The 117,437-nt window shown below is 38.3% G+C and overlaps 1 protein-coding gene across 1 annotated transcript; it reads left to right on the top strand.

Moving 5' to 3' along the window:
- The first annotated feature begins 3,625 nt into the window (after nt 1-3,625).
- On the top strand, nt 3,626-86,688 carry Rgs7bp (regulator of G protein signaling 7 binding protein). Its single transcript, XM_090331872.1, has 6 exons — nt 3,626-4,414; nt 5,275-5,441; nt 55,993-56,123; nt 72,018-72,165; nt 74,101-74,171; nt 83,762-86,688. The coding sequence occupies exons 1-6, from the start codon at nt 4,250-4,252 to the stop codon at nt 83,851-83,853; spliced, it is 774 nt and encodes a 257-aa protein (XP_090187998.1). The 5' UTR covers nt 3,626-4,249; the 3' UTR covers nt 83,854-86,688.
- Nucleotides 86,689-117,437: the final 30,749 nt, after the last annotated feature.

Raw genomic sequence — 117,437 nt, 5'->3', positions numbered from 1 at the left:
ATCTCAGACAATCTGTTGACTCTGAAGTGCAAAGAGTCAGTTGCCACTGACTCTAGGCCTTCATCTTACTAGCCTACCAACCCAGTGAAAAGAAATGTCTTACAATTATATAAGCCAAAATTGGCAATTTTATAGGTTTCCATCTAATAGTTCCAGACAGATTCCCAAGCTTAAAGTTCATTTTTTCTACTTATATTTCATGCTCATTATTAGACCAATTACTGTAGCTATTGAAATTCACTGCTCTCATTGGTCAAACCTAAGCTATATGCCTACCCACTGGATTGTAAAGGTAAAATTGATAGAAGGAAAGATTTCCTAGTGGAAATTTAAGTTGCTATAATAAGAAAAAAGAGCTAAGAGTAAAACACCAGATGCCCAATATCTTTCTGGAGATATCAAAGGTGGAGATTTACTATAAAGGCGATCAAGCAGGAACTTCTGGGAATTTACTTGCATAGGTTTCATCTAAAACTATGGATTTAATGTTATATTTAAAATGTTCAGTTCTTTTTCTTAAAAAGATCACCCAAAGCATATAATCTTCAGGATTAACAAAACCTACACCTACCCCATGAAAAAAATACAAATCCTTATGAAACCACCCAAGAAATGGTCTCAATATATCCTACTCTCTTACGTTGGATGGAAATAAACCATGTACTGCATAGTTTGTTTATGAAATTCTTCACAGTAACTTAATCTCATCTTTTGACACTAACAGAAAATAATATGGTTAACCCCTTCAGATCCTCCTAGCTTCTAACTACATTTTTCTCTGTATCTGTACAAGGCCCTTTCCTCCTCCCACTTCTTTAAACTTGTAAATGAAACCTTTCTCCCAGTATCTCATATCATGATGGACCAGACCAGGTTGAGTTCATCTCTAAGTTCTAATGTAATTCTTTATAGCATCAAATGTGAAGAAATATACTACTCATATATTTCTCATTCTTACTCTCAACCTGTTCTTGATATTCTTCTTTTTTAATTACAAATCAAAATAAATTCTCTGAATAAACAGGAAAATATGTACAGAGAAGATGAAATATAAGGTGTATCTTACATTAGGATATATCTAAGCCATGACCTTTGTCAAAGCTGTATACCTGTTATCAGAGATGTGACAAAACTGGGTTTGGGTAAATCTGAACAGGTGCCCTTGTTATTGAATTTCCAACTTTGCTTTACCCTTCTGCTTGGCAGTCAGACAGCCCTAGGAATGTAAATTCATGCCTTTTTGAGTGTGGGGGAAGGTGAGGGAACTAAGCCTGCCTGCTGCTATTCTGATTACAGCATTTGTCGCTGTAAGAGACAGCTCTGGAATTGATGCTATTTTTCTTCCCTCTCAGGAAAATGGCTTGGACTGTGTATCAGGGTAGGCCAAGGGGCACCTGCAAATGACAATTTCTGCTTAATTTCTCACAGCAGGTGTCCAAGTCTGGTCTTGCCCATATGGCATTACATTTGACCTATTTATTCCTCATTGCTCCCCCCTTTCCTCCTTGTGCATGAAATACAGCATGATAACAGGGTAGTTGCAATTGTGTTGCTGGGTTTTTTTTCTTTTTCTTTTAATGTATTGAACTTGTCTCTATGCAGAAGTCGGGGAGGGGATAGAAGGCAGATGGTTAGCTGGAGTAGAAACCTACTACCCATTAGCTTTGAATCTAGTAGAAGTCCCTGTTTTCTTGTAGAGAGAGGGATAAGAGAATAGTAATGAAAGCTTTCCAGCAGAATAAGCTCCTGTTGTGTTCCCTGTGTCCACACATTTATGGACCTCATCAACCATTGGCTAGCACAGACTGACAAGGGAGAAATGATAATGAGTGATGTTTATAATCTCCAATGCATATCACCCATTTCACTTGCTATCCTCTAGGTCCTCCGATGTCTTCCTCCTGTCCTATCCTCACCACCTAACAAATACCAGGTAGTGAGCCAATTTGTCCTTCGGTTCCTCTTCCCTACACATTCAAGACAGAAAACAAGAGCAATCATTAGGAAGCTGGTTAAGGGTTAACCTCTTTTTCTCCATTTGAGGAGTGGCAGCCAACAAACTGTTCTCTGGGCCATCTAAGCACAAAGAGGGTAGCAGCACACAGCGGTAAGAGCACCAGCTGCTTCTTCCACTGATTTCTGCTAGAGAAAATGGATTGTCAGCCTTCTATGAGGCAACAAGCAAATAAAACCAAAAGCCAGATATCTGTTTTGATTTTCCTCTCCAAACAAATGCATCATTCCCCCCTGCAACTCTGTTCGACTTCTCCAGCAACAAGCTGTCTATGGTCCAATTAATTCTTGTCGCTAACTACCTAAAATTGGCATCAAATTCAACAGGGCTCAGTCTCCCAACTGAAAGCTAACCCTTACCCTAGATGCTCCTCAAACTCCATCCTTGTTTAGGTATTTTTATGAAGATTTCTTTATATAGGCACAACTGCTTAAGTAATTCATCACTGACAATAGTCTTTCTTCTCTGGAGGTTGCAGTTTGGGAATGAAAGTTCCAAGTTCTAACTAAGGACTGGTGTTTCTGACAATAAGATAATCCCATCATCCTTAGCATTCAGGTAATTTCCTAGGAGGGGTCAGGAATCAGAAAAATGTGTCAAATATATCTCTTACTATATGATTCACTCAGTATGTTTACCTGGTTTAAGAAAATATAGTTCAAGAGCTCTTGTTGTGCTTTTAGCCTTCCTCAATACTCCTGGCTCACTCTTTTTTGTGTACTTTACACATCCCTTTAAGAGACTGCCCACAAAACCTCTGATTTGTTCTTCACAGACTTTTATAAGCAGTGCTTCTGGGGCAGATGCCTTTATTTCTCTCCTCCAAACAAATCATTCACCAGAACAAGCATTCCCATGGCATCAGAATTGAATGTCCACTCCCAGAAGGACCTTGGAAAGCTAGTGGATCTTAGGAGGACAGTCGTAAAGGTAAAGCCAGGTGACTAAGGACTTCACAAGCTTTCATGCCGGCCTCTGAGCTAAGCAGGTCCTGGAAAAGAGAAAAGGGTCCTGTGAGCATCAGGGTGGTCTTCATGGTTTTAGAGCTGGATCCTGAAACTGAAACAGTAGACCAAGAGTGTTAGTAGTTTAATGGGACGGGGAAAGGGGTCCATTTGAGTGATTGCATTTGACTCCCGTGAACAAAAACAAAACAAGAAGGAAAGAAAGAAAACAACTCAGAGAATGGAGAGTTCTTCTGAAGCAAAAGCCTCCCTCCCTGCTGTGCCTCCCTCCCCCGTCCCCCCTTCCACCTCCCCTCTTAAGACTGCCTTCAGATGAGTCTCAAACGGTGAGGGCCCAGAAATCCACCATGGTTTATTTCAATAAATAATAATAATAAAAATTTTTCCATGTTTAGGTCCCAGCATGTGGCAATGTGCTCCACTCCGATGACACTTTTCGTTGCTAATAATAGAGCAGATGAAGTAATATCGCAATTGATGTTCCAGGGGATTTGATTGGATAAGTGCATAAACTGTGGAGGGGAAGGAGGTTGTGTGGCTGGATCACATTAGTATTCCTGTCCTATCAATGTGCGGGGCCGCGACCAACGTCAGCCAGACCCATTCCCTGCGTCTGCCAGTCCCGCCACAGATTCATTTGGGATCCACAAACCGACGAGCCCGTAGAGACTAGGGATCAAGACAGCCAATTAGGGCCAATTGCCTGCTGCCGGAGGGGCGGGAGGTAGGGGAGGGAGAAGGGGGGGGGACCGCCAGCCCCGCCAGGCCCGGCGAGCGCCCGTGGAGGGCGGGGAGACACAACTGAGCGCCGCCGAGGGGAGACGCGGAAGCGAGAGCGACCCCGGGTCCCGGCTCTCTCCCCCCCCCCCGCCCCCAACCCACCTCGGCGGGCTGAATGGAAACTCGGAACCGCCCGGCGGCGCGTTCCTCCGCACTTAGCCCGGCCCTCCATGCCCAGAGGAAGGCGGTGCGAGCCCGCGCCAGCACCCGGCTCCCGGGACACGGCCCGCGAGGCTGCTGAGCAGAACTTGATCGCGCCCCTTCCTCGCTGCTAGTGGAAGCGATGCTGCACGGCGCCGCCAGCGCCTGCCCGGCTCTCCTTCAAGCTGAAGGTTACCCGGCCGCGCAGCCAGCCCCAGCCTGGTGAGCCGCCGGCGCGCCTCGGGTCCCGGCTCCGGCTGCTCGGCGGCGGCGGCGCGCAGGGCCAGCTCCGGGCCGCCCGCGCCGGGGCGCACTGCACCAGCGGCTTCGGCTTGGTGGATGTGTATGCATGAGTTCTGCACCGAATGGGCGCAAAAAGCGCCCCGGCCGGTCCACCCGCTCCTCGATCTTCCAGATCAGCAAACCCCCGCTGCAGAGTGGGGACCGGGAGCGCAGGGGCAGCGGCTCCGAGAGCACCCACAAGACCCAACGAGCCCTGGACGACTGCAAGATGGTGGGTGAAAACTGAGCCTCTTTTGGGGCTGGGGGCGGGGGTTGACGGGGGGTGGGGGGGAATGTTGGATGTGAATCGTTTGCTTGAGTGCCGGCCACTCCCCACCCGCGGCTCCTCCGCGTCGATCATGTGCTCCTGTCCTATTTTTGAATCTGCACACCCCCGGATTCGGGGTGACACCCAGGTCGTCTTGACCCCACGGCCTCCCACGGGCTCTCGGGAGTCAGAGGTTGTAGGTTGTGCCCCCTCTCCCCGGGAGATCGGTGGACTGGAATCCCAGGGTGGTTCTGGCTCGCTCAGCGGGGAGGGGAGGCTGAGGCAGGTGCGAAAGCAGCTGGGGGGGGGGGGGAACTGTACCATCCAGACCCAGCCCGAGCGCACGAGGGGGCTGGGGGGCGTTGCGGAGAGGGCTAAGGTTTCCGCGCAGCGGTGGTGTCTTTCCACCAGGTTTCTGCGATGGAGAGGAGGGGGAGGATGGTTTGCCAACCTGGGGCTACTTCCAGTCCACGTGGTGGTGAGGGGGGGGGGTCTACTCAGAGAGAAGTGCCAAGCATCTCTTTCTAGTGACCTGGGAGTGGCCTGCTAGCTCTCCAAATATGTCCTTGCTTTGCAGAAGCCGAGGTTACAAGTAGTTCTGCAAATGGAGCTTCTTCCATGGCCAGGCTGGCCGATGGAAAACAAACATTTGCTTCGGACAAAAACCCTTGCCAGCTTTGTGTCAAGCTTTAGACAAGTCCTAGGCTCCTTAGCTGGAGATGTAGGGAGCTGGCTGAGCAGTCAGTGAAACCCCGTTGATACAATGCCACCATAGGAAACTTCTGTGACAAGTGTTTGGTGAAAGAAACTGGCTTCTTTTGCAGCTGGTCCAAGAGTTCAACACGCAAGTGGCCCTGTACCGAGAGTTGGTCATTTCCATTGGGGATGTCTCGGTCAGCTGTCCGTCACTCAGAGCGGAAATGCACAAGACAAGAACCAAAGGTTGTGAAATGGCCCGTCAGGCACATCAAAAGCTGGCTGCCATCTCAGGGTAGGACGCCCTTGGCATTATTTGGTAATTTGTATACATGCTGCATGTTAGGATGGCCTAGGCCTCAGAGCTGATCTTAGCAAATCTGGGGGTTCTCACCAGTCACTCTGAAATCTATTTTTGAGGGGAAGGGAAATGTTTGGTCATCAAAACGAAGTTAAATCATCCTGCCTCCAGATTGGTTTTTCTTCTGCTATGTAACAAAAGACTGTGCCATAGCAAAATCTTTGCTAAAATCCGGATTTCTGGATTATTTATACTATGAGATAAATTCCTAGGATGCCTCTTAAAGTAAAATGGCCAAAATAAACTCTTAGTTGTAACTCACTCTCTTTAATGTGGTGAAAGGAAAGTTTTCATATAAGCAAAGTTTGCTTTGTTTTGCTTTGTTTTGTTTACAATTTGGAGAAATTCGCAAACCTACTGAAATCCTAAGCTGGTTTTATTCCTCCATTTTTATTCCATTTTATCACACTTTTGGATTCCCTAGCCCATGTGAGGTGATAATAGAGTGAAAATTTCTGTCCTGAGACCCTTATCTAGTCTTTGATCTCAATTTTGGAAGAAATGTTAAATGAAAATTTATTATAGTAAGTTATCATAAGGTTTTAGGGTACTTGTACAACTTAGTTTAAGTGCTTGATTCAGACATGATATAGCCCTGTATTTGCTTATCTGTGTGAGGCTTTCTAAAAATGAGGCTTATTTGAATAGTGACTATCTGGTAATGTTGTTCACTGATCACTCGTTGGAAACATCTAATTTATCTTTGCCATCTTTCATGCCAAGACTATCAGTAATATACAGTTTACCTGTGTTGCTTTTCTTAAGAAATATTTTATACTTGATAGCAGGAAATTTATACTATGAGAAAATAAGAAGCCATCCACCTAACTGACCTTGAAGCAAGGGATTAACAATATGTTACAAAACTCTGGGTTAGCAGTAATATAGAGAAACTTTATCCTTTCCTAACTGTTATGCTGTACTTAACAGGAAGTAAATCTGGAAAGTAAAGAGGAAACATTTCCAGAAATACAGCTGTGATAAACTCCAGAAAGCTGAAGAAGAAAATAAGGAGAAGCATAAAGGGCAGTTTTGATAAATAAAAATGTACAGAAAAATAATAACCCAGAAGGAAAGCATTGGGGAAATTGATGCTTGGGACTGAAACCTGGCATCTCTGAAAGCTTTATGCCCAAGAATGTAGGATTCATTCACAGCTAGGATGGCTTTAAGGAAAACTCAAAATGAAGGCAATTCACATCAGAGAAGGGGAACAGAAAAACTAAGTTCATTTCGATGTTTACATGAAATACAGTTCTTACAAAGGAATAAGAAAAAGTCTAAAATTATTGACTAAAAGTTAAGTTTTGAAGCTATGAGGTGGATTACATTTATTGTGAGTTTTGCAGCCCTCTATGCTAGCTTTCCTCTTATTTGATGGTAAGGGGTGAGTCTTAGAAGAATTAGTGAGGGAAGTATAATATTCTTAGATATTTGCACAGGCAACATGAAGTCCACAAAATGGTCTAGGATAGAATTTGACACATTTTCTTCTTTAAAAAATCATCAAATGAAGCTTTACATTCTTTACAAGAAATGACAGCAATATAATGCAAGGAAATCCCTTTAGTTCCTCACCATCTGGACTCCATTAATGAAGGATGTGATTCCCTTTGGCGGAATTCTGTTTCTCATATGGTTTGTTACAAGGGTTCTCATTTCAAGCTTAGTGTGAAGGCTGGAAGGGAGACTGTAAGATTCCCTTCAAGTATCAGGGGTGAGAAAAACAAAGGTTCTTGGGGAAAGTAGAGAGAAAGCCTATAATTCTTGAATACCTACCATTTGCTCTCACAACCCAGCTAATTAGCAGTAGAGTCATTACACGGAGGGGTTTTTAATCCTTATTCTACAAGTAAGTCCCAGAGAAATAGAAGACATTTCCCTAAGACTCAGCACAATCTTGATCCAACCCCACATTTCCTCCATTCCAAAATCCAGGCCCTTTTTTCTATAAAATGTTGTCATGCTCAAAGGCATTATATAAAGTTGAACAAAGTGCTATTAATGGATGAACTTTAAAGAGACTAGGTTAACTGAAAGAAGTCACAGATTGCCACATATTATATCATTCTGTTTATGAAATGCCCCAAAATGTCATATCTATGGGGACTAAGAGTAGATTGTTTTCTCTGGGACTGGTGAGAAGAGTTAGTGAATGAAAATGAACACAAGGAATCTTTTTTTTGCTGTCATTTGCATTGTCTTTTCTTTTTATTATTAGAATTTTATTATCTTTAGGTAGGTGTGCAAAGGAGTGTTACAATGTCATTTTTGAGTACAATGTATCTTGATCACTATACAATGTATACTGATCACTATTCTCCCTCATCTCTCCCAGCCCCACCTGTTCCCTCAATTTTCCTTGTTTTATTTTCACATACATACATTGAATATTATAACTGCATTCTCTCACAATGCCTCTCTTCATTTGTCTACCTTCTCCCCTTGTCATTATCTTAACCCTTAAAAACACAAGTTCCACATCCCTGGTATTCATTTTGTTAGACTGCTTGCTCTACTGGAATTCTCATGTGCATATACCATATACCATGTTCTAAAGAATTTTCTTTTAATTTAATTTTATTGTCAGGGTGATGTATAGAGAGGTTACAGTTACATACGTAAGGTGGTAGGTACATTTCTAGTCAAATATAGTTAACCTTCTCCCATGTTTTTCTCTTATTTTTCCTTCCCCCATTCCCCTCCACAAGTTATAAAGTTGAATTCCAACATATTGTCTTGTGAGTACCACTATTGGATTGGATCACTCTTTATCCTTTGTCTCACCTTCTCTTCCCTAATTCAAATGAACATATATGTATATATATATACATATATATATGTATATATATATATAGAGAGAGAGAGTACACTACACACAAAAATCAGATACAGTGACCACAGGGGATAAACCATGGGGGGAATGAAAGGTAAAAATAACTTTACATATTAAATTAAAAACAAAACCACAAAGAAAACCTGGCTTCCATATCTTGGAGTTCATTTTGCTTAGTATCATCTTTCTAGATAGAAATTTCCCAGAGGAATATGATAGGCCCTGTGCCTGTACACCTCACAAAACATAAACATGTAAATGTTCAAAAGTAGTTAGGTTTAAACTATTTTCTTTGTGCAGGTCAGCCTAGACTCTTCATAAAAATTGCTTAAGACTTATAAAATCTTTAGCCTCATTCTGGTAAAGGCCGTAGGACACTGGACAAGTTAGTTGAATTCCCTGTACACTGAAATGAGAAGCTTAGATTGAGTAACTTCTCAGTCTCCAGCCTTTATCACCCCAATATTCTGCATTAATTGATGTGCAATCACATGGATTTTGTTTACAGAACTGAGCTATGAAAAGTAAAAACCACACAGGGAGCTTGATAATTAAATTCTAAAAATAATATGATGGTATCTGAACATATACTTCATTCACAAAGGGAATCTTCCTTTTCAATGGCTTTGGAAAGCAATGACACAAATATCCTAGAGATATATAAGTACAGATATTAGATTTGTTTCCTGCTAACAATGACTTCTTGACCAGCCAGGCTTATATTTCTCTCCTTTTCTACCACCCCCCAATTAATATGTTTTGATTTTTTTTTCTATTCAATTTTTTTTTTGCCAGTCCTGGGCTTAAGCTCAGGGCCTGAGCACTGTCCTTGGATTTTTCTCAAGGCTAGAGCTCTACCACTTGAGCCTCAGCACCACTTCCGGCTTTTTTCTATGTATGTGGTACCGAGGAATCGAACCCCGGGTCTTCGTGCATGTTAGGCAAGCACTTTAACCACTAGGCCAAACTCCCGGCCTTTCTATTCAATTTTTATGCTCTATTATCTCTAGTCTTACTCATTGGTTGGAAGTTGGGAAGCTGGAGAAGGAAGTGAGAAAGCATCGAGAATTTTCCATTTTCACCCCATATGCAAGACCACAGCAGCTACATGGGATGGGATATTGTGAAGAAGAGCTTGGCAGCCAGAGAGGCAACTCTTCTAGCTATCTTTTAACCATAACATAAGACAGGCCTTAAGTAGGCAGAGACCTGTGAGTCATGGAGACCTATGGTTGACAGACACACCAGCTCTGTCTTTTACTTTCATTTCTTATGAATGATAGGTGAATTAAGGTATTGCTGGCATTTCCCTGTATGTCTGTGTCTAACTTTCCCCTTAACTCAAGGACACCAGTCATATCAGATTAGGAGCCCACTCTTTCTGGTGTAACCTCATTAAAATTTATTATACCTGCAATGAGTCTATTTTCAAAACAGAAAAGGGTCACCTTCTGAGTTCCTTGGAATTAGGACTTCATCATGTGCATTTGGAGAAAACATAAATTTCCTCACAACGGAATCTCTTGAGCTATTTGCAGCTTTCTTGCCTACAGGAGAGGTAAGAACTTAAGGTGTACTTTTGCCTAGGACATTCTACATCCTCTTTCCGCCCGTGCACAAAATGATGTCTTTTGGCCTGTTGCAAGATTATAGTTTATCCTAGGGGTGGAGTTTTGGTCTCTGGGAATAGAATATTTACTGCATAGAATTGATACGTTCACAAAGGTACTGAATCAATATTAATGGCTAGCACTTTGCTCTGAACAATCTAACTAGGGGTTTCAGAAGGTGGAACAAAACTCAGAGGGAGGAGGACACTGGAGAGAGTAGGTAAGCCACCAATTGGTCCAGATGTAGAGCATCGCACCACCCACTTTCTCTGTGGGACTGGAAGGACGGAGAAGATGGTATTCTTTCCACGGTGCTAATACTATTGCTTAGAGACCTCAAGCATGCACTATAGCAAGTGACCAAGGACTGACTCACATCAAATCTAAGCTCAGTGTGATATGCAGCCTAGACAACTGCTTTCCTATTGCCCTGAACTTTTGCCTCTTTGTTTTGAATAGACCTAGTGACTTGTATTTAGTTAGAGGTGTCTTAATGGATGTTTCAATTAGAAAGAGAGATGACTAAAACCTAAAACAAACTGTAGGAAACTACTCTGTCACTTTTATTATTCAATGAAGAAGCTCAAGAGAGCAAATCTGTGTTTCATTCATCTTTGCATCATGAGTGGCAAGCTCAGTGATGACATGTATGTTTTGTTTGCTCACTAAATTTAAAATTTAGTTTTAAAATTATGTTCTTAAGGTGAACACTTTAGTGAGATATATATGTGTATATATCACACATTCTCTCTCTCTCTCTCTCTCTCTCTCTCTCTCTCTCTCTCTCTCTCTCCACACACACACACACACACACACACACACACACACACACACACACACACCCCTTGTAAAATTAACTTTCATTATGATAAAGCACCCAAGCTTTTTTTTTTTGCCACTCCTGGGGCTTGAACTCAGGACCTGAGAACTGTCCTTGTGCTTTCCTCAAGGCCAGCTCTCTACCACTTGAGCCACAGCACCACTTTTGACTGTTTTTTCTATGTATGTGGTACTGAGGAATCAAACCTGGGTCTTTGTGCATGCTAGACAACCCCTCTACCACTAGGCCAAATTCCTGGCCTGAGCACCCAAACTTTTAAATAGAACTGATTAGTAAATAAATGTCTCTGGCCTATTGACAGACCAGATCCAATCAGGTTTTCAAAAAAAATCAACCTATCATTCGTAGCTGTGGACACATAGTAAGCTAATAATCAGCCCCAGTTTCACTGAGTTAAAGCAAAGGAAAATCGATATGTACTAACCCAGAAGCAACCATATCTCTAGTGTATTATTCAGTCACCAAGGACATCTTAATGTTGCCCCACTCAGAATCCCTCAGTTACCAAGTCCACCCAAGTTTCATTTCTTTTTTTTTGCAGTATCTTTTTGCCCTCTACCCTCTCCAGTTTCTGTTCCATCTTCTTAACACAGAAATGTACCTTCCCACCCATCCACTCTGATGCCTCCCGGCTGATCTCTTTGCCTGCAGTCTTCCACCTCTTGTCCTCAATTTATTCACTAGATCCAGGCTAATCCTCCCAAAATTCTTCTCTGATCTATGATTTCTTTGCTCTAAAACTCCCAAAGATGGTCCTTAGCCTAAAGCAGTGTTTCTTCAGATGTGATCCCTCCATTGTCTGTGTTGGAATCACCTGGCTTTAGACCTAAGGAACTGAAAACCCCTGAAAGGGAAGCCTAGAAATCCAAATTGTTAACAAGCCTTACCGCACCCCCAGGAGATTCTGGAACCAGCTACATAACAAGCCTGCTGGGCTAAGGCATTGATTCTAATCCTGGACAGCACAGGGGCTTTTTACTAAGGCAGCATTAAACATTTCCTAGTGCCAGAGCTACACCCCTGGAATGTGCTTCAATTTACTTGCAGCCTGGTCACTGGGGCCTTATGGAAAGCTTCTGTCAGCATCTGTATCAGAAGGGACTACATTTAGCTATATCTAACAACCATTTCAACGCAGCAAGTACCTAAAGATGTAAGGGTTTTATTTTTTTCAAAGAAAAATTCTCAAATAAATAATCCAGAATCCATTGTGGTAGGTCATGAAACTATAGCTGTGACTCTCAGTCTTAGTTGATATTTACCCTCAACTTCGCTTTCTGTCCATCAGTCCCCAGGCTAGGAGAAGGACGCGGAGAGAAAAAGACAAGAATTCATATTCCCCACTGGATACATTGTCTTTAACTAGTTCTGAGGAGAACTTCTTCCAAAACACTTAACTGCACATGGGCAATATGATCTTTTCTTCATTGCTACCTGAAATAAAATGAGGACACTATTACTAAGAAAACGGGAGAAAATAAACATCGGGAAAGAACTAATAATGTTTGGCATAGTACTCAATCTTATTTTCCTGGGTTTAGCTTTTACCACTTAACTTTTAAATTCTCTACTTCTCCAAATTGATCTATTTTTATTTTAGGTTTGTATAAGAGGATAACCTGATCATATTAGGCTAGATACATGTTTTCTACATGTATAGTCTCTTAGCTAAAAACATAATTCATTCTTCCGAATGTCAAGGTCTTTATAGTCTTATTATATCTGCCTGCTTCTCAGACTGAAAGCCAGAAGAGAGGGAAAGATCACCAACAGGATGAAGGAAATTGTGTACAGAAATGAAACAGATACACAGAGAGAAGGTAGATTCAGAAAACACAGAATCCAGGAAGTTAGGCAAGGTGCCTTTGAAAGGGCTTGAGTGTACTTTTCACGAGACAGGATATGAAAATGGATAAGGCCTGGAAGAAGTACAAGCAATAGCACTCAAGACAGCAGTTTTTAAGAACTCCATGACATGGAATGCAACTCTTACAAAAATTAAACATCCTATAGTAAATCAAAGAAAAATAATTCATGAAGTTAAACTCTGATGCGCTATTTTAAATAAAAAGGTGGGGTGATAGCTACATATTACAAGTAAGCAGGACAACTTGCAAGATACCCTACGGTCAAGATTATGAGTTCATTCAAGGAAACGGAACTTGAATCTCAGTATCTCTTGCAAACTATATTGTGAAGTTAGGTCATTAACTTTAGCAAAACTGAAGAAAGGTAAAGAGCCTGGCTATGAGAAGTAAGAAACAGGATGCCGGAATGGGAGTGAGATGTGGGAAGAAATTTCTCAGCATCTACTTCTCCTTCCTTTTTCCTCCTGAGTTTGTGTTCCTTCGTTGGTTCATTAAACATTGAATACTGATTATGGATGATACTAGGCCACAGATGTATAAAGTTGAATAAAATGAGGTTCCTGGCCGTGAGAATTAGATTGCCTAACATCTACCTAGAGACAGATTGTGAAAAAAACTCCTGACATTGATGCTGCAATAGGAATGTCAGGAGAATACAATGAGGGCCTAAAAGAGGTAGCAATCAGCTTCAGTGCATGTGGTGGGGAGAAAGGCATGAGGGGCTGTGATGCTACCAGAGCTGAGCCTCCTCATCGTTCTTAATCTTTATTCATGTAGCCTTGGGAATCATGGTTTGAGTAAACCTCAGGAGAAACCATTCGATCTTGAACCAAGTGAACACAGAACTGAGAGTTTGTATTTATTTGTTATTTGTTTTATTTTGAGATGGGGGCTTGCTCCATTACTCTAGCATAGAAATCTTGGACTCAAACAATTCCTCAGCCTTCCAAGTAACACAAACTAGAGTCCCAAACTACAATAGGTGGCCAGAAATAGGATTTAAATGTGCTAAGGATCTACAGCATATCCTTGGTACATATTGTTCATTTGTTGAAAAAAATACTCAAAAACAAAGAAGATAATATTTTCCAAGTTTGGTCTTCTGTTTGGAAAGGATATTTACCTGCACATAACTGATCATTCAGTCTCTCAATAGAATGTCCTATGCATAGAGCCCACTATGTAGTTTGTTTGGAGATGAGATTATTTCAAGAATGTCAGAGCTACAATTTTTGTGCTCTTTGGATTTTGCCCTACAAGTCCAGAATGGTAGATCTCTTCAGAGCAAAACTCAGGTTTCTTGCAATCTCTGTGTTCTATGTGAAACATAGACAAAAGCTTTCCAGAATACCAAACTTCTTTTCTTAAAATGTCCATTACAAGCTGGGTGCCAGTTATTCACCCCTGTAATCCTAGCTACTCAGGCTGAGATCTGAGAATCACAGTGAGACTCTTATCTCCAATTAATCACAGAAAAAGCTGGCCGTGACACTGTGGCTGTAAGTGGTAGAGTGCTAGCCTTGAGCAAAAGGGACAGTTCCCAAGTCCAGTGTTTAAGCCCCAGGACTGACACAAACAAAGAAACAAACAAATAACATTTTACTATATAGTAAATTGAGGTTTTGTAATGTTAAGCTATTTGGTCATAATATTTGGTGGGGTTTGAACCCTGGTGTCTCTGGAACCTGCAACTTTACTCTTGCCACCATCTGGCTGTTTTTCCCTTTCTTTCTTGGAAATCCCCAGGATCAACTCCCTTTTCTTCTCCTGCCACTCAGGATCTCTGATTTCTCTCCGCCCCCTGAACACACTTCACAACAAGGATCTCTTCAGCTGGTACACAGCTGATTTGAGAGTCTTCTAGGTTTGCTGAAAAGAGGAAAACAGTCAGGAAGGAAAAAAATTACAAAATTATGGACTTCCTGGAGCTGCCAGGAAATGGAAATAAATGTTAGTTCTTCACTCCTGAGGCCTCAGCATTTTGCTCTGGACCCTGAAATTTTGTTTTTTAGATTCACCCCCACCATAACCATATCCACCCACTGTTTAACCCTGTAGAACATTGGCACAGGTTTGGGTGGGCTGAATTTTGGATATTTCAAGAACCAACCGGCGTTCTCTCAGCAGAGGATATTTTAGGACATTCATCACCGCAATGACACTGTCCACCTCGCTCCCCTCCAGCAATGGGCATAGCAGGTAAAAAGAGAAATGTAGGGGCAGCAAAAAATGTAAAAAAAGAAGTAAAATCAATGTTAATAAATTCTTTAATAAAAAATTATCAGCATAAAAAATGGTACTAAATACTGAAAGAACTTACAGGACAGGCAGTTTCCATGAGGGAAACCAGAACTCTAGAAAGAAAGGAGTATTTCCATGCTTGACATTCCCTCACTGGGCTGAAGAAATATTCAAAGCTGATACAGTTTTTGTCTTTCATATATTCTTCATCGGTAAACAGATATTTTTGTATTTTTTACTTCAATATCATTGCTATTTTTTTCAATTCCCACAAATACTTCTACATTATATTGCTATTTTTCAATGATCACAAACATTACTATTTCTGCTATAATAAAAAACATCATCCCCCTTCTCTCATCACAGAAATATTTCTTATATAGGAAAAATTTAAGTAAAAAAACAAAAACAAAACATTTTCCCCCAAATGGCTCTGATGTTTAGGGTAAATCACTTTTTTAGTTTTGCACCTTGAACACTCTCTTAGCACTTGATTAATTTTTATGAGACTATATTTGTTTAAATGTTGTGAGGATCTTAGTTCGAGTTCTGATTTCAAATTGTGGTCTGACCTTCACAAAGTCTTCATCCCCAAGTGAGCTGGATGAGATAAAGAAATGGTCAGGAGCATTCTGGGTCTGTAGCTAGGGAATTATAGTTGGGATGAGGACAGCTGTCCCTTCTGTAGAAGAGGGAAAGAGAAGGTCTCTCTCTAGCTGGGTCAGTTCCCTTGACCAGAGCAGATGGCCAAAATTCCAGAATTCATCACTCTTAGGGCACAGCTATGGGAAAGATCAGTCGCCTAAGGACATTCAAGAAACCACAGCCAGAGAAGAGAGTTAAGTAGCCATTGCTGTCAGCATGTCATTGAGAACCAAAACAATGCACTGATTTCCCATGAATAACTTCATACATAAGAGCAACATTTGACAGAGATTTTGGTCTTTCAAATGGGGTGGCACCCAGGAATGCTTCCCACTTTTAAGTCACATTTTCTTACTAGCTGAATTCTGATCACAAACAGCTACATCTGTTAGAGTACTGTACCATGCTTGAGTAATGAGGAAACTGCTCAGATTACTTTAGGCCACAGCATCCGCCGTTGTGCAAAATCACTCGGCAAATGTTCTTTCCATAAAACAAGCCATCTCAACTGTTTTTATATTCATAGATTCAATCTTTTGTTTTCTGAAGATGAAATATGTCTTAAGCTACCAAATCTGTTCAGATTCAGAGGTATTTTATTCTCTAAGTTTTTCTTTTGTTTTGCTTTGATTTTTCTTCTTTAGTGTATATTAGCTTGTTGGATAGGTACCACTGCAAATCTTAGTTCTTAAGTGAAAATGTGAAGCCAGTTCAGGTATCTACTTAGGGTATTCTTTCTGAGGCAGAGCCATTGCAGTTCATCCCAGGGAAAGCAGGGCTTCCTGCTTCAACATGATTGAAGTATTCTTCGGCTTCTGTGAAGGAAATTCTGTGGGATGTGAGGGGGAACAAGACAAGCCAGGGGAATGATTCAGCTGGAAAAGAAGAAAGAAAATGGGGAAGGAGGGCTGAATTCTTTCTTGCGGAACTATGCTGACTAAGGAGTTGGTACTGCCAAAAGATGAAAGAATGGAGTGGAAGAAAATCTCCAGATTCAGAGTGAGGAAGTGGAAAGAATGTACAAATCAGGATCTCTAACCCAAAGACCTACATGGAGCAGGCAGGTGCTGGGGGATATCACAGGCCTGTGCAGCTGTGACAGGTGGTTTCATTGATTGCAGATTTTGATATGAAATGTGGGTCAAGGGTGCTATTTTTGTGGCTTCTTTTTCTTAAGAGACTTCACGAACTTGTGCTGGTGTGTGAAATCTCACAGTTTTTCTATGTTGACTAGCAAGAATTGTCTTTTGACTAATGGACCCTCAGCCTGAGTGTCTAGCTCTGATAATTATCACCTGCTTATTTGCTCAGAGTATTTATTTGCAGGTTGTTGGTTATAAATAATTAAGTGACTGAATGTTTTATTGTTTTGTGTTTGCATTAGTCACTGTGATCTTTCTCACCTTCTTACTTTCTTTATTGCCTTCACAGTGGTACATTGTGGAATATTAAAACATGTCAATATGTCTCACCTTATTTAATTAAATAAAACAACCTAAAATTATAGAAAAAGGAGAATAAATTTTGGCTTTGAGTCATTGGTTTATGTAAGCCAATCTTAGCTAATTAGTCCTAGGAAATTAAACATTTCTGGAGCCAAGCCTAAGAAAGTAAATGATATTTGTATTTTTGTCCTAAAGTCAAATTGTTTGAAAGGTCACTCTATTTTTCCAAGAAGATAATTATTTAAATTATTATATAGCTTACATATTATTCTCTTACATCAGACAGGAGCCATTAATCTTACTATGATCAAGATCAAGATAAATGGCCTGCCAGGTGTTATAAAATGTTGAAATCCACAACCATGCCAAATATTGGGCAAGCATATTTTATTTCAATCAAATGAAGCCCTAAGGGAAGAGAATCTCAACCTGATTTTTTGTTACTTGTATGATTTAGTGGCTGGTAGAGTTTGGCTGAAGGACAACACTGTATATTAAATGCTGACCAATTTCAATGTGTACAAAATAGTTATCGCCTTCTCTACGTAACTATTTCTGAATTCTCAGCAGAATGCTCAGTTGGTGGCCATTTTTTTCTGTTAACAGGTATAGAATCTATGTCAAATTTTTCTAACGTTCAACTTGTTCCTATTCTAAGACTCAGTATTGAAGACTACCCATAATATTATGCAGTCTTCTTTTGCCTTTCCTTGTACTTTCTCCTCTTTCCTCCACTCAAGAGAAATAACACTCCCAAGAAGGAGTCCAGGTCTAGAAAGGTACAGATGTGTCCTGCAAGGGGAAAATGTTTAGAGAAGAAATCTGGAGGGAAGATGGATCAAATACTGACTTATAAGTTCATAAAAATTCCATGCAGCAACACTAGGTACTGTCTTCCTGTCGTGCTTCAGCTTCTAATGTCTGTCCCATTGCCCATGAGACTCAGCTTCCACCATCATCCTGGCAAATCTAAAGAAGTCTTTCAGTCTTTGGATAAAATCCTTGAGGTAGTAGAGTACTGCTGGTGGCATCCTGAAGTGAGAAGGAGAATGACTTTTGTTCCATGTCCATACAGCAGAGCTGGGACTTGAAAAGATTCTACTTGCAAATTGTAGGTTTATTTGTTAATGTGTCCACCTCTACTCCATCTCACTACCAAAGCTGAATCTGTTCTAGGGTTCAAGCATTAGATATCATTCAATTCACCACTGTCTTCTTTTTCGGGGCTAGTTCTGAATGCAAATTTACTTCTCCACTCTTCATGGGACAAATTAGATGCCTCAAGCATATTCACAAGGTGCAGATTCCAGCAAGGGAGGCAGAAAACGTTGCCCAAAGAGCCAGAGATAAGAAAGGGAGGGTGTCATTGATGAGGGGACATCATCACCCTAGCTTAGCCCACTGAGTCAAATAGACAGTTGAGAGAACAGCTCCTGGGCTCATATTCCTTGCTGGGTTTCCCATGAAGCACCTTAGTCTTTCCTTTCACTGCAGTTGACCTCCAACTACGGAGCTAAGTTGGGTGCTGGGTAATGTCTTTTTTTCCTGAAGCCCTGAGAGTCCTGTATCACCATGGATATTCTATTGGTCTACAGAAGGAAGGAAAGTGCTTCCATGGTCATTTAATCATTTCTAGGATTCTATGAGCTTGAAATCAACAGCCCTAATTTACATATGAAAGCTCTCAGGGGAAAGACAAGTTTCTACAGCATGCAGCTTGAGAGTTTATAAGAAGAGCTGGAATGAGAAGCCTTGATGTCTGGCCCATGACCTGGCCCATTACTCTACAGCAACTTTCTCCTGTCATGTCATTCTTTGTCTTTAAGTGATTTCTGAGCCAGATCAAGCAAATTATTCTCTTTTGTTATTATTCTATCGCCTTCATTTTTCCTTTCTTCCTTTGCCCTTGCTTGTAGTTCTAATGTATTATGCAAATCTCAAGAGTACTGATCACAGGAGAGATGGCAGGGTGTCCTCAGAAGCAAGCCCACCAGAGAGAGAAGCAATCTAGCATTTTGCTGTCATTTCTAATGTAATGGTGCTTGGTGCTTGGGTAACACTTGAAGCCCTGGAGGAGGCATGCATGTGGTTCAATTTAACAGTCTCACTAGGTCCTAGAATTGTGCAGTCCAGTGAAATTTCTTTCTTCTCCAAGTAAATGGGATTCATGGCAAACAGTCTTTTTTCCAGCTAACAATCTCTAGCTTGGAGAAATAATGGGTGAGCTTGATTTTTACTAGCCTTGGGGCATGCTTAATTTCCAACTCCACGGAAGCCAGTAGTTCTGGCCAAGTGATATCTCTGTTGGACAGTTGGGTCTGAGGCTACAGATGCTCAACCCAGCTTACTGTGGCAGTGAGAAATGAATAATACCTGTTAAACACCTCCTAGTGTTTTATAGAAATATACCAGAAGAGTCTGGCTATATCCAATCAGGTAGGGACTCATGTTAGTTGAGATCTGAGAGCTAATGCTGATGGCTTTATAATTCTGAGTACAGGTAGGAAAAGTCTAACTCAAGCCAATTTCCATTAAATTGTTATTCTTCATTTGCCATCCAGACCTCGCCCTGTACCAGCTCTAAAGCAAGCATTCAAAGTTCTCTACAACCTGAGTGGTTAGAAGAATATATACTTCTCCAGCTCTCAAGACAAAATACCCTGTGCAAATTGACTATGAATTCACCAGACAGAGTGATGGAGTCTACTGTTAGCTCAATAAAGTGCTGTTTGAGTGGTTGTATTATCCATTTCCCTTTTTATTATTTTTTAAAATTTTTATAGAGGTTCACAAAACTGCTTTATAAATTTACACTATCATACACAATTAGTTAGGATTCTGACATGGATATGTGACATTCACATACTGTGGGAGAGAAACACAGAAGGGGTCTTAATGTTCAAGAAGTAATGTACCCACTACCTGATGTATGTAACTATAACCCCTCAATACACCCCAACAATAAAATACAATTAAAAAAATGCAATCCAGTTGTCTTTTTAACTTTCAAAAGCTAATGCTGAGATGTTGGACAGGTCTGTGAGAGGTCTTGAATTGAGCAGCTGTCTGAGATTGAGAGTGCTGTGGCTTTTCCCCCTACGCTACTCTACAGACTCCAAGAAAGTTTTTTTTTCTTTTAGTGATTTCTGAGCTCCAGCCTAAATTAATTTAATCAACAGTTGTTTCAGTGAGAGAACAATCAGATACTTAAATGCCCTCCTCCCCCCCCCAAAAAAAACACCCACCAACTCTGTTCTGAAGGTATTTTGAGAAACTACATCAAGGACTGAGAATAACTGGTGTAAAGAGGCCAGGAACAGTCACCAGAGGATCTTATCTGGAGTCCCTGCCAAGCTTGGCATCTGTGTAATTTTAATCAATTGCTAACCATTTTCAACTCCAATTTTCATGTCATTTCCTTTTTTCTTTTACTTTTTAGAAATTTTATTTTATTGTTGGGGTGATGTACAGAGGGTCTGCAGTTATATTCATCAATTAGTGGGTACGTTACTTCTTGAACATTGTTACCCCTTCCCATGTTTTTCTCCCACTTTCCCTCCCCCAAACCCCCCACTCATCTTGTTTTTCCTTACCTTCCCATTTTCAAATACACAAATAAACATATATACCATATACCAAATACCAAAGTCAGATACAATAACAACATTTCATGTCATTTCTAAGTTTCCTTTAGGCAGCAAAAATTTGTATATTCATTACAGTTTTGCTTGTAACAGTGAAAAATGAAGAATGATCTAGCTCTCCAACAGAAGATTATATAAACAAATAATGATATACTCAGGGTTTCAATACTATGTAGACATGGGAAATGGAATTAAATGAAATAGCAGATTATAAAGCTGATTTACTCTAGGACCTCACTCTGAAATAAAATGAGATACATATAGTTATAGATAGCTATCTATAGGTATAAATACTTATATATAAACTTTATATATAGTTAAGTTAGTAAATGGCAAAAAATCATTTCTCCAGATAAACTACAATCTTTCAAATTATTTTTTTCATTCATTGTTTTAGGTTCAATTCTCTTTCTCTAGACTATAATGCAAATGTTATCAATGCATCAGGTACTTTTGGTCAAGGAAAACTAGAATATAATTAGTGGCACTTATTGAGCATATATCTAGTGTTTTGCCCAGCATTTCACTTCTATTACATCATTTGTCATGGGAACCCAGTGAAATTGATGTATAAAATATACATCAACATATATATCCTATCTTCAAGAATGTACACCCAAAACTCCCTTTCTGGATAAGCAACTTATTGTCTTCTTTTTATATATTTGTGTTTCTAAAGAATGGAGGGAAATCTATTCACACTATTTAGTTATGAATATCAGTGTAGAATAAAGTTGTAGAAAAATCACCCTCAATTAGTTATGTTTATATATGTAAAGCTTTTGCGCTTTTTATTTGTTTGGGGGCTTTGTAGATGTTGAGTAGCCGCACACAGGTCTCACCCCTGCAAGTGCAAGCACTCCATCACTAACTCATATCACCAGTCCTTGCATTTTAGCTTTTATATGTATTAAGTACTTTAAAAATAAGCATCTGCTGATTTTCTTGTCATCTAGGTTACCTACAAAACTGTACCCACCTTAAACTTGTTCATCTTTCTAGAAAATGATGATCAAGGGAGATGGTGGAAGGATGGAGAAGGCATTTCTCACATGGGATGTGTTCTGAATCCTCGTAGAGATGATGCCCTGTTTTCCTCCAACAGAAAGAGGAGTGAGACAGCCAGGAAATCCAAGAGCCAGAAGAGAAGGCTGTTCCTGTCATACTTTTTGTCTGGTGTATTGGTAGTTATGAAGTTAAAAAACAAAGACATCAATCAAAGTGACTCAAGCCACAATGGTTCAATACATTTATATTTACTCACATGTGCTTATATGAAGTAAATGACATAACAGTTATTTAGCCAGTGTGTTACTTGGGCAAGACAAGATTTTAATTACATACCACATGACATCACCAAACTGGGATATGTCTCAAGCATATTAATGTTGGATCAAAGCTCAAGTATTTGTTTGAAGGTTTCCCTAAGCATAGGAACTAGAGTTTTTTATATGTTGGGATATTGAACCTCCTCAGAACAGTTCCACACTCTACCACTGGGCTGCAGCTCTACCCCCCGAAGCTGAGTTCTGCAACAACTCCTTTGGTCTATGCATGTGTCTATGAGTAGGAAAGTAAGTTTAGTCAAATACAAACTTTCAAACAGAGAGATGGTACCTCTTGTGTCGTCACCTCATTTTTTCAGCATAGGTTAATCTTTATTGTTTACATTGGAAGTAATGACCTAATCCTGATTTTTCAATCTAGAATTAGAAGCCAAAAGAATTTCTCCTCAGATTCTAGTTGAAAGAGGATCTAAGAACTAGCTCATGAAAGCCAATGGAGTACAAAGTAAGATTTTCTAGAGGAGAGTTTGGCCTGGAAAGATAAAAATAGCTTCAAGATTTGAAAGTTCTCTCATGATAAAAATAATCTCACATTATCCTTGGGACGTACCTGTGTGATATTTTTATTCTAGTGTTATGGGTGCAGAAAAGGAAGCTCACAGAGAAAAGTGTCCTGTTCAAGGTCACATGGTCAATAATGGGGTCAGCTTTTCAACACACATCCTCCAGATTCAAAAGCCACCAGACTTTCCACTGAGCTGCCATAGAAAGAACACACAAATAGTGTCTAAATGTGCTTCCAACTTATTAAACAATTTATATCTTCTTTTTCATTCCATTTTCTTTGAAACTATCAGAAGTAGGTGCTATCTCTGATGCTGAATAGTAATTGGGGAAATATGTCAATTGGGATGTTATTTTTGCCCCATGCAAGAGTGGAAGGTGCAATATTTCTTAAGCAAACCAGAGAATGCATTGGGAGTTATGAGAGGAGCTTAGAATTAAATGGAGACAGAGGCTTGGAAAAAAAAAAGACACAAACAAAAGAGCCTGCAAGAGCTCACAGAATACATGGATGATGGTGATGTTGCCACAGCCAATATAGTGCTGCTTCCAGTATGTCCTGGCCTCCTCTTCCTCTTGAGCCATGGATTCCAGCTTCAGAGCCCTTGTAGGCATGTCCAGTTAGTGATGGGCAGCAGCCTGACCCAGGACACAGGCTGCATAGTGTAGCTTCCGTTGTGGCCATCAGGAACCCTCAAAATCACAGTAATAGAAAAGAGGGCTGAATGTTGACCAGCTGAAGGAATGCCTTCTGCAGAATGACACTGATTGAAGAAGATGCACTATTCTCTCTGCTTTTCACAGTAATAGAAAAATCTCATAGAAGAGTCTTCCAAGGAAACTTAGAAATTCTTTTAAGAAAGAAGAATAATCCCTCTCCCCCCCCCTCACCCCTTCACAACTGATACTGGTGTTTGGATTCAAGGTCTAGGAGCTATTCCTTCATTTTTTCACTGAAGGCTAGAGCTCTACCACCTGAGCCACAGCTCCACTTCCAGTGTGTTGCTGGTTGGAGAAAAGAGTCTTATGACTTTCTTGCCTGGACTGGTGACAAATTGAGATTCACTTATCTCAGCCTACTATGTAGCTAGGATTATAGGCATGGGTCATAGGCACTGGGCTTATTCCTGTACTGGTTTAAAAATTAAAATTTTGCAGTCATTGGAAACATTAGTTACTTTGCACACTGAGCAGAAATCAAAACTCTACCCACTGGGAGTTTGTCATGTCCCAAGTGAGGGAGTTGAGCCTACTCTGTGGCTTCTATTCCAGCTCTGGAGCTCATAGGAGGCCACCCTAGGCAAAAGCTTCATGGCCATCTTATCTTAGGCGGAGGGTGGAGATACACTCTTTATTTATATTTGCTATATTTATATTTGCTAATTCATTCAGTGTTCAGCATCAATTATGATGCACTTTTCCTGTCTGTTAAATACTCACAGCCTTCAGGATGTGGTTTGGGAAATCTGAAGATAAAAATGTGTATATGGGGCCGGGAGTTTAGCCTAGTGATGGAGTGCTTGTCTACCATTCATGAAGACCCGGGTTCAATTCCTCAGTACCACATATATAGAAAAAAGCCAGAAGTGGTGCTGTGGCTCCAGTGGTAGAGCTCTAACCTTGAGAAAGCCCAAGAACAGTGATCAGGCCCTGAGTTCAAGCCCAGGACTGGCAAAAAAGAAGTATATTTGGTGAAAACAAGCATCTTGTTTGTTCCATGTCTCTGGTGGGCTCATCTTCATATGCTTTCCAGTATTTGTATGGTGCTATATAAGAATTAGAAGTAATTCAATATTTCAAACTTCATATGAATGTCGATAATCTAGAGAATTTCTTGTAAATCCCACTGAAGTAGCAGAGATACTAACATAGACAGTATTAAAATTTCCAGCTTATTGGAAGTTTACTTCTCATTCTAGCTTCTAGATTCCTATCTGATGGGTCCCCTCCCCTCGCATCTTTGCTATGTACATACATGGATCACAGGATGATAAAAAAAATTGCTCATTGCTTATAAGCAAGTGCTATTTTAAGGAAGAAACTCAGGTCTTCAATGATTTTCTTTCTTGAAAGATTTTTTCTTAAGTGTTTTGCCTGCTTACTATAGAAAATTAAAAGGGAATCGCTAACAAAGACACACTTAAAGTTATGTTCCTTTAGGTTTTCAGAACAAAGGTGGAGCAAAGGCAGAGCTGAAAAATGACTTTATGGTATCATGACTTAAGATGTTTTCTAAATAGTAACAGTTTAAGCACAACCACAATTTGTTGCAATATCCTTTACTTATCTTCCCCCCTCCCATCCTCTTATCCCCAGCTGTGAGCTATACCTGTATCAGCTCCTGTTTGTTTTCATAAACCAAAACAGAAAGAACTCCTGGAACAATGAGGCTTAATAGACAAAGCACAGAGAGGTAGAATTGTCTTTATAAAGTCTATTTATTCTTGGAAGGAATTGTGTAAATACCTTTTCAAGTGTCAAAATAATAACCTTTCTTTCTGGAAACTGAGTATAGGAGTATCTGTGTTTGCTTTCTTAATGGTTGGTAAAGCCATTTCCACTTAAAAACAAGTGGAAAGAATGATGATCTAGTCTCCCTTTTCATAGAGAAAGTAAAAGCATCCATTTCTCAAATAGCCCTATAAATAATGAACAGATTTCTCTAAATGCTTCAGTTTCTGGAGACTGCTTTTATTGAGGAGAGGGTGCTGGAAAAATAAACCCAGGGCCTAGAGCATTAGTTTAGCTCATACCTTACCAATGATCTACATTCTTGTCTCCTTGGAGCTTCCCCCCTGCCAATGGCTTGAGCTCATATCCTTATTCTTTGGGGAGTCTATTGTCTGCACACATCTCACACCTCTTTGCCAGGCCATTCTGCCCAGATGTATTTAGATACTAGGAACCATTTCCCATATTCATTGATGCCAGCCTATGCTTGAGCCTGAATCCCTGATGTGTCAGACTGCCCTCTCCAATCTTTTTCTTGCCACTTTGTCTGGCTCTCTCTGCTCACAGCTCCACTCATTTACACACAGATTGAAATCTACACTCCTTGTCTTGTGCCTCCATTTCCCAGGGCACTGCTTACATGAGGCTGCTGTTAAAGTTGAATCATTTCTCCTGCCCAGCATCCTCTTTCTGCCCTCTCTGAGAACACTTGCATAGACTGCTACAGCCAGGGTTTAACCCTATGTGTTTATTAACTGAAGCACTTAGGTAACACCCTCATTTCTTTCCTTTTGAATGGACTTTCATCCTCTGCTTGAATAGGGATCTCTTTTCATTGCTTTTGAAATGTCCTCAGTTCTCTTTGTTGCCTGGCTACACAAAGCCTTCTCCTTTTTTGGACAGATTGTTGAAGTTGGTAATACTGAAACATAATAAGATGTGTTAGGTCTTGCATGTGTTTGTGTGCATGTGCGTGTGCGCACACGTGTGTGTGTGTGTGTGTGTGTATGCATGCACACAAGTGTTGAATATGTGCATGCACCCCCCCCACACACGCACATACACACACATACACACACTTCTCTTGGAGTTTGAACTCAGGGCCTGGGCGCTGTCCCTGAGCATTGCTCAAGGATAGTGCTCTACCAATTGAGCCACTTCCAACTTTTTTATTTTTTAGTATTTCCTTGGAGATAAGAGTCTCACAGACGCTCCTGCCCAGTTTGGCCATAATCATCAGATCTCAGCCTTGTGAGTAGCTAGGACTACGGGTATGAGCTACTGGCATCTGGCTAGGATTCAGTCTATTGAACCTGACTGTGGTGATGAGGAAGAAGCTGGAAACCTATATAACCTGTGCCTCTTATCAGTTAAACATATTGAAGTAATTCTGTATTAGAAGTCTGGAGGCTATTCCAATCTCTTCCCCTATCCCATATTTAGTTCTGAGCTACAATTGTTCTTTCCACAAAAGATTTATTGAGTACTTCCTAAGTACTAGACCCTGGGTGGGGGAGCATGCAAAGAAACTGTAGTTTGCCTTGCTATAATTTATTTATGTTAGAGTATACATCTGGTAAATAAACAAAAAGATAATACAAACATGCATATGATGACAATAATGTAAAAGTGAGGACCAGGGTATGACATCTAGGGGTAGAGAAAGGTCAGCTACTTGGGGTACACAGGGATGGCATTTGAGGTGAGGCCTGAATGGCATGAAGGAGCTAGCTATGTAAAGATCTGGGGCAGAGTGTGACAACCAGAAGGAGGGTCAAACACAAAGACCCTGAAGCAGGAACAAACTTGGCGAGTTCCAACACCTGACAGACTGGAGTGCAATGAGGTAGGCAGGCCAGGCAAGACAAGGTCAGGAGAGTTACAAGCCAGCCTGGCAGAGCCCTGTTAGGTCACAGAGGGGAAAAAATGGGTTTGATTTAAAATGCAGCAAAAAAGCCATTAGAGGAAGAGATTTATGTTTTTAAAATGCATAGAAAAAGATTGTACAGGTTGGAAAAGGAATCAATTGCTTGTCTAATAGGACGGGTTTTAGAGATACTGTTCTAAAGGCAAGGGCAGCAGGATATCAGGAGGGGTTGAAAGTTGGATGAGGAGTGAGGAAGATGGGAGACATGGCAGAGTAAAAATAAGCCTTTTGATTTGGCCTGAGCAATGGACTCCATGAAGGTGCCATGCCACAAAACACGAAGGTGTAGCTGGAGAGCACTTGGGGAGGCAGGGGTGGCAAGAGCAAAAGTCCAAAGCTCTGTTTCAGCATAATAACTTAGTGATTTCTTTAGGCATCCATTAATATCCATTACGAATGAATGTCCATTAAGACAACTATGGAGCTCTAAGGAAAGGTCAGGGTTATAAATTTAAATTTGGAAGACATTGGTATGGACGTGGTATTTAAAAGTTTGTGACTGTCTGAGTTAGTTTAGGAAGATACCGTATATAGAAAATGGAAGAGAGCTGACTGTATCAGTGCTCTAAAAGTTTAGGAAAAAGGCAGAGATTCAGAAAAAGAGGCTAAAGAGAGGATTCATGGAGTTACAGAGCCCTGGAAGTTAAGAGACAAAATGTATTCGGTGTGACAGTTGTGCAAATGCTCTCAAAATGTCACATAAGATGAGGACAGATTGAACTGTGGGTTTTAACCTTGACATAAGAGACAGTGCTGGGAACAGAAACCCATGACATGTGAGAGGTTGAAGACCATGGCTCTTAGCACACTTGCTGCATTTTGCTGTTCCTTGGAAGCACAGTTACTTATTTCTCATCCTGCCTTAGACCTCTGCATCAACAGATTTATTAGAATGTGCACATTTTTGCTTATCAGAACACAAGTGGATACATTTACATGTTAGATCTCAACCTGAGTGACATATATTCAGTGCAACCACTTTGGGATTCAGTCAGAGGCTTGATTGAATCATTGGAACAAAATTGGCTCTGGGTTTACCCCCTACATGAGTAACTGTTGGAAAAATATCCCCTACTATTTCTACCTCCCCATTTAATCATTACAATAAAAAATATATATGGTCCCTTAAAGATGACTATAAAGAAAAAAATAGTAAGTTTCTCTCTCAATATATATGTATATATACATATATTTGTTTCTCTCTTCTGATTTTCTACAATTATCAGCTGCTTATTTCTTTAATTTCTGGCTACATTGACAATTTAGTTGAAAGTTAAAAATAGGCTCATAAGCATTATGCTTCTTAGCCAACCTCAAACATTACTAATGACACATAGAGACTGACAAACAACCTAATACAAAAGGCATATTTCTTTATAGAAGAGCCCAACTCTATCAGATAAAGCTTTCTAAAACTTGTTTTTTCAAATTACATTCAAATATATTTTCCCTTCAGTTAACAGCTCAGTTCTGAACAATTCATGTGAACATGTTGTTCTTCAAAAAAAATCCATTTTGTATTTGAGGTTCTCCATTTTATGCTTTTCCAGTTAGACAGAAAATGCTTACATAGCCTTCTCAATCTCCAGACAGACATGCCCCATAAAGACATAAACCACAAGCTTATTTACAATATACAGTCTAGACAGACCAGGTCTGTGCTGCCAAAAAAGCATTATTTTAGACAGGACTCTTTGGTATCTTTCCACTAGTAAATTCCATTAGCATATTTGCAAGGAACGCCATTGAAGTCAATCACATTTTCCTAGTAGCCTGGAGTCTAAAGACACTGCTGGCTTTTTACTTCCCATGTGGACATCACTTATTTTCTAGTACAAGAAAACAAGGATTTCTTTGGTATTTTTTTTTGTTATGCCACCAGCACAAAATTGACTAAATAAATTCTACATTTTGAGTTCACCACTTTTTAATGACAATATATCTTTATAACAGGAATGAAAAAATATATACTAATATACATGTTATATGTATATATGACATATATTGTATATATGGATATGGATATATATACATATGCATAAGTTACTGTTAGAGTTGCCTAGCATGTACAAAACTCAGGGTGGGATCCTCAGCACAGCAAAAACTCAAAAGATAAGTTCAAAGTTATTAAAGTCATGATAACTTATTTCTTCCGTATGTACCATCTCCTTTGGTCCCTATATAACTCCTTTTTTTTTTGTCAGTTGTGAGGCTTGAACTGTAGGCCTGGGCACTGTCCCTGAGTTCTTCAGCTCAAGGCTACTGCCCTCTCCCTGGGCTTGGGTGCTGTCCCTGAGCTCTTTAGCTCAAGGCTACCAACCTACCTCTTGAGCCACAGCTCCACTTTCTGTTTTCTATAAATTAATTGGAGATAAGAGTCTCATGGTCTTTAGTGCCTGGGGTGAATTTGAACCTCGATCTTCAGATCTCTGCCTCCTGAGTAGCTAGGATTACAGGCATGAACCCCCATAAAACTGGCACCCCTATAAGTCTTTGAATAGTCAGTATTAGGGGAAAATTCCTTTCTTCTAGTTCGGATATTCTCTTCTGTGTGGAATAAGACACATTAATATCATATTTAAGGTCTTTAAACCATCAGGGAAGATAAATTGATATTTTGTAAGTGCTGAAGCACTGATAGTTCATATTTAAATGCAAATGTTTAGAACATACCTGCAAAATGCTCAGGGCTTCTGCTGTACCACTTGAGCCACAGCTCCATCTGGCTTTTTTTGGTAGTTCTAGTTGAGATTAGAGCCTCACAGACCTTCTACTCCAGGCTTGCTTTGAAATGTGATCCTTGGGTCTCAGCCTCTTGAGTAGCTAGAATGCCATGAGCCACTGGTGCCCAGCTCCCTGGAAGAGTTTTTAGCCAAATGAATAATATAATCCAAATATAATGCACTCTCAGGTTATGTTATGTTTCCTCAGGGCAGTGAAAAATGAGTAGGGAGAGGATGTTGGCGTGATTTGTGGAGGCAATGATGAGAGCCTGAGTCATATTGTTGTGATAAGAAAGAAAAGAGAAATTCAAAAGAAACCAAGTATAATTCTGAAGATAGAATCCACCCAGTTAAAGTACCTATGGAAAGAAAGGAGAGACTACTCTAAGAGTGCCTCATAAAGTTCTGTCTTGGTAATATGAGTGAATGGGGATGCCATTTGTTGTGAAAAGACACACAAAAAGAGACGATAGGGGGACAGGACAGTAATGCCAAGTTTGGAGTATGCTTGGGAAGTCAAAGGGAAGAAGCTTGATAGACTGGTGAAAAGATAGGTCTGGAGTTGAGGTAAGTAATCTGGGTGGAAGTAAATATTACAAGAATTAATGAAAGCAACAGGAATGGACGAGATGGGTGATGTGAGGTCACAAGCACTAGGACAGAAACTGGAGGAGCAAGAACAGATAAAAGACAGCACAGGGGAATAAGATGTTCTACTCTCAGAGACAGGAGTAAAACCAAGACTGGCAGAGTCACAGCAGAATGGAGAGAGAATTTCCAGGAGGAAGAAGATGTCAGGAGTATGAAGTACTCCAAACTGGTTGATACAATAACAAAATTTTCATTAAATTTGATAGGATACCAAGGATCTAGGAACAGAATGCTTGAGGAGGAAAGAGCATAGTGTTTGAAGCAAGATTGGAGGTTAGAAAGATGTCTTTGAAAGACCTCTGTAAATGGAAGGACAGAAATAGGAAAACACCAGGAAGTGACAAAGGAGACACTGGAATTCAACTTTCATGAGGCTAAAGCCATCAGCAGTGGAATTTTTAATTTCCTGAAACAGGATACGGATACAGTAAAGTGAGTTCATGCACTAATTTAAGTATACACATCATTTAATTCCTATGTGGATACACATCTGTGTATCAAGCTGAAGGCACTTCACACATCCAGAAGGCTCTCCCATATCTCTTCCCAGTTGACTTGACTCCCAAGGAGAAAATAAGTACTGTTGATTTCCATTACCTCAGGTTTTACTGTCTCATAAACTCTAGTAAATGAAATGTTTTGGCATATCTGTGAGATTCATTCATATGTTCAGTAGGGCTTTTTTTTCTTTCCTTTAATCACTCTTAAATTTTTGTCATGAGAATGTAAAGGAGTTTCTTTTTTTTTTTTTTTTTTTTTGCCAGTCCTGGGCTTGAGCTCAGGGCCTGAGCACTGTCCTTGGACTTTCTCAAGGCTAGAGCTCTACCACTTGAGCCTCAGTACCACTTCTGGCTTTTTTCTATGTATGTGGTACCAAGGAATCGAACCCGGGTCTTCATGCATGCTAGGCAAGCACTTTAACCACGAGGCCAAACTCCCGGCCCCGAGAATGTAAAGGAGTTTCTTATTCAATGATATTTCAGTTGCTTCCAGTTTGGGGCTATTATGAATAGAGCTGCTAGAAATATTAAAGTATTGTTGATGGACATAGTTTTTTTTCCTCTTCTGGATCATTAGGTAGGTATATAATTAACTTGAGAAAATATAGCCAGGTTTTCAAAAAGAATTGTGTCATTTGTACTCCCAATATTAATGTATGGAGAATCTTCCCATATAGCTAAGGCATTATCTCTTTCAGCTTTCTAGTGAGCAGATTCTTTCAAAGGTTAGATTATCTGAGTTTATAATCCATACCTTCTTTGTCAGTGCATATAAAAATTTCAAAGGGCTATTGCCCTTCCCTAAATCAAATCTAATAGTTAAAATGAGCAAACATAATTCAAGATGTTTTAAGAGAAAGATGCTATTTAATTCTCTTTTAGAGATACCTAAATTATAATGAAATGAGCAGGAGAGTCCTGACAGAAAAGTCGCATTCCAAATTATGATTATATAGTCAACTTTACCATCAAGTATATTGCCAAGAGACAAGTTAGCTTCTCGGCTGATGAAAATTCCTCATTGACACATCGGTTCTAATTTACATTTTGTGTTCATGGTAAGTTTAGAGATAATGACTCGGTTTCTGTTTCTCATTTTCAACTTAATGAGCAATTTTTCAAATCATGACTTGCTATGATCAGGTTTAAAGACTGTGTTTTGGAGAACACTAGTGGGTCTTTGGGAAGAAAATAATGAAATATAGCCAAGTGCCAGTGATCCATGCTTGTAATTCTAAGTGCTCAGAAGCCTGAGACCTGAGGATGGAGTTTCAAAGTCAGCCCAGGCTGGCAAGGCTGTTGGACTATTATCTCTAATTAAAATTTTTCAAAAGCTGAAAGTAGAGCTGTGACTCAATTGGTAAAGACTAGCCTTAAGCACAAAATCAATGGGTAAGGGCCGGGAGTTCAAGCCCCAGGACACTTTAAAACTTTTACAAATTACTAGAAAAGAGAAATACTTCTGGAATAAAATAAGTAAATGTCATAAAGTGTCAATTTCTGAAATAAAACTTAAAATAACCACAGAGAAACTTTCCCATTCACTGGTAACAATAAAATTCAACTCAGATTTCCAAAGAAGGAATGAAATGATGAAACATGTATTCTCAGAAATGGCCAATAAAAGACAAACCTGATAAATGACTATTTAGCAACACTTAATGACACCTTAAATGTATTCCCATTTATACTAGGGCCAGGAGTTTGGCCTAGTGGTAGGGTGTTTGCCTAGCATGCACGAATACCTGGATTCAATTCCTCAGTACCACATCCATAGAAAAAGCTGGAAGTAGTGAAGTGGCTCAAGTGGCAGAGTGCTATCCTTGAGTAAAGCCCAAGGACAGTGCTCAGGCCCTGAGTTCAAGCCCCATGACTAGCAAAAAAATAGTATTCCCATTTATAAATGAGAAATTACCATTGTAATATTCTATTCTAATAGTCATGTAAAGGCTCATAGCTGAGCTTTCCTTATAATGGAATGCTTTATGCTTGCAATATAGCACTGTCTAATATATATGTACATTAATACAAAGAATTGCTTACTATGTAGCACTGTCTAAATGCAGATTATAAAATATTATTTAATCAATGCTACTAGCTAATAAAGAAAATATCTTTCTAAAATTATAGATTTTTACATATTACATATCCACCTAGAAAATCACCTAAAATACAATAAAATGAAATTGTTATATGGAAATATTGGAGGCTTTTTATATTCCTTACGGTGAGGTTATTTTCCAAAGATTCTAGGATGAGCCTGTAGTGATCATTTCCTACTAAGGATGATTTATTATCCTGAAAAAAGAGTAACCAGGCAGATTCGCTTTTCTTTTCTTTTCCTTTCTTTTCTTCTTTTTCATTCATAAGGATTGAACTCAGGGCTTGGCTGCTGTCCCTGAACTCTTTAGTTCAAGACTAGCATAATACACCTTTGAGCCACAGTGCCACTTCTGGTTTTTGAGTGGTTAATTGGAGGTAAGGATCTCACAGGGACTTTTCTGCCCCTCCTGACTTCAAACTGTGATCCTCAAAATGCAGCCTCCTGATTAGTTAGGATCATAATGTGAGCCACCAACCAGCATCCAGATTTTTTAATTAAAGATTTTATTAACATTGATTTTTACATCATATTTTAAATGTCATGTTTAACAAACAAATTAAGACTAGCATGCTTTACACTTACTATTCAAAACCAAACTTGATTGTAGCTTCTGCTGTATCTCTATCTAGTTAAATCTTCAGTAAATATGAAGTCTTGTCCCATGTGGCTCCACAAACTGCTACAAATCTGATCTCTTTTTTTAATTAAACAAAGTGTAGACCACACTAATGAGCTGATTCATTTCTGTCAAAGGAGAGTGGTTATGAGGGGGAGCGCATGACTTTCCCATGGACACTCAAGTCTTCTTAGTCTAAGCAGGTGTCTATGAAGTGCTTCATGTGAACCAGGACAATTATGACTCCTTTAAGTTTAAGTACCCTTACTAGACTCTTGCCTGAAGGAAATTTAAACCCTGATTTAATAAAAACAAATTTTAATTATTTACAATTAAAAATGATTTTGAACTTCAAAATGAAATAATTTTTAATATTTTTCTATTTGTTGGTATTTTTCTTTAAAAACCATTTTAGTCCAGCACCTGTGACTCACGCCTATAATCCTGGTTACCTGGGAGGCTGAGAGCTGAGGATTGTGGTTGGAAGTAAGCCTTGGTAGTTAAGTCTGTGAAACTCTTATCTCCAATAAACTACTAAAAATGCTGGAAATGGAGCTGTGACTTCTGCTATCCTTAAGTGAAAGAAGCTCAGAGATAGCACCTAGGCCTTAAATTCAAACCCCAAGACTGGCTATTTTATTTCAGGCTTATAAAATCATTGCTAAAATACAAAGGTTTACACGAAGAAATACAAGTATTACAACATACTCATGATTAACATAATTTGCCTGTTGTAAATATTTTACCCTGTCGGCTTTGTAACAGAATCTTTGTATCTAGGATCATTTTCTGAATCACTTGAAGGAAATTTGCATACGCTATGGTCCTTTACTATCTAATATTTGTACTTCCTAAGGATAAGAACAATCTCTTACATAAGCAGTTCAATTACTACATAAATGTACTTGAGCAAACAATCATCATTCAGTCTTCTATCATCTGTTTTTCTGTGAGCTGAATAATACTACCCTGTATGCACTTCCTTTCTAGAAGTCTCTTCTAAGTCAAACATTACGTTTAGCTGTCATTTTCTCTTTAGCTTCTTTTAAACAGTGTCATTTTACAGGCTTTATCTTCCCTTATGACACTGACATGAATAGAGTTCTCCCTTCTTAATAAAATGTGATAGACGACTTTGGCTGCCAAAATAAAGTATCCTAGCCCAAGGGCCTAAGCAACATAAATTTACTTTTTTCACAACTCGAAACCTTCAAGTCCAACATGAGGATTCTAGTAGCAGGGCTGAGCTAGGAGGAGGGCTCACATCCACTGTACACAGGGCCAGCTTCTTGCTATCATCTCAGAGTTGAGAGAAATACAACTAGTTCTCCAGAGTCCCTTCTAAGAGCACTGATTTCATGAAGCCAAGGCTCCACCTTCATAATCCTACAGGGCCCATAGACTTGGTTGGGGCTTGGAATTGGATTTGGGCAAAACTTTAAGGGGTTTCTAATTACTTACATTAAAACACATCAATAACATTTTGTGATCATCAAAAGACATAGTTAATTGAGTGTGGAAAGGAATTCACTGTGAACAATTAAAGGAAATTTTGTAGAGAAGAAATAAATCTATATTTTAAGTTTTCAAAATGTTTGAATAAAGATCCAGTTCCAGAATTGAACCCGAAATACGAATCAAGTTGGTAAGGTATCAGACATACAGTTGGAAATCTAAACTGGTGCTGAGTTTGGAATGCAGGTAAACTTCCTGTGAAGTTGTCCAGCCAACAAATGTACTTTGAAAAGGAACTGTATAATAATTCAATGTATAGCCTACAAAATTATGAAGAATAAAGGGATGTGTAGGGGAGCAGAATGACATTGAAATGCACTGTTTCTAAACTGCTTTGTTAAATGGCATCTCCTTTGTAAAACTGCTTGAAGATATTTTAAGAAATTTAAAAAAAGAAATATTGGAATACTGACAAAAAGTATTTTAAAATAAAAAGTTATAGATTTTGCATTTTTATGAGGAATAGAAAAGTAATATAATGAAATAGGTGCTTTCTGTGAAATTATTTAGGGCTTTAATATACAAATGGTGAGAACTGGGTAGAAATGTTCCATCTATAGCATAGATGGCTTTGTAGAACAAATGCATTTTTGAAACGTTAAAAATGAGATAGTTGAAATTATTTTTAATTTTTTTAATTTTATTTTATTGTCAGGGTGATATATAGAGGGGTTACAGTTACATTCCTATGATAGTAAGTACATTACTTCTTTTTTTCCATAGATTTTTTTATTGTAATTAATAGAAGGGTTACATGATATTTGCCATATAGAAGGTGCATTAATTCACATACATTGATACCCTTTCACATGTCTTGATCCCCATTTCCCTCCCCCCAGCAAACTTCTTGAACGTTCATACCCCTTCCTGTGTTTTCCTCCCACGCTCCTTCCCCCACACACTTCCAAGTTGTAAAGTTCATTTCCAACATATTGTCTTGTGAATATTTCTATTACGTTGGTTCACCTTTTGTCCTTTGTCTTAAAACTTTACAGCCAGAATAACATCATATCATCAGTTTTCCAAATTAAGTGTTGACATGGGAGATCCCCACTCCCAGAAACCAGTCTATATAATTCCTGTAGTTGGCTTTGACACTCTTATTAAAAAGTGTGCCCCCTCTGGCAACACACTAACAGTACTCAATAGGAGCATTCTTATAGCAAAACAATGAAATGTACTTCAATTCACTTTTAGATACCAAATGTTTGGGAAAACATGTACTTCAGACCAGCATTTGACTAGTTAAAGCAAAAGGATTTTTCCATGAAGCTCCTGATCTTTTGTAGGTCAACCAAAAACAATTAAGTTTTTATGCACCTCATTGAAGTATTACATCTTTCTGTACTTTCATTATGTGGTAAGCAGTTGTTAATATTTAATTTAGTGTCTGATATATATTCTTTATGGTAAGAATTATTTTAAAATCCTATTTTTAAATGTTTACACAACCTTTTCAGGTATTTCCACTAGGTATTATCCTATTTATGCACGGTTTCTTTTCAAAGTATATTTGTTCAACAGCCATCCTCACTTTCAGTGAGTGAGCTTGATTAGTATTTGGGTTCAAATCTGGAGCTGTCTTCATTCAAGCATATTGAAAACTTAAAAGGCATATTGATTTATTATCTACAGAATTCTTTTTTTCTGTTTTTTTTTTTCAGGCACATTCTAGGCTGAATTCCTTCAAACACTAAATTAAATGCGATCATGACCAAAACGTTAATATTATGTTCTAAAATAAACAGTCTAGAAAACTTTACCTTTTAATGTTGCCCAAAGGAAATTTTAAAATGTACCTATCAGTAATTTTTTTTCTTTTTTGTGCATAAAATATAGTGACACTCTTTCAAAAGTGTGAGTTCACAGGAAAGTAAGAGAGATCTCCAAGGCCAAAATAAGGACTAAAAAGTGGGACAAAATGGAATGTGGATTAATTCTGTGGCTTCTGGGAGATAGTTTACTGGTTCCTCAGAGGAGTTCCTATTGTAATGTCATCTGAGAACAGGAAATAAAACAGACCATCTAAAGTCATCTGCAGAGTCCCTACTTGTTGTCCTTGTAGCGCTAATCTCAACTTTTCTCCACTCTATCACTGGATTCCCTGGTCCTCTGGATTACATCTGGGATAGTTTCTCATGAGGTACATGAACTCCTACATTTTAGACAAACATACTTATCTCTTTCACTCATGCAGTTCAGCATTCCCATCTTTTGTTGCTGTTGTTTGTTTCATTGGTAGTCTTTTTTTATATAGTTGAACATGTTGATCTCAAGTAAGGTTACTCTAACCTTCAAAGGAGAAAGTATAAGTAAAAAGATAGAAATACTTTAATGCTTACTAAGTACAGTGGGAAAAATTGTCCTGAATTCCTAGAGAATATAAACTAGCAAGGAATTTAGTAGTACATATATCAATAGGAACAATGCCAGAGTAATTTTTAAAAAGAAAAAGACTATGGGATTCATAGCAAAAAAAGGGGGAGGGGGATAGAAATAGAAATAAAAAGGAACAAAAAATACAGACAGAGGACTCAAATAATCAAATGGAAAAATACTCAGCTCTGTTAGCAATAAAAAAGTATGTGAGTGGCTGGTGGTAGAGTGCTAGCCTAACATGCATGAAGCCCTGGGTTCAATTCTTCAGTACCATATACAAAGAAAAAGCCGAAGGTGGTGTTGCTGTGGTTCAAGTGGTAGAGTGCTAGCCTTGGAAAAGCACAAGCCCAGTGCCCAGGTCCTGAGTTCAAGCCCCAGGACTAGCAATAAATAAATAAAATGTATATGGTTTATAAGCCATACACTTCATACATTATAAAATAGCAAAATAAAAACATCCAGTTCCAGCAGTTATGTGGGGAAAATACATACACATATCTTAGAGTTTAACTTCACATCATTAAAACTGGAAATTAAGTTCCTTGGTTGCATTAGCTCTTTTTCTTTTTTCTTTTCTTTTCCCTTTATCTGATCAGTTGTGGGACTTGAACTCGGAACTTGGGTGCTGTCTTTGAACCTCTTTGTGCTCAAGGCTAGTGCTCTACCACTTCAGCCATAGCTCCACTTGCAGTTTTTTTTCTCTGCCCATGCTAGATCAGATCTCAGCCTCTTGAGTAGTTAGGATTACAGGCATGAACCACTGGCACCTGGCACATTAGCTCATTTTTAAGTATTCAAATAGTTGTGTGAAGCTTGTGGCAACCAAATTGCTTAGCACAGAAATTATCATTCTGTGAGCAAAGGAGCTCTGCTGCATGGGCCTGCTCCTTGGGGAGCATGTACGGGAAGCGTACTGAACTGCCACATGTTCACAATTTCCCTTCCACTGGCACTTCCAGCTGCTTTCCTCTGGTTGTATCCATTTACTCTCCCACTGAACACCACATCACTCCACTGCCTCCTAATGATTGGCTATTTTCATAATTTTTTAGCTTTCAAAGCTAATAGGGATGGGATATTATATCTTGCTGAATTAACTGTGCATTTTCCTGTTCCCCATTGAGGTTGAAAAATTTTAATGTATCTATTATATCTATTAAACTTGAGTGTGTTGGCTTCTGTGAATTTCCTGTGTACGTTTCTTTTCCATGCTCCATTTTAAAATTATTTAGACTAGAAAAAATGGTTCTGATATGGTAAATTATGGTTCTGATAAGTAAAATAAAAACAATTTCGTGGCTGAGCGAGGTGGCTCACGCCTGTAATCTTAGCTACTCAGGAGGCTGAGATCTGAGGATCAAGATTCAAAGCCAGCCTGGGCACTGCAAAGCGATGAGACTCTTATCTTCAGTTAATCTCTAGAAAATGAGAAGTGGGGCTGTGGTTCAGGGGTAGGGTGGTAACCTTGAGCTGAAGAGCTCAGGGACAGCGCCCAGGCCCAGAGTTCAAGCCCCATGACTTCCCCTACAAAAAAAAAAAATCCCTCCACTCAAACTACCCTCCAAATGACTTTAATTGAGTAAAAGAAAATATCCAGGTACTTAAAATTTGGAAAATTTGTTTCAGTAGTTAAATATATTAAGCCAGTTGACTTTAAGGGTAATTTACTTTTCATCTCCAAATGTTTTCAGTGTTGATATTATAGATTTATTCATTTCAAGGGTCAAAACACAACTGTTTTGCTTGAGGTTTCAGAAAATTATTCTAAAACTTTTTACTCTGTTTTTAAGTGTTCTTCTTGGCTCCATGTAGACTGGGTGATTATTTTTCTTTATCACTGCTATTATGTTTATTTGACATTACTCCCTTCTGGTGGAACACTGTGTACTTGGCCAAAGCAATTTTTAAAAAATAAGAAAACCTATGTTTGTGTGTGTATGTATATCATGTGTATCTAAAATGTCGAAGTAAAATAGAATGGGAAGTGAAGAATCATTTCAAAATTTTCATTAGACAGCATGTTTTCATTGCAAAAGAGACTACTTCATAATTCATAGCAGATAATGACTTGAGCATGTCACTGGAGACTCTCCTAACTCATGTTTTGGAAATGGAACTAAGCAAACACTGGGGCTTGGACTTCAAGTTGTCAGCTCAGAAAAGAAATGACATTTTTTTTTAAAAAAATGGAACTATACTGACTATAATATTAGAATTAAATGGAAATGTGTTCCTGCTGACCTCTATCTTTGGTCTGGGGGAGGGGGGAGGAAGGATAGCTGTGTTCTTGTATTGTATTATAGTGCTGTAACCATCATGTACTAACTTCCTCTGGCAAAATATGGTTAAGCACCGTGGCCTTCCCAGACAGATTTGTCCTCTAAATGATCCTTTTCTTGCCAGCCACATTTCTGGCACTTGTGCTTTCATTTCCTACCTGGATCAGCTTTTCCAAATTCCCTGCTTCATTATGTTTTCATCATCTCTGGTACAAGTGTTTTCTGCAGCAAGTCCAGACCACATAGCCATAATTTTTTATGTTGAACAAAACAGACAGAAGCTGTCTTTATACCTTCTCATGGAGACTGCAGGCCCCTGCTACACAGTGACCTGACATCCTTCAAACATATTTCATCAGCTGTGGGCCTGTTGGCTGTATACATCACTGGAATTTCAGTAGTGTATGCCATCACATTCCTATGCATCCTCTGTCTTTCCTAGTTGATTTCAAATGAAAGCCTGGGAGTTTATTGTTTGTATCCTCACCCTTGCCCATACCTGGACCACTGCCACATGCTAGTCACCTCAGGCTCTGAGTTACACAATCATTTCTAAAGTCCGCATGGCTACATTGACTTTGAATTGAAAGACAAGAAGGGCAAAATGAAACAAAATGTAAAAACAGGACATTTCTAAAATTAGGATAGAACTTGGCTGTGCAAAAACCTGTAGTGCCAACCAAATAGGATTTGCAACCTGAATGCACACTCTACAGGAGACATTGCAGAATAATCTGCCAAGCAATGCTTGGCTTCTCAGGGGTGCTTGTCATGAGAGATGCTGTCACTGTGGTCCTAGAGCTTCCCATGGTTTTCCATCTGCTCAAGTTTGTACTGAGGTATGCAACTGGATAGAGTTCCTAAGACAGCTCTACTGTGTGTCCTAAATAGCATCTGAAAACGTTTTTTCTCTACCTGTGTTCCCTTGGAATGTGCTTGGAGGTTTATTGAAGCTACTGTTTACTTAATGGAAGCTATTCTTACATAATGGAGTTGGTTCTATGTTATGTTACATGTATGAAGTTTTCTGATTAAGTATTATCAAGAATAGTAACTTAATTGCTTCTTTCTTGGGATACTGAAATATGGACTGCATTTCCATTTTTTTTAATGTACTGTGTTCTAAATCCAGAGTTTCACATGTGCTAGACAAGTGCTTTTATATGATCCTTTTGTTTTTATTCTGTTTATGGGAAAAATTTCACTATCTTTTTGCCCTGTCTAGCTTCCAATTCTTGATTCTCCTGACTCCATCTCCTCAGAAAATAGGCATCCACACGTATTTCTCTTTTAAATGTAAATATCTTTGTGCCACACCCTGCTTCAGCGTAATAATCTCATCAGATGTTAATGAATAGAAAATAAAAGCAAAGACAGAACACAAGAATAATCAATGGGGTGAGAGAAAAGAAAATAATGGAAGACCTGCAATGGAAGAAGTGAAAGAAAGCCAAACAAACTCTATCCACACAATAGTTTCCTGCTTTGAAATGCACCTGCATTTATCTGATGTTTACACAAATCAAATGTGGGGGTTGGTTTCTTTAATGAACAAATTTCTCATTAAGAAATGTAAGAATAATAAAAGATCTTCCTTAAACTGATTGGGCAGCAAGCCTGGAAAGATACTTATTTTAAACATCTGAATGGGTGAAAATAAATATTGAAAACAATTGTTATGTTTCAGATATTGCTACTTAAAAATACTTGAATTCTAATATGTGCAAATTTAGCAAATCATATTAATCATTTGATTAAAATCCCATGTAATTCACAATAACTATTTCATACAATAACTAAAAACCACAAAATTCCTATTTATAACATCATAATTTAATGGAATATTATAGAGCACACCTATTGAGCATTAAAAAAATCAGAGGAGGGCATAGATTTAGCAGAAAGTGGACTAAACTACTCAAAGGCAATGAGGGGAGGGAGGGAATGAGAGAGAAAGAAGGCACAGCTGATAATAAGCAACAGGGAAGAACTGTACATATCACCCCATCAGGAAGAAATAATTTTATCAATAATGTTTGAAGAGTTAAAGTTTTTCCTATGTGAAACTTGAAATCTTTGTATTTTATATTATTCATAAGCTTTGTAAATCAGAATGATGATCCTTATCCGTTTGAACATAAAGATGATTATGTAATTATTCAATCTCAATAAGGGGAAAAAAATGAGCTAGGCATTGGTGGCTCGCTCCTTTAATCCTTACTACTCATAAGACAAAGGTCGAGGATCACAGTTTAAAAGGCAGCCTGTTCAGATAAATCCGTAAGACTCTTACCTCTAGTTAACTAACAGAAATGGAGAAAAAAAAAGGCAAACAAGGGGCCCTGAGTTCAAGCCCCAGTACCATTATTTAGAAAAATTATTTTGATGTATTCACTTGGAATATTACAACATCCTAGCCCAATGGTTCTCACAATATGGGTCCTGAATCAGTTGGGAACCTTATAGAAATCTAATTATCAAGGGCCATCTCAGACCCTCTGAACTGGAAACTCTACCAACTGAGCCCAGTACTCCTTGACTCTACCAACCCCCTAGATTGTTCTGAAGCTCACTAAAAGGCTCAGAGATATTTTAGGATCTTCACAATCTATCTGCAGGCTCCAAAGTGACATGTCGCATAATGATCTGAAAGAAAATATTACAGCTTTGCATTTCTTAGTTTCTCTAAAATTTCTATTTCTGTGAAGTTAAAATGTAACCAACAGGTAATATGCATAATTTATATGTATAATGTGTACATTTACAAACCATAAGTATGGATTTGATTCTTATTCCTGAGTTTCTTATTGGTGCAGTCTTGAACAAGTTCCTAAACTATCCCAGCTCTCATTTTCTTCCAACTGTAAAATAAGAATCAGGATAGCAACTACCTCATTAGATTCATCATGAGAATGAAATAGGATGTAAAATCTTAGCAGTGTCAAACACATGTTAAATCCTCAGTAAACATTATTCTGTATATTGCTAATGTGGAATCAAATGCCAACAAATAACAAAAGCATGGTACTACTCTCAAAAGTCTTCAACAAGGAAACCCACCAACCTCTTTGTTTTGTTTAGCTTTTCTAGCCAAGGCTCATGAGTTTACATAATTTATACTGTTTTGAAAATCAAAACTGACACAGGCCCAATGGAGAGACTGACCTAAACATTTGTTAATTGCTATCTCCTCCCTCCCATATGTCTGTCTGCCCGAAGGAAGAGCTATTTCTGCTTTTGAGCCAACCATTGGCAGGGGCTTTCCATTCTGTTTAACCTAATGGCATCTTAAACTTCATCATTAAGAAAAGGAAAATCAAGTTGATCTCTACAATGGAGCCATTTAGTTGAAAACTTTCTGGCAGTAAAATGATATTGTGTCAAGGAAAAAATAGAGGACTGCAAGCTTTGTATCACTGTTCAAAAACATAATTTACTTACAGGAGATTTTTTTCTTTTTTTCATATATTTTTATTGTAATTAATAGAAAGGTTACATTATATTTGCCAGATAGGAGGTGCATTAATTCACATACATTGATACCCTTTCTCATGTCTTGGTCCCCATTTCCCTCCCCCCACCCCCACCCCTCATCTTGTTTTCCCCCCTTCATATAATACATTATCATCAAATAAAAATACCATATGATAATAATGAGAATTTTCATGAGCTCTTATGTAAGCATTTTAGGAAAGGTCATTCTTTTTGTTTTTATTCCCAAATTCACTCTTCGTGTATGTTGGGGGGAGAGGGGGATTGTGGGGCTTGAACTCAACTTGGGCGCTGTCCCTGAGCTCATCAGTTCAAGACTACAACTCTATGCCTGGGCTTGGGTGTTGTCCCTGAGCTCTTCAGCTCAAAGCTACCACCCTACCCTTGAGTCTAGCCCCACTATCCGTTTTCTAGAGGTTAATTTGAGATAAAAGCCTCAAGTCCTTTTGTGCTCTGGCTGGCTTTGTACCTTGATCCTCAGATCTCAGCCTCCTGAGTAGCTAGGATTACAGGTATGAGCCACTGCGCCTGGCACATTCACTCTGTTTTGAATAGGAGAAACTCCATAAATATTTTTGGTTTGAGTCAATAATAAAGAGAAATCTATAACCAAAATGAGAGAATTTTTCAGCAAAATCCATTTATAGTTATCATGTAGGCATTACTATCTTGATTCAGTATTGAGTTACTAAAAGATTAAGAAACTTGCCCAAAGTCACATACTCATATTAATGAAATCAAAGTATAAACATATGTATTGGACTAAAGACCACTTAGCTTTTCCATTCCTCCTCCTTCCTCCTGTGGGAAGTCATAGATTACCTGTTTGAGAATAGTGCATAGACTATATTACAGTCAAGTCCATTTCTAGCAGTGGAACTGGCCAGCCTGACAGATGAAGCCGACTATCTTCTGCACCAGCCTTAATGTTTCTTTGGATCCATTTCAACAAACATGGATGAAGAACTTTCAGAGACCCCTACTGCCTGGGAAACAGCTGAGTTCTTACCATGCAATCTATGGTTTTATGTTACCTCAGCAACAATTTGAAGACCCAAGTCAGACTCTCCCACCTTCCAGCTTCTACTAATTTAACAAATCTAAGACCTAAGAAGATAAAAATGCTTAAAGAGGATTTTGCAGGTACCATATGATTTCCAGTCAGACAACATGGATGGGAAAATGTCAGGAGGAGATAAGGAGAGCTTGGGGAGGCTGAGACTCTCAACGAGGAATGATGGGAGACAGGAAGAGGCCAAGACAGAATGAGAAAGACATGAGAGACATGAAAGACATGAGAGATGATAAAGACATGAGAGAATGCTTCCTTACAAAAGTTACTTTTTTCTTAACCTGTAAACAGGAGCCCCAGCCTCTCGTTACAAGAACAAGAAGCTGTGATACCTAGCCCCTTAACTCCTTCTGCCTCTCCTAACTTGAGAAATCCCCATGGCTGCACTGGAATTGCCATGAGTTTCAAGCCCTAATATTGCCTTAAACACTGATGTTTATGGTAAATAAAAGACTTAGAATCCAGCAGTGATTTTTTTTTAAATTTTGAAAGTATCAAAATGGGGAGAAACTGATGGCTATTGATTTTTTAAGTATTTAAATACAGTTTTCAACTTTTTAAATGGAGAAAAATGAATGAGGCATTTGGTAATACTAATGAACTTACTTATGAACTTTCCCACTGGGTGATGGAGACACAGCAAAGGTCCTGGGCAAAAGGCAAGCAGAAAGCAATGGGAAGATGGAGAATAGAACATAGCCTGAAGTTGTAAAAGATGCTTGGCTCTCTGAGCCCCATCAGTTCATACAAAGGCACCCAAGTAGTCCCCAGATGATAAGTCAGTTACACTTCAGATTTCCTTTTGCCTTTAAAAGTTAAGTTTCATTTCTGACAGAAGCACAAATAGCTCCAGGACAGAGTTTGATCCCAGCTCATGTTGGGTTGGGAGGAAGTCACAGAGACAGCCATATGTTCCCATGAAACAGCATGCTGTGCAGAGAGGGAAAATGCTGCAATCACTTTTTCAAAGCCTTCTGGGAACACAAAACTTGCTTAGACCCTATTAGGAAAATACAAGAGGCTTGCACCTACAGCACATGGTTCATAGCAACTCACAAGAGGAAGATTTGTGGTAAACGTAGATTCTGGGGAGAAACTCAACTATCATATGTATGGGTACCTTAGAAATTGCTCTGCTTTTGTTCTCCCAATTGACTGAGCTTCTCTTTTTATGTGCTTATTGTCTATAAAACAATATAGTTATTTAATCAATGTCTGGCATCTGTTCTGTTTGTGAGCTCAAAGAGGCTCTATGATTACCGTAAGATTTGAAACCTCAAAAAAACAACTTGATCACACAAAAATATGTGCCCTTTCAGCTCCTGGCTATCTATTAATAATCTAGATTTAGGAGGCCACCTTGAGAAATCTTCTGAAACCATGAAGGCTAAGCTCTGAATGTGACATAGAATTAGGGTAAATTCTGGTGAGTAGAATCTATCCAAGAAGAAGCAGTGAGAATATTTGAAGAGGTAACCTGGACGTGGTTCTACATGAGTGAGGCCTTTAGTACCTTCCTTGCCTAGCTATTTGCTCCGTAAATAAATGCCAAGGACAAGGACTTTTCTGCCTGGTTTGGCATTGAACTTTAATCCTTTGATGTTAGCCTGCTGAGTAGCTAGGATTACAGGTCTGAGATACCAGTGCACAGACTTTTCCTTATCCTATTAGACTGAGTCTTTTCTTGTCATTTGATTTCATACTCAACCACAGAATTGACTCCAAAATGAAAATTTAGACATTGTCTGTTATAACAGGTCTAGTTTCCATCTCTGCAAGCTGATAAATACCTAGTGTTTCTTTGTCATTGCCAAAATCGGTGACATGAAGTCCCTTTCTTTTCTGTGTGTACTTGCATATTAACTTTACCAAGTCTATATTTTGAACTGTGAGTAAACAAAAAGCAGCTAATACTTTTAGTTAAGGATTCTATATAAGTGCTGGAAAAGTAAACATAAATTCTGATGCAAGATGGATTTTAGCAACTTCTTAGAATTCTTTAGAATTCTTCTCATTTTTATTTATTTTCTCATGCACAGTATTATTTGATGCATGCACAGAAAATCTGGAGATACAATATACTACTGTTATTCTCTCTTATTTCACAGGAGAAGAAACTGAATCTCCTTATGATCTATTTGAAGTAACACTTGGAATGCTTCCTATAACTAGTTACTGTTCTAAGGTCTTCTCTTACTCTTCACACAATCCTGACAGTGGAAATACATGCAGATGTTACTTGCTTAGCACATGTCATAAATAGTGGAGGAATTAATATAAGCCACCTGGCTCTTTCTAAAGTCTAGTTCTTAGCCATTTTCTATGATTAAATTATACTTGTTACAGTCAATATTCTAGGCAATTCAGACATTGTATTTTGGAATAATAGAAAAGTTACAGTAATAGAAAATTTCCTTATAAAAAAGATGTTTTCCTCAGATCACAATTCTAAGTATCAACGGTATTTATAAACCTGTTGTCTGGCTCCAGAACTCAAAATCCCGTCTTTGTTGTGTTGCCTTCAACTTCCATACAAATCACTGCGCTAGAAGAGTGTCAAAAGGCCAGGAGTTTGGCCTAGTGGTTAAAGTGCTTGCCTAGCATGCATGAAGACCCAGGTTCGATTCCTTGGTACCACATATAGAAAAAAGCCAGAAGTGGTGCTGAGGCTCAAGTGGTAGAGCTCTAGCCTTGAGAAAGTCCAAGGACAGTACTCAGGCCCTGAACTCAAGCACAGGACTGGCCAAAAAAAAAAAAAGAAGAGTGTCAAAAACCAAATATTTTGCTCTTTTTAAAAAAAAAAAACAGATAAATGGACCACTGAAGTTTGGCAAGTCCAGTTTAAGAGCAGGACAGTGTAGGACCATAAAGGAGATACACTGAAAGCTTTATAAGAAGGAATAGGATATACACTAGTCTCCTTGGCACAGGTCTAAAGTTTCTTTTTTTTCATAGCTTTTTATTGTAATTAATAGAAGGGTTACATTATATTCACCAGATAGAAGGTGCATTACTTCACAAACATTGATACCCTTTCTCATGTCTTGGTCCCCATTTCCCTTCCCTCACCCCCACCCCTCATCTTGTTTTCCCCCCTTCCCTATCCTATCTCAAATAACCAGATAAACCTGTATACAATATATTAGATAGCAAGGTAAAATGCTGTCAATATGAGATAACCAAGGGACAGCAAAATAGATGAGAGATAACATAATACATTAAGGACAACAATCACTAATATGAGTTTTGTTTCTATATCCTGGAGATCCTTTCGTTTAGTGTCATACTATATGGCCTTATGTATCTAGGTTTTGTTCTATTGTAAATCTCTGCTAGGAGAGCCCAAGGTTTCTACTGATTATGACGAATGAGGGAAACCATTGAGCCTATGTTCTTTTAGGTCTGGCTTACTTCACTTAATATGATTTCTTCTAAGTCTTTCCATTTCCTTACAAATGGGGTGATGCCATTCTTTCTGACAGCAGCATAGAATTCCATTGTGTACAAATACCACATCTTTTTGATCCATTCATCAACTGAGGGGCATCAGGGTTGATTCCATATCTTTGCTATGGTAAATACTCCTGCAGTGAATATCGTTGTGCTGGTGGATTTAGTATGTGCTTGTTTCTGGATGATTGGGTAAATGCCAAGTAGTGGAATTGCTGGGTCATAGGGGAGCTCTATGTTTATTCTTTTGAGGAACTGCCATACTGCTTTCCATAGTGGTTGAACGAGTTTGCACTCCCACCAACAGTGTAGTAGTGATCCCTCCTGGCCACATCCCCACCAGCATCTATTGTTATTAGATTTATTTTTTTTTTTGCCAGTCCTGGGCAAAGATGTTGAGCATTTCTTCATTTGTCTATAAGCTATTCTTATTTCATCTTCAGAGAAGACTCCCTTTAAGTATTTGGCCCATCTTTTAATGGAATGGTTGCTTCTTTGTAGGAAAGTTTCTTAATAAAGAACCAGAAATATAACAAATTAAAGAAATTTGGACAAATGGGACTACATTAAACTGCAGAGCTTCTATATGGCAAAAGACATAGCTACTAAGCTAAATAGAAAGCCCACAGAGTGGGAGAAAATCTTCACTAACCATACAACAGACAAAGGCCTCATATCTAAAATATATCTGCAGCTAAAAAACTGAATCTCTCCAGAACAAATCTTCGAAGAAACTGTGCTATTTTTCATCCCTTTTGTTGTCCTTTGGTTATTCTCATATTGTTACAATATCTTACCTTTAATCTGTTATATTGTATATATGTTTGTTTATTTGAAACAGGAAAGAGAAGGGGGAAAACAAGATGAGGGGAGGGGGTGGGGACAAAAACATGAGAAGGGGTATCAATGTGTGTGAAGTAATGCTCCTTCTAGCTGACAAATATAACTGTAACCCCTCTATTAATTACAATTTTAAAAAAGTTTAAAGAAAAATACCCATTAAAACTCTTTTTTTTGCTTTATTTTTTTATTGTAATTAGTAAAAGGGTTACATGATATTTGCCAGATAGAAGGTGAATTGATACCCTTTCACATGTCTTGTTACCCGTTTCCCTCCCCCCCCACACCCCCCACCCGTCTTGGTTTTCCCCCCTTCCCTATCAAATTTCAAATATCCAAATACAAATAAATTCAATATATCAGATAACAAAGTGAGATACTATACCAATATGAGATAACCAAGGGACAGCAAAGGAGATGAGAGACAACATAGTACATTAAGGACAACAATCATTCATTATATGGCTTTTGTTTCACTATCCTGGAGGTCCTTTCAATTAGCTTCACATTATATGTCCTTATGTATCAAGATTTTGCTCTATTGCAAATCTCTGCTAGTAGAGCCCAAGGTTTCTACTGATTATGACGAATGAGGGAAACCATTGAGCCTAAGTTCCTTTGAGTCTGGCTTACTTCACTTAATATGATTTTTTCTAAGTCTTTCCATTTCCTAACAAATGGGGCGATGTCACGCTGACAGCAGCATAGAATTCCATTGTGTATAAATACCACATCTTGTTGATCCACTCATCAACTGAGGGACATCTAGGTTGGTTCCATATCTTTGCTATGGTGAATAGTGCTGCAATGAACATTGTTGTGCTAGTGGGTTTAGTATGTCCTTGTTTCTGGGTGGTTGGGTAAATGCCAAGTAGTGGAATTGCTGGGTCATAGGGGAGTTCTATGTTTAGCCTTTTGAGGCACTGCCATACTGCTTTCCATAGTGGTTGAACGAGTTTGCACTCCCACCAACAGTGTAGTAGTGATCCCTCCTGGCCACATCCCCTCCAGCATCTGTTCTCATTCGTTTTCCTGATCCTGGCCATTCTAGCTGGAGTGAGGTGGAATCTTAGAGTTGTTTTGATTTGCATTTCTTTTATGACCAGAGATGTTGAGCATTTCTTCATGTGTCTATAGGCCATTTTTGTTTCTTCTTCAGAGAAGACTCTCTTTAAGTCTTTGGCCCATTTTTTCCCATTAAAACTCTTAAATTGATCTTTGGAGCCACAAATCCTCCCAGTTGTTTTATTCATGTGATTATTGGGGTGAAAAGTAAACCTTCACACATTAAGTACATACCCACTCCTAGATTAATATTGCATTCTATAAACTTATTTTAGTACCTGCCTCTCCCTCTATCTAACTAAAAATCCATACAACTTTTCTTAAGTTTTCTTTTATGCAGATCCCAGGCATTGAACTCAGGTCTCTCACTTTTGCTCAGCTTGCTTGTATATGGCTTGCACTTATTACTTGAGCCATATTTTCAGTCTAACATTTTGCTGATTAATTGGAGATAAAACCTCACAAACTTTTCAGCCTTAGCTAGCTTTGAACCATAATCCCCAATTATCATCTTCCTGAGTAGCCAGGATTGTAGGTATGAGCCACCAGTATATAACTCAGTCATATAACTTTTCTGAACTTATAGACGTCCAAAAACTTTACCCCTAACAATTCAGTGTGTAAATCACAAATTATGTTTCATATTGAAGTACAATTTGCATATAAACAAATGACCAAATATAAGGTGTACAACTCGATAATTTTTGTCATATTTATGTGGTAGCTCATTGTTCTAATAATTTTTCATCATCAATTGGTTTTACCTTTACTCTAACTTTGTGTATGGAATCTTATTTCATTCACTTTTTTGTGTAAAGTTTTCCTTGCTCAAAATATTTTTGTAGGGGCTGGAGGCATGGCTCAAAGGGGATGGTAGCTGCTTAGCAAACTTGAAACCCTATGTTCAATTTCAAGTACCAGCATAAAAACAAACAAATAAATAAATAAAATCTTTGTAATACAATCATGTTTTTTAACAGGAGTTCATCTTTTCAATTGTTCACTATTTTGCCCTTTAGTAGAAATACCAAAATCTTTTATCTTCTTAATTGACACTTAGCTATTTCCAATTTCTGGTTATTCTAGTACTATGAACACTGTTGTATGGATCCATCTGTGAATGTCTTCATTCTCTTAGGCAGAGCCTTTTCTTCTTTTTTTCTAAGTCTCTTGTATGAATATCTTGCTTGGGTTTTACTAATCATGTCTAAGTGCAATTATTTGTCTTTTACTACCCATTGGGTTTATTTGTAGATTTGTAGACACAGTCTAATTATTACAAATGAGGGGAACCATGCAGCCTATTTGGGTCTGCATTACTCTACTTAATAGGATTTTTTCCAAGTCTTTCCATCTCTGTACTAATGAAGCAATATCCTTTCTGATGGAATCATAGAATTCCATTGTGTATATATGCTACATTTTCTTGATCCATTCTTCCACTTAGGGGAATGTGGGTTAACTCCATATTATAGCTATGATAAACAATGCTTCAATGGGCATGGTTGTGCTGGGAAAATGCCGAAGAGTGGGGTTGTTGAGACATAGAGACATCCTATATTTAGCCTTTTGAGGAACCTCCTAACTGATTTCCAGAGTGCCTCAACAAGTTTACATTCTCACCAACAGTGAGAATGGCTACATACCCAGCAGCATCTATTATTACTAGTTCTTGATCATGACCATTCTAACTGAGGTGAGGTGGAATCTCAAATGTTGTTTTGATTTGCATTTCTTTTATGGCCAGAGATATTGAACATCTCTCCATGTGTCTATTGGGCATTCTTATTTCTTCTTCTTTAAGTCTTTAGCCCATTTATTAATTGAGTTGTTGTTCTTGGAAGATTTATTTTTGGAGGTAGGTTCATTTTTTGAGCTCTAAATATATTTTAGATACAAGGGCCTTGTCTGATGCATAACTAGTAAAGATCTCCTAATTTATGGGTTTTCTATATATCTTGCTAGCTATGTCCTTTGTCGTGCAGCATGCAGAAACTTCAGTTTGGTACAACCCCATTTTAATGAAAAATATTAAGTTACAATTGAGTTTCCATTTTCAAAAAATAACTAAGACAGTCTACGTTTTCTTATTTTCCTATTACTATAGCAGTTTAGGGGCTTTTTAAGGCTGTATGACTAAATTACTTAATCTGAATTCTTATTATTAATGAGTTGATTAAAAGACAGATTTAAAAATTGAGGATTTGGGGCCAGAAGTTTGGCCTAGTGGTACAGTGCTTGCCTAGCAGGCACAAAGACCCAGATTCGATTCCTTGGTACCACATACATAGAAAAAAAGCCAGAAATGGTGCTGTGGCTCAAGTGGTAGGGCTCTAACCTTGTGAAAGCTCAGGGACAGTGCTCAGGCCCTGATTTCAAGCCCCACAACTGGCAAAAAAAATTGAGGATTGTTCTAAATGTTTCTGGATTCATGATGAGCTCTATAACTTGAGCTCAAAAGTTTTAAGATTTGAGAGGAGGGGGTGGGAGGAGGGAAATGAGGATAAAAACATGAAAAAGGGTATCAATGTATGTGAAGTAATGCACCTTCTATGTGGTAAATATAACTGCAACCCCTCTATTAATTACAATAAAAATATAAGAAAAAAGAAGTTTTAAGATTTGTATAGACATGAAATTTTGAAATTAATCAAAATGATCAGTTTATCTCTTGACATACATTCTGTAAAAAAAAAGTCATGAAAACCTAGTTATTAACTTATCAAACTTCTTTTACTGAATCAAATGTCCAGCACCTAAGGCGCAACCCACCTAGACCTAAAATTTGCTTAGTGAGAGGGCCTCATGTTAGAGCAAGCTTAAGGAGTAGGGAGCAAAAACTGTTTTCAGCTAGTGGGAAGAAGTCTACAGGTTGACTTGTATGTTAATGTAAATATTTCCTTAGATCTTGTCATTTACCCTTAGGATTTAAATTGCAATTAAATTTTAATTGCTCAAACATTTAAATTGCTTGCTTCCTCCCACTCCCCCTACCCCCTTATTCTCCATACTCTGGCTCTTGCTCATTTGCTATGAAATTAACCTAAATGCACTTAATGCTTCTGAAATGTCTATTTCAGCTCACTACTTATAACATTAGACATATTATAACCCACTGGACAATTTGTCTCTTAATGCACTTTTAGTAATCAATTAGAGCAATATAGCTTTTAGAGCTCTAAAATTGAAGAAATAAATTATAAAAATCCAAAGGTTAATAAAAACTGGTCTGGCATCTCAAAACACTAATATGAAAGGCATTTTAGCTTTCCTACTGCTTTTTAAATACTTTATTTATAACTTCCCAAGATATTAAAGGATAATATATGAGAATGTGAATAAAATTTTAACCAGAATATTTATACTGCATCTTAAACATCAGTTCATTTTGATGAGGCAGATTTCATTTCTGGTGAAATCTGTTCAGTTCCTTAACACTTAGAAGAGGCACAAGGATTTCCTAGTTTTTAGAATCTCCAAGGAAGACAGAGGCATTGGAGAAATGATGCCTGTGGAAACAGTTTGAATTAGACACTTCAATCTTTGTTTTTTCAAAAGATCATCTTTTAGTTGTAAATAATAAAATATGTTGGCTTTTACAATACATTAATACCTTGTTATGTTTATTAAAACTATATCAAATATCTTCTTTTCTTTAATCAATCATATTATCTTTAAATAGTTGTGCAAAGAGATTTCATTTAGCATGTCAACTGATGTACACTGTTGTTTATATACATGGTTTGCTTACTTCAGATCACTAGCATGTATGTCTTGTGTCTGAAAATGACTTGAAATAATACTATACTGGCTAATTGTCCAACCCATAAAATGCATAATACATATAATTATTACAGGGACTTGTTTCTTTAATCTGCAAAAGCACCACCAAGGCCAGACTATGCATAGGTGAGAACAGGCAGCTGTGATCGGAATGATGAAACATCATGTCTTAAAATACTTTCCTTCTACTTTGCCTTTGGAATAAGACAGTCTCTTCAGTTTTTCTATGAAAAGCAAGGTATTCTCAGAAAATGTATCCAAATCACTTTTTATTATAAAGCTATTCAGTCCCATCAATTGTTTAGGACCTCACAGGGCCACCAAGCAAGTGGAGAAATAGATGTATTTCCAAGGGTTTGAATACAACCTGAAATTGTGTGTGTGTGTGTGTGTGTGTGTGTGCGTGCGTGCATGCGTGTGTGTGTGTGTGTGTGTGTGTGTGTGTGTGTGTGTGTAGTTCTGTCTCTGTAGGTTGAGATGGGCTGGTGGAAATGCTTCCAGCTTGAAGGTAGAAGGTGTCTGTGGGAAAAAGTTGTAGAATACCTGAGGCTTTCACCTGAGATTCCTGGCTGCCAGTGTTGGGCCAGGTCTGGTCCCTAAGGGCAAATGACAAAATGAAAAAGTATTATAGTCTTCTCACGTCTACATAAAATGAAATTTTGCATGTCAGTTCTTGAAAGCACTTTATTCTACCTGACCCAGAAAGACCCTGGGTGACTGTGCAGGTGGAGTCATAAATGCTAGAGCAGAGAGTTTTGCCTTTTCCTGAGTTATATAAGCCATGTAGTTAGATATACACTTGTTCGATGGCTAAAGAAGCATTGAGAATAAAAATCAATGACCATTGACAAATGTAGGATATATACAAAATCTTTTCACTGTGATTTCAGAATGCAAAAAGAAAGCTATCATCCTTTTTTTCTGATAATTATCCCTGACATTTTGCCACTGGCCTGCTTTCTTTTTACAAATCAAGTCCGAATGCTACGTTGTTTAATCAGACTTCATTGCATTTCAAATGGATGGGGGTTATAAAGACCAATAATAGACACTTCATAGACTTCACTTTCAGATTTTATTTCATCTCAAATCTATAAACATCACCTCTGTTATTTAGTTTTACATTGATCAACATATGCTATTTTTGTGGTGTATCAAATAGAGTTATTTTATCAACAATGGACTTCATTTCTCCTAGCCAAATGATACAAGTGGTTATTGCATATCTTATCACGTATATGGGTAAACACTCAGGACTGTGTGTGTGTGTGTGTGTGTGTGTGTGTGTGTGTGTGTGTGTGTGTGTGCACTAGTACTAGGACTTAAATTCAGGACCTATGTGCTTGCCTAGCTTTTTCAATCATAGATATCATTCTACCATTTGAGTCACAGACCCATTTCTGCCTTTTGGCTGGTAATTGTAGATAAAAATCTGAAGGGCAGAGCGGGGAGTTTGGCCTAGTGGTAGAGTGCTTGTCTAGCATGCATGAAGACCTGGGTTCAATTCCTCGGAACCACATACATGGAATAAAGCTGGAAGTGGTGCTGTAGCTCAAGTGATAAGCTCAGTCTAAAGACAGTGCTCAGGCCCTGAGTTCAAGCCCCAGGACTGGCAAAAAAACTTAAGGACTTCACTTGCCTGGGCTGTGTTTGAACCATGATCACCAGATCTTAGCCTTCTGTGTTGCTAGAATTACAGGCATAAGCTATCGACACCCACCTAGAATAACTTTTTGAGCCCAGGTTTGGTGTTTACTTAGATTTGGGTTTCTCAGTACAGTTATTAGAATTGTATTGGATTTCTCTTTTTACATAAAAAAAATATTTGGGAGTGGTCATGGGGCTTGAACTCAGCCTGGGCGCTGTCCCTGAGCTCTTCAGCTCAAGTCTACCACCTTAGTCCTGGGCCTGGGTGCTGTCCCTGAGCTCTTCAGCTGAAGGCAATCACCTTCCACTTGAGCCAAACCCCACTTTCCATTTTCTAGAGGTTAATTGAAGATAAGAGTCTCAGGTCCTTTTGTGCCCAGGCTGGCTTTGAATCTTGATCCTCAAATCTCAGCCTCCTGAGTAGCTAGGATTACAGGCGTGAGCCACCATGCCCAGTATAAAACATTTATTTTTAGTAAAAACATTTGGACTTTTCATAAATTAGTAATAGCAAACAATAAAGGAATATGTTTTAGACTAAGACAAAAATCCTCAATAAAAAATAATTTGAAAATTGGCTCTTTAATCGTATTATACTGGGTATCTCATGTTAAAGAGTTGCCTTACAAATGTTAATTGAACAGATCTTCTTAGTTTCCCTAAAAACAAGGATTTTAATCTCTTTTTCTCAGACTCAGATTATGATTTATGCATATTTTAGAAATTTCTTCCAATGGATAAATTGAAAACGTCTGATATTTTGCAGTTGCTTACAGCATTTATGATTTTAAGTTCTCAGCATAAACCTGATGGTGGAGAGGGTTAGTCAGAAAGACAGTCATGCAACAACTGGCATATTGGTTGTTGGCTCGAGAGCAGGAAGCCCTATATTTTAGACTCAAGGCTTTAAGAGAATCTTTATGAAATGTTTTTCTCCTCTCTGAATGAAACAAATGGCTGATGAGTAAAATCTGTGGCTACTCACAACTTTTCTCTTTCATTCTTTTATAGCCCAGAAGATGGTGAAATCCACCCAGAAATCTGTCGACTTTACATCCAGCTTCAGTGCTGCTTAGAAATGTATACAACAGAGATGCTAAAATCTATTTGTCTGCTGGGATCTCTTCAGTTTCATCGAAAAGGTATCTACAATTGATAAATTGCCAGACACTTTTGCCAAGTGTCTATAATACATGCCCATCTACACAATTAGAATGCTCAGGAAATATTTGGTCTATGAGTTAATTTTTTTTGCCAGGCCTGGGGCTTGAACTCAGGGCCTGAGCACTTCAAGGTTAGCAGTCTGCCATGAGAACCACAGCATCACTTCCGGCTTTTTCTATGTATGTGGTACCAAGAAATCGAATCTGGGATTTCGTGCATGTTAGGCAAGCACTCTACCACTAGGCCTCACTCCTGGTCCTTTGAATTAATTTTTGAAAGTCCATAATACTGCTAAGTACATAAGGGTACTAATTGTTATGATCCAGAGTGTAGGAAGAGTCTTAAATCTATTATTTTACCCTTGGTAATATGACCTTTAGTAGAATCAATAACAGCAGCAGAAATATATAATGATAACACTAGTATCATACCTGTCCTCAGGAGTGCTGCAATTTTTCTAGATGAATTGAATTGTAAAAAGACAAATATTTGTGTCTCAAAGGTTTTTAAGTAGGAGGAACTCAACAGATAATAGAGTTAGGAATAGAGTATCTCATTTCCTAGCTTGGCTTAAACTATACTGAAAAAGCCAGGATTTGGGCATAAACCTGTAATCCAAGCATTTGTGAGACTCAGAGAGGAAAAAATCAAAAGTTCAAGGCCAGTTTGAGCAAAATAGCAATATTTTATCTCAAAAAAAGGCAAAATGAAACAAAAACTATAAAGGAAACCCATGGACTCGATGTGTCTAGCATTCAGCATTGGCTGTGTCTTTGCATGCTATGGTCAGATTTCAGACTCCTAGTCTGAGTGATGCTCTTTTTCATATTGATTTTTCTGTCTAGCTGGCCTCCTCCACATTAGCAAACTAATTATTACAGTGCTACTCATCACACATATAAAGAGAGAGAGCTTCTTCCACCTATAGAACAAAAGTCTAGGGCTTCATTCTGTCTGGACTAGCTCCATGTCATGGTATAGACCATGATCGTGTTAGGCAGCTAAGGACCATTCAAAGAGCTGGATATGGAGGGAACTCCACCCAGCCAGTGCTATTGCAAGATAGGTGGAAGGGGAAAAGGAGGGAAATCAAAAGTTTCCATTGCTGGAGGATTTTGTTTTTATTTTCTTTATTAACTCACCAAATGGCAATTTATTGAAATCTTCTGAATATGAACTTTTATTCTTAAGCTCAGGAAAATGGAGATGAGGGTAAAGAAAGTAACACTTACCTGTGATTTCAATTTAGCAATAGAAGAAAGAGTTAAATGATATCTCCATAAAGACACAGTTAAAGATTTGAAATCAAATGAGCACTCCAGCTTGGAAAGAATGAAATCATAAACTACTTGTAAAAATCAAATATTGTATACACATAAATATATGTGTGTCCAGTAGGACTAAAAACAGGATACACTTCAAAGACATGAGAACATTTTCTCAATGCTTATTGCTGCCTTTTCTTTGAAAGGCTAATCTTGCAAGAGTTTTAATCTTTACTTGTTATTAAGTGTGTTTGGAGGGATTAGCTCCTTGACACTCCAAATTCATGATCCAAAAGTTAAACACTCAATCACATTCAAAATATCCTGAGTAAAAGCCTAATGCTTTTACTCTTTTCTTTGATTGCTCTGTCTCTGTCTTTTTGTCTCTGTCTCTCTGTCTCTGTCTCTCTGTCTCTGTCTCTGTCTCTCTGTCTGTCTCTCTGTCTCTGTCTCTCTCTGTCTCTCTCTGTCTCTCTCTCTCTCTCTCTCTCTCTCTCTCTCTCTCTCTCTCTCTCTCTCTCTCTCTCTCTCTCTCTCTCTCTCTCTCTCTCATTTTCACTCAGAGACCCATAGAGAATAGGATTATCATCCTAAATGGTTTACTGAGAAAACTGGGCATAGGCAGTTTTATTCTCCAGTTCTGCATGGTCTACACCTGCAACATTCCTGCCTTTGTTGCCACTGGAATCTTCCTTGCTGATGAAACATATTTACCAAACAGGAGACTCCATTCCTACACTCTTTCTAATTCCTTGTTTACCACTTGAGCCACAGCACCTTCGAGCATGCTAGGCAAGCACTGTACCACAAGCCAAACTCCCAGCTACCTAATCTTCTTTTATCATCCACCACAAGATTTGTCATTTCACAATTGACTTTGGAAAGGAAAATTCTTCTCACCTCATTTTCTGTTTAAAAGTAAAATGTGATACTTCCCAAGATTGCATGCTTGGGTTTGGTTTGGAACACAAATATAAAAGTATGTCATATCTGGGGGCCTGGAGTTTGTCCTAGTGGTAGAGTGCTTACCTAGCATGCATGAAAACTCAGGTTCAATTCCTGGTAACACATACATAGAAAAAGCCAGAAGCAGTGCTGTGGCTCAAGTAGTAGAGCCTTGAGAAGGCCCAAGGACAGTGCTCAGGCCCTGAGTTCAAGCCCCAGGACTGGCAAAAAAAAAGTATGTCACATCATCATCATCAAAAAAATTTTAAACTAAAAAAAGTATGTCACCTCTTAAACTGCTCAGTTTCTTTGTCTCTTGTCATCATTATCAGTCTGACTGGCAAATCTCAGTTGCAGTCACTAGATTTTTGTTCTTTTTTACCACATTGAAACCATAGAGAAGCCTGTTTCCAGAAGCCTCTAGCCAATACATGTTCAACATATGAAATATACTCCCTGAGACACCCCAACTGAAAACTTTCAGTGATCATGAGCTGACAAAATAATGAGTTGAAGAAGAAAGTAGTCCACAAACTATATATAGTGCAAGTATATTAAGCTCCAAGCAAAAAGTTGTGTTGTTCTTGAAATTTGAAACCTCTGCATAAAACTTGAATAGAGGAGAATCAACCAGCAAGGAAAAAAAAAACACAAGCAAATCTTTCTGTAGAAAGGGAAAACAGGCAAGCAGTTCTTTCTGTTTATGAAAACAAGAAGTGGGGGAGGGATGATATATGCTCTGAAAATAAGATTTACCAAGCTTTGATTCACGGTATGCAGATAAGAAAAAAACAATAAACACACACACACACATATATTCATACATATACACATATGTTTATACATATACATACATATAGTATATGTATACAATAAATAAAGTAATAGAACATAGGTTCAGGTGACTACAATTTCAGGTAAGGTGGTAGAGGTGGACAGAGAAAACAAAGTGTGGATCAAGATATCAGTCTCAGGCACCAGTGGCTCCACTGGTAATCCTAGATACTCAGGAGACTGAGATCAAATTCACCCAGGTAGAAAAGTCTGTGAGACCATATCTCTAAATTAACTACTCAAAAGCCATACTGGAAGTGTGATTCAAGTGGTAGAACACCAGCAAAACAAGCAAGCCAAGCAAGCTAAGCAAACACAAGGCCCCAGGTTCAAATGTTGGTATTATGAAAAATAACATACCACTTTCCTCTAGAATAGAAATGTATGCATTAGGGCCGGGAATTTAGCCTAGTGGTAGAGTGCTTGCCTACTATGCACGAACACCCGGGTTTGATTCCTCGGTACCACATACATGGAAAAAAGTGGAAGTGGTGCTGAGGCTCAAGTGGTAGAGCTCTAGCCTTGAGAAAGCCCAAGGGTAGTGCTCAGCCACTGAGCCTCAAGCCCAAGACTGACAAAAAAAAACAAAAACAATAAAAAAAAAGAAATGTATGCATTATTTTTTTTGCCAGTACTGGGCTTGGGCTCAGGGCATGAGCACTGTCCTTGGATTTTCTCAAGGCTAGAGCTCTACCACTTGAGCCTCAGCCCATTTCTGGCTTTTTTCTATGTATGTGGTACCGAGGAATCGAACCCAGGTCTTCGTGCATGCTAAGCACTCTACCACTAGGCCAAACTCCCGGCCCCTATTTTTTGTATCATATATTAGCAAAAATATCACCTACCCACTAGATAGTAGTATATATACTGAAATTCAAGCTGCCAGAATAGTTTTCCAATGCAGTATATTGTTTTCTCACTTTTCACTATTATTTTATTGACATACCAAGCAAAAAATCTTAATACAGAGAAGAGATAGTGCCAGATTAAACAGAAATATCATAGCTGATAGTTAAATGAATTCATTTAGCAATAGTGGATGCTTTGGGGGAAGAATTCTGACACAATGAAAAGGTCCATTCCAATATATCATTAAAATATATGCTTTTTCCAAGCAATGGCCTCTATGTGATTTCATACTAAGAAATAGCCCATCCCAGAGGACCTTTATTAAAATCCCTTCTCTTGAGAAATAAGTCCCTAAGGAAAATTATGTCTCTTGTTTGACTTTATAACACCCAAAATCTCTTTCTAGTTAAAATCTATCTGGTGTTTTTCTTTTAGTGTGACAATAGAAGCTGATATATTAAGTAAGCCTCTTTGAGGGGCTGAAGGTTGACCATCTCCTCTTCTTTAGCTTTTCCTTTCATTAAGGAAAGGAAAAATAGTAATGAAGTCACTAAATTTGCCTCTCTCTAAGAGTCTTTTGTCAATTTTGTTGGGGTTAAATCCTAACGTGCAAATCCAAATTGCTTCACAGTAATCTTCACCACTGATTTTTTTTATGCACACTTTCCGGTCATCAGAAGCACAGATACTACTATATGTCTTACTTAATTTTTTTTATTGACCAATCATGACATGAGTTTACTCTTTGCAAACAAAGGGCTTATAAGGTCACTTCAGGGTCTGTGATTTCTTTCTGCAACAGTAGGCCTGAACTAATTTCAAAGCTTCTATAGTGCTCTTCAGTTTAGTAATGCAAATTTGTCTTTCTCATCCATTAGAACAATGAAAGTGTCCTTAATCCTTAACAATATTTTTGCTTGGCCTTCTTGTTTGTTTCAGGCACTGTTTCTGATTATTTTGTCTAATAAATATGGTATGATCTACTTGACAATCTTTTATACTATACAAGATCATGCTATCACTAAAGAAATGAAGAAGCACATTACCAAAATGCTTTCCTTCTTCATGGCTGACAAAAATTAAAGCTAAATTACAGTGATGTGTGCTAAAAACCTACATTCAATAAAAATGATGGGTTATATCAGGTAGAGTGGTTGTGAGAAACTATAAGAAAATGAAAGTTGGAAATGATGTTAGTCTTCTTGTTGTCTCATATTCTAACACTGTAAGTTGTTGATTGAAGCACTCTTTGACACAGTCTGATTTCTGTGTTATTAGTGAAAACAGATTGTTTGTGCTTCTTTACAGTTAGCTAGGTAAGCAACCATTTCACATTACCAATTCCATGTATCACCCTGGCTATCAATGCCTGTGTCCTGCACTGAAGGAAATGAGATTACAAGTTTCACTCACTTTGCTGGCAGAAAACTGAACTGGATTTCTGAGGGAATAAGACCCTGACATTTTAACCATAGCTGTCCTGTCACTTTCTCCATCATTGATGGAATGTTACAAGTTTGATTTAGCTTGTTTATTCCATATTTGTTCTCATCTCACCCAGTGTCTCTGTCACTAGTCCTTTCTGGCTCCACTAGCCTGTCTGCCATAGCTTATTAAAAAAAAATTGTCCCTGGGTTTTTTGAGGGTGATATCATCCTCCCTTCTTTTCCCTGTGACAAGATGGAGTCTTTTCCCAAAATGTGCCACTATGATAAATGCACAGGTAAAAATATGCAAAGGAGATGCAATCACTTGAAGAAAAGTGATACTTGTTGAAAGTTGAAAAATAATTTAAACCTGTTGTCAGGTAAACTCAAGATGTTCTAATGAGTGATTAGTAAACCACTGTCCAGCAAAATAGGATGAACTCAAGACAATAATGGCATCCAGACAGTAAGAAGCCAGTGCATTTACCCAGCATCATATCAAGAAATGGTCTACACCAAGAGAAGGAGCAAGCAACAGAAAGACAGAAATAGAATTTAGCCAAAAGTAAATGCTTTATTTCCCAATATAAGTGGCAGCTAACACCAAAATAGAACAGTGAGTTAGAAGAAATGAAGCAGAATAAATCCAAAATAGACTGTGATTCAAATCCCAAGTGGAGACATGCATTTGTTCTTTAAACAAATATTTGTTGTGTATCTAGCATATGTAAGGCACTGTTATAGGTGTTGGGGACTGAGTGATCAAGGTCAAAGAGTTCTCTGTTCAGGTGGAGTATACATTCTAGTGGAGGGAAAGGAAGGAGAGGAGAGGACAGGAGAGGAGAGGACAGGAGAAGAATACAGGAAAGAAGGAGGGAGGCAAGGAGGGAGGGAGGGAGAGAGGGAGGAAGGAAGGGAGAGAGGAATAACAATGAATCTGATTTGAATGACATAAACCAACAACTTCATGAGCATTGTTTCTGACATAGAAGACCTATAGCAGGACTGTAGAATGGCTTCTTCTGTAAAATGGCTATAGTTCTATAAAATCACCTACTGTGCAGTCTCCATGTCTTCATATACAAGTGAGTGGGTCAAAGCTGTAGAATAGGAGCCTAGCAATGGTGATTTTTTCATTGGGGACCTTTTATTGGCCAGATGTTGCACATTTTATACTAAGTATTATTTCCCTGGTTTTACAGAGGAAGAACCTGAAACCCTGAGATAAGTTTCCCAAGATGACATTTCATGGTGGTCCTGCTGCAAAGCAAGTGGTCAGTTCAGCATTCTATCCCAGTCCCACTAAGCTACACCGGAGAAGGGCAGAAGGCCTCAGACACAGATGATGTTAAGGATGTGGCCCAGGGAGTATGGAGGAGGATGTGGGGTGTTGTGGAGGAGGGGATAGTGCCTCGGCTCTTATGAACTATATTAATCTCCTAATGCATGGGCAAGAATAGAGCTCTCTATATGGCATAGTTATTACTTCCTGCCATGTATTTAATGGCACAAAGAATATATTACACATAGAAAACCCTATAAAATTGTTTTTCACCTAGATAAACCACCGACTGAGTCAATATAACTGGTTTCCAGTTATTGTATGCTTTCTAGAAACTGGAGAGAGTAATGCTAGATTGCTTGATTGATGGCCTACAGTTCTCCCATTCTTTCATGTTGCCTATAATTTCACTTAGCACTTATGAAAGTTCACGAGAATGAGAAACGTTCTGTAGACACAGACCGCTGCATAGGTTCATTTTGTTGTTCACATTGAGTCAGCATAGAAACTACTCTGAAGGCTTGCTGTGTCCAAAGTGACACAGCATACTTTCAGGATCACAAGTAAAGTAGGAAATGAAGTCATGGGTAGAAGTGGGGAGAGAATGCAGTCAAGAATTCATTGTATATACTGTATACACCACAAAATTAAGAAATGTAAGGGAAGGGGTGGATTAAAGGCGATGAGACTGCTGAAGGGGAAAGACCTACATCAAAATGCATTGTATTCAAATACTGCTTTGTTAAATGACACCACCCCTCTACAACTACTTAAAGATAATCATTTTTAAAAGTAAGGGGGCAAACAGGCTCCTGGCATTAATGAAATGGCAAGATACTGATACGGAATTAACACACAAGACTTGTTAGTTTTGTTTTGATTCCTGGATTAAAGTGCTTGAATTGGTAAGACCGACTTTGTTGAACATCAGAGGCTTAACTAATGCCTGCTGTGGAGACTCTGTGTATGGTATTGCTTCCATTGCCACTGACAGGGTGATGGCAAGGAAGAAGCAAGACTGGAAGAAAAGGGAAAAGAAAGAAAGGGAAGCAAGGAAACACAAATAAATGGAAAGAAGATGTGAGAAATAATTCAAGGAAGAGACCTCCAGAATAAGTGTGATGAAACATCCTTCACCCAGTCCTCTCATAGCAGTGTTTGGAAATTCCAGGGCTGCATGTTCTATCTTGAAATGATTCCACAGGCAGAAGTATTCTTGTTTTTCCTGAATTCCCATTTCTCATGAATATAAGAATAGCCAGTGTGTGCTTCGTGGGTAGTTTCCCTTAATATTTCTTCAACCATGTCTCTTACAGTATATGTAAACAGGCTAAAAATACATGGAAATCTCCAAGGATCTAAAGGCTAAAAGTTTTTCAGGACCCTAAGGCAAGTGGCCAAGTCTTTGATGGTCTAGTTCTAAACAATGACACTGCTAACTTAGTATGAATTCAAGGTGTTCTAAAGATTCTCTTCTCTCTTTCCCTATCTCCTGCCCAAGTCAAAACACCTGTTCACTGAGGCCTGAAATTGATTTTTCAGAGGACAGAGTTTTTCATTTCATAATAAGAAATCATTTTAAATGCACATTTGCTCTCTTGAGTAAAGCAAAACATAGACTTGAAGTCACCACCTGGAAGTGTGTTGTCTGCTTCCCTAAGAGCAGGGCAGAGAGCCCAACCTGATGCCAGAGAACAAATACTCCATTTGGAAGACAGCCAGGCAAAGGAAGGGAGCTAGGACTCAGGATCTCAACTTGAACTAGCTGGATTTGTGGAAAGACAGTTCGTCTGCTATCTCCTTCCCATGACTCAAGAGAACAGCTATGAACTGACCTTGCTAAGTTCTTCAACCTCACATCTTACCCAGCAAACTTCCCACACCTGCCACTGGACCTGCCACTGCCATACTCAGGGCATCTTGATCCACTTCAAGGAACTCACCTCATAAGTTTCTTTTAAGACATATGGCCCATCCCACCCCACCTCTCAGTTGTTCCTTTCCCCTGGCTTATCTCTGCACGTTATATGGGTTATAATTTAGATGTGACTTCCTCCAGAAATCTCTGAACCTTCCAAGGCTGAGCTGATGTCTGCTCCATGTGGCCTCCAATCATCTCTGTGACATAATAATGCATGTGTTCCCTTGTAAAGGCATTTCCTGATTTTTTCCTCTGTTCTCGGTAGACCTTGATAATTGTGAGCACATTTATGATTATATCCCAAGTATCTAGAGCAGTGCCCGGAGCAGAGTAAAAATTCAATTAATGATTATTAAATAAGGAGATGAATTGTTTTGACTTTCCACCTATTGTCAAAGACAGAGAATGTAATTAAAGGAAAAATTTATCCTGAGATATTCTACTGAACTCATGCACATATATCCTTTCCTCCTGAAAAATCTACTGAAATAAAGAAAAGCATATAATGAAAAGAATAAATTCCTTTTAGTTCTAGATTGAAGTAGTGCTTGAGATAAGACCAAATCTTAGCTGATTCTAACAAAATGAGTTCATTTTCCATTCACATCTCAGTCCATTTGCCTGAGTTGAGGTAGAACAGGACAGGATTCTCATTTCATTCCTCTGGTGGGGAGAGAGTAATGTCTGTATCCATTAGAAAGCATAGAAAATCCCATAAAAGGATTTGGGGGGGCCAGTAAAAAAAGAGATGTACATTTCTCTGAAGGGTCCATTGGCCATAACTCAGAAATGTGGGCCTTTCTAACTGTAATAGGAAAAGAAAATAGAAGTTAGTGAAAACAGAACATTCTCCCATGACCCTGAAAAACAAAGGATGACGACAACAGACCAGATTTTGAGAACATTTCTTAAAACTAGGAAGCAATTGAGTTAGAACTCGTAGAAATAAATAACCAGAGGAAAACAGCAGATAAGAAGTTGAGGAAAAAAATAGAAGTCAAGCAGGAGAATATTTCTGCAAAAATTGAGTCCATTCCAGAGATACTTCAAACCCTGACAACAAACACAACTCACAGGAAAGATTTCTAGAAATGTTGTCAGAGAAATGAATGTTTGAAACTGTGAGAAACACCAGGCTGCCCCACTGAGCAGCAGACTATCAATGCCTGCCCCAGGAGGAGGCCTGGGGAGAATGTCAGTCCTGAGGAGCAAAGCTGAATGGAGTGTGAAATAATTCTGGGCCTCCCCTCACAGGGCAGCAATAGGAGAGAAAGAAAGTGAATTCAGGACTACAGAGCTTTATACTAGGACAAATTGTTCATTTTTTTTTCTCTCTAAAGTAAGTTTTCTAACCAATAAACTTAGAACAGACATGAAGCCTAAAGAATAGGCAGAAACTAAATATGGAACCAAACCCAGATGCCCCTCAATGGATGAATAGATGGAGAAAATGAGGGCATATATACATGATGCAATTCTATGCTTTCATCGTAAAGAATGATATTGTACCATTTGTAAAGAAATAGAAAGACTTGGAAAACATATAAGTGAAGTCATGCTTTCCCTTATTTGTTGTAAGTAGAATGTGCCTATACTAACCTACAAGTAAACACACTGGATGGTAAAACACACACACACACACACACACACACACACACACACAAAATACACTTGGGCATGATAATTTATATCGGACTCTAGAGATTTCACACAGTAAAACCAAAGGAGAGAATTCCAAGGCTTAGGAGTGATGTTCATATGATCATATTAAGTATTTATTGAAATGAATACCAAGAAATGGAAACAAGAGGGGCTTTTGTTATATTTTTCTCTTACATCACTTTTTTTTCTCTGTACCTCATGTCTTGTATGTAAATGTATGTGTTTGTGGGAGGATACACGGAACATAGAAATGGTGGGGCAAAGATCCAACAAAAACAGCAGTGATACTCCCTTCATACTATGCTGAAAACCAACTGTATGCCAGGCACTGGTGGCTCATACTTGTAATACTAACTACTCAGGAGGCTGAAGTTTGAAATTGTGGTTAAAAGCCAGATCAGGCAGAAAAGTCCATGAGACTCTTATCTCCAGTTAAGGACCAAACAACTGGAAGTAGCGCTGTGGTTCAAAATGGTAGAGCACTAGGCTTGGGCTGAGGAGCTCAGGGACAGCACCCACTCCCTGAGTTCAAGCCCTACAACTGTCAAAAATAAAAGAAAATGAACTATACAACTTGTGGGGGTTAGGTGTCAGAGAGAAAAAAGCTGGGAGAAAGTGAGGAAAGGAGTGACACTGTTCAAAATAAATGTATTCATTACCTGAATTATATAACTGTAACCCTTCTATACATCATCTTTACAATAACAATAAAAGAAAGAATAAGCAGAGAACCTTTAGAAGGGAACTCCTAGACAACTGCCCCCAAAAAGCTTTAGACACATATTGTCTATACCAAGACCCTTCTTACAAGAAGGACACTGTTAGGATGATATACAAACAGAGATGGTCAAGACATATCTGATTAGACATCCAGGAGTGACAAAATTCTTATAAAAGGAAATACATATATATATATATATAATCAATTTAGGCAAAAGAATTTATGAATTTGTTGCATGAGACAATAGCAACACCACATCAGAAATAGCTAGATTGTTGGAAATACAAAATACTATTAATCAAACAAAAATTCAATACTGAGAGTTAATTCTCCATTTTGTGCATCTTGCAAAATGAAGTTATGATTATTCTTGGGGTTTTTTTTTGTCAGTTGTGGGACTTGAACTCAGAGCCTAGGAGCTGTCCCTGAGCTTTGTTGCTAGCACTGTACTACTTGAGCCATAGCTACATTTCGGGGGTGGGGGCGGGTTGGTGGCTAATTGGAGATAAGTCTCACAGATTTTCTTGCCTGGACTGGCTTTGAACCATGATCCTCAAATCTCAATCTCTTGAGGAGCTAGGATTACAGTCATAAACCACCAGCATACAGCTGGTTGTTCTTGTTTTGCCCTATTATTTCAAGGATGTTTATTTAGTAATCACTTTGAAAAAACAGAGTAGCTCCTGCAGGAAAAGGAATGCTTAATATTCTTTTTTTTAATTTTTTTGCCAGTCTGGGGTTTGAGCTCTGGACCTGAGCACTGTCCTCAGGCTTTCTTAAGGCTAGTGCTCTAGCACTTGAGCCACAGCACCGTTCCTGGCATTTTTCTATGTATGTGATACCAAGGAAACAAACCCGGATCTTCGTGCATGCTAGGCAAGCACTTTACCAGTAGGCCAAACTCCTGGCCCAGTATTCAATTTTTTTAAGTCTCCCTCTGAGACACTGGAACCCTAAAAGTTTCGTGATTCTCTCTTGTCACAGCCTACTATGTGTTTAGATTCCTTCTGTTCCTATGTGATTTTCTTGCAGTAAATAGGACACAAGAGACTAGCAAAAATGCTGGCATGTGTACTACTGTCATTCTGTGAGTAATAAACTGTCGCAGACCCAGGAACTTACGGCATCTTTCATTATCCACAAAATTGTAGCAGGCTAGCGTGCAAGTTGGTACAATCTCTGACCACCATTATTAACTAGAATCATAATGGAAATCTTGAGAGCCTAACAGAATGAACTGAAGATCAAGTGAAGATATTTTCCCAGAATTCAGTCCAAAAGATAAATATGAAATAGAGAGGCAAGTTAACAAACACAGACGATAAATCCAAGAGATGCAAATATGAGATTGGAATTCTGGAAGACTAGAGAGTATTGAGAAATGTAGCAATGAAGAATAATTTTTAAAATATCCCTACATATAACTGAAGAGTCAGAAACACTTAAAAAGATCATGTTATTTGAGTGACACACCCTAATAGATATTTAATAATGACAAAGGAAAAATGGGTATATCTATAATAGTTGAAACTGGTAGAAACTACCTTAACCACATTATTACTAATACCATTAATAATAGGATATGCTGATTCATACACTTTCTGACATGATGTAGTAGTAGAAGGACCCGCTGTCACTTCTGAAATATTCTTGGCCAAAATGAATTCCTCTGAACCTATCCATGGGCAGAGAGGTACAAATGGAAAGCTATCCTATTAATCAATTGACTTTTAGGCTTCAGTAAAAAAAAAAAAAATTCATGATTTGAAAAAAAAAGATGAGAGTACTCTTCTAGATTTCTAGATAAAGGAATAAAGAAACATGACAACCAAATGCTGTGCATAGTTATTGTTTGGTTTTCTCAAAAGGTAAGAGTTTTAGTGTCATTGGAACAACTGGACAAGTTTAAATACAGACTACACATTAAATAATAGTGATATATCAAATTGTTTTGAGTCATATTTAGCCAAAGTTTAAAATTGCTACAGTATAATAGTAACTTTGAGGTTATATAATTAAAGGGATATATGCTTAAGTATTTAATATAAAGTGTTATCTGTAACATACTTGTGTTTCATCACAATGCAATAAGTATAATTTGTGTATAATTTACATATAAACTTATACTTTCTTTCAAAATAACAAATTAGGGAAAATAAATCACAAATTCTAATCAAAATATTAATTGAGAAAAATTCAAATAATAAAAATTCATGCCTGGAACATATTTATGAGTCAATTTAGAACTCAAAAATTTAAAGATTACACCCTAAAATCTTGCAGAGAACCATAAATAGGTTACATACAAAGCATCCTGAGATATAAATAGAAGTTAAGAGAACAATGTCATCCCAGTTCTAAGAGAAACTTAGTTTGAACCTAGATCTTTCTACTCAGCCAATAAAATTTAAATGTGAGACTAAAATATATTTTAAGTCATGTAAAAAGCAAGATATTTTGCATGCCACAGATCTAGCCTAGTCCATGATCACCAAATGCCTTCAGGCTGCCTTCTCCTTCAAAGGTTTGGAAATCAGAGGGACGTTTCAGGGAGCCCCTTTGGGTACTCTTAAGAGATCTCAGCTGTTCTACTCAGCTCATATCCCCAAGCTTCTTCTGCCCAAAGGTGGAGAGCAACTGAACTGACTGACTATATTTACTCTATTCTATCAGAAGCATAAGGCAAATGCTTTAAAGAGGTCACTTCCCTCCTACTGTGAAATGATAATGTGTTCAATTATGTACTTAATTAATTTCTACCCGACAGCATACCATAAAATTGAAAAACAGTTCCTTAGAAAAATTTCATCCCCCAATATCAGTGTGCAGAAAGCACATAACAAAAGATTCAAATTTTCTGCACTTTGTTGAAAGGTGTATGGTTACCTCTTAATTTGCCTTTCTCTTTGTTCTGCTACTTTTATGGCTTAGAAATTACAAGGATGAGATTTTTGCTAGTTTCTTTTGATAGAGACTCCAATGGCAAAAACCATGGAGTTTTACCATGGACAGTCCATTTTCTTTGTTAGTTTGCTTGAGTTTTCTAGTGCTACTTTTTTGTGTGTGGGTCATGGGGCTTGATCTCTGCCTGGGCACTGTCCCTGAGCTCTTCAGCTCAAGGCTACCACCCTACCCTTGAGCCAAGCCCCACTTCCCGTTTTCTAGAGGTTAATTGGAGATAAGAGTCTCAAATCCTTTTGTGTTCAAAGGTTGGCTTTGAATTTTGATCCTCAGAGCTCAGCTTCCTGAGTAGCCAGGATTACAGGAGTGAGTTACCATGCCCGGCTTATTTGTTTATTTGAAATAGGAAAGGGAAGGAGGAAAACAGGATGAGGGGAGAGGAGGGGGAAGGGAAATGGGGACAAAAGCATGAGAAGGGGTATCAATGTGTAAGAAGTAATGCACCTTCTATCTGACAAATGTAACTGTAACACCTCTATCAATTACAATAAAATGGGACTATTCTAAAATCAAAAAATGCATAAACTTAAAAAACCTCCTAAATTGAAGATTTTCATGTGCTTTCATCTAGGGGATAAAAATAGGAAAACAAGGAAAAAATACCAAAAAAAAAGTCACAGCAGGATTTGTGAGTCTTAGCTAAGAAATTTCAAGTGTAGTTTATGTAATGTAAATATTCAATTATGTGAGATATAACAATTCCATAACTAATCCAGAGTTTTGTCCACATACTGAAATAAAACCAGGTGTAAGAATAAAGATACAAACCAGCTACTCTGTCTGATAACAACTTCACAATTACTTAGTCTTTGTTATTGACCATCTCTAACACTTTATACTCCATGAAAAAGATACTATTTTATTCTACTTCCATTATTTGTAACAACAAGCCTACTGTTCCATAACTACCTGACACTTGTAAATTTATTTGTAAGTAATGAAGCAATGAGCAGGTGAATGAACAAATGACAAAACTAGGCTTAAAACACAGGAGTCTAACCTTGTAGATCATTCTCAGAGTACCGGATAATTCCTGTGGATACAAGTCCCGTGGCTTGAACTCAGGATCTGAGCACTGTCCTTGGACTTTCTCAAGGCTAGTGCTCTACCACTAGAGCCACAGCATCACTTCCAGCTTTTTTTCTATGTATGTGATACAGAGAAATCGAACCCGGGTCTTTGGGCATGCCAGGTAAGCACTCTACTACTAGGCCAAACCCCTGGCCCTGCGAGGCCTTTTAAAGTAAAATAATACACAGTTATTGTTGGGTTGTTAGGCCATAAGACTATAGCCTCCCGTTTAAATTCATACAAATGTATGTTTAAACCATTTTAGAGATTTATGTCCAGAAAGTCCTGATTTACTGTGTAATTGATCTCACATGAAATCAGTCATACACAAGTCTTAATGCATTGGCAATGCATTGCTGTGGATAGACACCCAATATAGACACCCTCACCTAGCACTTGAGTGACAGAAATTTTGGGTCATGTAGTTTGGGTCTCTCCTCAATGAAGGACGCACAAAAGAGGTTAGAGAAAGAAGGAATTAGAAGATAATTCCACAATTCCTACTGTAGACTGACGTAACAAGTACCTGAAATCAGAGAGAAGAGCAGAAGCCCCATTCTTCCTGCTGAGCGTCACCAGCTTCTCACCCTGCATTGAGACCAAAAAGCATGGTTTCTCAGGCCAAATCTCTACTTCCAAGCTCATTTGTCCTAACTCATTCCCAACATATCATGAGACACTAACAGAGGTATGGTCCTTAATTATAACTTGATTTCAGTTGTATTCACCTCAACTATCTTTCTTGGAAGGTGTGCATACATGATATGCATGCACACATATATACACACACAATTATTTTATTACTCAGAAAGCTGTTACAGTTGACATATCATTGGAGTCAAAGCATTGCCAACCTTTGCAGTAACTTCCTAGGTCTAGAATTTGCACTTATGATTTCTTCTCCCCTTCTTTTTCCCAACCATACCTGCCTTAGGAAAGGAAGTTGGTGGGGCAGTAAAGAGTTTGGATGGAAAAATTGAGGAGAGTTCTGAAACCCCTGCCCTGGAGGACTCCTCTCCATCCCCGGTGGAGATTCAGCAGCACTCCTGGCAGGTTTCCACAGACATTGAGAACACCGAAAGGTAAGTGGGAACTTTCCCTAGGTTGACTGCCCCTGGGTGGACTGCTAATCCTCCCTCAGTTCATGATCTTAGTGGCCATGGAGTATTGAGGGATTTCTACTTCAGATTCAGAAGACATAAATGCTTTGGTCTAAAGAGAAGCATAGCCCTGGCGGGGACCTCAGAGGCTGTGTAATCTGTTTTGTACAAACTTCATATAGTGGTCAATTTTGCATTGCTTTAATAAAAAAAACCTGGGAGAAACAATATGGTTTCAGGAGTTTCAGTCCAAGTTCAGCTGGTTCTATTGCTTTAAGGCTTGAGCCAAGTCAAAACCCCTGGGCAGGAAGCATTTGGTGAGCACACCAAATGGCAACCAAAAAAGCTGAGAAAGCAGAAGGGACCAGAGATAAAAATTCTTTTCAAGCACACATCTCTGGTGACCTATTTTCTCCCACCAGACTCCACCTCCTAGTTTTCTTCACCACCTCTCAATAATGTCATCAAATGATGAGCCTATCAATGGATTGATTCATTGATTAGGCAAAAGCCCTCATGATCATCACCTCTTAATAATGCTATGAGCCTTAGGATCTATATTATATCCAACCCATAATACAGAGAAGGTAATCCAACTCTTCTAGGGAGACTGTAGCAAGACCTCCAGTAGGTACAGGGCAGCATATCACATCTCCATGAAAAATGCAAACAATCCAGGAATGCCGATATGGTGGCACACAACTTTAACCCCAGGAGGCTGTGGCAGAAGGGTCACAAATTGTCAGTTACAGTGAGCTATATTGTGAGACCCTATCTTAAAATAAATAGAATGGTAACATACCTCCTAGGAAGGAATCAAAATGAACCTACCTACTCCTACAGCTCACCTACTAGACTGGTTCCTAAAATTTCCATTTGTTTAAGAGAAAAGAATCTAAAATCATGTGGAGATGCTTCTGGTAGATCCTCAGAATTCAGACATGTGGAATGCCTTGCTTAAATGCCTTGCTGAGGTTTTAAAACTGCATGTCCTCTAAGATGATGGTGGGTGCCATAGGTCCCCAATGGCATGGTGTGCTCTGAGCAAAGCAGTGAGAGGAAACTTGGAAGGACAGGCAAGTGGCTTAGGGAGAGTCTAGCAGTTCCCATATGCTCTCCTACACACTCCCTACTATTGTGAAGAACTTTTCTTCAGAGATTTTAGAATTTATCATCCTCCAGGCATGTCAACATATGCCTCTCCAATACCAGACCTCAGGAGGCTGAGGCAGGAGGATGGATGTTTGAGGTTGGCCTGAGCTTCATAGTAAGTCCCTGTAATAAAAACAAGTGACAAGGATCTAGTTTGGTGAGTACTGGTATATATTTATATGTATATATGTATATGTGTATATTTAAGTGTATATAAAGTATAGATAATATGCACTATATGATAAATAGATAGATAGATAGATAGATAGATAGATAGATAGATAGATAGATAGATAGCTATTCCAACATTTTCTTTAGTGAAACCCTCAGAAAGACTTAGTGTTCTGCTGAATTCTGACCCTAGTAAGGAAGGGATTTTTAGACCCACTCAGTAGTGAGAAACATATATAGACCATAATCTTTCTAGCACTCCACTCTCCCCAGGTAGGCAGATTCAGTTCTTGGTCTCTTCCTGTAAGTGGAAGTACTGCCCTTGATACCAAAGTCATTTCTCTGCTCAGCTAGGTCAGAGCTTCTGCAGAAGACACACTAAACATTTGACAGAGGAGTTTCCCTTCCTTCTAAAGCCAATCTGTCTCAGATATTTACTTGTGAAAGCAAAATAAATTCAATCTCTGCCTATAGAAACCAGAGCTAGTACAGTTAGGCATGGACACTTGTCCTTTAGGTGTCTTGCGGAACAGACTGAGATTTTGTTTTAAGATCTCACAGCTGATTATTCTCTCTTTTTCATCAATTTTACAGAGACATGCGAGAAATGAAAAACCTTTTAAGCAAACTCAGGGAAACTATGCCTTTACCACTGAAAAATCAAGGTGAGTCTTGTCATTTGGCTTTGAGATATTTGATGCTTTTAGCAGAATAAACTTGGGACTTATTTCTTAGAAAATAAGGTAATTATTTTCCACAAATCAAAGACAGCATTGAATGTCATTTGCCTTTAAAAAAATGTTATGAGAGTCTCTTGAGTGAACAGGGTTTTGCTTTGAAGGAGGCTGGTATACTCTGACCTGGAAGCAGATTCTTTCCCATCTTCTCCTGTCACATGCTAGTCACATGCGATAGAAATCATTGTGCCAGGGGTTGCCACAAAAAGACATTTGACCATTGCCAGGGTGAGGTTTACAGCAAAGTACAAGAAATTAGGAAAAATTTCAAAAGAAGACCGTTTGAAAACTTTCAATGTGCCACTATCCTAAATACTTTACTTGTATTTACTGTACTATATTATTACTTTAAAATTATTAGGAATCTACAGATAGGCAACTGAGTAGCACCCTCTAAACCTTACTTCTAACAACTTTGAGGAAAATACAACTACTGTTTCCCAATTTTCAGGACACAAGGACACAAGCGATTAGTTAACTTAGCCAGAAACACTGGAGTTGGAACCTGAACTCGGGACTCCATCTCCAAAGGTATCCTAGGAGTATATATCCTGACACAAACTGGTAAGGAGAGATTCACTAGAATGCAAGAAGAGACTCTCTATACTTTTGTTAACTATTGTATCCCTGCTCTCGAGAATAGAGCCTGGGACTAGGAGAATATCATTGTAACAACAATGATATTTGTGAAGTCTGGACCTAGCTTTGCTGGTCTGAGTCTGAGGGATGTATAGAAAGCTACTTTACTATGCATCCATAGCTACAGCATCCCTGGCTAGAGCATCCACAGATGAAGCATCAGCTTCAGCAAGTAGCACCTAGAGAGTGGGAAAGGATCTTTAGAGACAAGAAAGAAACTCCTCCTGATTCCACTGAGCCAAGTCTGGGTAGGAGTGAGTACAGGGCACTGCTTGCCTGGGAGCAGAGGGAGGAGGAGGAGGAGGAGGAGGAATTGGCAGCAGAGCTGAAGTGCCTCTTGGCTTCAGAAGTTGGGCAGAAGGTAGAGAGGTGGAAGTGAGAACGTCAGTAAAAGAGGCTGGGGAGTGGAGGGTCCTGAGCACAGGGGTGGGGGTCAGAAAGTAAGAGGCAGGAGAGGTAGCATATCAGGTAGCCCCAAGCAGAAGGACCTGGTCACCAAGGCCAACTGGCTTAAGCCAGAGTACACATGAAGTAGACATGCTATACTGAAGACAGAGTGCCCTCACCCCAACATGGTCAATATTCCTGGCCTCTTGCCGAACCTCACATTCAGTTCCAAATGAGGGTGGCTAACTCAGTGTCCCCCAGTCAGGATGCCAGGAAGCCTATATTTCAAATCAAATTATCTTAAACATTCCCTTCACTTCTACTAATAATTCATCTAACAGTTTCTGAACCATGCATTAAGGAATAAGCAGAAAAGTTTACAGAAAAAAATTATGTCATGACAGACATAATTGTAAGAAGTAGACTATAAATTTTATTACACTAATAAATAGAAAATAATTGAAATTTTACGTTCTAAATAAATAATAATAATATCAATAATAATATTGACGATTGACAATATGCAAAAGCACAAAGTATACAGGACTGGTCATCCAAATAAATGATAGCAGGGCTTGAAACCCAAATCCATTTGGACAATGAAAAGTCAGAAATGCCTGGAATTAGTGAAAAGGAAGTGGAGTGGTTCAGTAAGTTTTAATAGTAAAAATGGAATTTGAGGTGAAGGTTTATTGGAAATACAGATTTCTTCAACTGAGGGAGAAGTGGAACCTTTCCTTACGTAAAGGTCCACCTGTTGACCAGTGGGGAAGGGTTTGTGTGAATTGACTGAAGAGTCCAGACAAGCTGAGGGCAGGAGAATATGTTTCAAAGGCCAGGTTTCTTGGGGGTATTTTTTAATAGGTTCGTGGGACATGGCTTTAATAAGTCAATCATCACCAGCTTATTCAAATTCTATAGACTGAGATCTATCACAAACTTCTCTAGTCTGCTGATCATACAGGTCTAGGTTGCTAGGTGCAGAAAATGGTATGGGGTAAAATGTGGGAAATTATTTCAGTTCTTTTCAGTAGAATTTTATTGTCAAAACATGAGGCTTACTGGTTGGCAACCATTTTTGGAAGCCATCTGTTTTCTTTTTGGCTTCTTACTTCCTTTCTCTTTATTCAATTTTCATGTGTGTTTGAAACAGAAAAAGAGGAGAGAGAGGATAATACCAGGCTAGGTCCTTATTTTTCCTGTCGGGATCCCTGACTACTCTGATGTTAGGAATATCTTCCAGCTCATATTCTGTTCTACTCCAGTTTCTATCTTGCTCCTTGAGTCAGAAATTATCCTGGGTTTGTTTCAGTCATAAAGATTTAATCATACACTCCCTAATCAAAAGTTAACTCATCTAAGTTAACTTGATTTTCAGTAGGAAAAAAAAAGAAGTTTGCCAAGGGCAGGATTTTAATGATTAATGGTGATGCCTTCATTTTAAACAAGGTCTTTTCTTTCCTGTCTTTGTAATTTGAGACTGGAGACAAAGAGCTGCAGCCAAGAAGAGCAAGGTACCCTTGTTCTGTGGCAGCTGGTTGTAGTGACCTGCAGGTCTCCTGGCCTTCAGACCCTTCTGTTTTCCCCTGCTTCACTGCCCTCCTGTCCTCTATTCTGGGTCATTGACAGTGCTATAGGGAGCTTCATTAATGATGATCATCTTGCTGTGTCAAAGAGATTACAAATGGAACCACCTGTAGAGAGCCCATAAGGTCACCAATAAAGGCTAAGAAGAGTTTGGAAAGTGAAGGACAAGCATCTTCTAAGTGCACACTGTTATGAAACAAATCTTGGCAGGTTTGTTAAGCCTGAGCTAAATCAAGGCTATGGGATGTGTTGGTATAGTCACTCATGCATAGAATTTAGTATTGAGAGAATGCAAGAATTGATGTGGAGCTAGGTAAATCAGGAATTGAATCTGTTCTATGGTATGGAACCTCCTATAGGCAATAGCACTTCTGAAGACATTTGAGCTACTAATAATACACACACACACACACACACACACACACACACACACACCCCACATTCACTTCAATCTGGACCCAGTAAACAGAATCAAGCTAACTTTGTCAGAGATAAGAGGCTTAGAACTTAAGGGCAACTGTGTCACCTTTTACCCTGGAAATAACATTTTAGATTTTTTGCCCAAGGCCTCATATGAAATTTTTTTGTATTTCCATCTCATTTTAAAAGATGATTCAGGGCGTTTTTGTAGTAGCACCTGTTCTTTGTAATCTCTACAACATTTTATCCAAGATTCAGTGTGATATATGCAATCCCTCTCTCTTTCCTTCCTCCCGTAGTACAGAATCTCTAGTCACAAGTGTTAAATGTCGGCTCACTACTGAATAGAGCTCTCACATCCTGTTTCTGTTGTCCCTATCACCATATCCAACATATCATGGTTGCTACAATGCACCAAGTTCTGTCTAGATGCTGGCAAGGTCCCTCTGTCTCTCAAGAGGGCAGAACTAGATAAGGATCACCTAAAAAGGTGATTCTTTTCCAAATGATTTGTGCCTCACCTCACAGAGGTCGTACAGGAGGCTTCAGGGTTGGCATGTGAATTTTGAAGACAGCTACCATGTGCATGCACACACTCACAGTATTGAAAGACACAGAAATGAATACTTAGCACATCAAAATGTCATCAGAATTAGGCAGAGGTTGCAACAAGACCATGTGGTATTCTCACCTAACCTAGATTTGAGTTAAAAATGAGAGATTATTAGAGCTTGCTTTTTTGGAAAGCATTTGAGCTAAGATTTTTTAGGATGAGTAGGAGTTATCTGAAGAAAAAAAAAGATGGAGAAAAGACAGTCTAGGCAGAAGATATTGAGTATGAGCAGGTATTTGAAAAGAGGAAGAAAGAGCAGGATGCTTGGGGGTTTGTTTCATATTTTTTTGTTATCAATATGTAAACCAGCACTGCAGCAGGTGGCAAAGTGAGAAACATAGAAGCTTAGGAAAGAGATCTTTAATAGCCACTTTCCTGAGAAAAGTGATTTTATTCTCGAGCTGTTGAAAGATACAGATAAGGGCAAGTGTTGTATTCCAGGTGCAAAATACCTAAGGTGTGATTAAACCCAGGAGATTATGGAGGAGGATATGATCACTCAGATGTGATACATAAGAGAGAAGGCAAAATGGAGGAATAAACTCAGGGTTTGCTTAGAATGTAACGTGGATGGTGGTTTCAGTCATTAAGTGAGAGAGAGAAAAGGAGAAATGGAAAAGTGGAAAATGACTGACATTTAGCACATCCAGTAGAGCCCAGTGGTTAAGAATGTGAAGTGAGACATGGGCTCTGGGAGAACTTGCTTCAGATCTGAACATTTTTAGCAAATAGGTGAGACCGCTCATAGAGAGTGTGCAGGAAAAAGAGCCTTAGAATGACAGAATTTAAAGCTCAAGGCAAAAAGAAAGCAGTTTACAAAGGTACCTAATGAGAAAACACTAAAAGTATTCAATAAAATTAATCAAAGAAGGCTGTACCAGGAAGATGAAGCTGGATAAAAGCTGTGTCTCCAGATGTAACGGAAAGTGCTCACTAGTGTCAAAAGCAGGTGGTGTGGAATTTGGGGTTGGAAGTTTGATGGAGGAGGGTTGGGAAGTGACTGGCAGATGATGAGCTGGGGAAGTTCAGGTAAATTTATGAAGATATTCCAGAAGAGTTGTTCACAGTGTGATGAGAAGACAAGGTTGGATTTAGACAGGGTGCCATGGGCTATAGCAATGGTTTGTCAAAGAGACGGATATGTGAAGAATCTACAGCTAATCTTGAAGGAGAGGTTGATAGTTTGCCCAAGGAGGGAGTACAAGAGTCATAGGAGTTAAGTGGAAGGGTAAGATAGTGTAGACATATTTCGGGGATCCTAAATGGTTCTTTTTGGTGCCATCTTCTTTTTCATAAACACTTTATTCTAGCAACAGTAGACAGTTTATTTTAATCTAAATTAGGCTGCTACTAGTCACCTTTATATCTTTCTTCATATCGTCCCTTTCATTAAGAATGCCCACTCCCTTCAGCAAATACATTCTCCTTATTCTTTGTGGCCCAGAGTGATCACCAAGGCCTCTGGGAACATCTTTCACAGATGTTTTGGCAGTAATCTCCCTTTGGTCCCTCTCCTTGGGAAATTCTCATAGCACTTGTATCTCTCTTGGGACATTTTAAATGAAGGCTCATAGTTACTTGAGGCCAGAGACTGTCTTTCTATTAAAACCCATTTGAATAGCATTATCAGAACCCAGCATAGGGCCTTGCAACTTAGCTGATCTTCAGTGATTTTCAAAGTGTAATCTGAAATCCTGCAGCATCAGCATGTCTGGGTACATGAAAGAAATATTGACCTATTGCTCCAGAAACTACAGCGGTGGAGTCAACAGTCTGTGCATGAGCACACCTCAGATAATGCTGCTGAGGCAAATATTTGATAACCACTGAGTTCAATGAAAGTCTCTCATCTTTTACATTTTATCTCCCTTGCAATAATGCATCTGCTTTATAAGCATTTCTTTTGAGTTTATCAGAGAACAAAGCTTTAAACACAGCTTATTATTAGTTGAAATCTTCTTTTCATAGCCTTTTCCTCCGTAGATCGTATATACACTAACCTTTTATTATCAAAATGATTTTGAGCAATAGAGAAATGATATCAGTGTGCGGTGTGATTGTTAAGTCCCTGGCTTTATTCTCACACAAGAACAAAAGGTCAAACGTATGGTTGGGTTTCCTTTTCTTGTTTTTCTGTCACTTTCATGCTTCCCTTCTTATCTTTCCCTTTCCTACTTTTCATTTTCATATTGGTTATAGATTTCTAAGGCTTTACACTTTGGGGGAAAATGTGATAAAAATCTTAATATGCCACATCCAAACAAACATTTGCAATAAAAACCAATTCTTTCCCAACAAGTTGAAGTGAGTCAACTCACCCAGAAAATTTAGAATGGTGGGGAAATCTTCCATTTTGCTCACACGTTTTCAGTAGATGTTTAGTTCAAAGACATAAATCAGTATGGAGAGACACCTTTCCTTGGGATTGAATTCATTTCAGATCATTCTAAGCATTCATGTTGCTTGATACATTTTAACACTTATGGCAGGTGTCAACTTCCTAGAGTGTAGAAAGCTGCTCTGAATTTCTACCAAGATGTTTTGAGCTTTTGTGTCTCCTTCGCCCTCAGTGATCATCACAGGAGCTCTGGGCTCGATAAAGGTGTCTCAAATGTACAACAAAGCTGCCTCACAGTAGCAGTTATCCTTAGTAGATAGCCTGCCCTTTGTTTAACAGTTGAGCACTTTGCCACCAATCCTAACATTTCTGTTCAATTGAGAATTGTATGTATCCTGTGTACATGTATGTGAACACATATGTATGTGTTCCTAATGAATGTGTGTCTGTATGTATATATGTATATATACACATATATATACATATATCTGCAAGGAAGATTGGTCGATAGGCTATTCTACTGAACTGCTTTTATTTTTTAACTCAATTTTATTATCAGGGTGATATACAGAGGGTTTACTATTACATACATGAGATAGTAAGTACATTTCTTCTCAAACATTGTTACCCCCTCCCATGTTTTCTTCCCACTTCCTCTCCTCTCCCAAATCCTCCCCCAAGTTGGGAAGTTCATTTTCAGCATATTGTCCTGTGGGTATCACTGTTACACTAGTTCACCCTTTGTCCTTTGTCTCACCATTTTGTTGTTTCCCTTCCTTTCCCTAATTCAAATAAATGTATATACAAATCACATAGAGTGACAAGGCGAAACAATGTAAGAAAAAAGAAATAACTTCACATAGTACATTAAAAACAACAACCACAAAGAGAAACCTCTTGTTTCCATGTCCTAGAGTTCATTTTGTTTAGCATCATCTTATATGGTCATACGTATATAGCCATTGAGTGATTATGATCTTCTGCTAGGAAAATCCTAGGTATATACTAGATAATAAAAATGAGGGAAACTATGGGGGTCTATTTTTCTTTGACTCTGGCTTACTTCACTTAATAAATATGATTTTTTCCCAAGTCTTTCCATTTCCTTACAAATGAGGTGATATCATTCTTTCTGATGGCAGCAGAGAATTCCATTGTGTATAAGTACCACATTTTCTTGATCCATTCATTTACTGAGGGACATCTGGGTTGGTTCCATATCTTAGCTATGGTAAATAATGCTGCAGTGAGCATGGTTGTACTGGTAGCTTTCGTATATCCTTGCAGAAGAGGGAGCTAAATGTATGTCCACAGTATGCACACATTATTCCCTTTGTAAATACAATAGGATGGTAGACATTTCCTCATGCAATAAAAATAATGTGCATAAGGATTCCATTTTATGAAGTATGAAGAATAGTTAAGTCCTTCAAATATTTGGGGAAAGTCAAAGAGATATAGGAATTTAGAAAATGTATCTTCCAAGTTTTGGAAAAAATAGAAATACCAAAATCTTTCTTCTCCATATGTTTTCCTCATTTTGATTACTATTTCAGAAAAGCATTGAATTACAGGTGAACTTGAGTTTCAAGTATAGTCAATATCTAAAGAGTTACTAAGAGGTCAGTTTCTTTTTGTACACTTCAGAGTTCACTGCTCATCTAATTAGGTTAACCTTATTGACCATTTAGTAATTATGAAAGTAAAAGTTGTAGAAACAATGAGAAAGTGACTTACCATTCCATTCCATTCTAACTATGTCATTATTAATCTCTGAGAACTCCCTGAAAAAAATGAAGCTAATGCATTTTATCTGACATTGCTTTTATTGTTTTGAGTCTTTGGAGACAAGTTAGTTATAAAAGAAAGCTGTCCACTTGGGTGCAGGTGGCTCACACCTGTAACCTCAGCTACGTAGGGGGTTGAGAACAGGAAGATCACGGTATGACACTCCTGCAAGTAGAAAAGTTCACAAGCTGGACATAATGGTGAGGAAAGGTACATATCTACCATTTTAAATTGTGTGAGAGGCTGAAATCTGGAGGGTCATTGTTCTGAGCAATTCCAGGCAGAGAATCCTACAGGATTCCATCACAATGGAGAGAACCTGGTGTGGTGGCACACCAAATACAAAAGGGAAAATAATTTAAAAGAACTAAAAAAATTAATTAGAAAGAATGGGTTGTTGTCCATAAATATGCCCAGGCAAAAAGAAAAAATACAACCCCATCTCAAATATAATCAGTGGAGGAGGGTGGAGGGGAAAGGCTGGAGGCATAGCTCAGCAGTACAGTGCTTGCCTGACAAGAAGGCCATCAGTTCAAGATCCAATAAGAGTGGGAGGAAGTGAAGGAGAGAGGAAAGGAAGGAAACAAAAGGAGGACGCCATACATTAATCTTTCAAAATGTTAACATCCATATTGCCATAAATTATTTTTCATCATGAAAAGGAAAAACATTCTTGTTTCTCTCCATATTAAAAGAAAAATCTGAACTGTCAAAGAAAATGTTTACCTGTGAATTAAATTAATTTGATGTGCCCAGATGGGCATAATATTCAATTTCCTGGTTTATTTCTTCTTCCTGCTAAAAGTTTCAACCCCAAACCTATGTATTCAGCAGTTATCAGTCTCTTCTGAATGTCCATCTGAAAGTGCTGTGGGAAGGCTTGACAGAAAATAACTAGAACTTCTTTCTTAGATATGAAGGAAATAGAGGAAACCAACGAAATGGTACCACATAATGGCCACTAGATTAGGTTAGCAATTTTTACTGAATGGTTTTACTGAATACTCACCTAAGGTAAGTAGCATTCATGATTAAACCCAGTTGATAGAACAACTGAACTTCAGCAAACTTCAATTCCCTGTTCCATGCCACAGTTGAAACTAATGAGTAATGGAGGCAAGTTTAGATAAACCAGAGCATGAGCTGTTTTTTGTTTTTTGTTTGTTGTTTGTTTTTGCCAATCCTGGGCTTGAGCTCAGGACCTGAGCACTGTCCTTGGACTTTCTCAAGACCAGAGTTCTACCACTTGAGCCTCAGCACCACTTCTGGCTTTTTTCTATGTATATGGTACCAAGGAATCGAACCTGGGTCTTTGTGCATGCTAGGCAAGCACTCTACCACTAGGCTAAACTCCTGGCCCATGAGCTATTTTTAATAAGCTATATTTTGCTCCCAGCTGAGAGATTGCTTCTAAACAGTTTTAATTCTGAGCAGCCTTGTGTGATTTTGTTCCTTCTCTAGGGGACATTCAGCCATATCTGGAAACATTTTTGGTTGTCTAAAAGAATGAGGAAGTGTCCTGGGCATCTTACTAAATGTGTACCAAAGATATTGCTGCCTATCTTGCAATACACTCAGAACAGCCTAGTGCAACCAAGAATTTTCTAGACCTGAATGTTGACAGTGCTGGAGATGGAAAATCCTTGATTCAAAGGAAGCTGGGTTTTTATAACCATCTGATTTAAAAAGCAACTAGATTTTTTTTTCCCTGTATTTCACTCTTGCGCACCTTCTGTCTCATCACAGATGACAGCAGCCTTCTGAATCTAACTCCCTACCCACTGGTTAGAAGACGGAAGAGAAGGTTCTTTGGGCTGTGTTGTCTCGTCTCAAGCTAGGCAGATTCTTGGAAACCCATCACCAGGAATACCTGACAAACATCACCAAACCCAAGGACCTCTAGACAGCTGAACTACACAGTGATTGGTTTTTGACTATGTTTTCTATGCTTCCTTATTCCTTTTATCTGCCTCTCCCTCTCCTTCTCCATGATTTTACACTTGAAAGCAGCTGCCATCAAGGGGTGGGGGGGAGAAGAAAAAAAAAAGAACCAATTCCAAAAGCAGGCTGTTTTTAAAAGGATTTTAGAAGCTGACAATTGTTCATGTCTGCTCCAAACCATGCCATGGCTGATTCAAGAATTATGATTTTTTAATTATTTGAAGGTTTTTAAAATGTGTTACACAGAGAAAAATTATTATAAGAGTATATCTATAGCTCTTCCTGATCTCATGGTGGCAATGTCATGTATGAAAGATGTCTTTAAACTTAGAAATCTATTTAAAAACTGCAAAGCTTCAAAAATTCAATCAACGAATATTGTTAGAAATATTATAATCGAACATATAGCACCTCACCCATTGCTTTCTCTGCACTTATTTACTTTTAGTCTTCTAGTCTGTCCAAATCTAAAAGCTTCAAGATGAAAACACCTTAATTTATAATGCAACATGAACCATATATGAAACAATGCTTACATTTTGTAAATACACAATAATCCTAATACATTCATACAATGCATATGGGCAGCTTATTCCCTTTTGATCCAATGATGTCTTTTTTCAGCTTCTTGGAGAATGACATTATCCAGTTAGGAAATGACGTAGTGACATATACAATTACCCTCAGATGTAAAATTGAATAATTATCACCTTCTGTTCAAATTGAAATCTGAAGCATGGTGTTTGCACATCAGCATAGTGTTAAATCTTATAGGGCATGCTGGAATTATCTCAGATCATACAAATATTTAACATTTTACACTATAATAACAAAATTTTAGTTATGCTAAGCTTGTCTCATATTAGATGACTATGCAGATGTGACTTTACCAATGTGCACTTGGTGTCTTGTCTTATGCTTAAAATTTTGGAAGCAGGACACATTAAGCAATACTATTTTTTAGAAAGGAGGAAGCCACGTGTTTTGCTTTTTCTGCACCCAGCTTTGTTGTGGTCCTCTATTAAACTAGTAACATGGTACAACTTTTATCATATTTGTCCCCTTGTTTTTCCTGGACCCATCTTCTATACAGAGTTTCCTATAGGTCAAAAGATCTAGTCTTTGCACTTCTTTTCTTGTTTTCCCTGATATGAAAAATTTCAAGTCAGACAGAAGGCACCAGAGTCTACTGCAATAGAAAGATGAGCTAGATACAAACAAGTTGTTTATTCAAGACCTGTCTTTAATGCCAACCCTGCATAGGAATATATATGTACATAAATATCTTCACCTAAAGACCACTATATTAAACCTTTAGTTTTAGTGAAGATGAAGAGAGTGAATAATTATTGCAATAGGTTGAATTAGATTAAATTGCTGATATTTGACTGTTTTGATCTATAAAATGGTGGTTTTATATGGTTCAACCTAATAAATAGTGTAGAAATTATACAGTAATTAAACTTATCTTCTAGCAGTCTTGTGTTGAAAGTGAAAAAATTAAAGCGATAGATCTCCAAAGATAATGGTAGGCTTCTATTTTAACCACACCAGCTGCTTATTGGCCTTATTTTTGTCATCAGAGTTGTGTTATAATGAACCAAGAATTAGTGCATGATTACAGGTATGCCTGGCTTTACAAAGAGAAGTATATTTGAAAAGTTATATAATCATATCATTTTCTATATCAAATACCTGCAAAAAAAAAAGGACGGGAATATATTCCTTCAAGACTCTACAGTGGATAGTACTTGAACACACAAATAACCAATCCCATGTTAACCTGGGTTGCCAGCCTTGATATTTTAAATCACGCTTGATTAAAACTAAATATTGTTTCCTGACTCTGGTTCATTTTGAACTGAAGGTTATTTCATTTAAGGGTCAAAATGACAAAGGAATCCAAGTTAACATACCTTTTGCTCCTGTTTCTCTCCCAGCCTTGGACTCTATGGAACCCTTTGCGTCAACTTCATGGCTACTAATCGAGCAATGGTTACTCTCTGAGAAGCCAGACTTTGCTGTTCAGCACGATGTTTAAAATGCCTGACTTAAATCACTACCGCTCCAATTTGTGCTCACTCTCGCTTAGTCTCTGTGTGAAAGTAACATTTACCTTTTATCCTCTATACAGCTGAAGACTGTTAATAAATTCAAGTCTCACCTCCATGTCTGGAAAAGGCTGTAGTAGCTATTCATGAACATGGAAACTTGTTTAATTACATAGCCAGACTTTCCAGATCGAAGGTAATATATTCAGCCACTTTATCTTTTATTCAGTGCCTGTTTCCAGACTTTGCTCAGTTTTATAGTTCCAGGAGACACACTCCAAGATTTATAGATGTTCTTTCAGTAATAGGTCCTAAAATTACATTTAGTACTCAAAATTCCGATACCAATTCTACATTGGTTCTTGGCTGCAATAGGCAATTCACCACTTCCCATCAGATGTGTCAGCACATCCCTCCGAGCTGCCCCTCTCTCCTCTCATCTTCCAAAGGACCTTCTCAGGTGCCATTCCTTGAGATAAAATTTTGCTGTGGTTGGCTTGGGTTTGAAATTTGGGTAAGTAGAGAATGTTGGACCCATTTTCTCATGTGTGCTCTGGCACTTGTAACAGAAAAGGATGAAACCTTCTGTGGTATACATTTACTCATTTTTCCAACCACATTTCTAATATCCCATGTTGACTTTTTTCCACATCACAGAAGACATACGTTGTTCATGGAACAACCATCAAATATAAAAAAAATAAAACTCATCAGAATTTCACCACAAGCACCATATTTCTGGGCTTTCCATCTGTAAGGGGAAAGATTTCCAGACACATTGAGGTAAGAGACATGCAGACAAGGCCAAATGACACTTTAAAAATTGGTCCTCTGATGTTGCACATATCAAAGTCATGGCAAACTTCTGGTTTTGCCATTAGTTGCACAAAGAAGTAGCACAGTCCTGATGTCTCCTCTAGTGAATTAAAACTTTTGGGAGACATTTTTTGTTTCGTTTGTTTTTTTTAAAAGATTTACTTTTTATTGTTATTATAAGGTTGAGGTTCAGAGTGGTTGCAGCTACATAAGTCAGGTAAAGAGTACATCTCTTTTTGGGCAATGTCACCCCTTCCTTCACTGTTGGGAGACATTTTTTAACTTTAAAATAATTTTTGTGACACGAAGTTTGTCACATAATTTGATTTCTCTCTACTTTATACACAATTGTTCATACTCTGCACAAAACCCCTGACTGACCATTTGTTTCCTCCATGCTCCTGGTTGTAAAAGAGAATGTTTGGCAATAGTGCCACCTAGTGTAAGCTAAGCTTCAGAGTGACAATATGAATGCATATCATGTAAAGTAAATCAGCCAGACTGACAATGATTTTCTCAGTAACTTCTAACTCTGATGGTCTCAATGTTGAAAGGATTCAGGATATCATCAATCCTGACTCATACCACTGCAACTATCAACATACACACATGCACACACACACACGCGCGCACACACACACACACACACACACACACACACACACACACACAGGCTTACGCAAGATGTATCCTTAGAATGTTACAAAATGAAGATGTTCAACTTTTAGGGACTTGTAGGTAGGCTGAGGGAAAACAATGCTACTGTCGGCCTCAAAATACATCCTCTATTGACCCAAGACTAGAAGAATCGAGTACATTATAAAAATAAAATTGAAAATATGAGAAATCGTTAGATTGCTATACTTGTTATATTACAATAACTGATTAGCCATTCACTGAGAAACATATTGATCTATTTACCTCAAAATTTTCATTAAAATGTATTTTAGGTGAAATTAAAATTCATATGTAAGGGTACATAAATAATCATATAAAATGACTAGAAGGCAACATGAACATGTCATTTTATTTTGGAAAAATTGAGACGTTTGAGCTGGGCACAGTGGCTCACGCTTGTAATCCTAGCTACTCAGGAGGCTGAGATCTGAGGATAGCAGCTCAAAGCCAGCCCAGGCACTAAAGTCCATGAGATTCTTATCTCCAGTTAAATGGGAAATGGGTCTGTGGCTCAAGGGGTAGGGCGGTAGCCTTGAGCTGAAGAGCTCAGCGACAGTGCCCAGGCCCAGAGTTCAAGCCTCATGACCCACAAAAAAAAAAAAAAAATGAGAAAAATGAAGACTTTCCAAGCATTACACCAAAGGGTAAAAATAACAAGAAATGTTGATTAGGCCAATTAAAAATGCAAAACTTTTACCAAAAATGAACTCAAATTAAGAAAAAATATTTATCATATATGTTATAAAAAGTCTAGCTCTATATATAATTAATATATATTAATTCTTAATCCCATGAAACTAGAAGTCCAGTAGACAGTAACTACATCTATTTTGTTAAATGATGGTTTTTCAACTCTTAACAGTTCTAAATACAAAGTAACTATTGAAAATCTGTTTATTGATTCAATAACTACTGAATGGCATAAATGATAGTTTGTAATTCAAAAAGAAATCCAACTTTCTAATAGAATAATTATCTAAGGACAAACAGTAGCTATGCTTAATCTGAAATGATTCAAAAATAATGAGAAAGTATTTGAACATACTAGTAATCAAGATGCAAATTCACACATTTCTTTTTTATATCTCAGGAGAGAATAATAACAAATCAAAGTTACCTGGGCAAAAATTGCATATGGAAAAAAGTCAATAGATGTATAAATTAATTCAAATTTCATGAAAACTATTTTGGCACTATGTCTTCCTTCATGTTCAATAATTCCAATTAGGCAAATTTTCCTTTAAATAGTGCAGGAAAAGTGAGCTAAGAAGCAGTAATCCATTATTTTTAAAAATTATACAAGAAGAAATGTTTTGTAAATAAATCTATATTATATGATTAAATGTAATATGATCTTTTAATGGAATACTGTGCATCAATCCATGTGTATTTACTTATTTACATGTGCAAGCTATAGTATTAAGTGGAGAAAAGCTAGTTTTAGAGGGATATCTAGAATCTGATCCCTTTTATTAAACCATACATACACATACAATACATGCATTTAACAAGTCTGAAAAGATACTTGCCAAAAGAAAAACAGCATTTATCTCTGGGAGGTGAGATTTGCGAGCCATTATATTTTTTGTGCATATCTGTAATTTCTGATTTTCCCACAATAAGCATGTTGTATCTGTATAATTTTTTCAGGGATTAAACACTGATGTTCACAATATATATTAAATAAAAATGTGTTATAAAACAGTATATATAGTATGACACAATATTTGTAAAAAAAGAAAACTATATATAAATATATCTATGTATGTATATATGCATAAGAAAGCTAGAAGGATGGAGACTACAATGTTAATAGCACTTATCTATGAGTAATGGGATTATGGTTGATTATTTTCCTTTTGCTTTTCTGTGTTTTCTAATTTTTCTACCACAAACATGTATTACTTGTGTAATAAAACCTAATAATAAAAGTTTTAAAAATATGTAGAAGTGAAAGACATTTTTATGTTTTTAAATTACCTTTATGTAGTTTACAAAGGAGTTAAAATTCAATTTATTTATTTCTCCCCCATTCTCCCATCATTCTCCCCCATTTCCCCAACCCCATTCATCTCCTCAAGTTACCTGGTTTATTTACACATGTCTCTGGTGACTATTATGACTGCATTTGTCCTTGTTTAAGTGAAAGACATTTGGAGTCATAACTTGTTCTCCTCCCCCACCCCCACTCTTGCTTGACTTATTCTTTGTTATTAAAATGTGAGCAATGGGCTAGGGGAAAGAAATGCCTGGGCACCATCAAGGCAGGTGGGCAGGCCGGCAGGACAGAAGGAGAAGGTAAGGGAGGAAGGGAGAGAAGGAGGAGGGGAGGGAGGGAAGGAAGAAAAGAAGGAAGGAAGGAGAAAAATTTAAGTGAAATCAATAGAGGAAGAATTAAATCAGGCATTGGCTATGGTAAAAACAAGCAAACAAATAAAACACTATTATGCTTTCATCAAAATACATTATCCAATCAAATATCATAGAGGAGCCAGAACTAAACCCAGGCAGCTACAACCACTGGATTTTTGACAGACACAATATATATACTGGAGAAAAGATAGTTTCTTCAGTTGATATTGGGAATATTGGACAGCTACAGGAAGAGGACAGAAATAATACTCCTATTTCTCACCCTATACAGAATGGACTAAAACCTTAACAGGACTTAAAACTTTGAAACCACTAGAGGAAAACTTTGAAAAGACACATCACTGTATAGACATAGGAAATAAATTTCTGACTCAGTTCTGGAATAATCCAAAATTAAAAAAATAGGATTGTAGCAAATGAAGAAGATTCTGCACAGCAAAGGAACCAAAGACCAAATTAAAGAGGCAACCTACAGGATGAGAGAACATATTTGTCAGCTATATATCCAAGAGATTAATTATCTGAAAAAATGAAATATTTTTTAAAATTGAAAGTAAATAATTCAGTCAATAAATTAAAACACATTTCTCAAAGAAGTTCCAAGTGACCTATACACACATGAAAAATTTGCAACATTCTTAGCCATAAAGGAAATATAAATTAAAGCTACACTGAGATACTGTTTTATGGTTATCATCAAGGAAGGAAACAGCAACATGTTGGGGGAAACCCTTGTACACTATTGATAAGAAGATAAATTAGTGTAGACATTATGGTAATAAGTGTAGAGCATGGAAATCAGTATGATATCACCTAATGTATCCTCTAGATGTCCAAAACCAATTTTACCTGCCTAAAAACAAAGTGACAACAGGCATAGAGTCTCTACATGTCTCTTTTCTAAGGACCTTTATTGTTAAATTGGACCCCTCTGGATCCTTAATGTCATCATATTGCAGAGTGCCATTGCCATATAAAATTATATATTTACAGATTCTAGAGATAAGAACATAAACCACTTTGAGGTGATTATTATTTCATTAGCTACAAATCAATACAGCTACAGCCATCCCTAACCTCCATTCCTACAAGGAAATGACCTCTGTCTGTCAAATCATGGTATGGTCTTGCTTTAAAATCCTAAGGATTTGTTCCACGACAAAATTATCCCAGCATCTCCAGGCCACTGGAACCCTAATTCTTAACTAACATAGCAAGCAGATAGCTTAGTCTTTTCAAGGTTTCTCCAGTGTCCAGTTGTTTTCATGTGTCTTCTTAAGGCTCTTGAGCATTTCCTGTTCACAAAGTGCAGTTAGCATGAAGTTACCAACTAGTAGATAAATGCAAAGTTCTCGAGAAAGAGCATTCAGATTGACAGTCTCTATGCTATTGTGAGGGATGGGAGATTTTACTACAGGTAGAGAAGTTTAGTGCCAAAAGATTATTCAAGGACTTGGGATTGTATGCTGCATCTGAGGTAGTAAACCATTCAAGAATTTTTTTAAACAATTGTGAAATCAGGACACAAGGTGCATATTGTATCCACCTGAGATAGATAAACCTCACTCCCAAGGTCATCTGAGTGCACAGCATTCGGCTGCAGCCCCTGGCACATAGCTACCAAGGAAGCTATACAACTGGAACTGAAGATCCTATGCTTCTGGTTAAATAAGACCCACAGCAGGGCATGACTTATATTAGTGTATATACACTTACTCGTTGATAAAATCTGCCTGAGTTTTGTCAGTAAATGGGGGATATTGAAGGGTTTGCTCCTAGAAACACCTTTACAGAAAATGCATCAGATGTGTTGGTGAAAGACAAAGTTGGAAGTCTTACTAGGATCTCACACATCCTTGGATGTTAATCCTCTCCAAATTTCTTTTTCCATCATAGTTTTTGTTATAGTTACAATTAGAAATCTTTGAATTGTGTTTAATTCTCATCACATATGCATTTGAAGTATTAACCTATTTTCCTAAAGATACCACATTGGCACTCAACTACCTTTAGAATTTCTTAGATAAGCATGTGGCAGCCTAATTGTTGCATCTCTCATGGTCTTGCTAGGTTTTGAAGGAGCCAAACTAGTAATGAATTTAGAGGAATAAAATCACCACCCCTGACTCTCTGCCATGTAATCATTGTGGTCATTGTTTTTAGTTTTTCTGTCTTGGCGAGGATGGAGGAGGCTCAAGGAGGCTTCCACTAGGTTTTTCCTATTATAGGATCTCTACCTCTGTAGACGAGTAGTCAATCTACTCAGACTTCCAAGTGTTATGTGACCATTCCAGTAATAGACTTTGGGAACTGAGGAATTAATTACAAGAGGTCTGTGGATTCAGCGGACCACTGAGTTTGTTCTTTCTACAATGGTGGGATGTAGTATCAACTCAGATCCTGTATCTAAAGTCCTCAAAAGATCTAGGAAGCCACCTAAGTAATTGGCCACAGGTCTCTTCAGAAAAGAACTTCATGGTATGGGGGTGGGAGGGTGAGGCCAGGTCACTAAGGTATAAACTTCAGGTTCTGAATCTAAAGAGTGGATCAGGTGCAGAAATTGGTTAATAGATTCTGATGTCAGTCTTGTGATTTTCCATTTTTAATCTCTTTAATTTATATATTGATAATATCCAACCCATTTATCTTATCCTTGCAAATACCACAGTTATCATTTTTAACCATTTCCAAAGGCCTTAGGTGGTTGCCACACCTACCAAATTCTCCTATCACAGTCATTAGACTTATCTCATGCATGATGCTAAGCACTTCCTCCTGGCATTTGCTAATAACCAAGATCCTATCATCCCTGTTGCCATTAGGAGCCCATTTGCCCTGATTTGTAGAGGATAGACAATTGGAAGTTCCTTACTGTAGCTGCTACCTCTCTAGGATATTCGTATCATCTTGGGAAATAATATACTGTCTGGGTTCTCCCAAGGAACAGAATCCCATGTGGTAAGAGATCCTTTTCACTGTGTTCACCCTGCCTTCTAAAACTATTGATCCCTTCCTCTATAATCTACGATGGAAATTCTGGTGTTTCGTGTACAGAGTAGCCCAGCACGTTTTCAAACATTTAAGTGCCTTGGTAATAGTGTATTAAAAACATCCTATGGGACCCTTACATCAGCATTTGATGGTGTGTCATGGAAGAGTGATTATCCGTAGAATTCAGGTTTCCTTTTTGTCACTGCTTGAGCTATCACTCCTAGACATGCTCTTCTGGTTTCTGCTGCAACATACAAGTCAGCTCCTTGGGATGTAATACATCCCTTCAAAAAGCCTAACAGATGTCAGAAAGAACATCACCCCATTTGTAAGGAAATGGAAAGACTTAGAAAAAATCATATTAAGTGAAGTAAGCCAGACTCAAAGGAACACAGGCCCAAGAGTCTCCCTCATTTGTTATAATCAGTAGAAACCTTGGGCTCTCCTAGCAGAGATTTACAATACAACAAAACCTAGATACATAAGGCCATATAATATAACACTACATGAAAGGACCTCCAGGATATAGGAACAAAAGCCATATAATGAGTGATTGTTATCCTTAATGTACTATGTTATCTCTCATCTCCTTTGCTGTCCCTTGGTTATCTCATATTGTTACAGTATTTCACCTTATTATTTGATATATTGTATATATATATTTTTTTGCTTATTTGAAATAGGATAGGGAAGGGGGGAAACAAGATGAGGGGCGGGGTGGGGAGAGAAATGGGGACCAAGACATGAGAAAGGGTATCAATGTTTGTGAAGTCATGCACCTCCTCTCTGGTGAGTATAATGTAACCCTTCTATTAATTACAATGAAAAAAACATATGGAAAAAAAAGCCTAGCAAAATCCTGACACTGGTGCTCATATCTGTAATCCTAATCTCTGAAAGGTGAGATCCGAGGATTTTGATTCAAGGCCAGTCAAGGCAAGTCTCCCACTAGCCACTCTCAAACTGGAAGTGGAGCATTGGCTCCAAGTGGTAGAGCACTGGCCTTGAGCAAAGAAAGCTCAAAATGCCCAGGCCCGGAGTTCAAGGCCAAAGACTCTGTCACTGTATCTCTTTGTCTCTATCTCTCTCTGTCTCTCTATCTCTCTGTCTGTCTGTCTGTCTCTCTCTCTTTCTCTCTCTCTCTTCTCTCTCTCTCTCTCTCTCTCTCTCTCTCTCTCTCTCTCTCTCTCACACACACACACACACACACACACACACACACACACACACACACACACACACACACCTCTGGAGATCTGACTCTATATTCATTTGGCCCAAAAAAACCAAAACAAACAAAAGTTGAAAGTATATCCTCAGAAGTACAGGCTTGCCCTTCAAGACCAGCATTACTCTCATTTGAAGTGTCTTCATTACTTTAAAGGAAGGGTGGAAATTTTGTATTCCACAAGGGATGGTAAATCTGAGAGCAGGGAATTAAGACTACCTGGAGGATTAGGATGTTTAGGCAAAAGTAACCAAGACAATTTTCTAGTACCGATCACCATCTCTATGGAGCTCTAATTCTACTATCAAGATTTCAGCTTTCCTGAAATCTCTTACAAATAAACCTAATATCACTTTGAGGCATGCCTGTCCTACAACTATAGAAGATAAGTTTGTTCAAAGAGGCCAAGGAGCTCTCATACTTTCAGTTATTATTATTTATCATTATGAATTTATTTTCCCTCATCAATTACCATCCAGTTCTACATAGTCTAAATACCAGTGCTCCCAAGCCAAAGCCAGTGCCTCCCTCTCTTGTGTCCTACTCAGATGCATCATGGATTTGTGTGTTAGCATCTACACTGCTATAGCATGCCAGGTTCAGTGTTCTGAGGCCAGGGACTTTGCTGCCACATGTCTAGTGACTTAGCCTCTCTTTAGAATAGATATCCTCAAACACTCCTAGTACCTTCAGGTCTTCAGTTGAGTCTTATGACAGCATAGCATAAAATAAAGAGTTATATGACTATGAATTTCCCTGAAGTGACAGGGTTTAGAAAAGTGGTGAATACCCTTGTACAATCACATAAATTTCCAAAAAATAAAGAGCATGAGAAATACAGAAAAGTGAGCTCAAGATGCCAATCAAGAAGAAAAAACAAGAAGCTCTTCATAATACAGTAGATAAAAATGCATGCGGACAAAAAATTATATTTGTATTTTTGGCCTAAATAAGGCCATATTTCTTTTCTTCTTTAATTTTTCTGTTGTAAAGGTGATGTACAGAGAGGTTGCAGTTTCCTAAGGAAGATATTGCATACATTTCTTTTTGAACAATGTTAACTCTTATTTCATTTTTAATTTTGTGAGTTGTGGGGCTTGAACTCTGGGCCCTGGGCACTGTCCCTGAGCCTTCAGTTCAAGGCTAGTGCTCTACCAGTTTGAGCCACAGCACCACTTCTGGTTTTCTGGTTAATTGGAAATAAGTCTCACAGGCTTTTGTTCATGGGCTGGCTTTGAAATTCAATCCTCAGATCTCAGCCTCCTCAGTAAGTAGGATTATAGGCATGAGTCACTGGTGCTTGGCTTCTCTTATTTCTTTTTTTTTCTCTTAGTTCTTTTGCTAATTTAATTCAGTAATTAAACAACTGCTGTACTGAAAGAAATGGTATTGACTGGAAGTACATAAGATAATCTTGTAGTGTTCTCAACATGTTCTATATCTTGATAATACTTATACAGTTTATACTTAAGTAAAAATTCATTAAGCTATAAGAAGAAAAGGAAAAGAAATAGATGAGCATTCATGATACTTCTGAGCCACCCACTCTCGGAACTAGATGATGGTATCCTGAGAAACTGTGTTGTTGGAGAAGATGATGGACCAGAATTGAGCCAGGGAGATCATCTGGAGTTTATTTAAAGCTTGGGAAGAAAAGTAGTTTGCAAAGAAACCTGAGAAGAAGCAGTTGTGAGGAAGAAAAAAGGAAGTGGCGATGTAGCAGTTCAGTGAAACAGCATTCAAGAAAAGCCGAGCTGTGTCATGGCTTCCTAAAGAATGGAATAGGTCAAAGCTTAAGGCAGAATTGTTGGGTCTCCTTCCCAGGCTATAGTCAGAGGAAGCCAGACCAGTGCCACAACAGTTTGTGTGCATACAATGAAGAAATGCTTTAAGAAGAGATCAAAGATAATCTGTCTCCTTCTACAGTGCACCACCAATAGGATGGAGCTTGGAACTGCAGGAACATCTCATGGTTATTGTTATAGTAACAGTTATCTAAGTCTGGGATTGAGTACATTTCTTTTTGAATAGTGTCTCCTCTCCCCACATTTCCTCCGAGTTTTTCCCCACTTGACCTCCTCCCATCAGGTATATAGTCAGTTCTAACATGGTGTTAATATCATTAATGCATTTGTTTACTCTTTGCCCCACCCTTTCAGTGCTCCCCCTTACCCTCCTCAAAACAGATATACTGCAGGGAGTTTGGCCTAGTGGTAGAATGCTTGCCTAGCATGTACGAAGACCTGGGTTCAATTCCTCGGCAGAGCTTTAGCCATGAGAAAGCCCAAGGACAGTGCTCAGGCCTTGAGTTCAAGTCCCAGGACTGGCCCTCCCCCACCTCCAAAAAAAAGCAGGATAAACTTACCGGAGAACAGGTATAGAAAAGCAGTGACAAAGGAGAGAAAAATAATTTAAAACCTCATTTTCAATTTTTGGTATTCATTTAAATTAACATTTTATATGAACATATACATATAGCTAGGAACCTTTATGAGACTCTCCTAAGAAAATTCTCCTTTGGTCTCACTGTGTGAATGTCTAAAGTCCCATATAATTCATCATGTCCAAGTGTATTCTTTTGTATTCTACCACCCAGTGTAGAATACCCAGTGTATAAATCTACATGTAGATTTATAGGCACAAACTAATTAGAACAAATGAAGGAAATCATGCAACCTATGTTTCATTGCATCTGGCTTACTTGGCTTAATATAATTTTTTCAAGTCTTTCCATTTCCTTATGAAAGGTACAATACCACTCTTTCTGATGGAGGCATAAAATTCAACATTTCTTGATCCATCTGTCCATTGAGGGAAAACTGGGTTGATTCCATATCTTGGCTATGGTAAATAATGCTGCAATGGACATGACTGTGCAGGTAGCTTTAGTGTGGTCTCGATTGTGTTCAATTAGATAAATGCCATCGGGTAGAATGGCTGGGTCATAGAGAAGGTCAATGTTCAGTCTTTTGTGGAAACCCCAATACTGCTTTCCAGAATGGCTAGCTCCTCAGGAGCTGAGTATGGGAAGCCCCATAATAAAGGAGGAGTGGGAAAGGAAATCTCTAATGGAGCATTCATGGGCAAACTGAAAGGTTTTTTTTTCTCAGCTATGTCTTTGAAAAGTGAATATGTTCATGCACTTTAAAGTTTCCCTATTTAAAAATTCCAGAACCTGAAGTGTTTGCTCATTAATAAAGAAAATATTAAATAATAGACATTATTTAGTTTAAGGTTGTTTACATTTCAAACTGTGAAAAAAATAAGTAAATAAAAGCTGAAAATAAATAAATAAATAAATAAATAAATAAATAAATAAATAAATAAAAAGAATTGTGGGGCTTGCCCATATTTTGGATTATTTAAAAACTGAATAACAGAGAAAAAAGTAGGTTAATGAGAAAAATCAGAGATTATAGAATGGAGACAGCCAGGTTAGAAAACCATTTGGAGGAGGTTTTGGTACAAGGGGAGAAACTAAAAGAAAGATAGAATCAAGAAAGAAGTATTATTGAGATAAAAATTACTGAAAATGTTTGTATTCCTAGGACTTACCTAGGAATGAGGGAAAATTCAATAATGTAGGAGAGAGAAGAGATCCTTGAAAGAGTAAGGTTTTGGAAAGAAAACTTCTTAGGTTAAAAAGAAAATATTAAAGAAAACACACACACACACACACACACACACACACACACACACACACACACACACACACCAGACAAATTAATATAAAATCTCTAGGATTGGAACTGGGTTGCAGCATTTTCTTTGAATTCTACATATAACCAGCATGGAAGCTCACTGATATCTGGGGATAGGAGGGAAGGTAAGTTGAGTACAGATCAGATCACCTGCCAGACTTTTTAATTAAGCATTTCAGAGACAAGATCTGAGCTGAGAGGATGCTATGGATGTGAAGAGAAAGAAGGTTATTTTTAGAAAATAAGTAGTCAGAGTGACTCATGAAATATAATAGAATTTCAGGGCTTTGCAGAGGGCCCGCTTGAGATTTGTGATGATAAATGTAATGGGATAAATCAAATTAGCGAGCCTGTGGGTTTGTTTGTTTGTTTTTTTTACCTCCAGCCACACCCATCTAAGCCAAGGAGTAGGTGGAATGTTCTTTTGTGACATTTGAAGTGGTTGCCACCACTTGATTCCTTAGAAAAGTTACAAAGAGGAGCAGGTGCTTTTGGAAATTTGCAAGCTCTTCTTTCCTCTTTATAACTGTCATATTCCAGACTGACCTTACACCATGGTATGTGAATGGAAGGAAGAAAGAAGAAAGAAGGAAGGAAGGGAGGAACAAAGAAAGAAAGAAAGGAAGGAAGGAAGGAAGGAAGGAAGGAAGGAAGGAAGGAAGAAAGAAAGAAAGAAAGAAAGAAAGAAAGAAAGAGCCAGTAAATTCATTTGAAAGGTTCAAGGGGGAAAGGAGATTCTCAGTAGCTACTTGCTAAGCTATGATTTACATGGAGTAAAAAAAAAAATCCAGAGAATATGTGTGATCTCTACTAGACCAAGATAATCAAAAACATTAATCTCATTCTGCAAAGTTCCCTTCTTGGCTCTCTAAAGTCAACAAAATCATTGATAATAAGATTTCTGCATTCATGTAGTATTTTACTTATTCTTTAGCTTTATGTAAGTGGGATTATAAAGCCTAAATGCTTTTGTGTCTGACCATTTACTCTGCATATTTTTTTATATTTTTGAGCATTTCACACATTGTTTCATATATAAGTAATCTACTCTTATTAGGAAGAAGTGTGTATGTGTCTGTGTGTGTCTGTGGGTATGTCTCTGTGTGTATGTCTCAATCTGTATGCCACAATTTCTTTATCTATGGTTTCTGTGATGGGTATTTAATTGTTTCTAGTTGTTTACTTACTTCAGTTAAATAATATTTCTTTGCAGGGACACAATATTAAAATTTAAGAAATAAAGGACAATGTTCTCTAGAAGTAAAGATTTCTGTGCATATTTATGTATATATATTCACTTTTTGCACATATATCTACATGGAGAATTGTTGCATCAAAAAACAAGTATGTATTTCACTGTATGTGAATTCTGTTTTACAAGATGTTTGTACTATTTCTCAACAGCAATTTAACAGCATCCCAGGACTTCCACATCATTGTTAATAATTGATAATGTCATATTTCTGGGCTGACAAAAATTTAGTAGCTGTGAGAAACAATATTTCTGAAGAAGCCTTTCTGAAGCCACTTGTCTACTGTGGAACTACCACATTAAACAACTGCTCAACAATAATAATGTAACTGAAAAGTTACTGAGTAATCTGCTCTATTTCTGGATAGATCCCATTCAACAACTACCATATCTCTAGGGTTTCATTATTGGGAGTGAGATTAGGTCTGCCTGCATGATGCCCTAGAACCCTATCTCTCTCCCTTCATAGTCTCCAAGAAATTTGATAGGCTATCAGTGGCAGTCCTCAGATCAGAAGCTTCTTTGTAATATGGAAATGAAGTTGGTTGTCTCTAGACTAAATAGTAAGATCTAAGTTATGTTATTAGGAAAAATATATTCATTTACTAGTCAAATCTTGGGAATAAAGTGTAGTTCTTCTAACAGATTTCCAAATCAAACTGGTCATGAATAATTGCTTTATTGGGCCCTCTTCTGCAGAATGTCAATTTACCTGTTCCCCAGCAGAACATTGTATACTCTGAACAGAGTGGGTGTTTACTGACCCACAGACAATGCCTCGGAGAGCAGTTTGGACACAAGAAGAACAGAGAACTTTTCTTCTGAGGGACAAACTGGTGTCTGAGGAAGATAGAAGTAAAGAGAGGGCTGTGTGAAGATTGGGAAGAAGGTAAGAATGAGGAGGAAAGGCGACCATATATTCTGAAGTTTGTTAAAGAAAAAAGTCTACAGTGATACTTGCTAAAGCACAGAGAGGCAGGTATTGCTCTGAACCACTGAAATGTACACAAGAGCCTCTATACTGTTGTGCAATAGCATTAGCACTTTGTAGTAGGGGAGAGGGCTTGGGCTCAATTCCTCATTAAAAGGGGAACTAGTGCGAATTCATAGACCAGGAGCACTGTGGGGGATCTGTGGATGGAAAATTACTAAGAGGAAAAATAAGAGTTAAGGAGTTTTCAAGCAAAGGTCACCAAACAGAATGCTTCCTGAAGATACACCAGGGAGTAAAGATGAAAAATGAACTCAATCAAATGCTAAGAGATATCAGATATCAAGGACAGAATTCTCTGAAATTGGCTTAGCAGGAATTGTTGCTTTAAAAAAAACTGGATTTTTATAAAGAAGTTCAGAGATGGATCTAGGAGAAAGTTCAGAACCTGACTGAAATTTGGCCAGGCAAAGAAGCTATTATTATGCTCTAAATGTTATTGAAACAGTATACTAGGGTAGTGACACAAAAGCACAGCTCTTATCTTTCTCTTCCCCCAAAACACATGTTCACAACTCAATGATGCTATCATTCTCTTACTTGAAGCCTTGGTTAAATTAGCTGCTCAGATTCCAGTGGAGACTCAATTTATGCAACCCAAGGAAATCATGGAATATTTGAAAGGAATTTGCCCTTATTCCAGCCATCTGAACACTTCTATCCTGTCCCATTGTATGTTAGTAGGTAGATGGGTTGTGGCTAGCATGCATGTTCCAAGCATAGAAGACTTTCAGGTTGATTTTCTGATTTTTTACCTTCAACTGGGTCAGACTCAAGAATCAGAAAGGCCATCTCTCCTTTCAGGGAAGCTCCAAAAACTAAGATCTACTATTCCTATGGCTGAAAATCCCCAGGTTGATGTCCCATCAAGAGAAACAGAAATGAAGCCATTTGCCAGGAGCCAAGTCTAATGTCAATTTAGCTTTAAGCATAATGATTTCAGGAACCAGCCTCATCCGTAAACAGATCTCAGTGACAGGCATTAGTCACTGTTGACCCAATTACTTGTGATCGATTGATTCAGTGGCCTCGTAGAGACTTCAGACTCTGTATCAGGATCCACGATTAAACCATTGCTAATGCACTAAATGCACAACTTTCTTTGCTTTTGAGAACTCTACAGATGTAGTTCACAATAGGCCCTACAGATGGCAGTATAACAATACTTTGTGACTTCCAGTATTTTTATTTCTACTAAACTATAAAACATATTGAGGCAAACTTCTGTCATGAGAGAATGGAAAAATGGAAATTTTGTTTTCTATTATTCTATTATTGTTACAGAAACATGCCTCCAAATAAATAAAACCTCACATCGTCACAGTACTTAAAACATACCAAATACCTTCACTCAAATTACTTAATACTCATGGTAAATCTGTGTGATGGTTATTTCATTTTATGTAATAAGGTTCAGAGATTCCATTAGGGCTAATTCAAAGACATTGAAAGTCAGTAAAACCTGCTTTCTAAAGACCAAGATTTTTTTTCCTGCCCACTTTTGCTTAGATCTAGTGTCTATATGTCCAATAATTGGCTTTAAATGTCACAGGTTCTTATGATCCAGCATACAAATCATAAAATTTGGAGCTGAAGCTCTTATAGAAGTACAGTGTCCAACCCATCCCAATTTACCAAGGACTTAATTGCTCTTAGTTCCTCCACGCTGGGGACCCGCTTAGTCCCAAGAGGACCAGTTCATGGGGAATGAGCTTCCTGAGTGGCCTATGTTCCACTGAAGCCCTGGTGACCCAAGAGGTCTTCAGAAGCTCTGCCATGTGTTCCCTTGCACACTGTCTTTCATTTACTATTGGTCAGCAGTGACTTTGAAATCGTAGCTCAGTGCTGTGCTGAGTTTAGGCGGAGGAAGCCTTTTCTGAATGTTTCCCAGATAAGACATAATCTTTGTACTCCCTCTTCTTGACTCTAGGTTCAACAACCCAGCCCCACTGACATCATTTTCAAATGAATCTCAGCTTGGGTCAAATGTCCTTGCCTGTAATATTTTCTTCAAAAGCAGTTTTTTGTTGTTGGTTGGTTGGTTGGTTGGTTGGTTGGTTGGTTGGTTGGTTTGAGCAGGGACAATGAAGTACAGGTGCTGAAAGACATTGAGAGTTGGAGAGCTTTCTTCTGCTTGCCTCTACTCTCACATGTGAAACAAACCAAAAGGTTTTCACATTTCACAGATGTAAGTTCTTCATCAGTGTCGAGGGTATGGCCAGCCTTTCCTTTCATTGCTCAGACACATAAAGAGAAGCACACACCTGGAACATAGAAACCAGTGGTGTTTCTGAGGATTTGAGATAGATTGGAGAGCTGGGTCTGCACACAGAATACCTCCAGATGTGGGAAAGAAAGAAAGAAAGAAAGAAAGAAAGAAAGAAAGAAAGAAAGAAAGAAAGAAAGAAAGAAAGAAAGAAAGAAAGAAGAGGAGAGAGAGAGGGAGGGAGGGAAGAAAAAGAAAGAAATAGAAAGAGAGAAAGAAAGGGGAAAGCGAGAATGTTTCCAAATAACAAAATGAATCCCCTCAAATCCTTGATATCTATAACCTATAAAAATCCTAAAATTAAAATTATAACAATTATCTTTCAAAGTCCATTGAAAATCAAATAGCACCTATGAGAAATGAATTGCTACAAAGTATTCAAGTGACAATTGCTTTTCAAATTTTTACCCACTCTAACATATCTAAATTTGTTCAGTTTCAACTATTACTTTTCAGTGCCAGCTTTCTGGGCAATGCTGCCTCTCAGATGACCCTGCCACATCTCATAACCAAGTTGGCATCTTCATATATCTCCCAGGAAGACAGGTCAATCAACCCGTGGCTCTCTCATCTCATGTTTGTTCCCTTGTGTCAGTGTTGCATTTGTGGATGAAATATGTGGCTAATGTGTTCCCAGGGGATCCTCTCTGGCTTGATTAAGGCTTCATGTCCCTATCTCCTGACTTGGCCCCACTTTGCCTCTTTCTCCCCATGTAACCTATTAAAGTCTAGATGGCATTCCTTTTGGCTCCCTGAAACACTCAGGGCCCAATCTTTTGAATCCAACTGAGGGGAGAGATTAGAGAGGGAATGCGATGAAACTGATGGTTTTTGAAAAACCAAGCTCTCTTCTCTCTAATAAATTAAACTCTCAGGCAGGGAGTCATTCTACACAGAAAGGTAGAGTGAAATGAGGAAGCCCCCTCAGGGAGGACAAAATGGAAGGGAAGTTCTAACAAGCAAGAGAGAAGTGACAATTGTCCCCTTTTAAGGCACTGGAAGACTATAGAGAAAGGAAGAGAACAGTATTTGTGAAAGCTTGACATAGTAAAAGATATGACTAACTTCCAATTTTGGAGCTGATATTGCAGAAAAGAAGAGCAAGCTAGACAGCCTAAAGATTTCACAGGGATCTGTAATCCCTGAGGACATGGGTCCCTGTGCAATCCCTGGATGGCTTTCACCAATTGAGGGCAAATTCATACTGTCCTGGATATTGGTTTGTTCATGCTATTGGCCAATCAGTCTTTCTCAGCTCTGAATGGTATAGAAAGTGACCAGCGGCTTTGCTGTACTTTACTGTCTGTAGTGGGGCATAAAGAAGTTGATGACACAACAATACGTTTTTCTGGATTCTCCTACAGTGGGAGTGTGTTTATAGGACAACAAACCAGCGTACGCACCATATGGGAGTACACAGTCAGATCACAGAGGGTGTTTGCAGCATCCCCAGTTACTGAGGTGGATCTAAGTCCTCAAGCAAGTCACTCCAAAAGAAGTCAAACAACAAAGTCTCCAGTGACTTCAGCAATGGAGTCAGTAAGGAAGCACAGTGGCACAGTGGCAGAAGCTATGGTTTCTTAGAAAGCAGAAGACATATTCATTGTCATCCTCAAGAACACAGCAAGTCCAGGGCCCCAGAAGGCCATCTTTGCCAGAGACAAGGCAAATTAGATAAAGCATTTGGGAAATGGAGCATTTACTGAAAAGGATGATGTCTGTAAGGAGATAGTTGAAATCACAGCAGAATGGTAAAATTCCTAATTGATGTTCCCTGGCCAATATTACTCAATAGAAGAAGGCTCACAAGAAAGATGTGGCTAATTGCTTGAAAATAAAACAGCTACATTTTATTTACACCTTTCTTGACAGAATGAATAGATATGCCATTCTGATGTAGTAGTTCATAGAAAAACATATTTAGTGTATTTTTTTGTGGGTCATGGGGCTTGAACTCTAGGCCTGGGCACTGTCCCCAAATTCTTCAGCTCAAGGCTAACACCCTACCCCTGGAGCCATAGTGCCACTTCCCATATTCTTGTGGTTAATTGGAGATAAGAGTCTCAGTTTCTCTAGTGCCCAGGTTGGCTTTGAATCTTGATCCTCAGATCTCAGCCTCCTGAGCAGCTAGGATTACAGGGGTGAGCCACCATGCTATGTTTAGTGTATTGATAACTCAGCAAATAGATCTTTTGATAAATTACTCAACAGCTAATTGCCAGTTCATAAATCACTATTTGGCAAACCAATGCTCAGCAAACGGGTTTTTCAAGAAACTGGTCTTTTGATGAATTGCCTTTCAATGAATTGACCTGTTTTGGCCTCCTGGTAAACTACTGCAGAGAATACTTACTCTGACTGTAGATAATCTCAGCAACTCCAATTTTGCATTTTTCAATTGAGAACACTTTACCAGATTTTTAACTTGCTTTTGTATCAACACCTGCAGCTTCCATTTCAGCATAAACATGAGGTCTAATGAGCCACATATGACCTGACACAACCTTGGCAAAAGTGGCTCTACAAATAGCAATTTTGTCTTTCCAGAACAGTTCCAGACATGAGCAGAAGGCAAAAGAGAAAAATGATGGGAAAAATGGTGAAGAAAGACTAAGGGAACAGAATAATACACACAATCCTGAAACAAACTGAATGGAGGTTGTGCAAATTCACAGGAGTGCAAGGCTTTCCTTTTTGATGATTGCCTGCCTTATGATGGTTTGTACTTCTGCACACCAAAGAATTCTTTCTCATGGCTAAACTTTGTTTGTGTTGTTGTTTGATTGGTTGTGGATTTGAACTCTGGGCCTGTGTACTATCCCTGAGCTGAAGAGCTCAGGGCTAGCACTCTACCACTTGAGCCATAGTGCCACTTCCAGTTTTCTGGTGATTAATTGGAAATAAGAATCTTTCGGACATTTTGGCCCAGGCTGGCTTTGAACCGCTATCCTTAGATCTCAACCTCCTTACTAGCTAGGTGGCATGAACCACCAGCATCCAGTCTAAACATTGTTGGTACTCCAACAGGCAATCTTTCTTTTTCTTTTTTCATTTTTGCCAGTCCTAGGGCTTCAACTCAAGGCCTGGCCACTTTCCTTGAGCTTTCAATACTATCACCACCTGAGCCACAGCATCATTTCTGGCTTTTTCTATGTATGTGGCACTGAGGAATCAGACCCAGGGCTTGTGCTTGCTAGGCAAGCACTTTACCACTAGGCCACACTCATGGCCCCAATAGCCAACATTTTTAAAGGGGTAGTCTACGTAACTTGAAGCTTGTGCTTCTTCAGGAAATCTATGACAAAGAATCACTATAATCAAAATCACCCCAGTGTCCCACGTTGTCCCTGTTTGATTGGTCCTGTTTTAGCTTCAGTGACTACACGTAAACCTGTGTCTTCACTTCTCTCTTTTGTTCTCAGAGTTCCATCCTTTCCACTATCATTCAACTTATTTTTCAAGGTTTACTGATCTCAGCAGTTGCATAAAATTACTGTTGAAATATGCCACGCTATACTGACTTTTCCCCATATTTTAAAAATGCTTTTAGTAGTACTGTCTATAATCTCTCATTTTGGCTTTAAACTTTGTATATCTCATGTTATTTATTTTATCTCTGCGTCACTCCAGACACCATAAACTTATTGTCCTTTTTACATTTGCCTACATTTCAGCACTTCATTTTATGATGAAGACATCATACTCACTCTGACAAAGGTTTATGGAACTGAAGGGAATTTTTAGCTGTAATTTAAATATTTTTCTCTGATGTAGAAAGTAATTTTTGCTTGCTCATATGCCTAAAATAAAAACCATAGCAAGCCATTTAGCAGGAAAAAAAATGCTTTCAAAAAGATTTTTGTAATGACATGGAAATATGGGCTTCAGAAATGGAACTGAATTGGTTCTTTGAAAAACAACTTGAGAACACAATATCCTGACATATTTTTTGAACAAAGCATACAGACCAAGAGTATATGGATATTTTGGAGGAAAAAACTAACACAATATTACATAATAGAATTTAGAATCCAAATGAGACAATAAAGACAAAGTTGGGTCATTTACTTAAAAAAAAAAGAAAACCTTACAATAGGCAAGACAAGAAAATAGAAACATGTTCTTTGCTCAGTAGGTCTCAAATTGATGGATTTTGTTTTAGCTTAAGTTTTATTTTGTCAGCCATGTGTTAGAACTCAGAGCCTGAATGCAGTCCCTGAGCTTTTACTGTGTAAGGCTAGTGCTCTATCAACTTTAGCTATACCTAACTTCCAATTTATTGGTGATTAATTGGAGATAAGAGTCTCAAGGACTTTCTTCCTCAGGCTGGCTTTAAACAGTGATCCTCAGATCTTAGCTTCTAAGTAGTTAAGATTACATGCATGAGCCATCAGCACCCAGATTTTGTTTGAGTTTTTTAAAGAATGAATAGGGTACAATGAATGAGGAAGCATAAAACTAATAAACAGAGATCTGAATGTAATATTTGACAATATATATGCAAACTAATCTTTATACAAATCTATCTTTAAAACCAAGTATTTTAAGCCAGGTGTGGTGGCTCATACCTGTAATCCTAGCTACTCAGGAGGCAGAGTACCAAGGTTCAAAGCCAGCCAGAGCACAAAAGGACCTGAGACTCTTATCTCCAATTAACCTCTAGAAAACGAGAAGTGGGGATTGGCTCAAGGGTAAGGCGGTAGCTTTGAGCTGAAGAGCTCAGGGACAGTGCCCAGGCCAAATTCAAGCCCCATGAACCACACACAAAAAATATTTTAGAGTATTCTTAATTTTAAATTAAGTTGACATATGTCTCAGGACTTTTAGCTGTAAATACTTGTGGCTATTATGATTTATTTCTTATGCTCAGTTGTGATTGACTAAAGGTCAAGATATTGAATTTTCATTTGGAAACTTCAATTAAAGAAATTGGTGTTAAGAAGTAAGATAAATAAGGTCTAAAAAGAGGAGAAAGATAAAGATAAATATTTTCATGTTATCAGCATACAGACACAGAGAAGGAAGAGGTGTAACCCTTGAAAACAGTTACCACTCTGTGTTGAGAAGAATGCTCAGTAAAAGCATTTAAATGGAAGTTGCTATGTGGCTCAAGTGGTAGTGTGATGGCCTTCAGCTGAAGAGCTCAGAGACAGTGCCCAGGTCCAGAGTTCAAGTCCCATGACCTATCCAAAAATAAATAAATAAATAAAAGAATGGACAAAAAATAAAAAACTAAAGCAATCAAATATCAAGTGATATCTATTACTATTTTAAATATTAAACTTTAATCAAGTATTAGATACTAACAGCTGGTTAGATATTCTGCAGGCCCAGAAAGAGCTTCTGGACTGGTTACCTTGAATCTGGGTAATTAGAAATGGTATTGAAAATTGATTTTTTTTTTACTTTGTGTCTTTTCTCTGGGATCATTTTCCACAGGTGTTAACAATCCTCTGTTTACAGTTTTTCAATCAAAAATGTAAGTAGAAAGGATTTTGGAGTTATAGCATTATCTCCAAAACTACACAAACTCATTCTGTAAGAAGGAGTGGTGGGAAAAGGTAGAGGAACAAGCTGCCACTTCCCATCACAAACCTATTTTAACTATGACACATATTATTAGGAACGCTTGCAAAAGGAAACTTTCTTGACTACAATCCATCCCAAATCCTTTCCAAAGATGAAATTAGCTAGTTCTACAGAAACAGTGCCATTTTCAGAACTGTTTCTCCCATATTACAGACTGTACTGTTTCACATCTCTAAATGATATGTAGGTCCTGAATGCATGATTGAATCTTGGACTATGCATCTGCTACCCAAACTCCATGTGCCCTTCACCTTATTCTCCAACCACAGCAGCTCTCTGTTGGTTTCCAGTTGGTTTGGCCAATGGGAGGCCTTTAAAAGGACTGAACTATGGAAAGACTAAAGTTCTCTCCTCTACCAGCTCTCACTCTATCCAGGTTGCAATTTTGCCATTACTGTCTCCTCACCCCCAAATGCACAAGTCTTTTCCCGACAGTCACAATCTTGCCAAATTCCAGTAGGCATTCTGTCATCTTGTTCCTTTAGATCTAGGGAAGATGATAGCTTCCTGCTTTTACTAGTTTTGCCTTTGACCATTTACAATGCGATAAGAAAGCATCATAGATATAAAAGGTCATTAATAACAAAGAATTTCCCCCTCACAGTTGTGGGGGCCCTAAGTCCAAGAGCCACATGTAAAGGTGTGGGTTGCTTCATGATAGGAGGTAAGGGTCTCTTTCAAAAACAACAACAAAACACCAATACCATTTGTAAGGTCTCCATTTTTTTTTTGCCAGTCCTGGGGATTGAACTCAGGACCTAAGCACTATCCTTAGACTTTCTCAAGGATAGAGCTCTATCGGTTGAGCCATAGCACCACTTTTGGCTTTTTGTATATATGTGGTACCAAGGAATCAAACCCAGGTCTTTGTGCATGCTAGCCAAGCACTCTACCACTAAGCCAAATTCCTGGCCCTGAGCTCACTTCATTCTTATGCTCACTTTCCAATGTGTCCATTTCCTAATACCCTGAGGCTAGGATGTTAATAGTGATGGTGGGGGCTGGGTAGCTGTCATCTGGCCCATGTCACCCTTCTATGCCTCATGATCTTTTCTTAGCCTACATCTCCATAAGGGAATTGAAAGGAATTTTATTTTAATTTCCCTTGGTTCTTCTTTTTGATTCCTGTTCTATTTCCTGCTCAGATCTTGACAGATGTAACATGAACCTAATGTTCTTAGTCAAACTAATTCAATTAATCTTTACATACAACTCACTGTGCAAAGTAATATGGGATTATGAAGATTCAGTCTGAGACTTTAGTTGATCCACTCAGGAAGAAAAACAATGATAGAAGTGCAAACAAGTACATGTTCACGACCGATCATTTTTTCCTTCATTCAGAAAGGTAGAATATTAAGATAGAATGAATGACAAAAGAAAAAGGCACATTGCAAATTTGTTATAATGTTACTGAAGTAGTTCTTCAAGAGTGTATAAATGTCTTCTTTTCCATTTGTCAAAACAGGTTTAAAATAATTATCCTAATAAGCATATTATTCGATGCACAGTAAAAGTCTAGATCCTTTGGTATTAATGAAGGTATAAACTTTATATTTAAAAACGTGGGCAGCACCTAGGTCTCAATGAAGTGTGGAAGAAAACTAGTTCTCATTCTTTTGTCTTTTGTCTATTATCCTTAGCATTTTGTCTAATAGAGCATTTTGCTTTGAGAGGAATGGAATTTGTAGATCAGTATTTTAAATTTTCTGTGGGAGGCAGCTTGGCTTACCAGTTAAGACCATAGCCTTTGGATCCAAATCAACTGTCGATGTCAAGCCCTCAGTTCCACCAGTTTCTTAGGCAAGCTATTTAGCATCTTTGGATCTCAGTTATTTAATCTGCAAAATGAGGATAATAGGAGAATAGTGGGCACTAGATAAATTAATATTAGCAAAGAGATCGTCTATAAAATATTTGCCATACATAGGCATTTAACTGCTGTTTTATCTGGGTAGCTTATAAAGTCATAATAAAAATCCTTTTTCTGAGTTAGTTTGACCCAGCACAAAAATTGACTTCCTTTGATGTGAAGAATTCTGTGTGGTCAGTAAAACATCTTGAATTTCTGCCAAACCTCTCTGTCTTAATTTATGTGTCCCAAGATGGATCCTAATTGGATGTAGCACAATGAAACACAGCAAAATTTAACCTTAACCAAAGAACACTCCAAATCATATTACAGCTGGTCCATCAAGGGCAGCAAGAAAGCTGAAGGGGAAGAGGTTAGAGGAGGAGTTGTAAAGTTGAGCGTGCAGATGAACCAGGAAAACATCTGTAACCCTTAGAGAAGGCTGAAAGGAAAAGTACATGTCCTCTTAGGAAGCCATTTTTAGCTACCAGATTGTACTCATCCTTTGTTTATTCCCAGGGTATACTTTCTAAAAGCACTTAATCATCCCAAGGCTAGCACTAATAGGCAATGATGTGGTCTATTCTGGAGAAGAAAGAAAGAAAGAAAGAAAAAACCAAATAAATGTTATATAACCATGCTACAAATTCAAATGCGTTATGCTCTATTTTGCCAGAATTTCATTAGGGACTGTGAGGTCACAATAGTGTGTGTGTGTGTGTGTGTGTGTGTGTGTGTGTGTGTGTGTGTGTGTGTGTTTCTGCTTCTTAGGAGGAAAGAGGATTTGCATCAGGCCTATGCCAAGTCCATTTCATTTCACAGTTGCTTTTCTCCATCTTTTAGCATCCTCAGGGACCATTATCCACTTTACAATAGCTGCTTCCAGTACCCTTTGCCTACCTCTCCCTGGAAGGACTGTTGCTACTTCTCTGGGTAACAGCAAAGGCAAATGTGGATTAGAAAATTTTGCTTCTTTGACTCTACATTGCTCCTCTATTAATTCCACAAGATTGTTCTGGTAAATGGAAGCTATGCCAAATACATAGACCAGTATTCTCTAACAGAAAAACCTAAAAGTACTAAAGAGTCTTGGTCTCAATTGTCTTCTGACAGCTCAACCAAGGTCATATTAAAAGACTTCTTTCTCCTATTCTCTAACTCAAGCCCTCTGCCCTTCTTGGTTCCCCCAGTACAAAGATGTGTGTTCCTCTTGTCTGTGTGCAAGTAATTTGGTCCATCTGTGCATTTCATCCTTCTCTTTAAATGCATGCCTTGGGGATTGCTCTTCCTGCCCTTAAACATCTCATCAAGATATTTTCCTAGCCAGGCACTGGTGGCTCACCAGTGTAACTCTAACTATCCAGAAGGCAAAGAGTTGAGGATCTTGGTTCAAAGGCAGAAAAGTCCTTGAGATTCTTATCTCCAGTTAACCACCAGAAAACTGGACGTGGGGATGTGGCTCAAGTAATAGAGTGCTAGCCTTGAGCTGAAGAGCTCAGGGACAATGCCCAGGCCTAGAGTTCAAACCCCATGACTGATGAAAGAAAGAAAGAAAGAAAGAAAGAAAGAAAGAAAGAAAGAAAGAAAGAAAGAAAGAAAGAAAAGAGAGAGTGAAAGAGAGAGAGGGAGGGAGGGATGGAGAAAGGGAGAGAGAGAGAGAGGGAGAGAGAGAGAGAGAGAGAGAGAGAGAGAGAGAGAGAGAGAGAGAGAGAGAGGGAGGGAGGGAGAGAAGGGGAGGGAGAGAGAGAGGGAGAGAGGGAGAGGGAGAGGGAGAGGGAGAGAGGGAGAGGGAGAGGGAGAGAGGGAGAGAGGGATAGAGAGAGAGGGGGGGAGGGGGAGGGGGAGAGGAGAGAGAGAGAGAGAGAGAGAGAGAGAGAGAGAGAGAGAGAGAGAGAGAGAGAGAGAGAGAGAGAGAGAGAGAGAGAGAGAGAGTGAGGGGGGGGGGTATTTTCCTAAACAAAGGCAGTTTTCTCCCAGAGACAACTGCAGTGCCAGGTGTGGAGACCCGTGTGGTGAGATGGAGTACAGTCCTCAGAGCGGCAGTATCACTGGATGAGCATGCATCAGTCCAGGTAGTCATCTTGCCACTGATGAACTAGGAGAGCTGTAGACAAGAACAAAGTAGAATCCCACCTTTGTGGAGTCATGTTCAGTGCTGAAACTTTTCATTTGAATCCCCTAGGAGCAGACTGGAGATAGAGATTGCTGTGCAAGTTTTTCTGGGACAGTGTCCTCAGGTGAAACCCAGGAAGGAATAAGGACAACAGAATGGAGCCAAGCAGAGCCAAAGATGAGGAATCTGCCCAAATCAAGTCCTAGCTTGAGTTCCAAAGGGAATTCTGGAGAAGAATAACACTAAGGCAGTTTGCTAACTTGAGATAAAAGGGCCAGGCTGCTGTTTCCCACTGTCAAACATTATGACCCACCCTCAGGGGAGGACATAAGTTTCCAAACATTTCCAGGTGCAAGAGCTGTTGTTGGCAGAGGACAAGTCTTAAGGGAAGTGTACATTCAGCTATTACCAACAAGCACAGCAGACAGGGAGTGGCGCACTAGCATATTGAGGTTGGAAGAAGGTAGCAGTGGCATCTACAGAAATTTTTAATAGCTTGCAGAGAACTTAGCATCCCTGTGCACATGACTGGAACTAACTGATGCAGCTCTAGATCCTGTCAGGTTTGGAACGTCAAACAGATTGCACTGCATTCCATCAAAGGTTCTTTGTTCTGATTAAGAGTATTACTTGGCTGTAATGTACAAAGTTTAGCTATCAAAGTTTGACAGACTAGAGGATCACATATGACCAGAACATTTCTGGTTCTGATTGATTAGATTGCTTGGAGATCAATTGATCCAAATCTTAACTAGAAAGAGTACAGGGCTAGTTGGGCTTGGTGGCTCATGCCTGTAATCCTAACTCAGGAGGCTGAGATCTGAGGATTGTAGTACAAAGCCAGTTATGGCACTAATGACTGTGAGACTCTTTTTTTTTGCCAGTCCTGGGCTTGAGCTCAGGGTCTGAGCACTGTCCTTGGGTTTTCTCAAGGCTAGAGCTCTACCACTTGAGCCTCAGCACCACTTCCGGCATTTTTTCTATGTATGTGGTACCGAGGAATCGAATCCAGGTCTTCATGCATGCACTTTAACCACTAGGCCAAACTTCCAGCCAGACTGTGAGACTCTTATCTCCAATTAACCACTAGAAAAATGGAAGTGGTGTGTTGCTCAAAGGGTATAGTGGTAGCCTTGAGCTGAAGAGCTCAGGGACAATGCCCAGGCCCAGAGTCCAAGCCCCATGACCAAAAAAAAAAAAAGGGTACAGATCTGCAAATGTTTGTTGCCCTTTTGAAAGAAGTAGGAATTGTAGTTATTTAATACTTCATTACTATTTTCTAGGCAAATATTACTACCTTGTTCATCTGATAATTGCAGATAACCCCAACACGCAGTGGGTTTCTATAACAGAAAGATGTGCCCAATTACATTGCAAAGAACTAGAGCTAGAAGTGGACAATTGCAAGAACAAAGTAATTTTACTAGAAATGCAAATTAATTTTTAGGAAACAGAAATTGCATAGAGTCCATGGGAATGACAGACAGCTAGCGATGGTGTGCTCTTTATTCTTGATTCTTTCTGCAATTAGTTCAATTACCAATGTTCCACATTCGTATTTCTATAGCTCCTCACATTACACATGACTGTGCAATTCACTTCTACAAACTACTAAAGCAAACTACCTGGGTCGTTGGCACAAATACATAAGAAAGGGAATCTGACTGGATGAGAGGATTTTTATGGACCATTAAACCTCTACATAGTGTGAAAGAAGCTCACACTAACAGCTGCACAGAGAAGCTGGGGCACAAAACGTTAAATTAGGAAATTAAATTGAGTGTAATAGATTCACTGAAATTTCTGTAGCGATTATGCCATTGACATGTACTCACCATCAATATCTGAGAATTCTCTGTTTTCCTGCTAAGGGAAGGGTATCATGGCATAGCCAGAGACCTGGAGATTAATAACTCTTGAACAAATGAGCCTGCTACTAAATTCATTTTAAAACTATTTTTAGATTACTTTACCAAAATTCAGTGGGTGAGACAAGCAGGCCATAAGGAGATCCAGAAAAACAAAAACTTTTACCCTCAAACTATGTCAATATCTTCCTTCAGAAAGTGCTTGGCAACATACTAGGAAGAGAGGACAGTTTTTTAAACAAACAAAAAACCTTGCATATGTAACGTTAAAATAAAGACAATCACAGAAAGCTGATTTAAACATATATTTGTAAAGATACAAAGAATTTGTCCAGAGGCCCAGAATGCAGAAGCATTTGAAGATGCCAGGTATTATCTAACTTAAATGAGCAAAATATGAAAACTATCCTTGATAGTATCAACATTTAGAATGCGTGATTTTGAATTTATTTGTACCTTTCCACTTGATACAAAATCTGTTCTTATATTCTTCTGAAAGTTCTCAAAAAGAATATGTATTCCCATGAGAGGCCACATATCCTATACATTTCAGAGGTTTTAAGACATTCTTCTCTATCTATGATTAATTTATCTACTTGATGGTCGTGTTTCTAAAGTGTGTTGAAATCTGCACCAAAATGGATTACTGTTTTCTCCTTGTTGTCTGACAGTTCTTGCTCCAAGGCTCCCTCTAGATATTTCCAATCTTTATCAGTTATACTTCATTATCCTTCATTTTCTTTATTTAATATTTTTATTATAATTAATAGAAGGGTTACATTATATTCGCCAGCTAGGAGGTCCATTACTTCACAAACATTGATACCCCTTCTCATGTTTTTGTCCCCATTTCCCTTCCCCACCCTCCTCATATTTTCCCCCTTCCCTATCCTATTTCAAATAAACAAATAAACATATATACATAATGCCAGATAAAAAGGTAAGATACTGTAACAATAAGATAAGAGATAACAAAGGTACAACAAAAGAGATGAGAAATAATATAGTACATTAAGAACAACAATCACATATTATATGGTTCTTGTTTACATATCCTGGAGGTTCTTTCATTTAGCATCATACTATATGGCCTTATGTATCTAGGTTTTGCCCTATTGTAAACTTATGCTAGGAGAGTCCAAGGTTTGTACTAATCATGACAAATGAGGGAAGCCATTATGCCTATATTCTTTTGAGTCTGGCTTATTTCACTTAATATGATTTTTCTAAGTCTTTCCATTTCCTTACAAATGGGGCAATGTTGTTCTTTCTGATGGCAGAACAGAATTCCATTGTGTACAAATACCACATCTTGTTGATCCACTCATCAACTGAGGGGCATCTGGGTTGGTTCCATATCTTTTACTATGGTAAATAGTGCTGCAATGAACATCATTGTGCTAGTGGATTTAGTATGTCCTTGTTTCTGGATGAGTGGGTAAATGCCAAGTAGTGGAATTGCTGGGTCATAGGGGAGCTTTATGTTTATTCTTTTGAGGAACCGCCATACTGCTTTCCACAGTGGTTGAACGAGTTTGCACTCCCACCAACAGTGTAGTAGTGATCCCTCCTGGCCACATCCCCTCCAGCATCTGTTGTTATTAGATTTCTTGATCCTGGCCATTCTAACTGGAGTGAGGTGGAATCTCAGAGTTGTTTTGATTTGCATTTCCTTGATGGCCAGAGATGTTGAGCATTTCTTCATGTGTGTGTAGGCCATTTTTATTTTTTCTTCAGAGAAGTCTCTCTTTAAGTCTTTATCCCATCTTTTAATGGGATGGTTGTTGATCCTGCATTTTCTTTTACCAAGAAATATTCTCTTTGATTTTTTTTGCCTGAAACACCACTTATAAATTACTAGTGTTACTTCTATTTACTGTTGCTCCATATTTTACTGGTCCATATATCTTTCTATCTTTATGTTAATGCTCTTATGATTATCTTAAATAGAGCTCTTATAAACAAGATTTTGTTGGCTCTTTTTAAAAGAAATCTCGAAGCTCTGTGGTATGAAAATGCAATAATGTAATGTGTTGAGTGTGGTTTGAGAAAAGGGAAGGGAGAGAAGGAAGTGGGATATAGTAGATAAGTCTAATTAAGGTACATTGCATTCAATTATGTACATGTCTAAAAGAAACCCCTTTGTGTACTGGCATACAACTAATTGATGTTAATAAAAGACTAATGGAATTTGGCAGTGGCTCAAGTGACAGAGCAACTATGTAGTCCTCAGTAATCTCCTGAGCTTTAACCTCAACACTGCAAAAGAAAAAAGAAAAGAAAACTTACACAACTCTCTTCAGCTTTTTCTCCCATTTCTCCACTCATTCTCTATGTGAACTACTACTCCCCCCACCCCTGTCATATAGCATAGGCTTCAACTTTTCCAGTGATGCTTATTCTGCTACTTGATTCTAGAATCTACATCTCCCTCTCGCTTTGCAATGACTTCAGTTTACTTCTAGGCATAGCCTTCTGCAATCTAGGCTAATCTGTCATCTTGGCAGAAAGCATCAAATATTTTTAAAGGTCTTGTTCTATGTTGTTACCATAAGGACCAACATTATATAACCATTTGTATAATCATTAGAATGTATCAGTGTATCTTGTATGCTCATTACCAATGTGTTTAATAATTATTTCTTTCTAATTTAATTAAGGAAAAGTGCATGTCATTAGTTGCTTTGCATTTATTTGTTTACTAATGAGGTTGAAATGTTTTCCACATTTATTGAGTAAATGCCTCTCTTATCATGAAAATTGACTATTCATTATATTCGTTCATTAGCTATTATAGGCTTATACTTACTCTCATTTTATTCAGCCTTTCATAATTTAGTTTGACTTATGGTTTATTCATTTACTTTGATTGGCACAGGAGAGATTTTTGTAAGATATATTATAAAAGGTTTTTATAGAATGACAACAGCAATAATCAAAAGAGCTAGGGATACTACTGCAGTATAGGAAACTTGCCTCCAACATTTCTGCATGAAATAAAGTCTGTTCCTTTTTTTTACATGCGAATGTTATTATTTATGTGCATCCAAATCAGTTAATATGCTATTATTTTGCCTATTGTCTCTTAAACGTATTATCGCAAATATTTTTAAAAATCTTCAAGCTCTTATATCCCATTTTATTTTGACAAACTTTGTTAGTCAATTTCTTTTAATCCATCTGAAATGGATATGGAAGCTGAGGAAAAATAGTTTAAAATGCAAAAATTACAAATTGACTTTCCAAATAGCCTTTCTTTTTATGCTTTTATCCAACAAAACTTACTATAAGAGTAGATGGCCTAAGATCATGAACCCAAGCATTTCAAGAAAGATAAATACTCTATTGTCAAAAAAGATTGCTCAGCCTAAAGAGAATAATGACAGAAGGAAAACTCATATGAGAGATTGTTTTGGTTTTGTTTTGCTTTTCTAATAGAGCCAAATTGTTGGGGGAAGAGGTGCAGAAGTAAATGAAAAGGGCTCCATTATTTTAACTCTACACTACTGCAAAATTTCTTCTGAATACAAGAGCTACCTTGAGTTGCTACTGTTGTGCACAGCCCAGTCTGAACCACAAAGAGTTTTGGGGTGAACTGAACCATGATTGTTACATTATACTGAGCTGATGTTCCTTTATTTCCTGTAAAAAGTCATTACCTGTGTTTTACTTCATTTTCTTAGTTTCTCTTTGAGTCAAATGTTAATGAATA

The sequence above is a fragment of the Megascapheus bottae genome, chromosome 4, assembly GCF_031878675.1.
Source record: "Megascapheus bottae isolate mThoBot1 chromosome 4, mThoBot2.hap1, whole genome shotgun sequence".
NCBI lineage: Eukaryota > Metazoa > Chordata > Mammalia > Rodentia > Geomyidae > Megascapheus > Megascapheus bottae.
Note: the sequence above shows the minus strand (reverse complement) of the source record. Positions and strands in the feature narration are given on the sequence as shown.

Bases quoted from the DNA above. Each gene is read 5' to 3' on its own strand.
- Rgs7bp (XM_090331872.1), top strand. From the start codon at position 4,250: ATGAGTTCTGCACCGAATGGGCGCAAAAAGCGCCCCGGCCGGTCCACC. The intron at 4,415-5,274 runs GTGGGTGAAAAC...CTTCTTTTGCAG, and splicing joins CCCTGGACGACTGCAAGATG to CTGGTCCAAGAGTTCAACAC. The intron at 5,442-55,992 runs GTAGGACGCCCT...ATTCTTTTATAG, and splicing joins AAGCTGGCTGCCATCTCAGG to CCCAGAAGATGGTGAAATCC.